Source organism: Pelmatolapia mariae, linkage group LG9 (genome assembly GCF_036321145.2).
Source record: "Pelmatolapia mariae isolate MD_Pm_ZW linkage group LG9, Pm_UMD_F_2, whole genome shotgun sequence".
NCBI classification, from domain to species: domain Eukaryota; kingdom Metazoa; phylum Chordata; class Actinopteri; order Cichliformes; family Cichlidae; genus Pelmatolapia; species Pelmatolapia mariae.
In genome coordinates, this window is record NC_086235.1 from 14,985,292 (window position 1) to 15,104,097 (window position 118,806).

A 118,806-nucleotide genomic window follows, 5' to 3' on the forward strand; every position below is an offset into this window, starting at 1 on the left:
TTATTGGTGACCCTGCATGTGAGGCCGCTGCTGTGTATTTCCATAAAAATCAGCACTCCTAATCTTGAAATGAGATGTTTGGAATGAACCACAGGGAGAAAAATGCCCAGAAAGGAGTCCAAAAACAACTTTTGAATGGACTAAAGGTCCTAGTTCTTGGCAGTGAGAAACTTTTTGTGTGTTTTCTTGCAGTTGTTTGTGTGTCTTTGTGGTCTTTGCATCTCCATGGGGTCCTGTTGTGGCTTTGGGGAACTGGTTTGTATTTCTGTGGTCATTTTGCATCTGTCTGCAAAAAGTTTGTGTCTCTTTTGATTTTACGCTCCTCTCTGCAGTCATTTGATTACATTACATGGAGAACAAGCCCTTACTGTCTGAATCTAGTGAAGCAGGCAGAAACACAGGAGGCCAATGAAATTGTGCTTCTCCAAGATTCTTCATTTCAAACTATTTTATAACTCCCGTCTTCACAAAGTACTGGTATTTTTTGCCAATATGTAGCCACAGCAAAATGATGCGCTGCTCCATGATGCTGATCTTGGGAGAGAATAACCTAAAGAGAGACGATTTTCTCTGCATTGCCCACTGATGTTTAGCTGAGTGGCGAGACTGGTTAAAGAGGCTTTGCAGGAAGTCAAAAAGTGGCGAATCAGCTATACTAAAAGACAGTGGGGGAAAGGACTGTCTGCAAACACTTCTGGTAAGCAATTCATAAAAATTCCACGCAGGAAATAGCATGTTAATTGCTGGTGAAAGCAAGCTGTAAAACACCCCTTACAGTACAGGAACACAATTGCACCTGCACACGTAACAGGAATCGTTACAGAAAAACGAGAATTGTTCTGTTGAGATTGGTGAAAGAAATTCTGAGACGCGTAATGTGCACACTACGTTTTATGAGACTGAGCAGATGGTTGGTGCAGAGTCTGCCTTTGTGCCCCGTTTGTTGCTCACAATTGTACCTTTGTGAGTGACTTAGGATCATAATGGCAAACACGAGCACTCCCAACAAGGAAATCGAGCCAGTCGTGAAAGTATAAAGTTTCAATTTGTCACATTGAAGCTGTCCAAAGAGGATCCCTTCATATTTAACAGTTTAATATCAAGCTGTTTCATAGTTCCTCGCTGCCAGTGAGCACTCTTCATTATCATACTGTCTGCACAGAAAGGCTGCTATGGAAAAAGACTCGAGGGATTCCCACTTCACTGGAGGTCCAACATTGTCAACCACAGATAGAATTTCATTTTGCACTTCCCATGAAACGTTTTTCCCTCTAATTTACAGTTTTATTATCTTGAAGCCTACTTACTGAAAGTGATTTCCACAAATACGAATAGCCGTCTCTTTGAAAGTAAGTAGCAGAGTTACAGTCCCTGGTCATAAAGACGCTGTAATCTCCTTGTAATGTATAATACTGGGTAGCCAACAAGTGTCCTATGGAAGTGGCCAATTATTGATTTGTAAGAATATTGTTTAAAACAATGTAAAGACTGAAACTAACCTGGTTTAAACCTTATTTCAGTTTTCCACTCTATGATTCAGATGCTTTTTGGGGTACTTGGATCCTCATTGTACTTTGTTTTGTTTGTACAACTGCACATCCCTCCATACATCTGGTATGGAAAAATGTTACATGTCAAACTAAAAAAAAAGCATTAGAAACGTTACAGAGCATCGCACGAGGCATACAAAATTAGATGATCGCTTGCTTCACTGGTTGTTTACGTCAAGAGCTGGGATAAAACACTGTGTTCTCTCAGATTGCTATTCACACAGTCCCAACCATTAACCTGCATCATAGCAGTAGCCGAAATTACAGAGCGGAAAGAAAATGACTGTCATTTAATATCATAGTCGCTCTGACAAGCACTGGATGTTGAATTGTCACGTGGAGGCGTGCCGTGTTGTTTTATAAGTGTTCACAAAGGCATCCTGAAATGTAACATTCTCTGCCACACTCAGTTAGCCATCTCTTTAGCTTTTTAGAGGCCAGACATTAATATGAAGGTTATGTTGCACACCTTTAATGTCTGATTGTGCTTTAATAACCAGACAGTGGCCAGACGTGTCTAAATTCACGCTCACACACTAAATGAACATGAAACAGAGGGAAGTTAAAAATGTGCCAGGGTAAAACCACTGATACCAGGCTCTCGTGTAAAAAAAAAAAAGAAAAGCTCTTGGCCTCCTTTACTCGGTGCTCATAGGACAGACCCATCAGCAGAACCCAGTCTTTATTATGACCCCAACTGCAGACTTAGGAAGTCTGTGTTTTGCATGGCTACAGCACTATTGTATTGCAGAAGTCTATCCACAGATGGGGTTACCTTGTGTCAGAATGACAAATGCAAAACACACAGGAATCAATAAGAGCCAAGTTGTCATTGCTGATAACCAGTGGACAGCAGAAGCGAAAGGTGAGAGGAACATTTCACCTATTAGCCTGGGTGCTATTTCAAGTAGATACATTCTGTCTCCTTGAATATAAACCCACTTTTTAAATTCTTTTTATTAGTGGGTTTAGTGATATTAACTTTTTTGCCATTTTTAAAAACATTTCATATTTTTGTCCATCATTTTTTGTTTGTTTGCTTTATTGATTACTTATATACAAAACCAAAAGAGTTGCAGTAAAACAAGAGTCTGCAGACAAGCCAGCAGTTCTTTCACATCCAAATGCTACTATAGGCAAAAACACCTATATGCTAAGATGCAAGTTTGAATGCTGATCACAGTTTAGCATTTTAACTTCATTTGGGATGAATGTTGAGCACCTAAACCAGGTTCAACTGGGCTGTTTTGCCTTTTACTATTGCAAATTAGCTAAAAATATATTCTTAGCAAATAGCCCAACCTATTAAGATTGGAAATGACTAAAAACAGAAAATGTTTCAAAGTTAAAAATAAATCAGAGAACATGTCAGACTTTTAATTTGTTAGAAAACAACTCGCTGTGCTGCCATTGTGTCAAGAGATTCCTACTGAAAAATTGTTTGGGGTTTCTTTTCTCAGCTATAAGCCAAGTGTGGAGATGCTACGAGCTACATATTTCATTTTAAGCACGAATGATTATATTACTTGAATAAACCACCTCGGAATAATTAAAAAGCCCCTTCTCCCCTTGTGTAATAATGGGATACGTCTGTTTTGAGCAGGGCTTCAATCTGTGGTTTGGCCACATTTATAGAGTCAGCACATTCTACCCCAATACCTCGCTCCAATACACGTAATTCCTCTGAAAGCATAAACTTTAAATGGAAAAATAGATATTTGCCCACTCACTCTTACAGACCGTTTAAGCCACGTTCTAGCACATTTGTCTCCTATTACAGTCGTGAGAATGCCAAAGCTCTGTGAGGGGAGAAGCAAGAGAGCAGGAGGGATTGATCGGCTTTGGTTTGTCTGATGCACAGAAAGGCTGTGTCCTGCAGTTTTTAGATGTATCCGTGATCCAACACAGCTGATTCAAATGGCTAAATGACCTCCTCAACATGTCTTGCAGTTCTCCAGAGGCCTGGTAATGAACTAATCATTTGATTCAGGTGTGTAGACCCAGGGTGAGATCTAAAACCTGCAGGACACTGGCCCTCGAGGCCTGGAGTTGGGGACCCCTGGTCTGATGCATGAATGACATGTCATCGGTATGTTTGTGTTTCAGGGTCCTCACAGGACAAAAAGGTTTGAACAAAGCTGTTTTTTTTTTTCCTGAAATCATTTTGACAAGAATATTGAGATGAAATCGCTCCATTAAATATAATCACAGTGTAATTATAGCTGGAGCCAGGAAACAGTGATAGGGAATCAACTAGTCTGTCCGCACTATGTTAATTCTGGTTAAAGCCTGGCTTTCTGTTTCTCTTTGCTTCCAGTCTGATCTAGGGAGACAGTAGCAATGATTATACAAGACAAAAAGATAATCTGAGTGTTTTTAACAGTTTAAAACTACACGGTAAAAACAAAGAGCATCATTTGTCAGTTCTAAGATTTTGCAAATGAAGGCATAAAAAACTGTCAAGGCTTTGAAATTAGGTAACTTCAACCTGAGGTGAACAAAGACGTTATTTTTCACGCTCTGCTTCATTTGGCTTGGTTTTTGTTTAATAAATAATGACATGGTGCAATCGATTGATCTGAGGGTGTACTTTCGTTTTACCATGTCTGTGTTGTATCTAATGCTTGTACGCGCCCTTAATGAAAAGGAGCTTGTGATTGAAACCTTTTTAAATGATGATCACGCCCAATAAATACAAGTTTAGGTTCAAAATAATTCACATGAGTTAGGCAGTATTATAAGATACAGTACACTAGTTCCACTTTGTAACCTGGGTGGTTTTACACTGTTTATTTTGTGACGCAGCTGTTGGACCTACAGCACTGCTTAAATATCGCCATTACAGGCTTTGACTGTCACCCATATGCAATTTTACAGCCATGCTTAACTAAGCACTTGAGAGGAGTAAAATTAAGGGTTTCTGCAACTCCTGTTTTCTAATTTGTCGGCCCTTCGCAGACGTTCTCCTTTCTGCCACACCCTGCACCTACACTGATGGTCTTGACACAGACATCCACAATGAACTTCAAGTCACCGCCCAGTCTGGCTGAAGTTACAAGACTTTCTTGATTTTAATTTAAATTAGTATAAACCTAAAATGAAACCAATGACGAATAACACTGTTCCTTCTATTTCAATCCACTAGGCTCCTGGTATTCATGTGGATGTCATTTTGACACATGCCACCCACCTAAACACTGCAAAGCAAGCACCCCACCCCATGGAAATGGCACCCCACCCAAAACAGCACAAAAAACCTGATTCCAAGATTCCCAGATCCCATTACTGATCAGGTAATTGCAGTGCACAGTGGAACACACCCAATGTCCATTGTCCCAACTGGTCTGAGCTGTTTTTGTTTTCAGAAGGGGGTTTTCTGGTTGTTCTCATCCTTTCCTTAAAGCAAACATCAACTGAATCCCCCTGATTCAGGGAGTATGGCCATATGCTTAGCCCATACTCCCAAACCCACTTCTTTACCCTTGTAAATTGTATGCCAGCCCTTATTCTCTCAGAAAAGTAAACAACAGAGGCTCGTAAAGCCAAACTGTTAAGAAGACAAGAGAAAGAAAAAATATGGATACATCTGTCAGGGAACAAATGACATCTGCTTGATAGGAGCAGGCGTTCTTTTTTTATTTAGAAGAGCTGCCTAAGCTTCACATTGAGGAAGTCATTCTGAGCTATAACTCTATCTTTGTCTGCAGCAGCAGACAAAACCCAGTGAAGAGTGCAGAGGCTAGGGTGACAGCGGGTTAGCAAACTGCCTGAGTGTCTTTAACAGGCTCTATAATGGACTGCGGTTGTCTTCAGCGAGCATCTGTTGGACCCCATGTTTTATGGCCCCGTCCTTATTGTGTCTCCAGTAAAGCCCAAAGAGCAGAGGGCTGAAGGGTCAAGGTAGACTTAATGTCTGCTTGGGTTTTTTTCTCAGGGAAATACGAGTTGCAGTCATGAATCAGATCTATCGTGTCAGTGTGCCATTATTTGTGAAATACACAGTAATGTGGCTGCAGATCTTTGAGCACAGTCATTGTATAACTGTGCAAAGTGCAGTTTTTACCCATGTTAACAATTCAATTGAATTCAATTAAATTTTATTTATACAGCTTGAAATCATAACAACAATCACCTCGAGGCGCTTTATATTGTAAGGTAGACACTACAATAATACATACAGAGCAAAACCCAACAATTATATGACCCCCTATGAGCAAGCACTTTGGCAACAGTGGGAAGGAAAAACTCCCTTTTAACAGGAAGAAAGCTCCGGCAGAACCAGGCTCAGGGAGGGGCGGCCATCTGCTGCGACCGGTTGAGGTGAGAGAAGGAAGACAAGATGAAAGACAGGCTGTGGAAGAGAGCCAGAGATTAATACAGGTAACAACATGTCCATGTATCAGCATGTGGTTGGTCAGCCCATTTGTGCATTATGATCTTTTAAACAAGTATTCTCACAAGAAGAAACACATTATTTTTCATCAGCAGCTTATTTTGCATATGTTGTTCTCTGTAATCACAATGATGCTGATCAAATAGCATCAAAATGCTAATCAAAAGCATCCCTAGAAAAATGAAGACTGGAGCTTTAAAAGACATAATCACTAAATATGAGGGAAACAAATTTGTTATAAGTGAGCTGGTTCAAGTTAGGTTCTTAGGATTTTGACATATACTGCAGCTAGCCAATGAGGAACATTCACAATATCTTCGCCTCTGGGTAGCTGGCATGTCACACAGCCCTATCCAATCTGGCTCTAACTCTGTGACAAATGTTCTGATTAAGGGTCTCATCATTTATGGGTATGAATCGAAATATAGCAGCAATTGTCAGGATGCTTCGGACTTTCTCGACTTGAAACAGGATCTTGTGATCAGCACCTTCTCCCAAAGTATGTAATCATTACTTATGCTTCTAGCATTACAGCTTACTGCTGCTATTATACGACACTTGTGCCAAACAGTGAAACAGTACATTATATGTTCTATATGCTCTCATTAAAGTCAGATTTATTCTAGATTTACAGTTGTACAGATGTAAAATTTAAGCAGATTTTTAACCTAAAATAAGGAAATAGGAAATGCTAAAATAAAGTTTCCTGCATCTGAACAAGACCTGACAACATAGTTTTATGGACACACCGGTATCTTAAAACTAAATGTTCTTAAGCTGCTTTGTTCAAAGTCAAATGAATACAGTTAAAAAAGATAAATGATATTGATGAAACGCAGGTATCAGAAATTATTTTAGGCAAGAACTTCAAGCTTTACACAATATAAGTAGTTACACACCTCATAAATCATACAATGTAGGACACAGTGACTGGTTTTTAGATTGCACGGCAGAATGGAGTATACAACATTTGCCTCGTACTGTATACTGCCATGATTTACTGGGCACACTGGGATGGGGCTGTGAACTAATGGAATATCTAATGTCTCTGTGACAGAGACTTTAATCAGTTGTGAGACCTCCAGCTTGCAACTTTACCATATAAATCTGAGATAGGCTGCACGGCAGAAGGCCCAGGCTGCGAGTTACATCCTGAGACTCTCTGTGTTTATACTCTGTACATACAGTGTGGATTTACATGAGAGGGGTTCCAGTAAAACTCAAGTCGCGTTGGATATTTTTTGGTATATACTTGTTGTACTAGTAAACGAAATTTCAGAGTACTCAAGCATACACAAATCAAGATGTCATCAAACACATGATGATAATAGTACCATCTGCAGTATCATCATTTGCCAGAAAATCTCATCCCATCTGCCAGGATGTCAGCATTAACGCCGTTATGTCTTCATGCTTCCATTACTTCGTCACTGTTGTGGAGCAGCCACAGGTGTCTCACAATACCACAATTTACTGCTTGCTATAAAACTGTCACAAGTGGATAATGCCCAGCCCTTGAATGCGCTTGCATCCTTGAAAGTCATGCGGTTTCACAGAGCTGTGCTCAGAAGCTACCACTTACAGCTCGCAACTTTTTGTGTTGCGAACATGATGTCTCAGATCTGTCTGACCATATTTTGCATTTTGTATGAGGCAACACGATAAAGCAGATGTGGTGTTTGGTATTTTTTTAACTCTGTCTTTCAGAGTCAAATGCTGTTTTTCCCCTTTTCAGAAGGATTACCACTTTCTGATACTGGACTTGTTCTTGTTTTTGCAGGTCTGATGACTACCATAAGAAAAAGGCTATTTATAGAACTGTGTAGAAGTGTTGAACCGCTGATCATTTCTGTATTTTTTGCTAGGATGTATGGAAATATCTTTGCTAAATTGTCTGTCATGTGTAGGCACTATACTGGTTCATCCCTTGTGCTATGTGTCTTTTTATGCTTGGATGATTCATAGGTCAGTGTTAAGTGGCTTAACAAGCTCACACAAAAAGCACATTCCTCTAAGGTACAAGAACCTGACCAATGACCTGCCTTTTATTTATAGAGGATACTGTAAATAAAGGGCAATGAAGTTCAGGCACAGAACTCAAGTATCACACAGTGACATGCTTTTACTTGTTCTAATTTTACCACAATAATACTAAGTAACTTCCGCAAAATCATTGCTGTTAAAATGTTGCACTGGAGATAAAACTGTAATCATTCATGTGTCATTTTGTTGACCATTGGCACACACTGAGGTGCGCAATCATGACGCGCACGAGGGGTTTTCAGCAACCACATGAACCACTACAGATGATCCACCTGTAATTAACCTCCTGAGCCATCCTGTGGTAAAAACAGACGGAGCAGGCTCCAACAGCCTGTCCTTTGCACGACTATGTTTTCAGTCTTTCTATAGCCAGTGTGGTCATTTAAAATCCTGTATCCAAGTCTTCAGGTCGCCCATCCATTTATACAGAAAAAATACGAAAATTCAAATAAGATCAAGTACATTGTGGGGTATTTATTATACATTTGTCTTTATTATCCTTTCTTTATCCAGGTGAAAAGTTTCACTGAGATTTAAATCTAATTTCCAAGAAAGACCTGGCCAATAGGGCAGCAAAAGCTACAGCAAATACGACACATAATTGTTGCGTATCTCAGAACACTGACTTACTCTGCAATTTTTCCATTTGTACGTTAGCATTTCGACATTTTGAGATAATAACACGAAATTTCAACAGTTGCAACTTAAAAACTGGTCAATAATTTTACATTTCGAATTGCTTATTACAATTTTTTTTCACTCAGAAATAATTTGAAATTTCAAGATACTTAGTAGGTGAAAATTTTGACATAATTACCAAAAATTTACAAAGATTTTAATTTGGCAGTTGTTCGGGGAGGGGGTGTATGTGTGTAATGTAAGTGGCTAATATGAAAATTTCAAGTTACACAAGCACACACTCTAGTGGACAAAGAACAGACTTCAGTGCACAAATCCTGACTGCGATGCGCCGCCAAAACACCAGAGGAACGTGTCAGTATTTTGATATCATTGTACCCATGTGGAGAAAGTAGCCGAAGAAGAAAAAGCCCCCTCAGCCGAGGAAAATGGCCGACGTTGAGATGGACATCTCGTCCAGGAGAATGAATAATGGCAACGAGCACGTGTAAGTTATTAAATTACAGATACTTAAAGTTTGTGGCAGTAAGTTATAGGCCTCTTTCAGGTCGAATATGAAAGGAAGTGTTAGCATCGCCGGGGCTAACGGAGTAGCAGGTTCACGTTGTTGCCGGGGCATGCTCACGATAGGCTAACGTTCTTGGCTAGCTAGCTAATGTTCTTCAGCGCGGCTAGCACTAAGTTTCGGTGATAGCATGCAGAAGTGTACCTCATCCGCGTTTGTGTGTATTTGCCTCAATAAAGTGTACCTGCTAAGCCACACGCAGTGTAAGGTTTGTACTCCCTCCCAAGCAGCTATCATGTAATGTAAGTTAGCATAGCAAAAATTATTCAGTGGATGTAGCTGCTTAGCATTAACTTTGCTAAAGACGGTTAGCATGTCAGAGCTAATGAGTGAAAATCATCTTGGCGGTCTCGCTCGGATAAAGAGGGAGCAAGTGAAGGTTACGCGGGGATTTACCGAGTGTCACTCTCTCATCAATGAGCGGTTCTGATCAGTGTTTCTACAGCTTCATGCTAAACTGACCACATTATATAATCCCGCTATACCCGATGTTAAACACCTTACGCTTACCTAAAATGGTACACTTCGGGCGATGATGGGTTAAACTCGGAAATGAATGTTGTGTAAGCTATGAACTGATTTTTAGACTAAATGTTCACAATGACTGTACGTTACCTCGAGGAAAGAATAGCTATCTTTATAATCTTTTTTATGTGCATGTATAAAAATTAAAACCACTGATGATGATGCTGTATGATGTTTGTTACTGTGAATCGTGTTCACTTCATTGTGTATTAAAGAAATAATAATTGGACAGTTTCCTATTTTTCCAGATTTAAAGGGGAAAAAAATAATAGTGCCACTAGAAGATTTGATGTGTAACTGAAATTTTTAGTTGATTATCATAGTGTTTTATATCCCAGATACTTAAACTTAAGCACCTGTCAGTATTTTTGGACAGATGGCAGAACTCTGTGTGTCTCATTCTATGGGATGCTATCAGTTGCATTCAGGGTCGGGCATTGCTATGGCCGTGTGTTCCTACTACCAGTCCAAAAACTATATTTGACCCAGTTGTGTCTATTTTTTAGACCTTTGTTTCCTTTTGACTTCAGTCAGCCAAATAATTTAGCACTAAAGCAATTAAATATTCTTTTTTTGAAACAGGAAGCAAGATCTGGAAAGCCACGAACGAAGTGGAAATGAGGACAGCGGCGACATATCTGAAGAGGAGGAGGAGGAGGTAGGGGTTGACAATGTGAGGACCTAAATGCCATCAAGTGGTGTCATCTCTTTTAACACAAAATTCAAACTATAAAACTGTGCTACTATAACTTGCTGTAAGATCAACTTTTACCAAAATTTAGTAACATTTTTTGTCTACATCAGTCATTCTGAATACAGTCTAGGTTGGTTAGGTGGTAAAAACTCAAAGAAAACAAGATTGTATCTATGTTTACACCATAACTAAGAATTATAGAGATCATCTGTCAACTAAATTGATTGTTATCCTGGTATGTTCACATCCTAGGAGGAGGCTGAAACTAATGGCGAGAAGACAGAGGAGGGGTCCAAACATCATAGCAGTAGCGGTAAACACAAGCGGAAAAAACACAAGCATCGCAGTAAGCACAAAAAGCACAAACATGCCTCTGATGAGGACAAGGACCGCAAACGCAAGCATCGTCACAAACATAGGAAACACAAACGCAAAGAGGGCTCCTCTCCCTCCGCCGCTGTCCTCTTTGGCTCCTCTACTCATAGAAAAGTTGAATCTTCTCCTTCTTCTGGAAATCCAAGTCTGGATGACAGGGCCTTGCTGGAGGATTTGGAGAAACAGAGGGCCATGATCAAAGCTGAACTTGACAGCCAGTTGATGGAGGGAAAAGTTCAGTCTGGCATGGGTTTGATCCTTCAGGGGTATAACTCTGGATCTGAAGAGGATGGAGATGCAAGGTTCAGAAATGGAGAACCACGACAAAGGGGCAGCTCAGGTAAACCTATATCACCCAGAGGAGGAAAAAGTGGCAAATCTAGACGGGACTCAACAGAGGGCAGTAAGTCTAGCTCCAAACGCCGTAGTCGGAGTAAGTCTGCAGACAAGCCAGCCAAGGAGTCTAAGCAGGACAAGGTGACCAAATGCACCAAGGACACAGGTGTAAAAGACAGAGGGCGTGGAAGGAGCAGGTCAAAAGACAGGAAGGGTTCACACAGCACTGATAGGTCCAAGGAGAGAAGGAAGTCCAACTCTCCTTCCAGCTTCAGGGGAGAGCAGAAAGTCGGCCGCACTGATAAACGGTCCTCTCCGCAGCGGGATGACAGACCCAACCAGGAAAGAGTGAGCCGACGGTCCAGATCGCCTGGACGAGAACGGCCAAGTCGCTCAGACGCTGACCGGGACAAACGGCCAGCCAAGTCACCATCCAAGGACACTTCTTTAGGAAAGGAAAACCGCTCCCCTCATAGACGAGGGGCTCACAGCCCTGCAAGGAAACGCAGCGCTTCCCCTCGCCATAGAGATGCCCGCTACCCTTCGGCTAGTGCCTCAGAAAGGACATCAAAACAGAGCCACTCTCCATCCAGAACTAGGTTCTCGCCCCAGAGACGCCGTAGCCGCTCACTAGAGGTCAGGAGGCGAGATGCTGAGAGGCAGGAGTCACCACTGAGGTTAGTGCACACCTCTGGCTTTTCCAACGTTTCCCAGAATAAGCTGATTGTGACAGATGACAGAATTGCCTTTCAGTTTCAGATGAATAAAAGTGAGTTTGCAAAAATGTAAAATATTTGAGTGTTCATTTATAAAAGCTAAAGATTTTTAATTTTTTTTAAACTGGAAAATAATGACATATTTAACTTAGTAAAAATGCTGATCCAAAGTTGCGGAGAAAAAAAAGTCATGAAGGCGCAAAAGTAAAGTTATGACAGATTTTGAAATATTATTTTTTATGTTCTTCCAGGAAGCGCTCTCGGGCAGATGTTGGGCCAGGCAGAGACCGATCGCGCGATAACAGTCCGAGATCATCGTCTCGCCGCAGGATGAGTCGCTCGCCTCTAAGACGACGGTCCCCATCGCCACGCCGCCGCTCCCGCTCTTCCCCCCGCAGACGGAGCAGGTCTCCACTGAGACGGAGGTGATGGCCGCTCACTTTTCACTCAACTTGTCTACATGTGACAGAAGACATTATCCCAAGTCACAACAAAGCAGTTCTCAAAAGTCGCTGGAGAACTCTTGTGTTTCTCTAATTAGTTTTTGGTGGTTCAATAGTTGTTTAGATATGAATTCTGTTTATATCCCTGTCTGCTAGTACCTTTTCCCCCTCTTTTCATTTTGAAGTAAAGAATGATCCCTGTCATCACGTCTATGCCTCACAGGTCTGGGGAGAGAGACCGATATGGTCGACTCCGACAGTATCGACGCTCAACGTCCCGCGATCGGGAAAGAAGACGACGCAGCAGAGATGAAGACAAGTTTAAGGGAAGTCTCTCAGAAGGCATGAAAGTCGATCAGGAGTCCTCAGAGGAAGAAGTGTAAGTAAAAGTGATATAAAAACTAAGATCCGATCGGGTTCGCCATACAGAGTTCAAATTTGCTGTGAAACAGTGTGGTACAACTTCTGTGCAGCCATTCATATCAACTGCTTTTGGTGAATTAATACTGGCACTAATGAATCAAAACAAAGTTGAGTCCTTAGCATTTGTAGATATTGATTAGAAATGAGACAAGATTTACCATCTTGTCTTTGAGGACATCCATGATCTGTAGCTGATATGATATCCTGTTTCACATTAATGCATCAGGGCACGATTTGTTGCTTAGTCGTTAACAGGAAAGTGTTTCCTTTGTAATTTTAATTTCTGGCGTGTTTTTGCAGTTTGGAGGATTTTGATGGTGAGGAGATAGATGAAGAAGCTCTCATTGAACAGCGCCGCCAACAGCGTATGGCCATCGTCCAGGTCTGTCTATACCCACGCTAATTCATGTCTGGCATTTTTGTAACTTCTATAAGTGGATTTGACGAGTGACCTTCTTACTAACATCAGCTGTTCTTTCCATCTTACAGAAGTACAAAATCGTGAACGAGGACACCAATCAGACATCGGAGCCCAGCAGCCCCCAGAGCAGCACGCGTAGCCGTTCGCCCTCACCCGATGACATCTTGGAGCGAGTAGCCGCAGACGTGAAGGAGTACGAGCGCGAGAACGTGAACACCTTCGAGGCCAACATCAAAGCCAAGCACAACCTCATCGCCCAGGAGAAAGACGGTAATGTTCCAGCCAGAATGATGACTGTTAGCATACAAGGCCAACTGAATGAACCACGCTGTCAGCTGTGAGCATCCTGGTTGGCTGCAAATTCAGGGGATCCTTTATAAAATACTCCAGGATTCTAATGGATTATAGTGCGAGGATGCAAATATGTTCTTTTCCTTCTCCTTGTTAGCACGGAGAAGGACTTTTTGAATCTCTTAAAGACTCTTGTATGTTACCTTATTACCCGCTTGTCACAATAAGAGCAAGCAAAAGCATTTGAGAGTTGTTTTTTTTTTTAAATTTTATTATTATTTTATTAATGTTTTTTAGCTGAAATGTTATTTATCTTTGGCTGATCTGATCACAAGTGGACAGCTTAAGCACAGGAGTGAATGCATTCAGGACACAGTAATGTCTGATTGCTTGAACTGCAGGAGGTCTGGGTGTGTTAGAGCCACTTGTTTTTAGCGGCGTGTTTTTTGATGTGTCCTTGGCCATACTACAGGAGTGCATACTCACCTGACGTGCTACAAAGTATACTCTCCTCCTTTATGCGCTACTGAATTTTATTATAAGGTTAAGAGGCAGAATGAATGAATTTAAAGTGTGAGACCCTGTATGTATTGTTTTAATTCTGCCATAGCTAACATATGAAATGCATTGCATTTCCCACCAGTTTAAATCAACACAATGTGTCTTTGCGAAATCGCAACGCTTTTTGTTGTTTGTCTTTTGTTTTGCATATGAAGGGGAAGAATCTAATTTAAGTACTAGTGACCGCTGAAAACACATGACAAACACGGAGCTCGAAAGAGCTGTGTTTAAAAAGGTCAGTTTTAGGCCAAATACAAACGTGCCTTCATGTGTTATCTTTAGCAAAAAGGAGACAGCTTGACCCAGGTAACGACAGACTGTTCTGCGCTGTCCTTCCTTTACTTTCACCCTTCACTTAAGCCCTTGAAATATTTCTGAAAAGAGATTTGAGTCGCTGCCTGTGCTCACTTGATCACTGAAGAGCACAGTCTTCTATGAGCATGGCGGAGAGATGAAACCTAACAGTTAAAAGCTCCTTCTGTCAGAGATGGCAATCTTTTGGACAGTCTGTTCCCAGTTTTCTGGCTATGATTTTTGTTGAAAGCAAAATGGCACTTTTCAGTGTTTTTTTTTTTTTTTTCTTTCTTTTGGTTTTGTCACGGTCCCTTCAGCAGAAATGAATCAAATCAAGTTTATAAACGTGAAATGTGATAAAAAGCGTTTTTACATTACTTGAAATTGGAGCTAGGACGCTGCATTAATATTGCTGCCCTGCAGTTTGGAACAATTTGGTATTTTCATTTTAACACAGGGGCATGTTAAACAAGCGTCCAGTACAGGAAGTACACGTCTAAAAGGGTATTTAGTGGCTCGTTTGTGTGAGAAATGCAGCGTTTTGTGATGCAGGGATTTTAATTTTGTTTCTTTCTGTCATGTGTTCATTCAGTTGCTGGCTTGTAATCCAAAGCCTGGTGTCTCTGCCACCTGCAGCATGTTTTGATCTCTGCAGAGTATGTGAATCAAACACAAGTTCCAGATATACTGTTTTACAACATGCTGAATGAGCAGAAACTCATCTTTTGCTGGTATAATTTGTTGCTGTTGTTGTGTGTCTCAGGATCTAACCCGAAGAAGCCTTCAGCTCCAGACATGTTTACCGAGTCAGATGACATGTTTGCTGCAGACTTTGACGTAAGTATTTAAATACTGAGCTCAGAGTAGGGCATCTTAAAATCTTCACTTATTTTTAATTTGTGTCTTTGTGTCGTTCTTCAGAAGAGTGTAAATTATTGAGGCACACCAGTGAATTACTGACCTCTGTTTTTTCATGCTGTTTTTGCAGAGTGCCAGGATGAGAGCAGCAGGTGTAGGAAAGGACTTCAAGGAGAACCCCAACCTCAGGGACAACTGGACTGATGCTGAGGGTTACTACCGTAAGTGTTTCCTTTCTGTTAACTGTAGGTTAAGGTGACATTTTATGCTTGTTTAATGTCACCAGGAATGAAGGTTGTAGCCTGTTTGCGTTCGTCACACATCAAAGTTTGTTTTTAAGTGGAACGAGAGACTTCATCTCAGTCATTTTACACATTTGTAAATTGTGTTGTTGTTTAGGAGTGAACATCGGGGAGACGCTGGACAAACGTTACGACGTGTATGGCTACACTGGACAAGGTGTGTTCAGCAATGTGATCAGAGCCAGAGACACTGCCAGAGCCGGCCAGGAGGTGGCAATCAAGATCATCCGAAACAACGAGCTCATGTGAGTCTTCCCATGAATGTCAGCATTTCATATGTGAAAGTTATTGATCTGTTTAAATACCGTAATGGCTTCACTCCTGACAACATGTATGTTTGAACAGGCACAAGACCGGTTTAAAAGAGTTGGAATTCCTCAAGAAGCTGAATGACGCTGATCCCGATGACAAGTTCCACTGCCTGCGCCTTTTCAGGCACTTTTACCACAAGCAGCATCTTTGTTTGGTGTTTGAGCCTCTAAGGTACTCAGAGAGAGGACATCACATTCATTTTCATCATATTTTGAGAGGTGTGCTTTTCATTAATTACCTCAGCATAATTCATGAGTTTGTAAATTTTTCATTTGTAGCATGAATTTGCGAGAGGTGCTGAAGAAGTACGGTAAAGATGTTGGGCTTCACATCAAAGCTGTGCGTTCCTACAGCCAGCAGCTCTTCTTGGCTCTCAAGCTGCTCAAACGATGCAACATCCTCCACGCCGACATCAAGCCAGATAATATCCTGGTATGACTCAAATGCTCAGTCATCTTAAATCGGCTCAGAGAATGACCAAAGTAGTTGTGCCACATGTGACTTCTATTCATGTCTTTAAAAGGTGAACGAGTCAAAGACCATCCTGAAGCTGTGTGACTTTGGTTCGGCGTCACATGTTGCTGACAATGACATCACACCATATCTGGTCAGCAGATTTTACAGGGCTCCAGAAATTAGTAAGTACCACTATTTATTTTTGTCTTTAAATGTTCACCATTAATCAGCTCTTTTTAAATTTGAAGTTTGCTCATAATTTCTTCCTCAGTCATAGGAAAGCCGTACGACTATGGCATCGACATGTGGTCCGTCGGCTGCACTCTGTACGAGCTTTACACGGGCAAAATCCTGCTTCCCGGATCTTCCAACAATCACATGCTCAAGCTGGCTATGGACCTCAAGGGCAAGATGCCCAACAAGGTGAAATTGCATCATATAATTTCAGTTCCTTTAGTGATTGTTTCCCCTTTTCTAGATGAAGGGAGATGTGTTGCTCTACCGTGCACTGTTCAAGAAGACTGATGCAATGTTTTGGATTCTTGCCACAGATGATCCGTAAAGGATTGTTCAAAGACCAGCACTTCGATCAGAATTTGAACTTCTTGTACATTGAAGTAGACAAAGTGACTGAAAGGGTAAGGTGTTCTTTCTTGCCTCTAAACCATTTTTTTTTTTTTTTTTTTTTTTTTTTTTTACATGTCCCGCTATTTTAATAGCAGTTTTAAAAGTTTTATATTTTTGTTGCTCAATGCCTTTAGGAGAAGGTGACAGTGATGAGCACCATCAACCCCACCAAAGACCTGCTAGCAGACATGATAGGAGGCCAGCGGCTGCCTGAGGACCAGAGGAAGAAAGTAATGCAGCTGAAGGACCTGCTGGATGGAACGCTGATGCTGGACCCAGCCAAGCGCATCAGTATCAACCAGGCCCTGCAGCACCCCTTTATCCAGGAGAAGATCTGAAACGCTGAGCGCCACACACTCCCAGAGCAACACAGACAGAGCCAACCACTAAACCTGCTCTGACGGGAACTCTGCAGTGAGGCAGCCAACTCACAGACTTCTGTTCAGAATGTCATGGATTTTTTTTTTTTTTCGTCCTCAGCATCATTTTGTTTATGGATGCATAATTGTGTTTTATTGTAAATAGATCATTGAAATGGTAGCCATTCTTGAAAACATAGGGGTTTTTGTTTTGTTTTTTTCAATTGTCACTGTAAACTTTTCCCTGATATCCAATGAGTTACAGTTTCTTTTTTAATTTAACTGGCATCAGAGAAACAGATGTTTAAAAGAAAAATATGATTCCTGTAAATACTGTGTATGTCTATTGCATTAACAATCTCGAGCAGCAGACAGTTGAATTTTGTCGTAGTTGCAGACGTCTAAACATAAACACACCTTTCCTCTTTTATAACCACATTGCTCATTGTGGGGCGATGCATGCTTTTGAATGTGCACCCTTTGTGCTATAGATTTGCGTGGTGCAGGCCTGTACAAATGCTCTGTATGTGCATCAGTGTCCCACATGTGACGACGACAACCTCCCCGCTCCACCACTAACCAGGCCTCGAGGTCTGAGCTGAAGGAATAGATGCATATTATGAACTCCTTACAAAAAGTTTTTTTGTTTTGTTTTTTCTTAATTTTTAAAGCAGGTAGTCATTGTTTTCTGTTGCCGGTCGATTCCATTTTTAACCTTCCTCTCCCTCCAGCACTCTGGCTAGGTCGTGGCTCTTAAGGCTCTCACATTCAAGTGCCTCCTGTACGAGCCTAGTGTGTTAAAACACCAAACAATGCTGGCCGATTGAAGCCAACCCCACCTCTCTCCCACTGTTGTATATAGTCCATAGTTACTGTCATTTCATGTATGATTTGTTTTGTTTCAAGTAAGTGGTTAAAAAAAAAAATCTTGTGATTTCAATAAAGAATAGTTGTGGAAACGCTGCTGAAAGAGCACCTTCAGTATAAGAAGTTTTTAGTAATAAAATGTTTCCTATTGTATACCAAACACCCTTTCTTCATTTGAATGTGATGTAGCACTGTTTAGCTTGTTTATCCATAATGTTAATGGCTTTTCTGATGTAGAGATGCATGAACAGATTTGATAATGGAGAGGGGTGGGGGTTTCTTACTTCACAGGATCCTCCGTCTCCGCTAAGTGAACTCTTAAGGATGCAAAGGGGGTGTTGGGAAAGGTGACAAGCTTCCTTTTTTTTTTTTTCTTTTTTTGAGAGGGAGGGAAAAATTGTTGAGACAGCCGCAGCCTCAGAGCATCAAAAGTAAAAGCGCTCCATCTTGTATCCCACTGGAACAATTTAAAGGTCTCTTGCTCTCCCTCTCCACGGTGCAAAGTCTAACCGTAGCCTTCGTTCTCGTTGCATGATTGCACTTGTGTCGAGCTCCTTAAAAGCATAATGGGAGTCTCGCTTAGAAAAGACTCCCATTTTTTTTTTCTCGCTCTGGAAAGTCAGGCGGGGAGAGGTGGGGGGGGTGTGGAAGTGATGCAAGATCTCACTGTGCTCACACTAAAAGGACTTCTGATTGGAGCTGATGGGCTGTCAGCTTTAAGGGGCCTGTAAATAGACGTGGGCTATAGACCTGCTGGCTTTAATCTCAACATAGATGAGGACGTGACTGCTTCTAATGTGAATATGTAACCAAACATGTAATTTATATCCATCAACTTCATGAGCTCCAACCTTACAGTGTAGTCTCTGTTGATGATCAAAAGAGGGCATCAGGAACACTCGCGCCTCTCTGAATGAATTTACTCATGTTGGAACATTGTGTTTACTTTTAATGGCAGAATATTTCCACACAGTAGTCTGAAGTAGCATCAGACTATTTTATTTTGTATCTTGCAGTCCTTTTCTTTTTTTTAAATAAACTTGCATAATATTGTTCTTTTTAGTGACTTTGATTTATAGTAAATTGAGGTGGATGTGTCCAGAGTTGCTGAAGTAGCTCGGTTTCTTATCTTGGGTTTGTGCCTTTATGAAAACAGGCACAGAGTTCAAAGCAGTATGTTTCATATAATATCAAAACCGCAGTATAAAGAAGGGAAGACACTTAAAATATAATTTCCATTTTTATTAAAACCATACAAACATTTGTAGTCAGTTATAAAAGAGCAAAGTGGCTCTTCTGGCAGAGGGGCAGCGCTGGGCACTTGAAGCTCTACTCTGAGCCAGATCTGCCTGGTCTCTGCCCAGGGCCTGGGAATCCCTGCTATCAAAGTCAGTTCTGTATTGGCCCAGGATATCCCCCGCCCTAGTTCCTCTGCTAAAACTACAGCATGAGTAATGTATTTACATAATATATATATATATATAAAAGCACAATAAATGTGAAAACAACAACGAAAAAAAAAAGAAAAGTAGAATGCATTTCGCAAATCTCAACTTTTCTGATATTCAGACTTTTCTTATATAAATGTTCTGTGATTTTTCTCTTTTTTTCAGACCCCACAAGACACTTTACATGTTTACTTTTTATTCTTTTCATAATTCACAATGGAAGATTGGCAGTGATCTCTTTCTTTTCTGACAGGCAGATACATATAAGGCACATACCTCTGAAATTTCCTTCTTTCAAAGGGAAATGATTTCTACTTCTTTGAAAAAATGAAAAAAAAAAAAAAAACCACACAACAAAACCAAAGAAAGTAAACACCATCAATGCACAGCTACAAAAATGACCAAAAAAGTACCAAAAAACAATAAAACAGTTTGTACCTCACTGCTTTGATGCAGAGTAAAAGGTAAACTACTCGATATTCTGTGCAGTCACACAAGACTGCAAGGCAATACTAACACTGTTGACAAAGTCACTGCAATACTTAATGGCAGTACACATTCTGAATTTAAGAGCTTTGGAGAGAATGATACGCATGATTTCCTATAAAACAAAACACGTCACTGTACAGCACTTTTCATTGGGAGCGGAAAACTCTGTGTGCTGTGGACCGCCATCAGTTATTAAGACAATTTAAAACCATAGAAAGTACTCAAATCAATCCATGTAAGCATCTTTAGTTTTTTGTTATTTCTTTTTTTTTTTCTTAAAAAAAGCACCAAATCAAGGAGAGAAAGTCCATTTACACATCAGCTTCGAACAACCGTGCAATCCAACGTCAACAAAACAAACAGAATATAAAAACAGTTATATACACTTGTGAGTACCTTACCAGACTAACAAAATCAAGCCATTTAGATATTAAGTAGACAACAATCTACGGCGCCTTGAAGACTCGGATGTGTGGTCCACGTTTTGGACTCGATACCGTGTCGAGGAAAAACACCACTTGGCAAAACTTGGTAGAAGCACTGAAACATTTACAGCTTCACAAAAGGAACGTACAAACAAAAATGTAACAACAAATGTAAATATACCACTTGTTAAAACCTATGATATATAAAGTTGCTTTCGGGGCCTGTTGAATTCATGACCCGTGTCTCACTTCCTATGATGACAATGGATTCATCTGCTTTGTACCAGTGGAAGCAGTGCACAACTGATACGTGGGCACGTAGTCTATGCACTCGTATAGACAGTGTTGAATGTTTCACTTGAGTACATGCATTTATTTTATTTTATTTTTTACCAACAGGGCGTACAGCAAAAACAGTAACAATACACAGAATACTGATTCAAGGGCGTGAGCTTTTGCACACCATCACGTAGTTTTACAAAGAGAAGGGCTTCCAAAAATAGCCTTCATTCCAGAAAAGGAATATAACTATTTATTTATACACAATTTTTGACACATCCCATTTCTGCGCAGGATGACATTTTTACAAAATAAAAAAGCAAGGGCTTGGCAACTGCCTGTTTCAGAACACTTCTAAGTACATAAAGTTCTCATAATTACCGCTTTTAACTTTGTCTTCACATACACCAGAGTTTTTCCTCTTCCTTTTCCTTTATTTTTCTACGGGAGGAGAAAGCAGAGAGAAAGAGAGCAGCTACTGTATTATAGCCAAGAACTTGCTCTCCTCAGCAAGGGTGGTGAGGAGAGAGCTCATATCTCCGATGGCCATGTTGTTTAGGCCAGGGACCACACTGTGGAAGGCAGCGGATGCCCGAGGGGTGGTGAGGCGTGAGGAGGTCCTGGACAGACCCTGGAAGACGGAGGGACTCAACGCTCCTGAGACCAAGCTGCCCTGGTCATAGCCATCCTCCAGCATGGCACCGAAGTCCAGATTTACCCCTTCATCTAATACACCGGGAACACTACCGTCCACTGTGCTGGTCACCTGATCTGCACCAGGGGAGAGAAGAGCAACCGAATCCCCGTTGCCGCTTCCACCACCTTGTCCCTCAGATGCAGCTATGGAGTCCAACAAGCACTGATCTTCCAGAACATGGAACGTGGAGGCCTTATGATCTGCTGGTTCGTAAGAGGGGCAGTCAACAAAGCCCTGCTCTAAGTATCCATGATCCTGGGACTCCAGCTTCAGCCCAGAAACTTGATTCGCAAGGGAGCAGCTCTCGCCGCTCCTCTGCAGTTGTGCTTGTTGAGTGACGCAAGATTCATTGGTGCTCCCGGGACTGAGGTATTGCTGGGTTCTGCCCAAGTTCCTGTTGATCGGTGGATGAGGAACATGTACCGGGCGATTGTGATGAAGAGCAGACCCCTGGGAGAGGCTGGGGAGGTAATCCATGGAGGCTCTGCTAAGGATTAGGTTGTTTCCTACCTGGCAAGAGCTGCTGTTGTGATTCTGATGGAAGTGGCTCTGTTTTTGAAATCCGTTGGAGGCCTGCTCTCTGAAGCCCTGGGGAAAAAGTCCATTGCTGATCTGTGTAAAATTAGGCCTATTAAAGTTGTTTGTAGAGTTTTGACCAGTACCTCTCATTTCCAAGCAGGAGTTAGGTGATGTCTCTTGCTTCACTCCAGGGTTTACGCAGCAAGCACTTTGAGACTGATTAGCTTGGGCGCAACTGTTCTGGAAATCAACGGGTACTTGCTGCTGAATAACCATGTTTCCAAACCTGCCAAAAGGTGCAGACACAGGCCCGTGTTCTGTGCTAGGCCACCTTCTACACTGCGAATGGTGGTTTTGATCCCTTGGAGGAGACCTGTCAGCACTCCCAGAGCTCACTTCATTCCATTGGATGGGAAGTTTACTGGGGCTCTTCCTCTCTCGTAACTGTTGCTGCTGCTGAAGACTATGGGACCCAGGGAAGGCCATATTTGACCCTGGAGTTTGGATCTGGTCTATCTCCTCCATAGATAAGTGGGAGGTGTCCCTTTGGCTAGAAGCTATTTGGTCCTCATTGTGCATGTGGGAGCCATTGTCCAACTGAACTTGGGAGTGGAGATACTGCACCAGATCATCTGGTAATATATCCTCATCCCCAAGCAAGAGCTCAGCCTCCCCATCGTCCTCCATTGCCAGAGCTTCTAAGGCCGCTTGTTCCGCAATGCTAGGGGTGTATGGCGAGTGCTGCAGGCCTCTGTGCAGGTTGCCTTCTGAGCGCGTGTAGTTCTGTAGGTTCAAATTTCGAGACTCAGGCGTACAGTGCTGAGCAAGAGGCGGAAGAGGGTGGAGGTTATTAAGGCTGCTGAAGCGCTGCACCGGAGGGAAACTACAAGTTTCAGGAGCCTGCGTCCGCACTGGGTCGCTAGCCCTCCGGTTTCCACTCAGTGGTCCCTCACCAGGGTAGAAGACCCTCCTCCTGTTACCTGCATGTCCCATGTAGCCATTGCTGTACCCACTGGTGCCGTCACTGCAGCGAGGTGGCCTGACTAGAGGTGGCAAACAGTGGTTGCTACCACCCTCATCCATCATGGCCATGCGGGTCTTCAAGCTCATGCGCTCCATGTTGGGTAGAGGCGTAGGAGGCGGGCCACCTGTTGCTGCTGCATACTTGGCTTTAAGGTGATAGTGCTGGGCTGGGGTTAAATTGAGCATCCCTCGTGATCCCCCTCCTCCTCCCCCAATGCCTACTACTCCCACACCTCCACAGCCCCCAACTGAGAACACCCCTCCACCCCCTCCTCCCACCCCACCTCCATACTGGCTAGCTTCACTGGACCGACGGGAGGCATCGGTGGAGATGGGGTCGTAAGAGTCGGTGGAACTGAGGTTGTGGTGGCGGCGGTGGTGGGCGGCTGCTGCCGTACCCTCGCTCTGGGAAGCCTGGCTAGAGCGACGGCTGGAGAAGCAGGGGGAGATGCCGGAGGAGCGCCGGCTGCTGCTCAGGTAGGCTGAACTGGTGGCACTGCCACTGCTGTCACGCCGGTCTCTGAGCAAGTTGAGCACTGTTAGCTCTGTGCTGCCCAGCTCAGCATGAGCAGGTGGCTGAGGGGCAGACACCTCCCACTGCCTGCCCAGACAGGTTCCTGGGGAGACACACAGGCAAAGAGATGGGAATGAGAAAAGTTTGGACACGATAAAGAGAAACAAGGGGAGGGGGGGAAAAGTGTGGTGAAAATGGGATATTAGTCAAAGATGATGAGGAGAAGCCAAATAAGTTAAGTAAGTAAGTGTGGAGAGATCTTTCAAACAGATGTTACCACAGACAACTGGCAGCAGTTGGGCCATGAAACATCACATTACATGCTATTCTCTCTGATATGATATACAGCTTGATATGGTCTTGATACCATTTTCCAGCAGAACAGTAAATTTTAAGCATTTGTTTTGCCTGAATCCTTCAGCCAGAAGATGAAATTCAGGATAATTTATCTCTGTGATTTGTGTGCACGGTCATGGTGAAGTGTGAATTCTGTTTACAGGTGCTTTTTAACTACCATGTGTGTAAACCATTCCATTATAAGAGGGTTTTTTTTAATCCTTCACAATCCCATTTGAGCTTCAAATAAAATGGACAAAATGACATTTAAAACTGTAAAAGTTAACCTTACCCTTCCCCAACATGTTGGGTACTGCAGAAGCTTTGGGGGGCGGTGTAGGGGACAGGGGCCCCAGCCTGGGCAGCGCTCCATTCACCTGCTTCAGCCTCTCCATCTTGATGTGCTCCATCCATCGCAGAGGGCGGCCGATACTTCGCCTCGCCTGGAGGGTCAGCATGGCCGCGGTAGCTGTGGAGACAGTGGAGTCCATGATGGGGGCTGGCTCACCCTCACACTCCTCCTCTACTTCCTCTTCGTTTTCCTCTTTCTCTTCGTCCTCCTCCAGCCCCTCCCCTGGCGAGCGTCCGGCGCTCACAGCAAGCTGGACTCCACTGCTGGGATAGGTGCTGATGGGGGACTGGTCACTGCTGCATGTAGACTGACCGCCAGGGCTTGGCTGAGACGTCTGATGCACGCCAGGAAAGAAAGAGAAGAATAAGAATAGGAGAAGAGAGGTGAGAAAAAAAAATCTATATATTAGTTAAATAGTTAGAAACAATGACTCCAGGTTACACAAGTGAAGATATAAAGTGTTACAAATGATGACAAATGAGGATGCACTCTCTAAAATGTTGGACAATGATCATTATTCATGAAAACAAACCATTATGAAACACAACTGTAGCCGTGTGTGTGTGTGTGTAATGATTGTGTGAAAGTTACTTTTAATCTTTTGGGGGAAAAAAACCTTCAGTTTATTTAAGTCTATAGAAAGTTGGACCTTAAGTCATACAACCTAAAAACTTTCAGTGTATAAAATCTCCACTGTGTATAGTACTGTGCAAAAGTCTTGAGACATCCCTTATATTTGTATATTTGTATAAAAAAGCATTTTTGCCCCAACAAGTTGATTCCTAAAGAGCTATTAGGCAAAAACTTGGCATATCTCAGCATGGTGTGCAGGATAAAAGAAAATGTGCCAGTTCTAAAAAACAGTACACCAAAGTATACAGAAAAGTACCATCAGATTTTGTTTGACCATGCAATAACATCTGGAAAGCATCTGCTTGGTAACTGTTTAATTTTTCCGCATGCCAGTGACTGAAAAACACACTGCCAGTGCAGCATGTTGTAAGTGAATGGGATAAAAGGAAACCAACATTCAAAGACGAGCCTTGAATGCTCTTCAAGAAGTCTGGAAAATTACCCGAGAGAGTTCAGGCTGTGTTGAAGAATATCTGTGGTCTGTTTTTGCCCTATATACTGTATTTCCATGTATGTTTACATGCACCTATTTTCACTTTCATAGCAAAATATAAAAAAAATTGGGGGTAACTTAAGACTTTTGTATATATTAGCCGATAGTTGTACAGATGCAAAATGTTAGACGTATATTGAAAACAGAACATCACTGAGTCATTGTTTGTTTTCTGTTCAGAAATCTATTAGAATACTTGTGACCACATCTACTGGACCCTAACACGGTCTGCTCAGCTGTGGTGCTACATGAGAAGCAGATGAGTATTGTACATATGGAACAGAAATTACCGCCATCACATAGTCTGTGGATCACCAAGCATCTTTTTTGTAACAGAGGTCTAATCAATAACTCCTCCTCTCATGTGACCACATCTGGATAAAAACAAGGCAAATAGAGCATAGTCAAATATCTTTTTGAGCTACTGTTTTTTGATTTTACTTAATGGAATGTTGCAAATTACGTTGCAGATGGGAATAATGAGATCCTTTTTTTTGGCATCAAGTTAAAATAGTATTTAGTGCTTTTGATCCGGTTTACTAGTGATTAAGTTTGGCTGCACAGTGCAGCCCTGAGCAGTATCAAGCTTACTTTCAGTGCCCTTGCAGTTCTCCCCAAAGGCATGCTCTCAGCTTATAGTAACACACTGCCTTTGGTCAATATCAAAGTGTCGTACAATGCAATGAGAAGAACGGTATTTTTTATGAATTTAAGGGATGAGAGAAACCAGGAATGGGAACCCATCTGGCATGTTTTAAAGTCAACATGTGGAGCAGTTGTGACAGGATGTTAAACGTTTGATGGGAAATAGGATGATGAGCAAAGAACATGAGAATATTTTGCAAATAAAATATAAAGTGATACCTATCTCACCTGATTACCCACTGTCCTTAGAAAGGCAAGGAGAGAAATGCCGAAGCATTGGATAGAGGGAAACATGTACTCATTAGAAGATTATGGTGTTAAACGTGCATGGCCCCTATTAAATGCTATATCAACCCTAAATACTAGGCATTCATTCACTAAGTTCAAGTAAATAGGAGTCAGAATGTTAGAAAGTTAAAGTGCAGGAATCAAAATGAAGTTAAACACATGCGAGTCGGCAAGAAGGATACAAAAGCTGAAGTTAAGTCTTACCATGGGCTTCTCTGTCTTGACAGACTTGACCTGCAGACAATCATCCTGTTTTGAGGTAGAGTGGTTGTACTCCCTTTGGTCCGTATACCCGCCCAGGGGAAGTTGCCCTGGCGAGCGACCCTGGCCGTTCCCCCCAGGCTCCCGGGGCTGGGGCTGGGGCGGGCGCGGGTAATCGCCACGCTGTTTCTTGGTGACGTGCGCCTCCGGCCCGTGTACCGTCTTAACATGCTTTCGTAAGGAGCTTGGATCTGTGTAGCGTTTTGTGCATCCCGGGATTTTACACACATACGGTTTCTAAGAGAGAGACGAGAGACGAACATTGAGTTTCTTTGTTTTTCTTTGTTTTTTTGGCATGTTCAATGTGTGAAAGAACCTGTTGGCACCTCATTTGAGTGTGTTCGATTCTGATGTTTCGCCCGGTCTGATGCATTGGAGAAAGCCTTGTTGCAGCCTTCGTGTTCACACACGTACGGTTTCTCTCCGGTGTGGGAGCGTAAGTGAGTCTTCAGGTTTTCCAGACGAGAGTAGGCCTTGGTGCAGCCTTCAAACTGAGGAGACGAAGACACATCACATTCTTTTACCACAAATGTCGTGCCCCTCAAAATCAGCTTTAATCTGCAATAATGTGACATCAGCTGAGTCTATCTGAGCGTCCCTTACCGTGCACTTGTGCGGTTTTTCCCCAGTATGCCTGCGCATGTGAACCACCAGCATGTACTGTGCCTTAAAGGGCTTCTGCTCTCGAGAGCATTCCTCCCACCGGCACACAAACTCCTTCTTCTCTCCGTGGATGTGGTCATTGTTGATGTGCTGCAAAAGAAGATGAGAGAATTTAAAACGGGACCGCTCTCGTGAGAAGTGGAACGTCACTTTGCGTCGAGCGTATTTGTTTTTCAGCTTAAGCAATTTTTTTTCCTCTGCACCACATAGGGGGAAATATAATATTTCCTTTGGCAAATCTCCATTTAATTTCTTCAGTCTCATTCCTCTACAGTCTTTCTCCTTTTTACAGTCTATTGAAATCTGCATAAAAGCAGGCAAAGAAAAGGCAGACATGTGAGTCTCGGTGTCCGATCTGAACGGGATTTTCAAATAAAACCCTGTCACTTCGCATCACACTGGGCTCGCGCCCCTCCATGACAAGTGCTGACAGTTGTGCTGCCGTGGCAACTTCCAATCTGAGGCTTAGGAAGACGGGGGAGGTGGGAGCGAGGTGAGGGGATAGGGAAAGAAATCAAAAGTTCAGTCGAGGCGTCTGAAATGCGAGGGCTTTACAACTCCAGCCAAGCATTATATCTGCAAGTACCACCTTTCCCTTGCTCCATCCCCTTCTCTCTTCCCTTTTACTCCATTTTTTTTTTCTTTTTCCTCACAAACTGTCTTCTAAAATGGGATAAGTGGCCTAAGTTACAGAGGAATGAAAGAGGAAAGGGGAGGAGGGGGGATGTGAAGATGTAGACGCTCTGGGGAAGAAGTCAACATCTGGCTCTCTTTCAGAGACAACAGTGTGTGGTGGCCTCTGAAGTGTCTATCCGAGAGCAATTTAAACCCACAGAGACAGACAATATCCTGACTGAAAGAAACCAGCATTATTACATTCCTGAGCAGCAGAGAGGACTCTTTATACCTTTAGGGTGAACGAGGAGGGACAGAGGAAGGGAGATGAATACATACTTGACTTTGAACGCTCTTAAATGTCTGGGGAATCCAAGATTGTCGAGCTATAAAACATGCAGGACCAAAGCAGATAAAGTACCCAGGGTCATTTACCCTCTAGGCATGAAGCTGCCCTGACAATGTCAACTTTGTACCTTCTCAGTTCCTCGCTCACTGGCTAGATCATGACCCCAAGCACAAGCATGACCATGACATCAAAGAGACACCGCGCTTCTTATAATCATTCTTTTATTCTGACCCCAAGCCTTTCCCTTCCCAGCAATACTAAAGGATGAGTACCAACAAATGAGTGAAAACAGTAACAGCAGAGCACAAAAGCAAAGAGTAAAATTGACACTAATATATCGGCAAGGAACCTCCATTATTCTCACTTGACAGTTTTTAATTTTAAAGTGACAAAACAAGACTAATTCCAGGGGAAATGATTGGAGCCTGATTGACCATGGACGTTAGCGAAGTTTCCCCAAGATTGATCTTCTCCCCCACCTTGGTCCGAGCTTCGGAAAAACCTGACTCGTCTTCTCTTTTTCTTCCTCTCCGTGAGGGAACCCCGGTGGCAAGCGATCGGTCTGTTGTGACCAGTGTTCAATATCAGCCGGCTGAGAGCGATGAGGAGAAGGGCCGCGGCGCTGGATCATGCCGGTGGCTGGCACGGCGCAGTGCGCGCTCGCACACACGGATGGATACACAGTCACACTCTGTTTGTACAAAACGAAGGAGGTCGTTGACGGGCGTGATGCATGAGCCTCCGGGCTGACAAAAAGGGGGACAGGCAGCACGGGGGAGAAGGGCCGCCGAGAAACCTAATGGCAAGATCTAATGGCAATTCTTATTGAATCAATAATCTCCATGCTGAGCAGACAGGTCCCGTTGGCTGGCTAAATCGACAAACAGGTGCTGATAGCGCCGGCGCGGCAGGTTATTCATCTTCCCCCTGCCAGCTTATCGGCCAACAACTGTAAAAACGCCACCAAGATGGATTTAGGAGGGAGTCGCACAACAGGGAACGCAAGGGACACGGACACAGGGGACAGTGAAGCCGTCTGTGACGCATGAGGTGCACGCACACACACACAGAGGTGCAGGCACTGTTTTCTTGGTCCATATCCTTGTTTGGTCCAAACAACTATTAAAAATAAACATAAATAGCCTTAAAAGACACAATTACTTTACACTCCAATTCATGTAAACAAAATATGTAAAATAACTAATATATATATAAAATAAAATAAATTAAAAAAGCATGATTTTTTTCCATAAAATACTCAAATGCTCACATCTTATATGCATTACTAAAACACAGGATCAAGCCTCTCTCTCTTTTTCTTTCTTTTTTTGCCGTTCCCCACTTCAGTATCCATCTCCATGTCTCCTTATCAAACCCTCTCTGGGACATAGCCTCCACGCATTAGAATGCAAGCGTGCATGAAAAGAGGGCCTGTTTACAAGGCAATTTCACTAAGCTGTGGGACCCGCAACACCGTTTAGCTTTATCAAGCGCCGCCTAATAAATCATATGTTCCTTTGTGATGTCAGTTGGTGAAGTGCATTGTGTAAAGAGAGGGGGGGGGGGGGGGGGGGGGGGGGCGAGAACGAAAAAGGCAAAGAAGGGAGGGAAGGAGGGAGGAAGTAAATGGGAAGTGAGGGGGGTGGGAATGAGTGAGTGAAGGAAGCGAAGAGAGTAAGTGAGGGAGCCAGAATTGGCATGTGTAATTCAGCACACTCTTTTCATCTTAGAGTATGATACTCTAGACAGATAAGGGGGCCTAATCCTTCTCCTGATCAAAAAAAAATCTGCATTTTACCAATTAAAGGCCTGCGCCAGCAGGCGGGAGAGGGTGAGTGGGGGGCTGCCTTCAGACTGCGCCTGCGTTTATCTCCCTTTAACACTGGGGAGGCGCGCAGCAGTCACCTCAGCGAGGGTGCACACCGGCTGAGCAAAGGCAGCTCCCCATCTAAGAACAAGGACATCACAGCGCCACCTATGAAGCTGACCTGGAACATAACAGTAGTCTCTGGAGGATCCAAAAGGCTTTATTAGCTCAAAAAAAAAAATCGCACACATGCAGACCACCAACTTCTTCAGACACCCCAGTTTAAAGTCTGTCAAATCTTCCAAAACAAACCTGCTATTTGTGCATGCCTGCAATACTGGGAGAGAAATAATTCAGAAGCCACAATTGGTTTAAGTACTGATATCCAGCATCACCTATTTTTTTCACGTAATTCTAAAATAAACAGGCTTTGAATAGGGAAAAAAGCTGAAGGGTAAAAAAACAATTAATCTGGAAATTCATCGAGTAAAACTGCATTATATGCAATTACCTTAAAGCCACTTTTTTCAAAATCTTTTCAGTGTTAAATAGCGGCAACAACGTAGAGTTTGATTTTAGACTTCTCATTGGTGAAGTATCGGTAATAGATCAATGAAAAAATAAAAGATTGTTCGGCAAGGCCATATTAGGGAATTTTGGGAGTGTGGGGTTCACATCTCCGGCGACAAACCCCAGCGAAAAAAGCCTACTTCAAGAGAGACATTAAAGAAGCCACCATGCCTTATCTTTAAAAGTACTCCCTCTGAGGGAGAAAGAGGGGAGGCAGAGAAAATGAGAGAGGGAGAGGTTTGTGTCACCCCCACCCTCAAAAAAAAAAAAAAAAATGGGGAAGCAAAAGAATGTGTAGCTGAGGGGAGAGTGAGATGGGAGCGGTACAAAAGAGTTGAAATGTAATAAATGAAATAAATACAGCAAACGAAAATTGACGCCCGCCTCGCTTTTGCTGACTGGGTAGGCCAGATAAGTGAGCCAAATTGCACAGATCTGATGTTTATCTTATCGGCGGCACCGAGAGCGCTTAAACGCAGATGATAAAGGAACGCCGTGGCGTGTCATGGTGAAAGCACGTTTGAGAGTGTAAAAATATGCATCAAGAGCACGGCAGGAGTGCTTTTGAACAAGGTGGAGAGCAATGAGGGTGGTGCAAAGGCTTAATTCTAAAATTAGGCCAACCACAAAGAAAAAGGAGGAGGGGGGGATTGGAATCAGTGAAGCCGCCAGTTTTAAAACTTAAAAGGCGTTTACGGTATGACGGCGACTCTTAACACAGCGGCCGGATGTCTTAATGAATGCCGCTGTAGAAAGTTTGTGTTGGTTGAAAGAGTTACAACCAAGGAGAAAAAGGCTTTTTCCCCCCTCATCATGTTTTTTTTCCCCAAAGCCATTTCAGAAGACAAGTACAGGGGGAAGGGACGCTCCATTGTTTAGTTATATGGAAATCCCCCCCCCTCTCCACCCCCAGCCCCCAAACCCCTCCCCAATGTGTGAGAAGAGCCACTGTGGTCCAAATACTGTACTTATCCTATTACTGAGGGGGGTGGGGGTGCGGAGAGATAAGAGCATTTTCCCGTCCGCTCTGCTGAATTAGAGGGCAGGGATTCTGTAGGCGAAGACTTTTATTGGCATCTCTCAGCATATCTGCATGTGCATAGAAAATGAGAAATAAAACGTAATATCAAAAAGTCAAACGCTGGGAGACGGATGGAAAAATGGAAAACTAATAAGGATTTTGTTAGCGTGTGTCTACACGGCGATCTGATAATAAGAGCGGTTTGGCAGGGTTAGGCGGGATAGTATATGTGGAGGAACGAGAGGACACGGCTTTGTTCGAGTGGCCACCTGGTGTGACTAAAGAAGGTGGGTGGATGTGGGCAAGGTTTTCTAATAATAGGCCATTCTCACCTCCTCTCCCACCACCTCCGCTCGCCCCCCGCCCCCTGAAACACGGGGCAAGAAGTTGTCAAGATCCTCAACCTTTGAGCTGAGCCCTTCAAACACGGGAGGCAGCCCATTCCGTGCTGAGGATATCAATTATAGATAGGGGTTACCACCGCGGCTGAGGATTGCAATGTCAAGACGGCAAGTAGACAGCTGTGGAGAGCTGAGGATCTTTCTATCAGATGTGTGCTGATGTGTGCGCACACGTGTGAGCTTATGTGCGTGCTTCACCGTCCCCTTCTATTGTTGTAATTTCATCGCTCGCTCGGAACTTCTGCTTCCTCGAGTTAGCTGTTCACAGGCCAAAGCTAATGGTGCCAGTGTGAGCAGCCGTGGCGGGGGTGACACAGCCGTGATGTCATTAATATTTAGCTTTACAGCGAACCCTCGGGCACAAGACGATGAGAGCCATCCATCTCCCGGGCTGTGTGAGGGTTCAGATAACAGACCGGAGGGCTGGGTGGGGGGCTTCGGCCAAGTCAGTGTAATACACAAAGCTCACTCTGGAAGGCTTAACCCCCCAAATCAGTTTGCACCGTTCAGCTGTGAGATGTGCTTTTCAGCTTCTGAGCCCATTACCACCGTCCACGGATCTCCAAAAGCATTATCCAGCGGCAGCAACAGTCGATGCCCACAGCTCCGACCCTGCTGCAGCTGCTGCTGGTGTTCAAACACGCAGGCAGAAGTTGTTGGCTGATAGCAGGCGTTGTCCAAAATAGCACAGCTTCTGTAGATTGTGCTAGGATGTACTGAGCTTGAGAAAAGGGAAAGCAAAAACCTCTCACAGCATAGAAAACAAAAAAAGCAGACTGGTGGTGGTAGCTCTGCTGCATCTTACAGATGCAAACACCCTGTTGTGTCTCGCTGTTTGTTAGCTGCAAGACAAGCTGCTCCTGTCAGAGAAGTGCAGAAACTTCTCTTCCAATAGTAAGCCATGAATGGCACCTGAGTGCAATAGCAGCCATTTGATTAACAGCAGCAAGAAAAAAAAGCGGTTGAAGTCACTGAAAGCAAATATTCTGAGCACAGTTTAGTGACATTATGTGTAATTTATGAAAATGCAAATATTTGCGTATGGATTTCTGTACAGACAGCATACAAAGAGGGATTTTCACCCACTACAAACATACTCCCGTGCAGTCCTCCAAAATCCCAGCTGCATGCTGCTGGAGGAGGATGGCCTACACATTGGTCGAATGCTGATCGGTTAAAATAAAAATCCAAAAATGAAGCATGAAATGTACAGACAGTGGCAGCAATGGTCACTTTTCACAGTTTGTTTGTGTTATAACATCGCTCTTCTCTGCCACTGGCTGACGGACCAACAACAGTCTATGCAAGTCCAAGGCTGCAGGTGGATGGGCAGTTTCAAATGACAATGAAATTTTCTCCAGTGGAGCCACAACATTGACATATGAACACTTTTTTAGTTGATATGACAAAATACTAAACATTTTTGTGACCAAGTTGCTTAGTTGCATGTCCAGGTGTTATGTACAAACCAAGCAGCAATTTCCAGGCCTGCAGTTTCTTGAATGGCCACTGGAGGTGGGCTCCAAATATGACTGAATGCCTATGCAACGCTATCCTGTGTTACCATGAAAAAGACATCACCTCAGCTACTTCAAGTTGTAAGATAATACTTTTGAAGTATTTTTAAGGGAAGTGTCTAACAAAAACTAGGGAATCTGTTAAATAGTCTGCTGGGGACAATTTACGAGTTCTGTTTCCATCTGCTTATCCAATGCATTTTGCACACATGACAGCTCTCATTTATGTTCTCTGTGGACAGAAGCCAGAAAGCTTCCAATAATAAAAATCTTGTCCTTTGTGCACATACTGTACATACTCATACTCATACATCTGCTTACAGGAATTACCTGTCAAATAATATGACAGTCTACAAAAGTCTGTGAGTGAAATTGTAGCATTTATTTCTGTTACTAAATACTAATTATCAGGTATCTTGGTGCGTGTGATGCATCCCAAAAACACAAACAGTTTTCCACGTTTGGTTAAAATGCTAAGCTGATTTTTTTCCTGAACTCATGACCCTGTTGTTGTGACTCAAACTGACAGTATGAGCACAGTGAGACTGCAACGAAAAATTGTTTTCATATTAAGTCATTTATAGTTTTTTTGTTGAACACTTCTTGTGATTTTTAGTGGGTTTTAAAATCTACTCACTTGTACTAGCTGCTCCTGCGTGTCAAACTCACGGCAGCAGTTTTCCCAGTGGCAGTTTGTCTCGTAAACTACCTCTGGCTCCTGTTTGCTCTCATCCTTGTCCCCTTCCTCCTTCACCAAAGTCATACCGTCGGGATTGTCCTGAGGAAAACAAGTTTTAGCACAACAATCAGTATCACCGGCACAACATGCTGAGATAAAAGTTAGAAAGCAAAAGTAACCGTTTCCTCTTCCTGACATCCGTCCATGTAAACCTGTCACAAAAGCCACTTTTCACATGAAAGGCACAGCCTTGAAGGTTATTGGTTAGTGGTGTAGCCGCAGTGCCCCCGTACAGCTGACCTCACCTGGCTGCCTGGGAGAAAAGAGTACAGGGCGGAAATGTAGCGCTGAAAGCCCCTCTCTGTTTTGGTGGTTTTTATACGACAGGACTGGGGTGAGTATTTGAGGAATCTAACCCCCTCTTCCTTCCCTAGGCTGCTCTATTAGCCCACACATATTTCACTGTCACAGCTAGATGCCGGAGTAGAGCAGGGAGTTGGAGAGGGCTTTACAGGAGAGCCCGGGCTTCCACTGCACACCTCAGGCTCTTTCTTCTGCTGCTGCTGCTGCCTGAGAATCGACCCCCGTAAGATTTTTCCTCCAGATGCAGACACTTACTCTTATCACACTTCTCTTTCTTTACCCCAGCCATTTAAATTCTGATTAAACCAAAGCAAAAACAATTTCCTACCAGTGTCCCGAAGATCAATGAATAGTTTTGCCTCGGAAACTGAAACTGATTAGAGGGGGAAAAAAAGGGAAAATCAGCCAGATGCAGGTAAATAAACACTAAACTGTGGCTGGTAGGCTTGCCTATTGTTGTAGCCATGTTGGCAGGTGACCAGCAGCTATATGGGCTTGTTATTCTGGGGGGTGGGTCTAAAAATAAAATCAAGCTGGTGGGATTTAGCAGTAATTTACTTCCTTTTTTCCCCAGAATGTGTGGAGTTCTCATATAAGTGAAAAATACCTATCGAGTCAGTAAATGAAAGCTAATTTTGATGTTTGCAGTTAGTGCGGGTGACTCCCACCTGTATGCTCACCGCGCCCGGGCTCGGCAATTCTTCCTCTGGTTTCATTTTGGAACGTTTGTGGTGCATCGGGTCTCCTGTGCTGCTCACAGCGGATTCACTCGTTGGTTTGGCCTGTGAAGAAATATTTGAATATTTACTTGATTACATTATTAGATTGTATTTCTTTGAGCCTAAAGTGTCACTGTCTCGACTATAAAGACTATACTGTACAAAAATCTTAAGAGGCCGCTCTTTTCTGTGTATTTTGTTTCCAAGCAGGCAGACTTTTTTAAACTGGTCACGAGCAGTAGCTCTCCAGACTTTCTGAAGGTCTCTCAAAGTCTTTCTTTGGACATTAGCTGCTTTTTCACTGATTTTCAGTCCAGTCCTTGTGCCTGACCATTTTCAGTGTTTTTTTTTCTTTGTTTAGCCACTAGGTGCCAAACTAAAAGAATGAGCCAGTGTTGTGTCTACACATTACAGACAGCTTAGCAAAGACACATGAAGCCTCAAGAGAATTGAGGAATCGTGGCTCTCTAGAAGTCAGTCTGGAAGTCTTGAGGAAGTAAAACGGGGGGGGGGGGGGGGGGGAGGCTGAGGTTTGTCATATTACACAACAACTGGACTGAAAATCAGTAGAAACAGGTTTCATGGAGTGATGAATTCAAATGTAATTTTTTTGTTCAAATCATTGTCAGTATGTATGGAAGAGATTTAACAAATGGTTCAGTATCTACAGCCATCTGTAAAACACAGTGGCAGCTCTGTCTGTATTTCAATCAGTGGTGTTGGGGAGCAGGAATTATGCCTGTCAGTATGACAATAATGCTAAACACACTGAGAGTGCAGTAAAGCATACCTGGATAGAAAAACACCTGGCGAAACACTTTCAGTCATGGATTGGCCTCCCCAGAGCCCAAACCTCAACATTACTGTGAAATTATCTCATCAGAGAACAGAACAAGAGGTATCCACCATCCAAAGAAGAGCCTTGAATTACTTTCCAGAAGCCTGAAGAACTACTCCTGAAGACTACTTAAAGAAATCACAATAAAGCTTGCTCAGGCTGTGTTGAAGGATAAAAGCTCATTAGAATTGTATAAATCGTGTTCTTGCCTGAAATACTCTATTTCCATGTGTGTTTGCATATATATTTACTTAAATAATTGCACCTATTTACCATTTTCTTAGCAAAACAAAGAAAATGAGGGGGGGCTGGCTTAAGACTTTTGCACAGTACTGTATATTTTTCTATTTCCTCATATATATTTTTTTGTTTTATTCTTTATGGTATTATTAAAAATGTATGCGATGCTTATAAGTCAATCAGTCATTTACTTAATCAGCCTGAAAAAAAAACAACCGTGGTTGAACCTTAATGATTCCTGCAAGTCCCAGACAAGAGCTTTAACCGAGCTAATGAAAAGCAATGCAATTCAGTGTATCACATTAGCTACCCTAATCATTGCAATTAAAAAAAACACATGAACCAATTCAACCAATGAATGACCTGACTTTGGCCCTGGCTTAAATATGCCCTAGAGGGAATTCTTGTTACATATCAAGCTAGAAGAAATAAAAGAATTAACAAAGAGTTTTTAAACTTCTGGGGGAAAAAACAGGCAAGTTTTTCTTTGACTTTCTATTCCTGAAAATGTTTTTTCCCATAATTTGGAGTGTTTTACAGGACTCTCCGTTCTCTCAGTCTCTTCAGCATTTGTCCAATATTTGATATTCAGCTGTGGCCTCAAAGCAATATTCTGTTGACTCTAGTAAAAGGGAAAAGGCAATTTTGGTGTGCCCGATTTGAATGAGGCCTCATTTGTGATAACATAAAATTCGAGGCATGGGACACAGCAGGGAGGATGGGTAATAAACACTGAATATTCACTTCAAATGCAGGCCCGCACATACAGTAGGAATGAGAGGAAAAAGTCCCTTTGGATCCATCCATCCATGTCAATATTCCCTCTCTATATTCTTGTTCTCTCTCTAGTGATTAATGGAGTCAGCAGTGGGATTCTATGCTAACAAGCCCCTTGTTGTTTGCTGCAGGCGGGTTCTGGGCCACGCTCGGCAGTCTAAAAACAAGAGACAACACAAGTAGGAGGAAACTCCCAGGAGAGGCACACATGGAGGGGGGGATCCTGCCTATACCACCTTAGCTCGCTGCATTTCCCTCAGATGTGGCTGGCATAGACGCTGCTATCTATTACCTGCAATGATGAATCGCAGAGGCACTAGCCATTGCTCTCACCTGCGAGGAGTCGTTGGAGATGACTGAGCGCTCGCTGGCACTGAGTCCAGATGGTGGGATGCCAGGCACGGGTCGCTGGGTGGCAAAGGCTGGTGTTGGGTGGATGAGAGGTGGACTGTGGCCAAAGGCAGAGCCAACAATGCCCGGTTGACGGCCCATCAGCTGCTGGTGCACATGCAAAGCCACCGGGGTTGGAGGGTAGGCGAAACTTAATGCTGGGCTGGAGAGAGTAGGGGGAAAAAAATCCTCACTAAACTACTTCACTAAAAAAATCAGCTGTAAAGGAAATGAGGCACAAAAGGGGGAAAGATAGTGAGTAAATGGATTGTTCTGGATAGCGCCTCAATCCCTGAGGACAATCTGACAGGAGATGGTGCGGTAATGCTGGAACCACAGGACCGTCGACAAATCCCTGCCAATGAATGTTCAGCTTGTTAACACAGTGAATTATCATGTGGTCTGTGTAAGGCAGTATGTCATTCTTCCACCAGGCAAATGATACACACGATAAATAATCTGAGGTGTATCTTATAGCCATGTAAATTATTTTTTATCTACTGCAGCAGAGTTTGTTTTTTTCCCTCTGTAGCTTCTTAACCTGCAACCTGAGCTAACTTTTTGTGGATGATAAAAATCCCAGAAGCGACCCAGAACCTCTCCTGGGGTCTGTATAACCACTGACGGACCTCCAAATAAACACAGATCTGTGTGGCTCCGAGCGCAGGCCTCCATTCATCCTGCGCTCTGACGCTTTGCTCTCGCTGCGACCCATATTTCTGCTGATCTTATTATGAGCCGAGTGGAAATCAATGAGCCGAGACACATTTGGGGGCCCATCCGCTTGTCATATCACTCATCAGTCTGTTGGCTTTGGCTATTTGGGCCCTGTCACTTGGACAGTGGCTGAGAGTGCAGCGTGATTGATCAGGCTCTTCTTACAGATTGCTGATCAATGGCTGTGGGTGGGGCGATGGATCTTTCCTTTTCCCATCTCTACTCTGCTCTTTCGCTTCCCTTTGCTAGTCTCGGTTACAGAGGCGTGATGTATGTGACGTTTCCATGAGGTGCACCGGATGACTGACACGAGCCGCCGGGGAGGCAGGCTGACTGGCTGGCTGGGAGATCGTCACCCACGCGGGGCCTTGACATGGACGATACGTACACACTTATTTCCCCACCACCGCACACTTCTGGTACACTTTTATTGTACACACTGATCCTATTGAACTTTATGGAGAGTTTTACTATAAGCATCGATGGCATCGGAAACACCACGTACAGCATCATTCCCCCCTGGGGAGAGTCAGCTGTTCCATCCATTCATTCATTATTGACACATGTTAGTTCCAGAATGACCACCTTGAAAGAACCATGTGCACAAAGCACTTCTATAAAAGTGACTCACAACTGAGTGATTTACTTTTAAAGTAATGGTCAAAATCTGAGAAGCAGAGGACAGCATATATACGTTTTAGTCCCTATTATGGGTCAATCCCACAATTCCTTTCATGGGAGTCAATCAATGTAGGCCAAGAGTATAGTAGCTCGTCTACCAGTTTGATCCCTCCTAACTGCATGTCGAAGTATCATTGGGTAAGATACTGAACCCTGAGTCAGCCCAATGCATCTATCAGAGTTTGAATGTTGGATTAAAATAGGGGAAAAGCACATGTGAATCAGGCTTGTATGAAAGCACTTTGTGTGTTACAATTGAATAGAAAAGCACTATAACATCCACTTGTCCTTAATTAGACTTCCCTTTCCTCTTCACCATCCACATTTTCCACACTTATACACACAATGCAAAGACCATTCAGGGCAGTTTTTACCTGATGGCCCCAGCCGAGAGGTGACCGTAGGAGCCGCTGGTAGACGAGCTGGAGCGGGAATTGTTGAGCATGGTGACGAGGGAGTTGGGCGAGTTGCGGATCATGGTCTGCAGGTCAAAGCTGTGCTCAGAGAGGGGTGAGATGGGCAGAGGGCGTTTCCTGCTGGGTCGCGACGGAAGCCTCGGGCTCGGGAAACGAGAGCCTGCGGGGGATGAGGAAAGAGGTGGAGATTGAGCGCCAAGTATCTGGGTTTAGAAAGACCAGTACACCTAAAAATAAACCCATATCCGAGCATCAGTTAAACTCTGAAAATGTTTGAAATGAAACGAGCATTTGCTGGTTTTTACACTTTTTTTTGCATCCAAACTCTAACCTAATCTAACCCCAACAGATGACATTTTTGTCAATCATCAGACAAAAGGCTCATCTGAACGAGTATTCGGCTGTCACTTGATGCACTGCTTGCATTTCATCTATGAGAAAACATGCCTTTTATGTTGGAGAAATGCTCTGACTGTGTATGGTAATATTTAATCAAGTCCAATTTGACTCGTTATTCAAATGCAATCAGTGTTGACTGGAAATACGAAAAAGGGGGTTTGAAAAGGTAAAAGGCGGAAACGGCGCAACCATTCTCTGCGCACATACAATGAGCCACGGGTAGAGATTAAAACATGACTTTTGTTGTCTTTTCACATGGAGATGTCACAAACAAGACAGAGAAAAACAGGGGGAGATGGAAGGAGGGGGAGAAAAAAAAGCGCTGAGGGGATGTCGTGCTTTGTGCGTGAACTGACACAATGACTTTGTGACTCAAGATTTGGAAATAAAACATTTTGAGTTATTTTATAAAGGCAAACAAAACCAGCTTAGGCAGCCCCGATAACCCCCCTCCATATTTACGTCCCCCACAATCCATCCATCTCCCAAACGTAAATGCTCCATCTCTCGTTTGACACATCCAGCGATTACAGAGCGCTCCATTCACATGGTAATCACAGTGTGTGTGTGTGGATGCTGCTCCAGTGGCAGCAGTGGTGTTCTGGCAAACACAGGCCACGTAAGGAGAGCAACACTGCCTTAATAATGTCACTGTATGGAAAAGCCATCTTTTTTATGTTTCTGACGGGGGTCCTTCACATTGTTAAACACAGCGAGGAACACCGCATGGCACATCTGATTTTACCCAACTTTGCGCGTCCTAAATTTGACACCAGCTGACACTCCACGCAAGCCGAAGAGCGGCGAGCAAGAGGGAAAGCGTCTACTTGTGGTGAATTAGGTGAGGGGGTGGGTGGTGGTGTTTGGTGGTGGTGGGGGGGAATACAGCTGATGAGATGGGTCTGTGTCCCAACACTGCAAAATCTCATGGGAGTGGTATTTATTAATGCACAGCCCAAATGATAAATCAGCCAACTGGGGAAGACCGAGACAGAAACGTGCTGGCTCGTTGCGGGACTGTCCCTCTAATTTCCTCTTGATTTATGGATGGGATGGCTGGTTAGTTGCCCCGTCATTAATTCTCACAGCCAGAGAGGTTTCAGACGGGCAAGACTGACTGGCGGTGGAAATAAAACGTGGCTCCGAAACTGTGCTTGAACCGTCTCGAACACACCTGAGGGCCACATGAGAGGGATTTTATGAATATAGACTTTTTAGTGTGATATAAACTTGATTTTAGAGATCCAAGGACGCTGATATAAATGAGTAATCTGGTCAAAATCTCTTTGTTTCTGAACAGCTATTTGCGAAAACTAAATTTTTACTTTATATTTTCTCCATCATTTCTCATAAATAAGCGGTATATTAATATTTAATACACAGTTTACAGTAAACAGTAATGTAGCTTTAGGCAGCTAGAGTGTAAAGGACATTAAAAGGTTTATTAATTTTCAACGTGTCAGACATCATAACTTTTTCTAAGATGTATTTTATATTTAAAAAGCTGTTTTCATTGTTATTCATCTGTTTACACACAAGTTTCCACTTAAAGGTGCCTATTGGAGAGTTATAGCAGTAATATAACAGTAAATATGTTTGTATACTTACAGCTACCTTTTAATGTATTATTAATATTTATGAAATGTTTATACTGCTTACGAATTCCAAACAGGAAGTCTTAACGTGCTACCATATAATTAATAGCTACAATTAATCAGGTTACATAAAACAGCTCTGGTGTTAAAAATGCTAAAACGCTGCTAAAAGCAAGCCTGTTTATAAGAAAAACAGCCAGCTGTTAGTGGAGAATAGCAAGGAGATTAAAGTCAGCTAATAAAGACCACAAATAAAGACTTTATGGCAGTGTAGACTTTAGTTTTAGTAATCTATGAGAGCTATGGTGCTAATTAGGCAGTATGAGCATAGACAATAGCCCATTAGAGCACAAACAGGCAGGACAGGCCCATTGTTTCATTAGCAGAGCGCTCTCTGAAGGTAATTAAACTGATTTGAAATTGACTAAAATAGCTGCAGTGTCGTACTAGCCCAGATTATCAGCGAAAGCCTCTTGACAGACGCCGCTCTTTGTATGTGTTTTTTTTTTCTCTGAAATCCAACCAAAGCTTTAAAGTGTTAATATTTCAGGCGCAGGAACACACATTGTTGAAACATGATGAGTTATTACCAGCAATGATCACAGGCGATTTTTTTTAAAAGTGAGGAGCGCCGCATCTCTACTTAAATTTGGCCCTAATTGTTTTGTTTCAGTCTATTAATCTTAAAAAGTGACACAGAAGAAAGGATTTCTGCAGTGATGAATGGTGGGACATTCCAATTCCCACTTAATAGCAATTAATTTTCTGATACCCGCACAAGTTTGGCTAGTTTTAATTAGTTTGTTCTGAGGAATCGGGGGGAACTTCACCCCGGATTTCCATGAAAGCGGCGTCTGACTGACTAAATACATTCTCATCAAAGGGAGCGGGGTGAAGCTGTCCGACCTTTCTAAGATTCAGTGTGCATTTAATTTCCTATTTACACTTTAAAATAACTCATTAGCATAAGTCCTCTGCACACAGACCTGAGTCGAACACATTAAGACAATAGCTCATTTAAATCATGTCAGAGGAAAAAGTTGCAGATACCTCCTCGCCGTGGTTGATCTATATATAGTACAAGATAGGTGAGTTATGAAAGTGCAGTTTTAAGGGTTGAATTCCCACTGGGGCCACTCATGCTTAAATGTGCAGGTATGCACTCACTTTAAGGTGCAAGTGCAGTAGGGATGAATGTGGTAGGCGTCTATTCACTTACGTTTAAATGTCCAGTTTTGGCGCCTAGTACAGTTGACATATAATTCCCAATAAACTCAGAGCCACTGTAAATCACGGAGGTTAAACTCTTAATGTCAATAAGAAGTCTTTGAACTTTTACTTTTATCTGCTGGTTTAGTGTTTTAATTGCTAAGAATGGAAACCGCCTCAGCACCATTGGTAACACCTGCTTTAAAATCCTGGTGGTCAGGCAGAGAGATTTAGATAAAGAACAATTATTAAAAACATTATTAACCACCCTGATTATGTTCTGTCATCTGAGTTCAGTAAGCTGCTCCCACCAGTACCCCAGTGCAGAACAAATAGACACTTAAAATCCTTCATTTCCTCCGCTTTTAGATCACTTACCTCTAGATTAACCTTTAGATTAACTTTTTTTTTTTTATAATTTTTAATTTCTTTGTCAATTTGTCTGTTTATTTTATGTATTTTTTCATGTATTTTACTGTTTATTGCTATTTATCGCTTGACTTCATTCTTTGTTGATCTGTGCCTTCAAGTGCAACACTGCAGGTGACTAGAGTTTGGTGTGATTGTGTGAGTAGGTTGTGTGGATGAGGTACAAAGCTGCCCTTTTTGGGGGGAGTCTGAATAATATGCAGTGGTGTAAAACCTTTCACTTTTTAACTATATTTAATCAGGGTTTTAACCTTATGAACTGCAAACCAGATAAAATGTGCTTAATTGGATGAATAAAAGCCATAAAAGAAAAAGCTGTCTATTATGTTTATATTATTAAATCAAGACTATTTTTTTAATAATGAAAGTTCATGAAATCCAGTACTTCTTATGGACGCAAAACAACAAAAAAAAGAGATCAAACAAGTTTTGGACGTATGTAATGGGGAATGCACAAAGGAAACCTACTAATGTGGTCTTGAGGCAGTGTTTTAGTGTAATCCTAAAATTATTAGGTATTTATTTGTTGTTTTATATATGAGACACCTCTGAGATGAGTGCACGCTTACTGTCAATCGCCTGCAGATACTCCATGTGCAGGGCGCTGGCACTGCTGGCCCCAGCGGCGGATGCCACTGACGGTAGGAGGTCAGACGTGTAAGGGCTGCGGTGGCCCGCCAGCAGAGCCATCTGGTGGTAGTACTCAGCTGTGGTCAGACCTGTGTGAGGGGCTGGAGGAGAAGAAAACAAAGTAACCAAAACATAAACTGATCTGCACCCACGGAAGAAACACTTAAAAGAAAAAAAAAGGCTGGGTAGAGGCGGAAGAGGAAAAGAGAGAGATGCAAAAGGAAGGGGAAAAATTATTAGCGAGTTAGAAAAACATGACAGGCTGAGCACCTGCGCTGCGTTATAAAGTCTGCATTCATTTACATTAGATGATAATCAGCTCAGCAGAACAGTAATGAGCACATTAGCAACACCATCAAGTTTAGCAAAACAGCTGCACAGGGAGCATCACCTGAAGTGGGGAGCCTCACTGGGGATTACCGGATGCTTGCTCAGAGATTACAGTGAGTGTGCATTAGTGTTTGATTGATGCATTCGTGTTGTGAACACCAGAACCGATCGCCTTACAATACAATGCAGTTTTTAAACAGCCTTCGCTCTTCGTGCCGATCACTCGGAGAAAGGGCATGAGCGTGTACATGAATATATATATTTACTGTATGTGTGTGTGGTAAGAGTATGTGGGCTGGTGCATCCTTTGCCAAACACGGCGCTTGTGTGCTGTGCGCATGGGGGCTGCAGATGCAGATATGCAACCTGCTCCTCGACTCTGCACATTTAAACTCTGCAGGAAACAAAAGGCCTAAATCTGTCCAGATAGATCTGCGTGCATGTGGATACAGCCTCCACTTCACTTTCTCTCTCTTTCTCTACAATGTCTCTCTTTTTCAAGTCATTCCCTTAGTTATAGAGTACTGTAAGTCCTTGAACCATAGCCTAAAAATAAACATCTGGCGGTGGGCTTCCGTATGCAAATATTCTAAGAAAGAGAGAGGAAAAGACTAACACTGTGGTTTTGGATGCAAATATGGAATCGGTTCAGACCACTGAGTGCTGCAGATCTTTTTTTTCTCCCCCAATTGAAGAAATAAAGAGAAAATAAATAAAGAAACAGTGTATGAGGAGATTTCCTCTTAAGGCTGGCCTGTATGCCTGCAGAACGCATCCATGATTGGTTAAATGAATGGCAGAAAAAAATTCTAAATTAATTCGATCTGGCTTTTATGTCTTCAGTGGAAGGGGGGAGTTTCTTAATTGTCTCCAGTGTTCCGCCTTAGCTTTGCTTTTGCATTCAACCATAATGTGTCCCATTCAGGAGCCGTGCGCAGAAAAGAGCTTTGCAGAATTTCTAAATCAGAAACGCTGGCATCCGAGTGCGATCCTCGGGGCAAAATGGGGGAGTGGGGGAAGGCTGTCAGTGTGGCACTCAATGTAGGGAAGGCAGAGACATGCCTCAGGACTCCGTGAGCCACCGGGTGCTCCTTCAGCACAACAATAGGAACAGGGGCGAGCCTAACTCTGAACTCGGTCTCATATAGAAAAGAGAGAAATATTGAAGGCGGGAGGGGGGCACAAAAAAAGAGATGTGAAAGCAAATGTGTGGCAGCAAGAGGGTGGCACTAAATCCCACCCACTTTAAATCTCCATTAGATTCTGTTAATTAATTCATCATTATTCAAATGTACTTTTTGCTGGGAAAAAAAAATCTTTGCATATTGAAGGAGGCTCCCTGTAAGCGCGGTGATATACTAACAACACAAAAGCTGATGGGTTAATTAATCACCGGATTGATTAAAGGAGTAATTAGGTGCCTCATTCACAATTCACAGCATTATGGAGTGAAAAGGGGATCATGTGGTAGGTTGGAGAAACTATTTTGATTTAAAGCAATCCGAGACCGGCGCACATTATTTTGCGGTAATGGAAAATTGGAGGGTAGAGAGTCGGAGCTTCGGTATATCACTCTAGTGCACGAAAAGGAGCAGGGGGGGGGGGGGGGGGGGGGACTCTTGGTCGTTACTTAGTCACAGCTTTCAACAGACCTGGATGAGAAGAGGTCGAATGCACGGGTGCAGAGGAAATGTCCCAGCTATTTGCCATTTCAGAAATACACTTCAGTTCAAGGTTGGGGGCTAAAGTGGGTCTCTGCTGCTGCTGAAGTACCAAAAGGCTGATGGCTGAGAAGGTGAGGGCCATAAATGATTATTGGGACATTTGGAGATCTATGAGGTGAATGTAGATGTTTGGCAAATAAGATCTTACATAAAAATAAAAGATATCGGTTTTTTTACTTATAATATGACCAAAATCATGATGAAAATAACTCAATATGTTTATTATTAATTTAAAGTTTTTTCTTCTTTCTCTAAGTTGCTAAGACTTATTTTATATATCTATAAAATAAGGTATAAAATAAATGAACTGCTACATATCAGATCAATTGATTTCCCAATTAAAATCCATATTAAGATATAAGATTGCTCTCAGGAGGATGCGATACGAATCACCCCGCTTAACACCACCAAACCGTGAACTTGAGCCCGACCCTCCCTCCGTGTGCGCGGTGTAACTGTACGTGACCCTGCCGCTCACTGATGCATCCTCCAGAGGTCTCCGACATGACTCACAGATCAAAAGGATTAGCCTCCCTCCAATCTGAGCCCCCACCCACACGGATGGCGCTACACTCATAATACTCCCATCCACCCGCTCCCCTCACTCAGATAGCATCTCGCCAACCCATGGGTCTTAATAGAGATGGATCTGGTTGCCTCTCACCTGACCTCTTTTGATCTCGAACAGGAATTAAACGGATACACACAACCGAGATTCCCCCTAATAGCAATCGAACCTCCGTAATTAATTCCAGCCGTTATTTTTAAGGGTCTTCTGAGGCCTTATCACCCTCTGCTGGGGCTGTGTGCAGCTGAGTGTGTGAGTGTGCATGCGTCATGTGTTGTGTGTGCGTGTATCAGTTTATGTTTCATTTTACTCACCATCTGCAGGGCTGAGGCCCCGGGTGGCTGACAGAACGGAGATGGAGGGGCTGCTGTGGAGAGAGCGGATGTAGTCCATGTATGGGTTGATGTACGGGTGTGGAGGGTGGAAGGGCGACTCAGCCCCCACAGACGGGTTCCGCTGGGGCGAGATTCGGATGAGGGAGATGTCGGAGAAAGCTGGACTGCCCGCCAGAGCAGGAGGCCTGCAGAGAAGAAAATATTAAGATAAGATGACACATATGATACAAACTCAATCACAGGTTTTCACTAAAGGCGTCACATAAAGGGGGGTGGTATCGTGCTTTTCTTTATTTTCTGGCATTTGAATGCTGTTAGAGGGGTTCCAGTGATACAATGAGGGATGAAGTAGTCGCTTAGTATGATGTAATAATGAGGAAATATCATTAAACTGTTGATCTTAGCCACAAATCTCTGGCCATCTGCACAGAAACCTGCACCCACCAACCTGCTTTAAAAAACATCTGTTTATGAGGGGCAGCCAATCAGATTAAAAGTTGACTTAAATTAGAAGAACAAGGTTGAGATGAATACGGATTATTTGAAACTGTGACTCATGCAAAGCTACTCAAGAACAAAAGTATGGAGCTAGAAATTTGAACTTTTTTTTTTTTTTTTTAACAGGAAACATTTTTGAATAATAAAAAAATATATGTGTAGAAAGGAACATTAAAAACACACTGTGGAACAAATGTTTATCATTTTTTAAATATATATTTATATATATTTGAAAAGTCACAAATAAACTTGATATTACAAGATCAAAACTGAATGAAAAAATAAACTAAAGGAGGCTTTCTGTTGAGAATTGAATTGAATTTATTTATTTTTAAAAATTACCTGTTTATTTTTATTATTTCTTATATTTTGGGGGGCTATCCTGGTACTTATTATTTATTTTACTCTTTTTGTGCACAACGCTTTGTGACCGTTTGTCTGTAAAAAGCATTTAATAAGTAAACTTACTTATTTTGGTATTTTTAACCTAATCTGAAATTAGTCAGCTGTTAATCTGATGGATATATGGAGCTGATATTAACAGCATCTAGACTTTACAGTCAAAATGGGGAAAAAAAGTAAAAAGCCTTCTTTTTATGTATCTATAAATAAAAGTAATATTTAAAAAAAATACATTTATTTAAAAATTAAATTTAAACATTTATTTAAACATTAAAAACATTTTTTTAAATGATGATTTCTTTAAAGTGGCCCTAATATCTCTTCATTCTTTGACTTTAAATGAACTTACTTCAATATTGCTGTCACAGACTCCCTCTATCTGACACCATTTAGAGACCAGTTAGACCATTTAAATCAACATGTGTACAAGAACAAGATCTTTTGATTCCACTATGTTGTCATTTTTAAGTAAATTAAACATAAATAAGTCAGTTTCTCCACAGTTGAACCAGGGACATCAGGCTTGTTTCAGCCTGAACATCCAGATGTTAATTCGATTGGCAGACTGGCAGTGGCGAGACCAAACAAATAGACTGTGACACTATCTCTCTCCCTCCATCTGCAAAGCAGAGAGGAGAGTGCTGCATTCCAACTGCTCCCTACGCAGACATTTCCTCAGATCAAAGGCAGCTTTCACCACTGCGTCTTAATCAGAGGGAAACGTTAGACCGAGCTCACCGCTGGCCAGGGCCAGACAAGCAACGCTGCGCCGCAACGCTACATTGCTCAGATGGCTTCGAACTTGGCTTGGAGATGAAACCGTGTACAGAATTGCACATGACGGATACAATTTTGTACAAAATCCACTGGCAAGTCTCATACAAAATCTCATTCTTTAAATAGAAAATGTGAGCGCTATCGGGCTTCACTTTATCAGAAACCTTTACTATCAACTTTCTCTTTTCTGTGAGATGTGAAATAAAGTTGAGAACAATCAGGAAAACTTCTTAGCAGCCGAGTTTGAGATGAACTAATTTGTGCCCACTTCTTATAATTGGTTAGGAGCGCCTGGAAACTTCATAATGATGGCCTACACCACAAAGGCCTTCCCCTGAGGATGTGGAGAAAGCCCCATATCAGGCAGACATTAACGGGCTAAAAGATTAGACTGAATTAGCCCCTCTGCTTCTCTGGGGCTCCCCGATGGACTGGTCTACTGTGACAAAAGACCCCAGGAGAAGGAAAGGATGAGCGAAAAGAGGGAGAGGAAAAAGCCTGGCCCAACGTTTGTTTCGCAGTGACCTTGAGCAAGGCCAGAGGGAGTGGAACAGCCCAATTACGACCTCTGCCCCATCCCCTGTTCCCCTCCTGGCCCCTTCGTCCCTCCACTTCACAGCCCCCCTAATGAAAGAGCTCAGGCCAGGGTCAATAATGAGCACTGAGGAGTGGAAACGACACACACACCCACTGAGGAGCAGACCAAGAAACACACAGACACACGTGAACTGCTTCATCTTCAGAAGCCTTTCTGTAATTAGACCAAAAAGGGGCTATGGGGCAATTTTAAAGGCTTGCGCTGCGGTCGACAGTGTGACAACATGTCTCGCGACGCTGAAGCAGGTGGACGGGAAAAAGACGCCGGCGCTCTCCGGAGGAAGAAGAGAAATCCTGAGCAAAACCTTTTCTGTTTGAAGTGCACAAAGGTGGCGACTTTCAGGCTCATACCTGACATTGCAACACAAACGGTCGTGGAATTTTTCTCCACCTCCATATGATTGGTGTCTTTTTGCACGTCAGCTGTCAGAAATCTCCCGATAAATTATTCATTTCCTCCTCGCCGAGAAGGCCATCGTGAGAGCAAACGGGCACTTCAAAACAGGTGTGTGAACGAAAGAGCGTGCTCACGATAAGCAAGTCATGTGCCCCCACGCCACCATTATATGCCTCATTTGCAGAGATCACAACATAGCTGCAAGGTGATGTTCGCTTTCTTGTCACACGGCAGACCTTGAAGCTCGTACACGTACGCACTCGGGGGAAATATGTAGCACGGGGGAAACCGAAAAAACCTGCTCTGTCAGTCATTAAAGAAGAGAAACGGACATGCAAACACACATTTTTAACCATTACCTGCAAAAAAGGCATTTGGTTAGCAGCAAAGTAAGCACAACTAACATCTCTGGAAGCATTTTTCACATTTTCTGTGTTGAAATAAAAACCCAGGAGGAAGAGCAGAGGAATTTCATGGCCTGTTTGAGGGAAGCCAGACATCCACTCTGGCTGCCATGACACTGATTAAACCTGTCATGTGTTGGCTGCGTCCCCGTACACCAGCCCAAGCTAAATGCCTCTACCTTTACTTAGTTTTTTCCAATTAATTAAAAATAAGATCAGAGCAATTGCCTGCATGGCCGGAATACTGGTGGGAAAATCGTGACAAATGGAAGAGGGAGACTTCAGGGAAGGATGAGGTAGAGATGACTGTGAACAGTAGTCTCAGGGAGGAGAAGGAGGGAGTATGTGAACATATGACCTATGAATTTGGGAGGGAAGGGTGGACAGGGAAGAGTTAGGGCAGAGGGGGAGTTGGACAAGGAGGGAAGGGGGAAAAAAAGACGTCTCAAGGGGTCCGCGGCCAGGTGTGAGGGGATTTAAGGAGGACAGCGGAGAGATTGATATTTCGGAGGAGGTTCGGCGCGTCTTTAAAAGAAAATGCAAGCGAGTGGCCGATCCTCCGTGCTCAGCTGCTCTCTGTAGGGCCGTGATCATCTCAGCATCTGCCAGCATGCATTAATCAACATGACAAAAGGAAGCAGTCTGACAATGTGCAGCGTGTGTTTGCAGGAATGTTCGCCCTGTGTGTGCGCTGATGTGAGAGTAGGTGTGTGGGTGCGGAGAAGTAGCGTCTCAGATACACCTGATTTGAGATTTACATCAAAGTTGTCCTGCAGGGTTTTACATACTTCTTCTTAGAAGAGAAAAACTTCACTCTTCTGCGTCCTTCACAGGTTTATAAATTCCATTTAACCCTTAAAGAAGACGTCCTGCAAAACGGGCAAAGGGAAAGCCTGAGCTCCTGACATATGGAAGCTATTTCCTTTCACGTGGCCTTTCTTAAACCAGCCAGCTCCTCTTTAAGGCATCGCATGTTTACACGGAGCGGTCTGTGGATTTTAAACTGTCGTCTTATTTCACCCAATGAATATACACTTGCCAAGTGTAAATATGCCCCCAAAAGATTTTGAGTTTTTGTAGAGTGGGAGTGTAGAGACCTTGAATCTTTGTTTGGAACAAGATTATATCAACACTAATATTTTTTTTTTTTTTGGAGTGGGGAGAAAGCTACAAACATGCATTTGCGGTGAAGGCTGATGACTTCACTTAGGCACACAAGGTATCATTGTGGTGCAGCAGCCTGACCTGGTGGTATTGACATAGCGGTGTGCTAAAATAGGAACCGGGCTCTGCAAAATACTTTTAGCTCAAGCATGAAATCGTTGCGCATGAAAGAAAAAAAGATGAACATTTCTTCATGTGTTCTTTGGTGACCAGCACAGGAAATTGGCGAGTCCAAATCCAATAACCCAACAACTGTATTCATGGACCTTCAAATTTTCATCTGTGAGCTGCCAGTCTACTCCCACAGAGAGTCGCGAAAGAAAAAAAAAGGCACTGAAGCCAGCAGTCATGACCCTGCCGAATTGAGAGGAAGTCTTACTAAAACCAGTCTGTACACTGCAACGGTTCATGAGTGCTGGAAAATGTAGCTTTTCCATGACACAGGCCAACAATTACATTGATTCGATGTCACATTTACAGAGGAACTAATGAATATGAAATAGCATAGATGCATCTCATGTTCACACTTAACTACTGCCTGTAGCTGCAGCTATGAATAATAGTATACTGTAGCTAGCTGTAGCTCAGGAGGTAGTGCAGGTCACCCACTAATTGGTAGGTTTGTGGTGCTGATCCAATCTGCATGCCAAAGTGTCCTTGGGCACGATACTGAATCCCAAGTTGCTTCGAAGTGTGAATGTGTATAGATAGAAAGCACTTAACCATAGAAAAAGTGCTTGTATGTATGTGGGCAAAGTATCAAAGTGCTACATAAGAACCAGTCCATTTAGCATTTAGCTATTATTACAAATACATTACATATTATTACATATTATTACATAATCAGGTGTCATTAACTTGATAACAAGGTTTTTTTCTTCTCTCTTTACACTCGTAAATGGAAATTATAAGCAGTCAAGTGCGTGGAAGAAGCTCAAGCTAAAGCTAGTGATGGCTAATGCTCTAGACTTGCAGACAATCAGTATTAGGGGCAACAAAGAACTGCAGTTCCCTATAAGACCACTTGGTGGGCTGGCTCCGAAAGTCAGTACATTCCCACACACTCACCTGCTAAAATGTCCACTTCTAGACATCTTCTAAACATTTGAGCTGTAGCTAACTCTAGCCTTTTTAATGAGTATGCTAACTTTCATGGGGATGCTATGGTTAGCAGCTTTGCCTCACACAATTAGAAGGTTACTGGTTCAAATCCCAGCTGACGCCATTCTGTGAGGATGTGAGGTATATAAAGTGCTATATGAATATGAGTATAATACATTTCTTTTTTTAAAGATAGGTGCTTTGTTTAATTATGTTAACAGTATCTGTAGCAGTTTAGTATGTAGTATGTAGTATGCTAATAGATAGCAGCTACCTTGGTCTGTGCTATTGCTAGATAATAGCTTAGCACTACACTGGCTCCAAAAACCCATGACTGTGATTACTTTAAGCACCTGATTGATGGTAAGATGGGAAAATATTGCTTTAATATGTTATAAGGATGGAACGTTATTCACCATATATCAAAACCTGAGCATGTTTCCTATCCGTATGCACCCCTACTGTCAAGGAGTGCTGCTGCAGTCAGTCTGAACAAGGCCTAACCCATCACAAAGGTCTCTGTGATTCTATTATTTTCTCTGTTTGACACAAAAACATTGCAGTACTGTGAACTGACAGTTTTTTGTTCTCTCTTTTTTTTTTTTTTTGGCTAACAATATTTAGTAGCAGATGGATGATTTAGTAACAGAATACTGCACAGGACTTCATATTAGTGAAAAATAAAGAAGCAGTTTACACACACGTGGCCACAAGGGGCTGAGTGAGGTGGGAACTGAGAGTTTTAGAGGGAATTGGGATCTGTCAGGTGTCAGTACCTCTCCTGACCGAGGCTGACAGCATCACATGCCCACCTCCCCCCCTCAAACCTCACCTCAATCTCACCACCTCATAGAAGCCGGCACTCCCACCCCCACCCCCTCACCCCACCCACTCTCAACCCTCTAACCCACCCAGCCACGGCACAGCACTGCCACCGCTCTGAAAGCCTAAACCAGAGAGGAGGAAGAGAGAGGCTCCTGACAGCGGAAACACAAGCACTTTAAAGCTCCAAACCCTTTCACTGAGATCAAAGGGCCATAGGAACTGAGCCAGCTGAGACCCAAGGAGAGAGGAGAGGGAGCTGAGACAAGGGGAGAGAGAGGGAAGACAGAAAGAGACTGAGAGACACAAACAGAGGAAAGAGAATTCAGGGGTTCCTTCATTAAGACTTCATTAAGACCTGCAGCTAACACACATTCCAGCGCAAACTGGACTCCCTCTTCCACTGCAATCCTTCATGGCCTTTGTGACAAACCATTTTTCTTGGGATGACGAACAGAATAATAAAAAGAATTTTCTCCACACTGCGCCAGTAAGAGTCGTGCAGTGTCTTTGTCTTGACTTTATTCTATTGGTGCCTTTTAGGCAAATATCTGAGAAAAAACTGACTTTTTATGCAGTAAGTTTTACTAACACGCCTTCAAAGAAATGTGTTCTCCACTTTTTTTGCTTTTGAAATGCTCATTATTATCTTAATTGCCCCATATTAAAGAGAAGGACCTGTACAGGTTGTATCCCACCTTTTGCTCTATGGTTGCAGTGACAGACTCCTTTAACCCCAATGACCATGAACAGGATAAGCAGTCAAGAAGATTGATTGCTGGAAATAACAGTCGTATGCAGTGTATGGATGCACCTTTTTAACTGAGCTCCAGACTGGTCACCTAGTCAAATGTTGAAGTTTAGAAACTTCAAAAATCAAATGAGTGATTCATCAAATAAGGCTGAAAAACTCATTCTTTGGCCTTTACTGTCAGCACCAACAGTTATGCCGTGCATCTAATCTGAATTTCCTCGTTGCAGTCGAGCAGCAGTGTCTGCTTTAAGCTTTTCTTCTGGGCAGTGCAGGCGGCAGAGCTGGCAGGGTATGGCGAGGTTGCCAGGCATTCGGGGTAAATATGTTCCCCGAACGCTGCGAGGGCTCTGCGTGACCCTCTGACATCAAAGGCCTGGGTGGGTCCGAGGGGTGGGAAGGATTTCTATTCATGGTCACATCAAGCAGGATTCCCTCTCTGCGGGATACCTCTGGGGGCGTGCCAGACATTCCCATACACTGCGTCGTCAGTTCACACATACTCAGTCGCTGTGCAGTTCAATTCCCAGCAGTCTCCTTCAATCCCCCCCCCAACTCCTACAAGTGTGCGTTACAGTCACATTCACACGCAAGCAGAAGATACACACTCGTTCTGCCAGAACGGCATATAGCTCATCTCTGTGGGCACGTATCACTCCACGCCGCTGGAGCGGTAAGACATGTTTATTAGCAGGAGTCAGAGAGTGTGACAGGGTTGAGTCATAACACACGGGTCCAGGTGTCAGTAGCTCCTGTTGAATCTGCCACCTCTGTGAACTCCAGAGGAGTCATGAACCTTAAAAGTTGAGTCACACGTGAAAAATGTTTCTTGTTCGAGATCAAGGCGAAACGCTAAGAAAGAAAGGGATTGGGCTTTATCGAGAAAAAACAAAAATACAAGACAGATTCAAATCTTCTCACCACTCGTGCTGGTTTCAAAATGTGACTGAAAACAGTCGTCGTTTTTGAAAAGTTTATATTTGGCTTTGCCACGCAGCAGGGTTGGTTTTTTGTGTTTGCTTTGTGTTTTTTTATTTTGTTCGCAGGCAGTTTTAAAGTCTTTTTTTTTTTCAACGAACTGCAATTAAACGTAATTTCAGCCATCGCGATAAGAACGTCTACCAAAACGAATCAACTAAGTATACAGCGAGAAAATGAAAACATGAAAGTGAAATTGCACAAAATGAGCCAGGCCTTTTTTCCTGTAATTTCAAGGGGGCTGGAATCAGGGAACAAACATGAGCTCAGGGGAAAAAAACAAGAAAAAAAAAGAGGATTTTCTTGTTTCTTTTTGGTCGTCTCCCATGCTTGATTTTGCTCTTTTACAAGTAGAACACCTTCATCTCTGTGCGCAACCAATTACGTACTTGATTGCTGTTTTTTTTCCCCTGCTTTTCTCTTTTTTTTCAAAGCGAGAGAGTGAGTACAGGTGGAATTAGCTCTCAGTCAGTGTTTTGAGTTCCTCTGGCATGCCTCGGGCAAGAGAGAAGACAGGAGGGGGACTCCTGGGTGTTAAAGTGTTAAACTTCTGAAAACATGGAGGAAACACATCTACCTTTCTTTTTCCTCTCAAGCCGTGTCTCGATGGCCCCGATGCCTTTACACAGAAACTCAGCTGACGCCTGCAGCTAAACAGGGTTCAGGGTTCCACACCCCATCGCCCTAGCTACCCGATGAGTCAGGTAATGAGCATGCGTGCCTGCATGTACGGCCCACAGGTGAGGGGCGGTGTTGGAGAATGAGTGTGGCCCAGGGGCTGCGAGGAGCCTCGTGGATCCGTGAGACAGCTCCGCATGATCCCCTCGCAATTCGACACGTCACACTGGGCTGCCGAAATGAGCAGCCGCACGGATGGGCCTGAGCAAATCACAAACAATACACAGCGCTACAAGACAGCAGAGACACACTGCTGGAGATGGTTAATCCTTCAGACAGAGATCTGAGGTAGAACAACAGAAAAAAAAAGGTGGGGGTCAGGAGGATGAGGAAGGGAGGGAAAGCCGAGACACAGAGGAAGAAGAGGAAGAAGCAGAGCGGGAGCATCAGGTAAGAGACAGAAATATGTGTTTCCTCCTTGGCACTAAAAATCTCCTTTTCAGAGCGAAATCCATCACGTTTTCCTAATACATACTTCATGCAGAGGAAGGGAGAGAAAAGAAAAGCCGGACAGAAGAAAGGCAAGCGCTGGTGGGAAAGTGAACAGACACAGCCTACTTTATTCTGCCCATTTCATCCATCTTGTTGGGCTAATAAAATGTCAAGTGGAGTTCCTTGATATTTAATCATGAAGGGGCCGAATGCATGGCGGTGCCAAGCGCAGGCTTGATGAAGCTTTGGGAAGCTTAAACACAGACCTGAGGAAATTTTGGATAAACCCAAAGAGAGGGAGGACGTTTCACAAACCTCGCTACCCAAATGAAGCAAAACTGTTAAGAAATAGGAGATCCTAATAAGGGAAACACTTTTTTTTACTTCCTTTGGCTCCAGGAACAAGTTTCCCAGCTTTACTCGATCCCCTTAAATAAAAGTTAATTCCTAATTTAGTCAAATCGGTCAGAGAAATGATGAAAATGTGCCAAAAAAGAAGAAAAAAAACCTTGCTCTATCTTATAAGCACCCTGCAGCTGTGTGCATGACTCTGCATATTTGCGAGCAGCTCCCGCCGGACACTCGCCATGAAAATATAAATAAATAAATGAAAGAACTTCACAAGCTGACGCCCTCTCAAAGAAAAGAGAGGCACCATGGGAGACAGAAATAGCAACGGGCTTCTCTTCTGACCCGCGTTGCAAACTGCATTATTAGAGGAAACCATCCTATCGGGCTATCAGATGTAATGGACGCCACATCTGATAAGGGAGATAAGAAAGGGCTGAGAGAAAAGAAATCGCTTTATGTGATATGAATTAATTTTCACTGGTGAGGAAAGTGTAAAAGAAGCGATTTAAGAAGAAAAAAATGCGATTCAGAAGATAAACAAATAGAGAAAGGGAGGGGAGGAGGTCCAGAAGCTGTAATGAACTCATTTCCTCCCAGCATTAAAACTTTCATTGGTCTTTAGCACAATGACTAAAAGCATTCTTGTAACCGACATGTGGGAACGTTTTGCATTGTTGCGTTCGGGTTCCCTTCAATCATTTACCCAAGGCTCGACCAGGAGAGTCGGAGGCGAAGGAGAGAGGGAAGAAAGAAGGAAGGGAGGGACTGAGAGAGGATGGAAAATGAGGAGAGTTGGAGAGGATTTATGACCCTGTTCCCTTGGTCTCGTTACTTGCTATAACTGGCCCCCAGAGTGGGATCGCAGGGTCTGGAGCTCAGAGCCCAGAGATCAGAGTAATGGAAATTCCACATTTCTACACTGCTACAGCGTGACGGCTTTAGGGCACAGGTTGATTCGAAAAAAGAAGAAGAAAAAAAGTAAAAAGAAGCTGAAAACTGACTCTCAATTTTTTAAAATCTGGAAGCAGAATTGATTTTTCTGCATTAGGTAAGAAGCAGCCTTTCTGAAGCTCGGTGATTCCTCAAACGCAGCAAAGGTGCGCTTAAGTGATGGCTTCTTCTGCCGGGAGGCTCTTTTAAACGCGACTTATATGTGCGGAGCAGACACCAGCCTGAGGTCAGGGAGGCGATGTGAGGCGGCACGCCATCTGTGCTGGGGTTGTATCTCGGGCCCCGCCAATGAGAGGAAGGTCTCGTAAAAGTGACACTCGGCCACACCCACCAAATAAGCCACTGCGTTTACTTCTCTACTCTGCATGCACCATAGCACATCATGCAAAAAACTGATTTTTTCCAGAGATTACTCGATTAATCAATCAGCTGACTTACACAAAATTAATCAGCATGCATTTTCTTTACGTAATTTATTAATTATGCTTCTTATTTTTCAAGCTAAAATACCATAAAGTGGAATTTTTGTTATAGTTGCGTTGTGAGAATTTGGTGTTTCATCATATTTAATGAATGCATTCCACAATAGTGACAGAGACTACTAAAATACAGTTAGCGCTGTTATTTGTATATAAATGCTTTAATAGACGCCTTTTTTTGCAGACGATAAACTGTCAGACGTCTGAACAATGTAGTGTGGACAATGAAAACGGTGAGCGGCAAACACAACAAAGAGCAGGAGTTTAGTCTCAATATCATATTAAGGAGGACAATAAAAGTTGACGGATGGCGATCAAAATAACAACAAAAATGGCAGCGGAATAAATGCTAAAATTATTTCCAAGCGCGTGTCTATCTGCGTGTGCGAGCACGGCTGCACCAGCGCACACACACACACGCCCAAACACACACACAGCTGTTGGCACCTGCCTGTTATCTCTTCCCCTCAGACCTGGTTTTTCATTGTGCTCCTTGGGAGAGCTACAAATTGAGATCTCAAACATGAAGAGGGGGCAAATGACTTGTGTACGGGAAATCAAATCCACTAATGTGTTACATGTGCAAATTCGCAGGCCCCTCATATTAGAGATTCATGTATTCCTGCTTTATCAGAATGTACCTTTTTCAGAGCTGTTTTCAATGGAGCCGCAAATTAAATTCAACCAAACACAGAAGAGAATATAATTAATAGGAAATATTTGTCGAAAGGATAACCAGACAGGAACTGATTTGCATTAATAAAATGCTCGTGAAAGGGATCAGACTGGAAATGCTGTAAATTCTTTGACAATTCCCGTTTGCCTGAAAGACGTATTAAACCAGTAATGAACTATTTAAAGAGGATTAAAAACATTTAAAAGAAATGCATGTGATATTTAATAACCAGGGAGACATACAAATATACACACAGCAGCAGCAGCAGCTCTGGCAGCACTGGCCCCAGCATAAGTAATCCTAGCCTGGTAAGTAGAGTTTTGGAACATGTCTTAACAGATCTCCACAAGTAATGACTCAACCCTAAAACCTTTACAGGCCTTGTCAAATATCTGCTGTGCCAAACTCGTTTTTTTTTCCCCCCTCTTTTTTTTTCTCTCAACCTGCTGGATCCATCATTCTCACACTACACAGGTGCCTTCAAAATATCACGGTCCTGTGCACAGGGTGAAGAAGGGGATGGGAGAGAGGCTACACTGCCCATTTAGGGTTCTGAAACTAGTGTATTACAAAAAAATAGATATACTGTAACTTCAATCTGCCCACATTTCTGCTTAGGCATTTATCTCCTTTCTCTCTAAATCCTGAAATTGCCTCAGAAAAAAAAGGAAAAAAAAGAGGGGGGTATTTTCCCCCTTTCTCGCACATTTTCACAGAGTGGCGCGCAACTTTCTTTCTTCCCCTGCTCTTTTTTTTCTCCCCCTCCTGTGAAAATTGAAGAGGCTTTATGTCAAATACGGCTAAAGCCAGCCTCTCCATATCAAACAACGCGGCGCGAAAATTACTGTGGCGATGATAAGGCTGCCAGATAGAGTGGGAGAAAGAGAGCAAGGGGTGGAGTGGTGGGGGGGGGGGGACTGAAAGGAAGTGACTCTACTCAATTATACTGCAAAATTGGTATGACTGAATATTTTTCATTCAGGTGACTGATAGTATCAGTGAAACTGCAATGCAGATAAATAAAGGAGCCTTCTGTCAAGAATAAACACCATTAATCATGAAGCCAGCTACTGCGTGACCGCCTGTCCCCCCGACTTACTCCACAGAGAAAGTATTAAAGAAGGGGTGGGGGGGTTGTGTGCATGTGTGGGGGGTGGGGGGGACTAAGGAAGGGGGCGGGGCGGGGGGGGATCGGTGACTCCACCAGAAAGGGGTGACCTATGAAGTCACACAGAATGGGTTTTTTGGACAGTTAAGAGAGGAAGATGAAAAAGCAGCCTTCGTCTTTCAGCAACTGCTTCCTGGTGACAGAAGCACATCTGGATGGAGATTACCAGATGTGATGGTGGAGCTGTCATTTACACCGGATGCAATTTATGGCTACCCTTTCCATTCTATGTTAGTCGAAAACAGATTCAAAAGTGAATAATCATAAAAAAAATCTTTACATATATTATTTTTCTGTAGAAAATCTGGACTATATTTTTAGAAAGTGGCTGAAAATAACATTTTAATGATTAAACGAGGCCTCAAATTGCACTGTAAGTAGCCGCTGAAGAAACGCTGCATTTCCACCAGCTTCTAGAAAAGATACACCAGGTCCTTTTTTGTCTTTTTATTGTTTATTGTGTTATTGTTATGCTGCTTGTGTGCACATCTGTGTGTCTGTGTGTGTGTGTGCAACGTATTGCGATGCTCGCTCTCATCCCGTCTGGAAGGAGGTGTTGAGATAAGGCCGTGGTCTTTATGCAAAGCAACACTCGGCTCCTCCGTGAGCAGATTGGGCGCTCTGACAACAGTTTATGTAAATAACAAAAGGAACTCGGCGCACATCTTAAAGAAAACAACAAAAACCCATGCGGGCACGCTCAGTGAGGACAGCGGGGAGGAAGAAGTGCGTAAGGGGCGATGCGCCCGAACTCTTGCGTTTTACTTCTGAGCTGATTGGATTTAGAGGGTAACAAGGTGACTCAGTCAAGTTGGTGCCATGTTTAAATGAAACAAAGCTTGAGAAGCAACAGCTCACGCAGCCCTGGAGCCAATTAATTCCTCCCTGCTTCATCGTTTCTGAGCTGAGGTTTTGTTGTGATGACAGAGATGTGCCACAACTCTCCCCCCACACCCTCCCCGGTCCTCCAGAATACCTTCTAGTCAGCTCGGCCCTGCAGCTGAACAAACACTGGTCCTGAATGAAATAACCACACAGGCCGGGAGCACGGAAACACACCCGCAAAGCCCCCCACCTGTACCCTAACTCCACATATAGAGAAAAATAAACTGCTTTACCTTATTTATGAGACACATGAGTCCTTAAGGTCTGTTAATATCTTCAGAATAGAGAAAACTGACAGCATCTGAGCTAATTTTGCATTTTTTTGGGGGGGTTGGACGTATACAGTGGGGAATATATATGCATGTTTCACTTTATAGGAAGGGAAAGCAATTTAAAGTAATAGTTACCACAAAGAAAACCTTTCGTGAAAAAAATCTCTTTAGAGTGCTCGTTTACTTTTACAGCTTTATAGACTCTTTAATTGACTCCGCTGGCTTGACTAATTCTTTTTTAAATCCACATACGGTAAATGAGCAAAAGGTTGTGAGTCAATTGCTTATCCCCTAAGAATGTTTTGTCGTTTTAGTGGCCCCCCATTCACAGCACGAGGGCCCGGGACTCCAGAGTAAATTCTGATGCCGATAATTGACTTGTGACGAATACCTCTGTTTGTTCTGCACGGTCTCCGGGTGACCCAGAGCCGGCGTTGAGCTGCATGAGAGGGCTGTTTTGTTTTTCTGTGTACCGGCAGGCAATAAAGCTGGAATGAAAGGAGTGGTCTCTTCTGTTGGAGCTGGCCTCACACACCCCCCACCCCACCACCAAGCTCCCATTAAGCCAAACCAGCACAAAGAGGACCAAAGCTCCCATGGAGAGCCTGCTCTTCACAGATCAATGTGTTTATTTAGGCAGGAAAGACTCTTTCTCTCTTTGCTAAGTCTGGAGTTAAGCTGGTTCCAGACCAGAGACACACACAGACACACAGAAAACTGGCCAAGTTTAAAGAAGGAAAAGACTCCAGCTGATCCCGGATCAGTGCAGGACAGTAAAGTTTAGGTTACTTCAGATGAAAAAGAAAGAAACCTGTTAAACGCTTCTTGTTGGTTGTTGGGATTAGCTTCAACTGAGATTGAGATTGTTGAAACTCTTGTTAAGTGCTGTTCTTGCACGTGAATATAAATTTCTCAGTAAAGACAAATCATCCCCCCCCCCTCCCTCCCTCCCCAGCCTCCTCTCCTGACCCCGAGGCGTTAATATTGAATGGCACATTGGTACCTTCCCCACAAGAATTCATAAACTAAACGATTAGCCTCTGTCTGTAATTGCACTCTCCCTTGCCTAATAGGGGCGGTGAGGTAAAGAGGGGAGAGAAAAAAAAACAAAGGACAGTTAATTTGTGATTTCCTGTGCTCATTTGAAGGCAAATTAAGTGTCAAACAGCTAATACGGAGCATATTTCATTTTATGAGCTTTTAATTTAATTCCACCGCCTCATATCGCTGGAGCCCGTTAGCTGCGCTGCTAACGCCCGCTCCTCGTCTGAAAACGAGGGCCATAAATAAACACGTTTCAATTAGGCCCTTCACAGTAATAGGATATGATTCTGTTCATTTGCCACGTACGGATGGTGTATGTGTCATTGTGGCACAGAGGAAACAAGCTGCCGGGCGCTCGTGGTGTTTTTCTCCGGCCACGGATGCCCGGTGGTGGCTGGCTTGTGTGCGTGGCGGGGGGAAGCCGGCTGGATTGATGGAACTGCCGCAGGGCCAACCCAACTGTAATTACAGGCCCTAATGAGAGGTTGCATGGGGAAGTACTGCAATAATAGTCCCTGTGTACTTAGGCATATCTTTGAGGGGGCTAATAACGATTAATTCTGCTCACCGAGGAGAACTTGTCTTAAAACAATTCAATATTTCTCCATAAGCCGCCTCCTGTCCTCCATTTCCCCGGAGCGACAGCTATACGTTGACTGCCTCTATTTGCGTGGGCTGCCTACAAGCAGCACTACCGAGCAGAACGCATCGCTTAAATCCTGGCAGAGATTTACGCTTTGGCGGTAGTTTCACAGTCGTAAAGTTTAGTTGCTGAAACTCGCTCAAAACCTGAAATCTGGGAGTGTAATTAACTCCAATTTGCCATCAGGTGGTTGGACGCAGCTGTAATACCACAAGTGATGAGCGCATCTTCCCACCAAGGAATTCAGGGCTGCTTTTTTAATCAAGCAGGCAATATTGCTGCTTCCCTGTGCAAAAGAATCCAAAGTAGATGAGAACAATTTCTGCATGAAACCCACGTAGGGCCAGCAGATAATGCGCATGACAGTGAGCTCACAAGACTTTATTTAAATAAGGCTGGCCACTCAACAGCTGTTTTATAATCATGACAAATAGTTTCCCTCAGCGCAGCGTGTCATATTAAACAGCTCCACGCCTAATGGTTTGGATAAACAGGCCCTAAGTAGCGTGGCAGGAGCACGGCCGTGTCTCCAGTGACAGCAAACCAAGCGCGCAGATAACTCCTGTCCGGACAGAGTGACTGAAGACACCGTTGCTGCGTAAGTTCTCCCCCTTAATTCAATTCTCCAGCTCCGTGTTGTCCCTCTAACCCCCCATCCCCATCCCCGCCTGCTTCCTCATTTTTCTCCTCCTCCTCCCTAACCTGCTGCTCCGCGTCGTACCAAAGCGCTCCTGACGGATAACAAGCCCGGCTGTTTGTTTGAGCTTATGTTGCCTGAGCGTGTTCGCCCCATTATCTGCGCATAAGCTAAATGCTAAATTATATTTGCCATTTTGTTTGCAGTGACACGAGGCATCAATCAACTCCCCTTGTTTTTTTTATTTCCTCGCCTCGACCCCCCCCTTCCTCCTCTGAGCAGGAGACGAGGGGTTGAGAGGTGGGGTGGGCCGGAGACGTGGGGGGGGGGGGGGGGGGGGGGGGGGGGTAGGGGGTGGGGTGGACATAAAAAATTCATTACGCTTAGTGGCACATCAGCAAGGGAGAGATATGACTCCTGAGGAGGAGAAAGGGGGGAGTTGATAATGATGAAGAATATCAAACATAATGCGGCCCAAGTAGCTGCCCCATCCAATTTGTCCTCGTCGCACGCTGATCGCTTCCTCCGTGTCGGCGGGTAGGAAACAAGCGCCACAAGGACGACGGAGACTCCTGCACTGTTTGGATGCAAAGAATACAAATGACGGAGAGAGTAGAAGAGAAGTTAGTGACTAATAGTGAGGAGAAAGGAGCAATTTGTGCTTGAGAGCGAGCTCGCTGAGCACTTTGAAGTTCTCTGCTGACCTGGCCGGCACCATCGGACCAACTCCACAGGGGCAGACTAAAGCAATAAGAGTTACCCTGTTTATAATAACTTACCACCGGAGAGCAAAGATGGCCTCGCTTTTACTTCGCTTCAAAATGAATCGAATGCACACAAATGCGATTGGAAGAGGCAGGGAGGTTACTTGTACACAGTTCATGTGTCAGGAGCCCATCTGTGTCTGTCAGAGATGGGTAGATGTCAGCAGAGGCATTGCTTCCTTCTCTTGACAGGGCTTGATCACTGCTCTTATGAGAATTGCGCGCTCCCAGGCTTCCCTCGCCCTGCTCTCATTTCCCTGTCTCTGACACATGTTCATTTGCGTGTCTCTGACATGCGGATCATGTTGCGCACGTACGGGGCCGTGGCCTTTGATCCTGAAAAGGCAAAGAGAGGCGCCCTGGCACCCATGAGGAGGATGCTCCACGCCCACAGGCGGAAGGAAGTTTCGAAGCTCGATTTGTATCGCCGCTAGTAGCGGACCATGTGGCTGAGTCAAATGTGTTCTCCTGTGTTATGATCAGCAAAATTGAAGTCTGTGGTTTTGTGGTTTTGTGCTTGAGTGCGAGACACTTACACGTGAAGAGGGGGCACAGGCGAAGGATCGTAGATGTACCGTCCCTGGGTATGTCTGTCGTCGATTGGCACAGGAGGGTGGAAGGTGGGGAAGAACTGTGGAGCAGCTGTGCGGGACAGAAAAGATAAGAAACATGAGCTGTTTTTCTTTACAGTTTATAAAAGTCCCAGTTCTCCTAAAATACGTCTGCAAGTGGATCCATTCCCTCCTCGGCTAATCTAAATAGCAGCAGTAATGAAAGGCAGTGGTTGATGGCTATCTTTCAGCGGACCCACCCAAATGAGACCTCATTAAACGCGCCGAGCTAAAAGCTGCGCCGCTCGAAAAATGTTAGCCGAGGAAGTCTTTGTACATGTCTCAAGGCTGAGAGAACTCAAAATAAACAGCGATAAATAAGCGTAAGAAAAGCAGCCAAATGGCACATTTCTCACCGTGCCAAGCATAATATGGTTTTGTACAAAGGATAACATTTGAGTACAACCACTGAAACGAACAAAATGGGAAACAAAAACATCCTTTTCCATCTTGGTGTGTTTTATCACAGAGAATCCAGAGGCTTCTTTCACTCTCTCGCCCCCCCACCTCCAGATAAAACATTAAAATATTTGCATTACATGAGTTTTCAAGCCTTTCTCTATTTTTACCCCTGAAATTGAAACTGCTGTGCCGCAACCAGGCTGACTTTGCACACGTACGCACTCATCGTCGAACCCTGACTTGCACTCGTTGTTATATAGTTGTAACTTGAAGCTGAATTTGTGTGTCGCAACCGTGCACCCACTGTTGGACGAGTCGAAACAAGCAACCAAAAGGTGCCTGCTTAAGTTTTGACACTTTAGGTTAAAGTGTGTATATCAAGGCAGAAACAGCAAATGACCATTACGCACGGATTAACTGCATCTCACTGCTAGAACATTAGCCACTTTATTGCCTGTGTTACTGAGACCAGTGCCAAGTTGCGTTATCATCCCCCCGAGGCTAAGCATGTGTCAACATCTGTATAACGTCACGCAGCAAGTCTCTGAGGCTGCTAGCTATATCTTTTTTTTTTTTTGGTTGTAAACATTTGGAAGCGTGAGCCAAAAGGGCAAATTGCCAAACTGTGAGGTGCCCAACAGCTCCGCAAGTGTTGAGCCATGACAGATTCAGCTGCATCGTTGGGCAATACACCAGGTGTTGATCTCGGGTCTCTGCTTACCTCATGGCTCATTTATTTACTGGGTTGATCACTGCCAGCTTGGGGCAACAGCTACAATTGAGAGGTGGTCGCTTTAGTTTTGCTTAGGCTTAGAGCAATGCAATGTATTGAGTCTTAATAAGAGAAATGAAGTAGCAGAAACCGAGCGAGAGAAAAATCTAGATCCTAAACTTTTAATAAAAACTTTTAAGTGTCAAAGATCTTTTTTTTTCTGGGGAGCTCCAGAGTTTCAGTGATGATCAACACAAACAACCCGGAGCTTTAGCCTGCTTTAGCCTGTCTGCAGCAGAAGAGCAAGGTTTTCAGTTCAGTTCCAATCATTTTTCTATATCTGGCTCCAAATCAGAACAACAGTCATCTCAATGTGAGACTCAGGGTGCTCCATATTGTAAGGTAAAAACCCTACAATAACATAGAGAAACCCCAACAATCAGACAACACCCTTTGAGCAAGCACTATTCCCAACAGTGGGAAGGAAGAAAGCTCCACCAGAAGCAGGCTCAGGGAGAGGCCATCTGACGCGAACGTTTAGGAGTGAGGGAAGGGAGACAGGACTAGAGGTGAGTGAAGAAGTGCGTCATGGGATTGCCCAAGCAGTCTAGGGTCACCTGATCCAGCCCATAATGGCATGCTTTAACAAAAAGGAAAGCTTCAAGCCAAACTGGGAGACGGCTCCACAGAAGAGGGGCCTGAAAGCTGATGGCTCTACCTCCCATTCTACTTTTAAATACACTAGAAACCACACGTAAGCCCGCAGTCTGAGAGAGACGTGCTCTAATGGGGTGGTTCATCTGTGGAGACGCACAAGTGTTTTTTAAGAAAAGAAAGTTGCTAAAACTGAGGGCAAAGTTGCAAAGTTTGCACCCCTGCAATGATGAGTGAGAAGGATGCCAGTCAGACTTCAGGATGAAATTGTATATATATTTACCCCTTGTCCAAACAGCTCTTAAATCCAAGTCATAAGTCAACTTCTGCCTCATGCTCTATAATAGTACGCTATAAAGTTCTCCAGTTTCACAGAAAATTTGTTCAACAAGTGAAGAGAAAACTTAGGCAAACTTCTAGAAAGCACTCGTGGGTTTTTATCCTGTTTTTCACAATAGCAGAGATAAGTGGTAAAAGCCTCCTCCATGCAGCTCTGGCAAGTATCTGACCACTCCGTCTCTGTCTGTTTGATAGTTCTCTCCTGATGACTCAGTTTTGGCTTGGCTCACCTCAGCTGATTCCAGAGCTGCTGAGGGCGGGAGGGATGAGGGGATGCTGGGATGAAGGGATGGGCTGCTGGTAGACAAGGGCAGAATCTGCTTTGTTTACTCTCCACAGCTCCACTCCCGGGCTGTCGGCCCTTGGCTGTCAGACTCGGAAATGAAGCATCAGGTTTACCAGCGTCTATGGGAGTAAAAGCTTCATGTTCTCTAATCTTACTCATCCCTGCCCACATAGCAGGAACTTTATTATAGCCTCTGTCATGTTGTGCAATAACAGACAGCTACTGAGGTTAAAAAAATGTGCTATCAATTTAAATACTCCACCCCTTCACTGCTGCAACGTACACCTTCATTCCTACATCCGCCGCTCCTCGTTGAATTACCCAGATCCCCCTTTTGTTTATGTCTCTGGAGCCACTCACTCAGCACAGCCCTGTACTGAAACAAGAGCCTTTTTCTCACTCCTTCCCTCCCTTCCTTCCTACTCTTTCTGCTGCCCACGTCTTTACAGCATGGCAAACCATTCCGCTGAGGTTTATTTAAATCCAAGTCTGAAGTTTACTTTACCACGGCCCTATCTAAATAGAGCCTGCCACCTCTTTTACACCAAGCACAGCTCCCCATTAGCAAGGCAAACCGACCCGTGTCACTACAGGGAATGTATACAGTCATGAAGAACAGAGAGCAGAGAAAAAGAGGGGAGAGCCTCCATCCTGCAATCTATCTCCAGTGTTTCCTGTAGGGACTCCTTACTGTTTACTCCCAAACTAAATTGCCCCTGCTTCTCTGGATATTCCGGGTATTCTCTTTGTCTAATACAGAATACAGCTGGAAGGCACACGGGAAGCCAAAACACATGTCACAGTTTTTACCTTCCCACTGTGGCCACACACACCACGGCCGCTCGAGCATTCCTGAAGAAAGTGTAATCCTAACGGTTTTTCTCCCTGTTACGTATAGTTAAGTTAATTATGTTTTTAAAGTATGTCAGCCAATCAAATACTGAGAATCAGGAACTTTTTGTAGCAGCATCTTTCATAACTTTCAACTAATTCATTAGCTCTTCAGAGCTCCTCTCAAACATTTTAATGACCTCTGTGCAACTTTTCAGAGCAGCAGTGTTCATTTTTGTTTTGCCCCCCTCTTTTTTCAGTCTTTTAGGAGAAAGGATGGAAGGTATTAAGACATGATCACAAATGGGTCTTAATGAAAGGGCAATTAGAAGCAAACTTTGACCAGGCTCATTAATTCTAATTCACACAAACACTCTGTACTCAGGACCAAAAGCCAGCTTCCACCTCATTAAAGAGAGGATGGTAATTGACTTGTCCTTTATTGGACACTTGAATAATTTCAAAAGAATGGGGTGGGGGGTGGGGGTGAGGACGAGGGGAGGATAAAGCCTAAAGCACATCATTTGCAATATCCTTATTGGTTAATCTCCTTTCATAGTGGAAGCTTTGGCACAAAGCGTCTTAAACGTGCTCCGGAACGAGTGCGAGCTGATACTTTTGCAGAATTTGAGCTGTCACTCGCAATTCTGATTTGGGTGTTGATAATACAAACAATTTCCCCTTGTTGCTCTTTTGTTGTCAACTCAGCATTGTGAGTTTATTGTCTTGACGGCAAAAACCTGGGCTCCTCCTCTCCCGCGGTGAGGGTTCACTGACTCTGCTCGCACAGAGTGTCACCCGCAGCCAAGGACGAAACACTCCACCATAAACGCTGCACTTCTCATCGACGCTCCACTGCGAGAGCACAAAGAGCCAGTGACAGATTGTCATAAGCGACTAAGGCGGAGTGAGAAAAGGGCTGCTGGGGCCTGCTCCAGAGGTTTGTGAATTGCTAATGTGGAACATATGAAGCCTGTGCCGGGGCCGCGAGTGCCAGATTTCATTATGCCACCTCTTTCCTCGCTCGTGATCTCACTGTTCAGGCATGCTCATCTGCAGCAGGGCCCACAGTTAGAACCCAACTCTGCAACACTTTGCAGCGCGTCAAAGATGCTCAAGACTTTGTGTATTTGCACGTTTAATAGCGCACGTGTGCTGCTTTCTGGAAGTAAGTACAAGTGGAAAAGAAGACAGAGAGTGTTATACTCACTCCTGCTACACTGTGACTTCTAGAAATAGATGATGTGCAACCCAGACAGTGCTTTCTTCAATTTGTCCATTTGAATAACTTTTCAAGCTAAAGAAAATGAATGTGTTTAAAGGAGAGACTACAGTGGTCAGGTCTTTGTACAGCTGTTTTTCCAGCTTTCTTCCATTCCATATTTTTATGGAATAAAGTCACCTATAACTGATTTGTCTAATAGCATAACCCCACAAAAGTCCCCATATTAGGAACTGCTACCCTAGCTTTGGTTAACTCTTAGCTTTTTACTTTTTGAAATAAACTGAGCACAGGAAAGTGCATTTGTGGGTTTGCAGAAATGCATTTCCTTACATCTGTGCTAAGGTTATATGTTTGTTTGCATGTATACGTTTATATGTACAATTAACTTTTTTTTCATTTATTTATTTAAAATAAATGTCTTTAAAAGGAGAGGCTGTGAAGCAAAATTATTCTAATGTATTGGTCAACGGTTAACAAGTTGTGAGTTCAAAATTCAATGGAATTTTACTGCTAATAAATCAGTCGACAAAGTCGAGCTCAGCAACATTCCTGACAGATTGGTTGATCAGATGCTATTTCGATGCTATTTAAGCCTGCTTACAGTTGCTGCATAGCTGCAAGCCACTTTGCAACCCCATCTCTACCCCCAGCTTCTTTCATGGTGTGCTCCTCAAGCTTTGATTATGCTGCACATGGACACATACAGCTGGAGACACCACGTTCCTCTTATACTTTTTCTTAAAAGTCTGCTTGAACTTTTGGGTGGACGAATCTGTGCGGTCACAAAAATTAGGCGTTCATCCGGACGTCCACAGGGGCCCTTGCACTCACTGTTTGATTACAAGCAGACCCCAGAAGAGTCATGGACTTTTTTTTGCACAGACACAGAGTAGGAACAGGGTTTGTTGAATACAGGGCTGAACCTGTAATTGATATCATCACAGAGACTCTTAGTATTGTTTTACCTAAGCTAACCTTACAAGATTTACTTGCGACATTTGGTGCTTGCCGGGTGTTAATTTCGAACCCTGCTTCCAATATATATAAAATTGTAAGAGTATTAGACCATATTTTCCTCTTTATGGCATATCTGCAGACAAGCTTTACCGTGAGTACTCAGAGTCTGCTCGAACTATTACGGGACTCGGTGCATTTAACACTTCTGATCACACTTGCTTCCAGAGATGTGACGCTGAGCCTCTCATCATTATCAGGTCGGCCGGAGATGGAGATTGAAAAAAAAAAAAAGCCTTCAACAGACTATCAGCAGACATAGTTTGGAAGCTGCCTCTAAATTCCCCCTGTGATCAATCCTTTCACACCCCGCCTCTCATCATGTTTGCTTACACTGAGACCTCAAGCTGTTTGGACATGTAAATAACACTTTTGGAGACTGTTTAGCTAAGCTCAATGGGAGTTGCTGTTGACTTTTGGAGCGCTTTGCTTAATTACAGGTCCCAGATTGTTTCAGGTCTAATGGCCTAATTACCGCTGTATAAATTAGCCTAATGTTCGTGCTGTGCAGAGCTTTCTCCGCTGTATGTAATGCTCGGGCACGAGAATAGAGAAAGATAAAAACAAGCCTTTATTCAGCAAAGACCAACAGTGAGAATGAGGCAGAAGAAAGAAAGCAGAGAGGTTAAATAAAAGAAAAATGTTAAGTGTCGGCTTGCCAATCTCTCTGCCATTCATCATATGTACGAGGCTGGCAGATCACACTCTGCCCTTCCTCTGTAAGTCAATAGATTTTTTTTTTATCTTCTCTTCTGTTCGTGCTTTCTCTGTCTCTCTTGCTCAGTTGCTCTCACACCATTAAACACAAGCAGTCTTTCTTTTGGTAAAAAGCAATTAACACAGCGGAAAAGAAAAACAAGGCAGAGAACCGAACGCGAGCGTGAAAGAGAGAAATGTCTGCACGATAACAGGCTTTCTGCTTGAGCATACATTCCATCGCTACTCGCTGTCAGACGTCGACTGAACAAGTCAGTCAGTGCCCGCAAGTCTGTGCATATTTGCTCTGAGACTTAATGTTCAAACAGATTATTTATTTGTTAAGTACTGGATCTTTTTATTTTTTTCCTCCAGGGGTTTACTTTGCTCATACACCACCTGCAGGACATGCAACAATTCCTTGCCAGACTTTATCTCAAATTTCTAGAGGATTTACAGATGACTTTACCCATTAAAATATGTATCCAATTGCAGGACATTTAGACATAAGTTACACAAATAACTCAGCAGAGCTCCACATGTGCAAAACATTTATGAACCAGAGTCAATCTTAACAAATTGCACTCCAATCCAAGGACTTTTTTAATGCTAGAGAGTGGAGCTAAGCACGCACACATCTCTGCCAGGGGGCCCCAGCACTACCCAACCTCAGCAATGCACCCTCTTTTTTTCTCTTCCCCTGTATCCTAGTAAGGTTATTTCACGGGGCCTCTCTGGAGCACCCATCTATCTCTTACATTTCCCGAATTTCTCCAGATTGGGATAAGCCCGGGAGTAGAACAAAGAGCTATGCGTTGGCCCTCTCCCCTCACTCCCGCACCCTCTCTGCCCTACCCCACCCTCCAGCCTCCTCTCCCCGACTCGGCTGAGAAAAGACGCAGCAGTTTACCAGCTAAAACTCCACACTACACCTCTCTCTCCCTCCACCTCCTTCTCTGTATCTCTTGCATCTGTCTATCTCCTTTTCACCAAACAATGACGACTCTCAGATAAAAGGGAGTCGATTTAAACCTCAGGTTAACTCAGCAGGACTTGGCTACATTTATTTTGCTTCATGCTGCATGATTTATTCCACTCAAATACAAGGCCAATACTGGGCTTGGAATTTTTTGAGATCTTTATTTAGAAAAGAGTCCACTGATGCATTTAAATGCCTGTATTAGAGAAAATGCACGATAAACTACTCTGATACAAGCCAAGGTCGTATTAGAGAGTGTGTTCGCGACTGTCCCTGCTGCATCAGGCTACCAGGACAGTCTGACCCTCTATGCAGTTCAGTGTCACATCACATCCTCAGGCCTCTATATGCAGGTGATTCCAAAACTGCATGTTGCTGTGTGACAGTGACTGCGAGGTTAACACACCTGCATTCTAATAACACACAGACTGGACGCCTCCGCCTGGGGAAAATGGACAACTATTCAATTTTGACTCACGCTGAGAGGCCACTGACCACAGCAAGCAATGTTAATGTAGTTTGTTCGCTAAATGCATTTGCTGGTAGCCATTGTTGCCGTGAGTTCACCTCTGGGTCTTGATTAAGAGAATGAATCCCTCACAGTGAGTGAGAAAAGCCCAATAATGTGACTTAAAGTGGGAAATACAATCTGAGAGAGCTTTAAGTATGAGCAGACAAAATGCATCACATTACTTAACCGCAAAACACTCTGCTCCACTTCATTTTTTTCAAAACATGACCTAGAATCTTCTCAATGTTCTTCTTCCTCAATAATCTTCAATTTTCAAATCCATGATATTATATAAATGCTGTTGTCAAAGAAATGCGTAGCAGTCCCGTGGTACCTGTGTCTTGACTTATTGCTGGATGTCAGGAGATAACGCTGCGTGCTTAAACCTGCCTCTTCAAAATACTTTTTCTGCTCATGGAAAAATTATACTTTCACATTACATTTTAATGGAACATTTACGGGTTCTCAAGAAGAACATGCTAAATATAGTGTATGTGATGAGCTGGACATGAGAACTGTCTCACTACTGACATAAACCTGGCACCGAGGCCACGGGCCACCATGCATATTTGTGATATGCCAGCAGCTTTGACTGCAAGGTATTTGACGCCCTGGGAATGAAAACAAGCTGGCAAGTCGAAAGCCAATGTGAGTTAATTTTCATGCATTTTTCATGCTGTGAAACCAGCGGCTAGAACATGTGAATTAAATCTAACTAATCATCCATTTTCATAACCACTTATCCAGTGCAGGCTATCCCTGCTGACACAGGGCGAAAGGCAGCGTATGACCTGAACAGGTCACCTATCGTAGGGCTAACAGAGAGACAGATAACTCACATTCACACCAACAGCCAATTTGGGATCACCCATTAACCTAACATGCACATCTTTGGACTGTGGGAGGAAGACGGGAGTTCCCAGAGAGAACCCATACACTCAAACTCCACACAGAAAGGCTCCAGCTGGCAGGCAGTTTCAGCCCCATGGCCTTCTTTCTGTGAGGCACAAGTGCTAACCAATGCAGCACCACTTGATTGTCCAAATCTTTTATCACCATAAACATTCAAAACAACCAGTGCAGTCCTTTAAATATCTAGCTCAGAAATGGCTTTTTCTCCCTGGGCTGAGTGGCTGTTGCTCTATCTTCCACTGAATCCAGACATTAGACAAAGTCTGCTCAGGTCTCTAGGGGTATGTGGCCATTATTTGAGGCGAGTGGAAGGAAACTACATGTCACAGAGTAAAGACAAAGCCCAGTGTTACAACAATCAGACAAATGGCTCCTGGGCTCTGTAAGACCAAATACAGTTTGATGCCTCTGGACCATTTGGGTCTTATGAGTAAAACACCATCTGTAACTCTGAGTCTCCTTCCTCTTCACTCTTTGTACAGTGTGCTTTGCTGTCACCTTACCCTCTCTTTCACCCTCTCACTCTTGCATTGTATTCCTAATTCCTTCAGTTAATCCCAGTTTCTGTCTATCTCTGTTTCTTTGCCTCTCTCGTTATTCAAAGCACATCCTCCCCGATCTCTCCCTTTTTCCCTCCTCACAGCATCCCTAAACAAGGACAAAGTTGTAATCCATTTACTACACTGCTGTCAACAGATTCCACCCAAATAATCCTAAAAGACTCAGAACCAGGCCTAGGTACTATCAAGGGAATGGCAGGAACAAGGAGGCGGAATGCACAGGGGACGGATGCAGGAAAAGAGGGAGGAGTGAGAAGAACATACAAGGGGTGTGGAGGAGTACAGACGGAGGGAAGTTGTGTCACAGTGATTTGAGTCTTTGTCACGCAGGTGGCGCCCAGGGGTTCCCTCAGTCTGGGCAGAGAGACAAACGGAGGCCCATGTAAACCTTAAAGAGGATTAACCCTGCCGGAGCGCTTTAATGAGACCTGAAAGTGCCGGGCACCGGAGAGCCCTGCTGATTGAGCCGCGCTCCAGTCGGATCCCAACGGTCCGCCGGCCCAGTGGCCCAGCAGCGCTGCTGCAGCCCCGTGGCCTACAGCTGCCCGCTCACACTGAGCCACATCAAAGCGGCCCGTCTGGGAGAACCCCGAGATGGGAGGGAGGGGAGGAGGGGTGGGCATGAGGGAGGTGGGGTGTGTGCGTGTGTGCACGCAGGAGAGGTGGGAGGAGGGCGCCTGGATGGAGGAATCCCTTATCTCGTCCTGAGAGGATGCTGCTCTGTGGTGCGAGATTGTCTGGAGCTGCCACCTGTCCCAGGCATCTTTGAAGGCAACACTAAAGCCTGTGATGGGCCTGACCTCCTTGAGCTCCCATTCTTTTATGTCTCTCTTCATTTTCTGCTTTGTTACACCCCCCACCCCCTCCACTCTCTCTGGCTCTTCTCTCTACTTCTTAGCCCTCTGTCTCACTTACACCCTCATACTCAGCCATGCCTCCCTTTCCGTCTTTCTCCTCTCTCCAGCGATATCTTGCACTTCACCACGCCGTTAGAAACATTTTAATTATACTATGTTCATCAGCCTCTTCTTCATGTAGAACAATATATACTTGTGACCCTCCAGAGACAAGAGCAAGATACGGGTTGTTGGTTGGAGGGATAAGGGTGCTTATCTTTGGCACTATGTGAGAGGAATGCAAATGAAAAAAAAAGTGATGAGATATGGATTCAGAAGAAACATGTCGGACTCTATCATACTGGTGTCTACGGGGTAACTCAAAGTGGAGAGGAAAATCTTGTGATATTGTGGCTTTAACCGGAGAGCTGAGGAGAAGCCCTCATGGGTATTTAGTCTTCTTCTTTTCATAATTTGGTGCTTAATGTAAGCAGGAGGGAGTGTTTATTCTCCTTTTGGATGGACAAGACACAACAAATCTTCATTTTTAAGCTTTCCCGTCGACAAAGCGCCATTGTTTCTATTTGCATCTGCGACTCGATTAACCAATCACATTGGAAAAGAGGGTAAACACACTGGCAGATGATGCTACAACGGCACTGAGAAGCACTGAGAACATCTTCAGTCCTCTAGAAATTCTTCTTAATTCTTCTTAGCTCCTTCACATTTAATCTCGTCATTGTTAATAGGAACTGCTATTATTCAGAGATATGCCGTTTTCACACACACACACATCAGCTTTGTGGTAAAAGCGCCACATGACCTTAAGATGGTATGAAAGTGCATTCTTGAAGCACTTCAAACTCCGCTTAACCCTCTTAAATCATCAAGAACTACAAAGAGGCACATGCATGTGAGAATACTGCCTATCTTACGGTGCGAGATGCCTCTAATAAGCTGTATAAAAGGGGATCATCTGATTATCCCTGGTGTGCTGGACCAAGGGGCCACGGCAGAGCACAGGCCCATGTTGTTCTTTTTTGATGAAAGGAGGTGGATGGAAGGGATCCCTTTCCATCGCCTGCAGTGTGCCCCAGGCTTCTCTGTGCCGGCACACCACTGGGGGACTGCACCATGCCACCACGCTCAAAAAGCCAATATTGAAACAATCACAAAGACAAACACTTACCCTTGAAACAGGCACGTGTCCTCTCACCCCAGGCTCTCCTCAGTTGTTTGAGGGGGGAGGATGTTTGAACCTGCATCCAAGCCGGTTGTCACATTTAAACCAACAAGAGACCAGAAAGTTTGTTCTGTGAGAGCACTCTGCTACTTTTTTCTCCTCGTACACATGCACACACTTTATACTTTACATTATACATAGCGCACAGTCCTTCCTCTCTCTGCCACGTATAGAAAGGCCCTGTGCAGTCCATACGAAGTGAGCGACCAAGGACTGTAATTAACTGTAGCGAGGCCAGGGCCATTGTTGTGTGGATCACGTACAGTTTGATGACAGCTAATTCAGTTCAGTGGTCAGCTGCATTTTGATATAGAGGCAGACAGAATGACGCCGGGGCAGCGGCCGGCGTGCTACGGCCGAGTAGACCTGAGATCAGCTCGGCGCAGCGGTTCAGAGTTTAACCCCTGTGACTGGACACCCACCCCCCTCTCCCTATAACCATAAAAGCGTGGAACAGGTTTTACACCACAGCTCAGCGTTCCCGGTAGCTTTCCCCAAACACAGGGCCAGTATGATCCATGCAGTCACCTTTGACCAGGATCAGAGAGCAGGATTCCTCCGGCCAAAAGATCCATACCTCCACCGCCTGTGCTTAGCTCAATTGGTTTCTGAGATCAGTCAAGGACAGCAAGGCTTTGGTGTGTGGGGATTAAGCCCTTGCAGCCAGATCTAGGCTAGATTTTAAGGAGCTAAACCGAAGACTATTGAACTGATAGTTATCCATCACAGCCTGAAGATACTTGCTGTGCATGCTCTGCCCAGACTAGATATAACACAGCCACAAAACTTCTCACTTCAGGGACGAAATTCTTTAGCATCATCTCTAAAGCTTTGCAAATTTACTGGTCGCATTCATCAACCATTCAGAGCAGTTTCAACATTTGTAAGAAAGCCTTTGAAAAGCACACGATTTAAGTCCCTCCATAGATGTGTTTAGGCTGGCAAAGAAGGGAAAGATGAGAAACTTTAAAAAAGAAAAAAAAGAGGATCCCTTTGGAGGAAGCAGAGATGCGGCGCCAGCAAGTGGGCTCACTGTTGCTGCACGACCACTGACCGGCTAATCAGCACACAATGTAAACAGATGTCAGCGCACAGCGTCGCATTCACACTTCTACACAATTAAAGATCTTTAAAAAAAGACTTCTCCCTCATTAATCCTCATCTCAATCCTTTCTCCTTATCCTGCAGCAAAGCCTCATGTATTAGCGTTGTGGTAAGAAGGATATGGACTCTTATCCAGTGTTTGCCCAAGAAAAGCGGCTAAGACTCAGGCATCACCACGATTAGCTAATGCTAACAATAGGAGCAATGTTTCCTTGGTGCCTCCTCTTTTCTGCGCTGAAGTGGGTGTTAAAACCAGAGTAAACAGAGACTTAGGCCAAGGACATAAGAAGAGTGGGAGATCACAAGTCTGGGTGAATAGCACAGATTTACTCAGAGCGCGAGGCCCTGAAGATAAACCCATCTTTTGGTCTCTCGTGGTTGCTCGACTCCCACACCTCCCAGAGCTTCGCCACCATGTTAACGACCCATCGGCCAGGTGTGGGGAGGCTGCAGGTGCCATCGCATTTAGGCACATTAAGCACTGACACACACTAGCGGTAAGAGTAATCGGATTTACCTGGCTGTCTGCTGCATGGCGTGGAGCGCTGTGCAAGCGCAGCACAACGGCTTAGGGCCCCCTCTCCATCACACACACGCACACACCTGGGATGAATTAAGGAGGTGACAAAGCCCTCGTAGAGAGGGACTGCCACAGGAGAATTAAGTGTGTGTGTGTAAAATATGTGTGCTCAATTGTGTACTGAACCAGAAACCAGAACAGGAGCCCGTAGCTTTTTACACCTTGTGGTGCAGGAGTGGCGACAGATGCTACAGGCTCCTGGTTCAAAGCAGCCGAAGAGCAGGGGTTGGGGAGGGGGTGGCAGAGGTTTAAGGGGGACCCCTTTCGATCTGCTGACCCTCAGATCGTCAGAGCTCATGGGGATTGAGCTCTGGTACTGGGTTCAATCAGACAGAATGGGACCGCTGCCTTTAGGAACTCCCCATGTCCTCAACACCTGGGGCCAGAAGGAGGTGTTTTACACAGCAATGCTCTCATCTCAAATCATAAGTCTTCCTGAGCGCAGGAAAGATCATAGAAACATCAATGAAAAGCACCAGAAGTCACTGACACCGACCTTGTTGGTGTTTTCACTCTTCCCTGAACACCAGGAATCAACTTTTTGTGTAATTCTTAAATATTTGTGTTGTTTTTCTTAGTTTATGTGATAATTTCCCAGATCCCAACATGATATGTAAATTCTTTGTTTTTCCTGGTCGACACCAGAAAAGAGAGAAACATAGCAAATCCTTGTCTTTAAAAACCAAAAACTGCAGGAACCTTGCTGCAGAGGGAGACTAAAATCTCCGTGCATCATGCCTACACGTGCCTACACATCCCAGCATCACTGCTATCACAGTCCTCTACTCTAGTCTGCTCCATACGTCTGCAGTCTTCCACCCTCTCAAGTCCTCGTGCACAAAGAATTCCTCTTGAAGCTCTACAGCCCTTTTGACTTTTCCTGCTGCTTTTGAACTCTCCATTTCAAGACTGTGACTTTTCCACATGACCCCAAGCCTCAGACTTAACCCCCTCCCCCCAACTCCCACCCCTCCAACCTTCCTGACTCCTACCCCAAGGCTTCAGTGGTCTGGAACCACCAGAGTTCCTTCACACATACCCACACATACATAAAATGAGAAGTGGCAGTGTTGCTGAGTTAGGTCAGGATGTAATGGGCAGTAATGTTCTGCCCTCGAGGGTTCTGTCCAGAGAACTGCCTGGTTTTAAGTAACCTTTACCTTAAAGAGGCACCTTGATGACTCTCAGGCACACAACCACGATGGAGAAGCAGTTAATGAAGTGGCTGAATAAATAGAGTTACAGTATAAGGTTGGGGTCCACTGGACTTTCATTACTGCCACTGGATTAAAATCCTTCTGGCGCACTCCTCCTGCTCCCTTTCAGCGCCAGTATAACCAAACTAAACAAGCTATCACATCAAATCCTTGTCTGCAGTTAAAGTCCTGGCCACCAGATTAACTTCCAAATCAGCCCCTTTGCTCTCCAAACACCTTTCTCCAGCGTTTTTTTTACTTAACCGCCGCTATGTGTCTCACCTTTTCTTGGAATTATCTTTGCCAGCTTCCTTCCTTCACCCGATTCTCTCGGGCTTTGTCTCTGTGAGTCTCTCTAGCACTCTCTCCCTCTCTGTGTCTTCCTCTGCCTTTCTCTCATACAGTCTCTGAGTCCCAGAGAGACCGAGAGGCAGAGTAGGGGGTGGTGAGGTTTGACTCTGCGTTGCTTTTGGGCTTTGAAGTGTGTGTTGATGAGAGAAAGCGGAGTACTGTGTTCAGACAGGCCCCTAATGAGGGAATTAAGAAGCTACGCTGGCCGTTCCCCATACTAACTTCCCAAGCGCAACACAAGGCGAGGGTGCGTGCGTGCGTTCACAAGTGTGTGTGCCTGTATCTGTGTGCAGAGGAGAGACGCAGTGTAAGAGAAGGGCTAATCTGTCAGACTTAATCAAGCATCTGGCGGCCCTGCCTCTCACCTACAGTAAAAAAGGGAAACTTGGCCTCAGCATTACGGGTTCTGCAAGAATGTCCTTGAGCTGTGTAGCTTCTCAACTTTACACGATAAAGTTTCAAGTTTACCATTTTAAAATTAAGTGAGCGGCTCTTGTGTTTGTGGCTCGCGGACTTACGATAGTGCGGGTCTAGGTAGCCGTTGCGGGGGTCCATAGCAAACAGCGTGCCCCGGTATGGAAGTGCATGGTCAGCCAGATGGGGCAGGGAACCGTGCTGCTCCTTCTTGAGCAGGGAAGGGCGTTCCTCCGTAGACGTAGAGGGCTCCTCATTTATGCTTCTGTCAGGGGCGCCAGGCGTCGGGACCTGAGAGCTGATGGCGTTGCGCCTCTCACGGTGGTAAGGCGTGCCTGAACTCTCGTCCTCTGCGTGGACACGAAGACAGAAAGACAGGAGAAGAATCCAGTGTCATAAATTTGGAAGGGCAACACATTTTTCTTTTAAACAGATATCAGAATAAAAGCTGTAGCTATGAACGCTGCTCACGTAGTGGCGGAGCTGATAAAAGGAGGAGCCGGAGATCAGCTTTGCACACCTGAAACCTACGGTAAATCTGCCTTCCTTCAGCCCCTGGATATGAGAGTTCAGAAGCAGTCAGTGTATGAGCAAATGGACACCATGGAGGAAAAAATTCCAAACTCATACATCTGAACAAGTGCTTAAATTCACATCTGTCTGCTCTTTTTATATAAAAATAAATTCTCATGAAGAAAACAACTCAGGCGTTCAGTCAGCATTCAAAGATGCCCGTTAACAAGCATCATTGGCTACACCAACCCCACCCTGCTTCAGTCTCCATTCTCCCCTCCAACCCCCACCTTTCACTCTTAAACTAAATCTTTTTCTCTTTTTCTATCTGTGTCTAAGGGGAAAATTAGGAGGCCCTCTGGAGAAACCTGCTTGGCATGCTGTATAAAGCGGATAAATGTGGAGCTGAGTTCAAGGGCTAAGCTCCACCAGAAAGACCTGACCTCTGACCCCTTGGCTTGACCTCTGAGATGACATATATAAGGGTCAGTTATCCTCGTGACCTGGTATTAGCCCTTTCTGTAGTCTGATACCACAGAGACTAACTCAGAAAGAAACATGCCATTAAAAGTATGTCATTTTTTTTCAACTGGGTTGATTTAATCTTTAAAACAGGAGGACATAAATCCTGCCTGATGATTTAGGCCCGAACGTCACGATGCTCAGGGGCAGACTGAACTGGGATATTTTAGTGAACAGCACTTTAATGTGTTTGTGGGAAGTTCTGCAAAATCACTGGTGACATGCTAACTAGATAGGCAGGCCAGACCTTAAAAGAGTGTGATCGTTTGTACGTGGCCTATTTTAAGCATTATTTTTGTTTATATATATTTTGACATTTTGCACTATCAAAAGGGTCCAAACTTTTGTTTCCACTGCATAGCACATGAATTCCAGATGATCTTCAATAACAGTTGATCTTAGGGACTTAGGTACTTTCTTAGGTTTTGCTTTGAACTGAGACATCTGTATGTTATAGATTCAAAAAAATCATCATTTGTCAAGAGCAAGCCCTTGCTTTTTTGCCCTGAGCCAAATCCTTCAGTTCCAGCTTGTGTTGCCTGCAGGTCTCCATGTTCAGCCCGGGTTATATGCAATTATGAGTTCACCACTAAGGCTGCTGGTCATCAGTACACTCCAATGTTCTTTCTTGTATTAACGTTTCTCACCGGGAACCTGGCAAAATACCGTTGTGCTGGCGCCAGAGGTACTGCAGTATTAGCAGCCTAACAGCATGAGCAGCTCCCCCACTATGTGCCGCAACCCAACAGCATCCAACTGCCAATTAAGAAACAGAGGAGAGGGCCAGATTAAAGAGCACACTACCTTAAGCACTGAAGAGTGCTGCTATAGAGCTGTAGCACTTCACAGAAGAAGAGAAGCGATCAGAAAGGAGGAGGTTAAGAGAGAAAAACAGAGAGGGAGAATGAGATTGAGAGGCGAAGAGAGCGAGAGAGCAGGAGGAGCAACCCAAGGGTCCTGCTTTTATTCCCTTCACTCTCCCACATCCATTACCTGCGTTTGGACCAGCGTGCCCTCGTGCAGCACTGGCAGCAGTTTCAAGGATTCTTAACGCGGAACTGACAACCAGAGAAGCAAGGCGCTCTCATCCCCGGGAAATGACAGTGTCAGTTATGATATAAGTATTTAATCCTATACTGCACAGCCAGTGATCTTATTAAGGGAATAATGCAACTTATACGGTTAAAGCTGGATTAATAGGTCTGCGCTTGCAAAGCGCAATATTAACATAAAGGGATTTCAGAATTGGGTTCATCTCCTGACATGAATTGAGGAAGTCGAGACTGTAAACTATGCGGGGAGCAAGCGATGCTAAGGGCAGAGCGTGTGGCTGTGTGCAGCTCCGGCTCCTACTGTGCACTCTCAATTCTTTCACATCCAGAAAAATCTAGCATTACATCTGGGAAAGTAGAAACTTTCTACATATTCATGAGCTCATTTTTGTACTTTCATACATATATTTGATGTTTTATAAATACATTCATCACTGGGGCTTGACGTGGTGTAGCGTGAAGTTATGAAAAACTACAAAGGAGACTCAAGTGTTTACTTTTTTAAAAAAAATCTATACTTTACATTTCTATTTGCCAACTATTTCAGTGAGCACTACTCTTCTTGTCCTCGATCTTTCGTGTGCTGTCTTTTTCTTTCCTTTTACTTTCTCGGTGACCCCCACCGCTATTCAGATGTGTCTTTCTCCCTAAAGGGAGGTCAAGCGACTAATAGTTCAATCACAGCACTGTCACAGTACCACCATCCCCCCTCCAGTCACCCCAGCAAGCCCTGGGTGGGTTTCATCATTCTACCATATACCACCTAGAGGGAGTTCATTACATCAGTTCATAGGACCTTAAAGAGTTAAACAAACACTCTGCAGCACAAGGGTCAATTGACTCCTTGACTCCTCAGTGGAGGAAAGCGAGTCTCTAGTAAGGTTTTTCTTCTATGCTGCTTGTACCTGGCGGGTGGAAACTTTTTACATCCTTCTAACGTGTTGAGCATCTGTCAAAAAATGAGGTAATGAAGACAGAGAAGACACAGGTAAACACATGCAACTTTGAAAAGTTCAACCCTGCAACACTTCTCCAACTCTGACCATCAGCCCAGCAGACCCTTTCCCCTTTTCCCTCCCTCATTTTTCATTCCTCTTTTATTTCCCTCTCTTTTCCCATGGTTGCCGCATCCAGTCCTCTACCAGTTTGCAGGCCTATTCAGCCCAACACAAAAGCAGCAGGCCGGTCCTCTGTGGACCAGAGGAAAAGCATGCCTCTCAAAAAAACAGAAAAAAGAACTATCCCGCTCTCTCTATGGTGATTGAATTTCTTAACATCTTTTCAAAAAGCGCTTAAATGCCTGGAGGCGAGAGGAAGAAACAAGCTAATGGTGGATGGGGAGCACTGAACAAATTTCAGAGCCCTTTCCTGCTCGCGTTTGAGGTTGAAAGCGAGCTCCTGCCTTTCAAGTTTCAAAGTCCTCCTTCCTCCCGCAGTGTCACTGAAGGATTTGAAAAGAAGGTAATTGTGCTCACTGCCGTCCTGATCAGAGCACACGCCCCAGCTCTAGTATTTCAGGAGCTTTCTCTGCCACTATAATGGTACCTGGTGCTCCATTCCTGCATTCTTCCTCCCTTACTACTCTTTCTCCTCCTTCTCTCTCTCTCTCTGACCCTCTACAAATGGACTCTGTATTGCTCTCACTCACTTGGTTTCTATCCTTCTTTCACCCCCAGCAAGCCGCTCATTAAATCCTAAAACCCAGGTTTCTCCCTTTTTTCCTCTTGTCTGGGGTGTCTATTGTAGGATTCTGGTTCAAATACCTTTCAAGAAAACCCTATGCATGGCCTTTAATATGGCAGTATAAAAGACAGCGTGGATGCAATGACAAAATGAAATTTTGAAAGAGATAATGAGATATGGAGTGGGGCCAGTACCTCTGAGAGCTGGGCCCTGGGACAAGAGGGGGGCTAAAGTTAAGGATGCCCAGCCAATTCAAAGAAATAGCAAGTGAAACAAAACGCTCAGCTTGTTGTTTTTGAAGGCATTTTCTAGAGGCGCAGGTTAAGAACGAGGACTGTTGTTCCTCCACATGCCAATCGGTCCCTCACTCCCAACCGTCTGATTCGCCTTCCGGCCTGAACTCAGTCAGGGTCTCCAAAGTTGGGACACGCATGTTGTACAAAGGGCCATTGCGCACTGTAGTTCCCCCCACCCCCAGCTACTGCTTTTTCTAAAAGCCCAAAATATCAGAAGGGGTGTTCTTGTACCTCTGAGCCAAAGCCAGACATGCGCTGTATTCCACCTTCGAACTTCTCAAAGCGCTGTTTGTCAGTGGCACAAACAAGTTTTGGCTGGGGAGCACATGGAGAGCGAACAAGGAGAAGAGGAGTGGAGGATATGCGGTGAAATCACAAAACACTTCTTCAAAGCTCCTCTCCTCCTGTGCAATAATCTCTTGCTCCCTTTTTCTTTCTCTTGCAAATCAACTCCCGGGAAAGACTCAAGACTCCCCAATTAACAATGAGAGGGGGAAGAAAAATTCCAGCAGCTGGCTAGAGTTTAATAAGACTACCTCTCCAAGCAGCTTAGGCTTATGTACCTGATTCACCGGCCCTGGCATTGAAGCTAAAGACAGAGGGAATCATTCACGATTAGTGCAGGCTGAAATACGAGGGAGAGAGCGAGAGACCGTTCAAGCTCTACCAAACCCAACAGCAAGCACGCAGGGGATTACTGCAATTGTGTGAGGTATTTTTCTGATCAACTTCTTGGCTGATAGGCTCAATGCCACAAGGAGCTCGGGGCCTTCCACAGAACAAGGTTCAGTTATGCATTATGTGAAGGTTAGCGAGCCTTGCTTTATCTGCCTAAAAAGGTTGACTTTCGAGCAACTTCCTTAACAAAGACATCTAAATGTCAGAAGGCAGAATGAGGTCATTACTCTGATATCTGTGGGCAGGATAGTTAGCAATCCCCCAGTCTAAACATCTGGGGAACTTCAGCAAATATAAAAGTTAGCTCCCTCTCACTCTGCACTCGTGTTTGATTCTGTCTCTGCAGAGTGAACCCGCTGTGGTACATTATTTAACTATCAGTGCCTGATTGATGTTTGGACGAATTGCAGAGAGAGGTCAGGATGTTCCCTCTCCTGGTTAGCAGTCTATTGTCGGCGGCTGATTTCCCACACAGCGTCCGCAAATGCCCTCTTCAATATTCATCTAGGCAAATTTGACGACTCCCACATCTCAATTTGGCTCTCGGCAGCCTACGCCCCAGCCCCCTGCTCCACCACTCACGGTCCCAGCTTGCTCTCTCTGCCGCCGGGGGTCTTCTGGGACGCACCCAGAGCCTCAGCATCTCGCAGTCCCAGCCTCCAGGCCCCGGGGCTGGGGAGGGGCAAATCAAAGCCTGCTTGGCTCCTTTCTCCTTCCTTGCGCTCACCTCAAATCAGCCTCACAGCAGGGTTGTGTCGTGCCAAGCCTCCGCCTGCCCTAAGCTACCCCTTATTCACCCATTAGGGGCACAGGCCCACCGTAGAGCTGCCCGAAACCCCACTACCATTTCATCAGGGCCACATTGTGAGGGAGCAATGAGCATCGCAGTGAGAGAGCTGAAAGCCCTGACTGTAAAAAGCACACTGATGCCTTTTTGACCACGGATAGTTACAGCTTTTAAGGTTTTTCACTCAAAGGGCACCTTGGCCTGTATTCTTTGAGGAATCAAACACCAAGAGATGCATTTGATCAAGGCTTCAAAGCAAAAAGATGCCATTTAGTGCTCTGATTGGCTCATAGACTGTATTAGCATTGCTTCAGACTGTCACAAGCCAGCTATCATCAGCCATAACCTGTTAGACCTTTATAATGTCCTCCGCAACAATATAAAATGATTATGTGCTAGGGCAGATGAGGGCATAGTCATGTCTGCATGGGATAGTTTGTCTTCGAGGGTGGATCTGGGCACACTGCCCACCAGACCAGAGTGGGCCAGCTTTCCACTGGGCCATAGCACTGGAATCCCGCTTCTGACACCACAGTGATCCGGACCAAGTCTGTGGCACTCAGATTAGGAACGGCTCGCCAAGAGAAATGAATATCCAGCCAAAGCAAAGAAATGCAGAGCCAACAGTTGGGATAAAATTATAAAAAAAATAATACAGTAATTTCAAGCACATCAAACATGATCCAAAATTCCACTGTGGCTATATCTCACCTTTTAGTATAGAATGAGAATTTATAAAGCTCTAAGCATGAATAATCAGCTTTTATTAGTGCAAACCTTGTGCATTTATAATTCAAATCCTCTCATGTAAACAAAATGAGTTTTTGCGTAGAGAAACACATCCACACATTGGGGTAAAGGTTTGTAAGAGCCTTTTAGTGCATTGCATTGAGTCATTGAGAACCCCATTAAGATAGTTTGCCCACACTTACTGGGAGTTGGATAATTAGACACTTCAAAGGCACCTGCCCGCCCTCCCAGGGGAGACAGAAATCGCCGCCCCACGACCCGTTTAAAAGCATGTTAACTCGTATCTGAGGCTAGCAGGCTAATTTAACTTTTGACATTTGATATCTGAGGAATGAGAGAGATCAGCCATTTAGCTGGAACAGGATTACCCCCCCGTACACACCCCTCCTTCTCTCCCACCCGTTCCAACCCAACCCCCCCCCACCCCCACCCCCCCGCTCCACCAGTCAGGCCGGATTCATTAATTTTCTTGCTGCTAAGCACTTTATCAATGACTAGTGAACATCTAAGTCCAGAGTGGACTCTCTCCCTCCCTCACTCACTCCTCCATGGTGATTAAGTCTGTGGATGTTCAGATCTGTCTGTCTAATTCACTGCCTGTGCTGTTGCTGCTGATCTCTTCTCACACCTGCAAAGCACCTAAGTAAACAGAGGTGAAACTTTTTTGAGAGTCAAGCTTGAACATCATTCATACTGCATCCAATTTAAACTGCATCTGATGAGGTCAAAATTCCAGCAACACTTGTACAAATAGTACAGCTCTATTGCTACTCAAACACATGTCAGCTTGTGGCTTTTATCGTGGTTATGACCGTTTCCTCTTTTACTATGCACCTTATAAATAGGTGAAGTCGTTCCAGAAGCCTCTACTTTGGAAACTGTATTTAAAAAGCACTTCCCAAATGATTTAAAAATGCTGTAACAGTAGGAAGAAGGCTGATCGTCTTCATCCTATTTCAGTGACTGAGTAGACCATTTTCCACCGCACAAATTATCGTGCAGTTTTAGGATGGGTCACAGCTTTGTGCACGTTCCCTACTCCAGGATGCACAGTACTTCTTTCAGGGTCATTTTCCGGGTAAAAAAAAGAAAAACCTGCTGGGGCTCTATGGGGATTCATTTAGGTTGAAAGCAACCAGTTTTTTTATTTATAAATTTAAAAAAAAAAGCAGTAGCAAGAAAAAAAGAGATGGCAAAGAAAAGTTTGTTGGCTTCTCATGAAATGAATGCGGGGAGATGTCAAGAGAAATCAAGAAGAATAGGTATACCTTACTTCAAAAAAGGACTATAAACATCCTTAGGATCACAACCTCAAGCTGTCCAGATTAGGAAACTACCACATGTTACAGTTACAGCAATACAGCGACAAATGCTGCGTTACATTTGCCTCAGGAGTCGGATGCTGAAGCTGGGAATGACGTGATTCCGGAATTGAGCTCCTCAGAAAGGTAGAACATTCATCCACCACAAGAAATACAGAACAAAGCTTTTTTTTTCTTACACTTAGCACCCCTGCAGCACACTCATGAATAGACCCTCATTAATGCTCTTCTTTAAAAGTTTAAGGACTAAATATACCAGCGCGTTATGCAAGCACAAAACTGGATTTTAGCATTTTTTGAAAAGTACTGTCAATATTTACGTAGAGAGCACATTGTATTTTGAGAATTTTGTAACTGACCTGTTGCGTATGTATTTTGGGGAGATTTTCTTGTCAGCATGCAAAGAAAATATTTAAATCAATCATTTATTAACATGAGCAACACACAGTTTAGTGCTAAGTTTGTCAATATTTAATGCAAGAAAGAAGCGTGTCTTATTTTTTGCACTTGCTATTTTAATTAACTAATAACCTTGTTTCCAAAACAGCGTAACTTTTGTAAATGACCTGTAAAACTAACCACACCTATAAGCACTATTTGGGGATTGGTTAACCACGCTTAGCCTTGCTTAATAAATCTAACCCTTACAGTTTTACTGTTTACTGTTCTACAGCCGCCATCTTGGCTTACTTAGTCATGTTGGTGGGGCTGTTCCAACTTTCTGTCTTGAAAATTCTGACTTCCGACTTCAACCGGAATGCAGTGAAAGCTGCTAGTGTCAATGCTTAGCATACAGCAGGGGATAGCATCACAGCAAGCAGTCTGGAGTTACACCCTGAAGGGCAAATGACTGACTAAATACTGTTTTATCAAGAGTTTGCTTCTAGCATACAGCACAAGCAAGCTAGTCACCGCATCGGTACATTTCTAAAGGTGGTTTACTGGCCTGTATTTAAACAAACTGCAAACATTCTTTCCTCCAAAGTAAGCTTTGTTGTGTTCAGGCTAAGCTTGTTGAGAAGCATAAGGTTTGGACGTAATTCAAGTTTCTTATCTTAGTTTGTGCAAACTGTTAGCTGACTTTTGTTTAGCTTGCTAATGTTGCATGCTACATAACAAGCAATCAACCATTGCAATGCAATTTAGCAGGCCAGTGGAGTAGATTCAGTTTTGGACTCATGCAGGTTTCTCACGGAGTAGCTCGTGATTTCATTTATCTCACCAAACACCTCATGCGAATACCCTTTTTCTGCCTCCTCCTGCTTTCTGTCATCACTTCTCCCAATCACAATTCAGCTGTCGCAGTTAAATCTTTTTCTGTTTAAGCTGCAAGATGAATGAACTGCTGATTTCAAACTTGTCATACCTGTGAAACTGAACAGTCAACCAGCGTAAGTGAAGCAAACCTACAGGGATACATTTACTTGTGTTTATTTAAAGTACCTCTCCAAATATATTTAAATTTAGCTAGCAATCGTTGACATATCACAGTTTGGGAGTTTTGAGGGGAGTTAATTTGCAACCATAAATCTGCATTAGTCCCAGTCTCATGCTTTCTGCTGAATGTCTACATTACAGGTTGAATCGGGGGCTACACGTGAGTGTGACGGATCTGGGTTAAACGAACAGCATGCCTGGAGCTTTGATGCTGCAGCTGGTAATGCTTACAGTTTCTAACCCATCACATTTAAACGCAAAGGTCTTTTTTTTTCCAGAGACCATGACAATCAGAATTCCAAACTACAAGCCAAATGCCATAAAAATAACACAATTCAACAGACTCACTTCACTGTGCTCCCACAATGAGGGGCTGTTCTTTGGTACGCACGTTAATTCACCCTGGCTTCAAAAAAGTGAATCAACACATTACTTTTACAACTCTAATTATCTAAAATAACATTGGCTCATTTTCCAGTTTAATCATCAAGACTGAGCAGCTAACAGTTCACTTCATAAAGATTTTCCAACATGCTGTCATTGTATGACGCCCAATAGTCAGGCCACAGAAGGCTACAGAAGACCTGACCCTCACCTGCCCCCAATGTGTGATATCAGCGGGGGTGCCGGCTTAATAACAGAGGGTAGTTTAGCCCTCTCCTTCTCAAAATAAAGGTGAGATGTGGACAACTTCATTATAGTGTCTGCTGCAGGCAGGGAAAGCCCTGCAGATTAGAGGATCTGCCATGTTGGCCAAACAGACTTAACCACTGTCTGTTGGGAAGGGGCTGAAGGTTGGAGGTGAGCAAGGAAATGGAAAAGCACAAGATTTCTATGTGATTAGATAAATGCCTCTGTAATGCAAGAGAAAGCACAATACACAGTGAAACTTGCAGGTGTGGACAATTTATGGGACTAGCTGCTGGAGAAATTGTCTCATATGTCACAGGTTAGATCAGACAGGATGCGTAAAGTATGACTGAGGGGCTATATGCTCGTTTAACGTAAAGTGTAGCAAGAAATATAGGGACTATTTATCTGAGAGGATCCCAGAAGTTAAAGATTGTTTGTACATATCACTCTTGAGTGATATGTACAAACACAAAAAACATAATTTTAAAGTCCAAGACTTTAAAATTTAAATCCACTTCAGACGAGTACTGGGGAAAGAAACGTGCAGTCAGTAAAGTCAAAGCAATGTTTTGGGTGAACTGAGACATTGTGGAAAAATTGTATTGTTACTTGTTCTAGAGAAATATGCAATATGAATAAATCTGCTCCAAAGCACCATCTGCCAAGTTTAGCTGCAGTTATATTTAGAGCACCAAAACTGTAATATTTATATGTGAAGGACTCACTTCTCATGGAGCAAGTCAGGTTTGTGTTTTGAGGACGATGAAGGGGATACAAATGCAAATACTTAAAATGTGAAAAGTGGAACAAGCATCTTTGGCCACATTGTTACAAAAATAAACTTTTTAATGGATACTTAGCTTTTTTTAAAAATGAAACTATGATGTCAGAATGATAACTGGCCCAGATTTAGCATCACCTATCAAATGCATATATATTTTTTATAAAAATATCCTAAAATCTATAAATCGAAGCCTTTACCATTCCCTGTACCGTTCCACATTCTTCTATTTGACCAGATGTATTGCAGTCTGCGTCCTCGTGTTTGTTTTCTCGACCTTTTCACTCCTCAGTTTTTTCTCATCAAATCTCCTCCGTCTACACTGCGTCCATTTACCTCACTTCCCATTTCCCCGACTATTCCCCCCTGCATCTCCCCTTCCTGTGGATGTCCCCTCTCAGTAATAAGCTCCTCTCATGTATGACCTCTCCTGTCATTCCCACCACTGGAATCCTCCTTCTCTAATCTCTGCATTACTTTTACATTAATCCCACACTCGGCCGTTGGAGCTCATGTGACACATTGCCATCATAAACCGCTGCTCGAACTGGAATGAATTGGTGTGATGAGGGAAAGCTGACTTAAAATGCTTAAGGCTACCACAGGATTCACCTGTAGCTTGTTGCTTTCCTTTTTCCTCTCCATCCTTAAGTCCCCCAATTTTCCCTCTCAACGCCCCAACTCCTTTAGTGCATTCTCACTCACCCCTGGCCTTCAGTTCACACTCCAAGCCTACTTCCTGTTCCCATGTCTTCCCCAAATCTTCTCAATCTTCCTCCATCTCCTCTCATCCCTTTCCCCTTGCATTTTCTGCCTCTCTTCATCCACTACCTCCCAGCACCTCCATCCTTCTCCCTCCCCCCTTTGGGCCGCAGTGGGACTGTTGGACTCACGCAGCCCCATGCTGAGCTCCTCCAGAGCCAAGCCAGAACAAAGAGCCCATTGAGCCGAGCAGAGACATAATGTGGGCCGCCTCTGACAGCACCGAAGATGAAGTCATGAGGTCGCCAAACAGTTAATAACGATGGCCCATCCTCCAGCTGCACCAAATGTGCGTGTACAGTTTTGGTGCCGCTGAGAAAAGTGAGAGAAAACGAGGGTGTCTGCAAGCACGCATGACTGAGTTTCCACAGTCTGCAACGCGTGTGTACATATCTTAGAGCATGTGGACGGACGAAAAGCTTTTAAGGGCGTAATGAGATACTCCACGACACCCAAAAATGTGCTCAATCACTGCGTAAATACCACAGAGGAGAGACAAAACCATCAGAGAATTGCACTTTTAGTTTTGGCCTCGCTCCAGCTGCGATGCAGAACACCCACCCCACCACCACCACCACAACCACCTCCCCCAGCCTTTCTCATTGGAGTCTGTCTGGCGCAAAGTCTGACATGAGACACATCTCCCCGGGACCGGAGCTGTCGCTGCAAGGCCCACACTCTGAACATCATTAGACTCACAGCTCCAGGTGAGATCATGCAGGGTAGCAAAGACCGAAAGATCCAAGTGTATTTGTGTCTGTGCAAAAGCATGCATGCTGGAGATCTGGTTCAAGCATTCATCTCCATGCCACTGAATGACCGTGGCCTATTAAAATGCCTTTACAGGACCACTTGCTTGTCAAGAGGCCTCCGGGCTGAGTTGTGCGCGGGACAGGGGAGGGAGGCAGAGCGGGCGGGAGGCGGGAATGGTGAAAGACAGCTATGCAATTGATTAACATTAGAAGGACTTGCTCAAGTTCAAATTGCACGGCCTCCTCTGCTGTAAGCTACAGACGTTTGTTTCCCCGCAAGTAGAAAGCTTCTTTCAAACCCTGTCTGTGCTACACATCTGAGTTCAATTCTCCGCATGCCCTCACTCTGAAAATCAATTCCTCCTCCTCTCCTCTGCTCTTTTCCTCCAGGTCTGCGAACAGACCAGGGCGAAGGGATTACACTGTCCCTCCCCAGATCCGAGCAAGACAACAAATGGTTCTTATCAACTGACACCCCCTCTGCCGTCCAGAAAGAAAAGGCAGAAAAACTGGCCAAGCCGCTTCAGCACGGATGTGCTCTCTGGGTTCTGTCTGCCAATCGTGGCAACTCTTTTCACACTTAAAGCCTGAGCTATTTACGAGAGCCCTGGGAGAATACGTGCACAGCACCGGAGGGTGGGAAGAACTGAGGGGAGAGAGTTGCTGCTTCTCAACCTCTGCTTCTAATCAATCACCAGAAATCACTGCCATGGTTTATGGCCTTTGATCCTAGCTCCTCTTTCGCACTGGAAGGGAGAGAGTTGGGCGGCGAAAGGGGAGGGAAAGCACAGGGAAGGGTGAGAGTCAAGGCCCAGAGGGTGTAGAGGTCAGGGGAGAGAGATTAGGGAGTACAGAGCCTTTTGCGCTCTCAAATCTGAAAGCATGTCTTGATTTAATCCAGTGAGTTTAGAGCACAGAGCAGCAAATGCCCTGGAAACATGTTTCATGCAAAAAGCTAATAATAAAGGGCAGCAAGTACCTCATAAAGGTAAAAATCCATAAAAGATATTAAAAAAAAACTGACTCTAGCTTTTTCTGCATTTTCCTTTTACACTTTTTGTCTTGATGTGCACATAACACATGATTCCACAACTTTATAATATATTAATCATTTTATATTTTTTAAGTTATTTATGTATTTATTTTGCAGTAAATAAAGAATCTAAATCCACAAGCTATTCATAAGCTAATCAGCTGGTATTAGTTATGAAAATATTAAAATTTTATATAAATAAAATCAAACTGTACAGACAATATCGACGCCTGTCTTTATTTTATATAAAATACAACCCTGGTGGCAAGGCCACTAGTTGCTCCTTCATCCAAAGAGAAGAGAGCAAACAAACCAAACAGAGAAAAACACGCCACAATAAATCCTCCCGGTCGGGTCGTGACACTCCTGCTTTGTTCCTCCTGGCAGGTGGGAGGCCACTGATGCCTCCCGACAAATGGGCAGAATGGTAGAATAATCAACTACTGTTTCCCCACTTTATTGGTTTATGGGTTTACGGGTTTACGAGGCCGCTGGTTGTCCTTCAGCCTCGCTCTCTGAGGGGAGCACCAGGAGCCAGCAGGACCGTAGATTCAGCAGAGTGAAGCTGGTCAATACGCACCAATCCTCTCTCATGAGACAAGCTGATCTGTCATTAAACGGCTGGTCATTGGTTTAGACTTGCATGACCTTTGACCCCTGGGCCTTTCTGGTAAAAATGACCTCAGGTTTGTTTTTGTCTTTTTAAGGAGCCGCTGTGACACGAACTCTCACAACATATTAAAAATCTAAGACTTGAGATGTATGCATGCCATGAATTCTGACTCATTTAACTACAATTTGTTTTGGTATCTAAAGATACACACACATAAAAAATACCCCACAGAATTCAGCATCATTGCTGAAAGACGACATTAACGCGAAAAACAATACACAGATTTTTAACAAAAGCTGAGATTGCCAAACTTACTCCAAGAAAAGGACAAGGGGTGACCTTAATCTAATACAGTTTGCAGACTTCCTGGTTTAGACTATTGCTGTGCATTCACTCAGTTTCCTTTGCAAATCGGTAAAAAACATGTGGCTTGTTCAGAGATGCTTCTATTGATTATCATTTCCTGTTTTTGTTTTTTGCCCTGTCTCTTGTCTTTGTGGTGGATCTCAGCAGTTGCTATATTAAGTCCAGTGTTGTTGTAACAGCTGGCTAGCACAAAAAGAAGATCTACATTGTAATTAAGTTGATTTTTGTTCTATCTACAACAAGTAGCACTAAGTGAAAAAAAAGATGCAATTCCACTACAGCTAAATTATGGTGGCATCACTGCAGTGTTCAGAAGTCTTGAGGCAGCGGCTTATATGCATCCTCCAGCAGTGAGGGAGCAGCGAAGCCCCAGCAGGCAGATCTGGGCAGGCGGAAGTGTGCCAGACGAGAGAGGCCAGGCAACGCTGGAGTGGGTTGGGCTGCTGAGGTTCCCCTCCGCCCTGACTAGCAGCGAGGCTAAGCTAATCCTGCGCCTCAGGCCCCTGTGAGGTGGCTCTGCCAAAGTCTGTCCTCCTGCTGCTGCAGGAAATTGCCTTCAGTGCAGAAGTCCATGAAATGGCTATGGCTCACCAGTGAAGGCAAAGCACATCCGCCTCGTGTGCACATGGTGATTTTACAATTCTACAGGTAGCTTCAATATTTATCTTTGAAAGCTCATAATGTACTATCATAAAAGAGCATGCTATGGTTACATTTTGTCATCTTCTATGTATACCTTCTAATTCTAACACAATGTGTTTTGTATGCATTTCTATGTATTATGCATTGACACTTAAACCCACTTTTCCTGTGTGGGGCTGCATGTCAGGGTCTATAACGCCTCCTCCATTGTGCTGTTTGACCCACGGTCCAGGCAGAGCTCCCATGAGGTCCCTTATCCCTCCATCAGTTCTTTCTCATTAGCCCCCACAGGCAGAGCCCCCAGCAGGATAACATGAAGAGGCCCCTGCCTCCCTCTTTGGTCCCCATAAAAAAAAACATATAGCACAAATACAGATGACACAGATCACCTTTTAGGAAAAGAAAAAAAAACAACAGTTAAAGAAAACGGCACTTAAAATAATTAAGGAATCAATCCTCCCGTTAGATCTCCTGATTACGCTGAGTCATCTGATAACAGTTATAGTCAGGCTGTGTTTGAGTGTTCCTATTAAATTTATGCATTCATGAATAACTTTCCTTTATGGTAGGTATTGTTCTTTTTGTGTGTGTGTGAGTTTGTGTGTGTATGGGGGGGGGGGGGGGGGGGGGGGGATAAGCAGCAGGGACAAAAAAGTGGAAAGCAGAGGTGACAGCATGAGGAGGGAGGAGGAGGGGGAGGAGATGGGGCAGGACACAGTGGAGAAACAGTTGATTATGAGTCCCATCAAGTGATCAATGATTTCATTAATAAGACGGATCATGCGGCTGTCATAGCTGTGACACGGGCTGAGGGATGATCCGCTCCCAGTGCTCCATTTCAAGCCTCCCTCCCTTCCTCCCTTCCTGTCCTTCCAATATTGCCTCCCTCTGCCAACGACAAGGGAACGCCAAGGAAAGAAAAAAAAGGGGGGGCTGGGTGTTCGTGGGGATGGAAGGAGGAGGGGGTTAGTCATGAGGGAGGGAGCAAATGGAGAGGGGGGAGAAGAGGGAGGAAGAAAAGTGAAAATCCATTTTGAAACCCATTTTCAATTAGGGGTCCACAAGCTGTTATCACAGGTGTCCCAGAATGGGGGCCCGTAAGTGAAAATGTCTCCTATCCGTTTCTGAAATGAAACCTTATCTGGGAGGCACAAAGATGGCGGGGACAGCGTATCTGTAAATTACTTTCCATCCCTGCTGTTAACGGGAACTTTATTTCTGTCAGATGACATTCCCCTCTATTTACTGTTGATCATTTAAATGGCTGCCTAAAAAGAAGGAGGCCCCTCACTCTTCCTCTATCACCCCCCCCCCCCCCCCCACCCATCTCTCTGTATCATTCAACCTTCTCTGCCCATCTGAAGATTTTTTCCTTTTTTTTCAGTGTAGTCAAGTGCTCCTTTTCTTCTTTAAACACTTTAGCCACGCTCTCCATTTGCTTGGGGATTTCTGCAGTAACCTACACGAAAGCCTAACATTTGTTGCCCTTTAAGGCTTAACTTGTTTGCCTTCTGAGACCCTCACTCTCTCACCCTTTTAAGCACACCCATTAAAGCATCCCAACTCGCCCACTTAATAACATGCTTTGCAGAGGCTCTGCAGTCGAAGCGGCGTTCACTGACAATCTTCTAAACTGAGCCCGCTTTTTCAATTCCCATCCTATTATTTACACTCGCTCCCTCTCCTTCCCCGGATCGGCAGCACTCATATCATAAAAGTCCAACCAACCAGAAACTTTTACCATTCTTTTTCTCCTTTGCAAATAACCAGTCCTTTAGCCCCCCCACCCTGTTATTTTATTTTTTTTATTAGCAAATTATCCCATGACGACAGGATTTATCCAACCAAGGAGCATGAACATCTTTTTTTTAATCGTAGAACCTAACAAAAGAATCAAGGGACTTTGTGGTCCACCTGCCTGCTGAATGATGAGGATTGGCGGGGAGAGACACCCCCACCCCCACCCCCCTTTACCCCCACCCCTCATCTCCAAACCCCTCCTAAAGAGCACCAATCACAGCATTGTTGTGGCACAGTCGGCTCTTTTGAGCTGTCACTGCTAAAAAGAGGGGGCACAGAGATGAATGGTACACAGGATGAAGCCACCATTTAGCTAACCATGTGGGAACGCTCTACCAGGACTCAATAATTACTCCAGGGCCTGTTCATCCCGGACAAACCCAACTTAGGGAGAAGAGAGCAAAGGAGCAAGGAATGCTTAAGTTGGGAATTATCGCTGCAGTGCACACGAAGGGAGGATTTTGCAGCTTAAGGTTATCATCACTAATAAGCTCTGATCAGATCAATACCTGTTTCCGAGCTGATTCACAGTCACAGAAGACGGCTGTGCTTCCTGGTAGCAGAGATATCTTTGGAAACATCCGCACTAACCAGTCCACCTGCCCTCTCTAATTGTTTTCCACTTTTCACAACTTATCATAGCACGCTATTGCCAGGCACTCTGTGGGGGTTTCTGCTGTGCTGAGATCAGGGGCCGCTACTCTGCCTGACGGGGGGAAATATTTTGCCGGCCCTTCATAAGATGAACCAGTCACTGGGGTTCCACAGCTGCTCACAATTACCTTTTGTTTGGATGGATGCATTGGGGCAGGGGCTACGAGGGTTAAAGTTGAGGCGAGTGTAGGGTTACACCTGATAAGAGGTTATGAGTTCTGGGGCCGAATGGGGAATGTGCTGTAATTATAACCACACAAAGAATGTGTAAGCTATCTTATGATTCCAAGAGAGAGATTGGGATCTAAAAGGGACCTTTCTCTACAGATAAGTATCATCCCTCCCCTCGTCAAGTGAGTTATGGGACTACTGTATTTTAGGGAGTGCAAAGTCGTAGCACGCCCTCTGACGTGGCAAACGGGAGATTTTTAAGATAAACCTTGTGCCATTTAGAGCTGTAATTATCAGCACATTACTAAGAAAAATCCACAATCACGGTTCCAAATTACAGCCGTGCTTTTTCCGTAACAAACTTTTTCTTACTGTCCCTTTAATGAATGAAACCGAGCCAGCCATCTGGGAATGAGTAAGAGTGAGAGTGTTCCCAAGATGCTTCAGGATGCATTAGCTTACCTACTTCCTGTGATAACTTCCATATGGAGAGCAAATCACAGCGACTTATTTACCCCTTCCTAGACTGTTTGTCTTCCGTTCACACTTGGAATGATCATGTTTGACATCAGCAGAATGAAGAGGAAGTCACAAAACACTCTATCAGGCCACCAGCTCTGCCTCCGAGAGTCAAATCTCCATACCCCCAAAAACCTTCCAAATCCTCTCACTGCTAATGAGCGCAGCTGCAGCTTAGGCCATGGTGATCTCAACTCCGATTTTGTTATGACTTTCATTTGAACAAAAGAAAAAGTCTAATATTTCTACTCCAAGGCTCAGAACTGGGAATGAAAGGCTTAATGAAGCGCAAGCTCTGTGCAGCTTTTAATAGCAAGTGTTGAAGACATTGCTATGTAAACATGTCAAAGTTGCTACCAGTGAGCATTGTATTTGACTCACTGTTAGCCATGAAAATAAAGAGTTATGTGAAAAAAACAGTGGGTGTCTAAATCTTTAGATGGTCGTTTACGTCCTATAACAATCATTGGACCGCCGGTTAGTTCAGTGGCCCTACAGCTCAAACATGTTGAGTGATGGTCGCTGATACATATAGACTGTAGATAGAAGATGGATGTAGACACCATCACGTCACCTTTGTGGACTTTATTGTGACCTTGCAGCAGTCATTGTTGTGGTTTCATGGACCAATATGTGATCGTATGTCTTTGTTAGCTAGTACAAGCTAGCTTGTTAGCAAAGTGCATCCATTGCCTGAAAGGATGCCTCACACAGAAAGAGATACCTGCTAACTAATGCTAAGTTAGATACAAATAAAATACATGCATAAAAACTGGAACACTGACTACTTTGTTGGCCTGTTAGTACAAGTAGCTTCATTTATGACTAGCAGACAGGTAGCGGTCACATAGTGGCCTAGCGGGAAAGTGGTAAAGAAATCAAATATGGGAGTAAAAAAAAAAGTCATCCAAAGGTTTTGCACCGTCAAAGGCAGCTGCGGGTGCCTTTGGTTTCAGACTATAATACTGGACCTTTTTTTCTACGAAGGTTTGAACTTTGAAAGTATTTAAACAAGAGAGAAAAGTATGAAAATGTTCATGCCTGTCTGAGAAAAGTTTATAAAGTGTGTAGTGAGAGGTTTTACAGCCTTAAAACATCTATAATAATTGTAAAAAATAAAGTTGGCTACTTCGCGGATTTCACCTATCGCGGGTTATTTTTGGTACGTAACTCCCGCGATAAACGAGGGACCACTGTATACTCCACTGTAGACTCGGACAGCTGGAGATCTGCATGTGTAGTCATTCCTGTAATACTTTGTTGAACTCTACTTCCTGAGGCGCATGCATTGTAATGTAAATTTTGCTGACATATCCGCATGGTCATAAAAAACGGACATCCTCACAGACCCTCATGCTAACTATCTGATGATGAAATTTACATCACGCAGACCCAAGTGGATCCTATTGGATCCTAGGGAACTTGTGGATGTGGAAAGCATAATCTCGGCCTAAGAATTCAAAATGTTAGGCCATGACACAATTAGAACCAGACCCAACGCTTGCAATACCTTTTGAAACAAACATTCAGAGGTTCTTGTTTCTTTAAGTGTAGTGTATGTAATGAGGCTGCCTGTCAGCAGCAGTCCATTTTAAATATATGCACTGCCACACTATGCCTCTGACTTAAATGACTTCTTAGTAAGGAAGTTTATGTTTAAGTTCATCAATCATTTTGGGTTTTTTGTTTTGTTTTTTTTTTACCTTTACCGGGGCAATTTATTATTGAGAACCAGATAATTCTACTGATATTGGTACCAACTACTAAATTTCTCTTTTCCCAAGTACATATCTATATTTCTGCTGTAAAACCTGGTCTTGTAAGTCTAAGACAACTGTAACCTAGTTCCAGTTTGGAGCTGGTGGCTATTTTTGGAACTGCAGGCTTTGGCACTTACTTTTTCAGCCAGGAAGTGACATATTGTAACCAAACTCACAGAGGTCTGAAATTCATCTGACCAAAAAATGCTGAATAACAAAAGCTTTTGTGACTCTAGTAAAATAAAACATGAAAATGGATAGGAAATTTTCATTCAGTAGTATGTTCATGCACACATTAGGATAACATTTGTTATCTGATCTGGTTAACCTGAATGCACTTTTTATTTTCAGTCGTCCCAGCTGAAAAAACAACACCTTAATATAAGTTGTGTGCATTGCATTCCTTCAATTGTGGACTTTTATTACTCAAAGAGTAATCTGACTAATGGGGTGGCTTGTGGCTATATTACGAAAGATCAAAAGGTTATTGACATGAATTACTGCAGCTCAGTTAGAGGTGACTTGTACCGTTTGAGGTGGTGCTGGAGGCCACTGCTTTCTCACTGATGTCACTTCGTGCTAATGAGCCCTTGGTAGCCACGATGGTCTCCACCCTCTTCTTCTTCTCAGCTGCTGAACTGGCCTGGGACTGGGTTTCCATGACGATTGTTCATTCCTCAAGACCTCATGGAGACGGGATAACTAATGGAGAAAAAACCAGAAGATAAAGCCGGTGAATGCAAAGATTAAGTATATATTTTGAAGATTAATTAGTTAGCAATAAGTTTACTTTTTCTAATGTTATCTGTAGAATGCTTCAGAAATAGACTGTGAACCCTGTGAGGAAAACTTTAGATCCAGTCCTCCCTTTTCATGGTGCCCAGAGCACACTGAGGGTCAATCCAGGAGCTCACACTGATTTATTTTAACTCAAACCTGCTGGGCTCTGATCTGCTTGTCAGGGGCCCGATTTCCTTCCTCGCTAACTGCGGTTAAATATCCAAAACCAAAATTTAGTGTGACTGTTTTCAGCTGTCACGCTAAACTTCTGACTTCTTGTCAAAAACACAACAACTCTATAAACAGAGTGCAGCAGGACATCCCGACTAGGTTTTATATCTCAGAATAGAAGTAAAGGCAGCTTGTGGATATACTGATAATCCTACTCTAGCAGTCTTTCCAAAGAGAAAGGAGAAACCTTAAGGGGATACCACAGAGAGAGAAACATTCACAGTCCTGAAAAAACAAGGGTTGTTTGAAGGCCCTTTTGGGAATATCATGGTGCCGGGCAATTTTTCTTTCAAAGAATAAAGGTGGTTCAAGTTAATACTGTCTGTGGGTTTAGAAGGGGTTCAGCCAACAGTCTAGCAGACATGCTGCTCAGTTCAGCACCTCAGAGGCTGTCTACAAGCTCAACTGTATCTAGGTCATGGAGGTCTCTGATTATGGAGACAACATGGTGATACACCACAACCACTCATTTACACAAAGTATAGGACAGTTTCATTTGGTCCGTTACAAAGCCTTTACTTAGACCCCGTAATTCTTGGATAATTACTGGAAATATTTAGTCTGACTGATTTTCTTTACAATAAAGAGCAGCTAATTACCCAGCTGTACTATTTAATTGTCCTCCTCTCTGTAAACACGCATGGATACAAAGGCAGTAAAGTCAGCTGTGATGCAAAGAGAGTAGTGCTGCTCAAAGAAAGAGGGGGGCGAGCTGATTTTTACCAACTCCCCAAGGAAGGAAGGCAAGGGGGAAGTGGTGAGGGGTAAACTTCAGACAAACACTGTGCGCTTTGTTTGTTTTTTTCCCCACCCCCTGAAAAACCAGAGTCTGTCATCCATTCTGACCCGACAACAACATCTGTAAGCAATTGCTGCCTTACAAAAAAAAGGAGAGGAAAAAAAAAACAATGCAATTACACCACTACCAATCAAAACAGAATTAAACAACAGCTTGTCCTCTAATCACTCCCACATGAATACATGCGTAGCCGTCATCTCCAACCAAAGACATTTTTGTCCTACTTGAACTGATATCATCTCAAATCACTGCTGCATGTGTTTGATAGAGTGAATGCTTTCATTTCTGGGGCGGGGGTTACGCAGCCTGAGCGAGTTATAATCATTAGAGCGTGTGCAATACATGTACAGTGCTATGAAAAGGTATGTTCCTCTTTCCTGATTTCTTAGTTCTTTGCATATTCGTCACACTTATGTGTTTCAGATCGTCAAACAACGTTTTATATTAAGTAAAGATAACTTGGGTAAAAATTAAGGTTTTAGATGATGATTTCATTTATTAAGGGAAAAAGATTATCCAAACCAAACTGGCTCTGTGTGAAAAAGTAATTGCCCCCTAAACCTAATAACTGGTTGTGCCGCCCTTGGCAGCAAGAACTGCAATCAAGAATTACGTTAACTGGCAATGAGTCTTTCACATCACCGTGTTGTAATTTTGGTCCGCTCTTTTTTGTAGAAATGATTTAATTCAGCCACATTAGAGGGTTTTGAGCATGAACAGCTCGTTTTGAGGTTGTGCCAAAGGATCTCAATCTGATTTAACTCAAACTCTCCTGAGGTCACTCCAAAACCTTCACTTTGTTCTGTTTTTTTTTTGTTTGTTTTGTGACATTCAGAGGTGGACTAATCCAAATGCTCTTGAGCTTCCGAGACACAAACTGCTGGCCGGATATTCCCTGGGAGCAGAATCCATGTTTCCATCAATTACAGGAAGTCCTGAAGCAGCAAAGCAGCACCAGGCCATCACACTACCACCACCATGTTTGATTGTTGGTGTGATAATATTTTTATTAAATGCTGTGTTAGTTTGATCCCAAATGGAATGGAATCAAAACTTTCCAACAAGTTCAGCTTTCGTCTTGTCATTCCACAGAACATTTTCCCACATTTTTCTCGGAAATCATCAAGATGTTTTTGGCAGTCTTTGTGTTTGTTTTTGTCAGCAGTGGTTGTTTCTCTGGAATCTCCCATTGATGCCATTTTTCCCAGTTTCTTTCTTATTGAATCATGAACTTTGACCTTAACTGAGAGACATGAGGCCTGCAGTTTGTTAGATGTTGTTCTTGGTTCTTTTGTGACCTCCTGGTTGAGTCATCAATATTCAATTTTGGTAGGTTTCACCATTATTTCAAGTTTTCTTCATTTGTGAAGTATACTTGAGAGCCATGATGTTATGGTTTTTGAGATCTTTTAAACAACTTTACTTTCTCACACAGGTTCTGTTTAAATGAGTTCTTGATCAACAGGTCTGGGGTTAATCAGGCCTGAGACTGGCTAGTGAGTTTGAAGTCTTTCTTTCTAAAAAATGTGGTTAATCTCACTTAATTCATGATTTAACAAAGTGAGATAATTACTTTTTCACATAAGCTCAGGTAGATTTGGACCGAAAAAACAGTATTTTGCATTTACTCAGGTTATCTTTGTCGAATATAAAATTTGTTTGTTGATCTGAAACATTTAAGTGTGAGAACTGTGCAAAAAAAGAAAGAAATCAGGAAGGGGCAAGTACTTTTTCGTGGCACTGTGCATTCATATTAAGTTCATAGGTGCCACTCATTCACTTCATCAGCATAAAGTCAAACAAGAGCACGGTGAGAGAAAACTTCACCATTGCCCCGGTGAAACTGTCATTACATCATCCGTACAGCTGAACTTGGGTAAAATCAGTGAAGGAGAAAAGAACAAGAGGAGACCTGAGCTCCCAACATGCTCGTGTGCCTAGCTCACATAAATATATGTGTATATTCCTATCACACCCCAGGTGAGTCAGACCAAAGCAAATGAGCTGAAAGTGCAGTAAATATGAGGTTCTGGATTGGGGATCATACCAGAAGGGGGGTGGCTGAGGAGAAAGCGGGGCATTCCACTGGTCGGGCAAATATTCACAAGTCCAAGCCACTGAAGCGTGTCTGATGGGCCTTTTGTGCTCCACAAGGCAGGCCACAGTTCCAAAGCAGCAATTAAAAGCAGGACCTTTTCACCCATAATCCCTCTGACCTGGACGCCCACACCCAGTCGTGCAGATGTTGCTGTCTGTGCCCTCGTTTTTCGTGCTTGCTCATTTTTACCCCATCCACAAACACTCAAAATCCTACCCTCATATAGACACATCAGTCTATGTTTAGAGAAAATGTACAACTTTTTTGTCCCTTAACGTAAAATGTCAAAAGAAGTTTTAATTTGCCATTTGGCCCTTTGACCCCCTCGCCAGAAATCGTGTTGCTACATTTACACTGCGCATCACAGAGATAATCACCTGTACGTGGACTTTCTTACAGCCCCACAGTTGTCTTCACAGATCCCTGGCACATAAAGAATGACTCACAAGTAGGCGCTGGATGCCGTTGTTAGTCAGAATAAATCTTAATTTCACATTAATGTTTCTGCCGTTGAAATGTCCTACACCCAATTAGAAAAACGAGGGTGTATCATTATTTGCGTTCAACTGTAATCCCTCCGCAGAGAAAGGGAGGCGATTAAACAGGTTTAAAATACCACAATTCAAAGTGTTCCCTCTGAAAAAAAAGAAAAAAAATCTTATTTTATAAGCACATTAAGCAAATCAATTTAACATAAATTATACGCTTCGGTGAAAAAGGCACTGAGTTGAAAGTCATCTGCAAATTGTACACATCAAAGTGAAACACTAAAATAAACTTTTGCCTTTGATAGAAAAAAAACTGTTTTCTTTCTTTCACGCAGGCTTAAACGAGCACTAATGGTATCAAAAAATCACCGCTGTTTGTTATTTAAAGCCTGCAACTTCACAAGTTTAATTTTATAAAGCTGCTTTAGGTGTACCTGCGTGCTCTCATCAGGAACACATTTGCAATTGCATGGCACACACACTTAGACACGCACGCACACAATCAGAAACTGGAGGACATTTATATATAAACTCTTGAAGTGTCTTCTTAGATTTGGCAAACCCCCCCCTCACAGACAGGGTACTGTATTTGTGTTCATTTCATTAGGGCGACTGTTCAGTGTCGAAGGCCCCCCGAGGGGGAGACTGGCAGCACCGCAGCATTCATCATCATTACATCAGCGACCACCGAGATCTGCTATCTTAGGCTTATCAACACTGCACAAACGCACCGCGGCGCAGCGAGTTAGAGGGGAGGGGAGAGATGGGAGATGGAGACGATTGAGGGAGATTGTGAGCAAAAGTGGGATAAGGGAGAAAATGAATGGAGAAAGGGAGGAGTGTGAGACTGAGACTATACGTGCACGTGTGTACGAGTGTTCACGTATGCATGCATGCGTCCGTGTGCACCTCACTGCGCCCCTGCGTGCCTGCACATGTTTTCCTGTATGCACAATGTGTGTTTTGCACGTCGCGCAGCTATGCCAACAATATTAAAAGCTCCTTCACAGCTGGAACAACTAAAACACTGAGGGGCGAAGAAGAAGAGGGAGGAGGAGGAGAGTGAGCCCTTCGGTGAGATTAGCTGAATCTAGCAATAAAACAAAGTGTGCTTCCTATGGACTGCATGTGTTTGCATTGGGTCAGGTCAGTGTGAGGGGATGAGATGCCTTAAGGAGACTGTAGAGGTTGTTGGTGGTGGTTAGAGGACCTGTAATGGGTTCAAAACCCCTACTGAGGAGGCTCAATAGCTTCACATGCTTAGGCCTCGTGTTCAATACTGCACTTTTACAGCATGCCCTTGGCCCTGAAGGGCAAAGGGGAAGGGGCTGGGGGGGATTTGGGGGCTGTGGCTCTCATTCACCAGCAAAAACTTAACATTGTGCCCAGATGGCACTAAGTCTGGCCTACAGCTGATGGGGACCAGACTCTCAAGTAAGGGCCATTTAGCAAGAATTAGTCACACCCTGACACACACACACATACACACACATATCCAATCCCAGATACACACATGCAAACTGGTTTAGTGCTTGATCTTCTCACCCTTTTTGTGCAGTGTGGCATGTCTGAGTCATTAAGTTTGTTAGTCATTTACACATTACTGTGTCACGTGTGAGTTCAGCTTTTTCTAGTTACAGTGCAAAGCTTTATTGAGACTACTTATAAATGACAATTTGATGCTTTTGTACATTTTAAACATACTGATTGTTCATGATTTATATTTATATTAAAGATACGTGGTCTTAAAAGCATCCCATCAGCAAAAAAACAGGTTTCTACCACAAGTGTATTGCACAAAAATTAGAAAATGGAAAGCCTGTTTCAAATGAAGACTGATTTTATTTGTATTTTATTTCCAAGGACAAACAGTGCAACAACACAGAGCATCAGTAGCTTTCACCACAGTTAATAAGATTATCCTCGCATGCGTCTTGGTCCCTCAGACCTCTCCACTTAAGATGCTTTGGAGGGCTGGTGAGGGACCTTGTGCGTTGCACAGCAGAATGAGCCGAGTGCATCTTACATTCCTGGGTAACAAACCCACACGATGTAATCACAACGCTTACACGACGCCTCTTTTGCGCTCGCTACCCAGTAGATAAGGGGCAAATAAAGCGAGCGCCACAATGGAAGTCTTGCTCCTTTTCCCCACAGCCCCATGCTTATTAGATTGTTTATTTATATATTTTTGACTTTGCATTTGTTCATGAACCACTTGTTTCAGGGCAAGTGGGGCTGTGACAACTGAGACAATGGATAATACGGGCAGCTTTGATGCTGCGGTGGCCCAGTTATGCAGTATCGGTTTCCCTTGTTCCTACTTTATCCATTTTCTTCCCATGCTAAAACACAGAGCCTTTGTTTGATCAGACACTTTTTCTGATTCTTAAGGAGAAGGAAAAGATGCTTGTTCAGCCGATTACTGAAGCCTTTCGCAGACAATGCAAACTAATACTTCAGCAAAATATCCCAAAGGTCCTTGAAAAGAAGAGAAAATGCTAGACTTGGTTTTTTTTTTACTGCACACCTTATTTTGTATCTAAAGAGTTTAGTTTTCAAACTAATTGTTGCCAACTGCAGCAGCCCGCTACACTCTTAGCTAAGTTTTCCATTCAATTAGCCCGTGCACATGGCAGATATTATAAAGCACAGGAGAACGGGATCTGTATCCCGTCAGCGGGCCTCCAAACTGCAGCGAGAACAGCTCTGTGTTTGTGGAGGCATTCTTCATACATGTCATTAAAAGGCACTCTACGCTATGCCACAACCAGAGACGCAAGAACAGCATCCTTCGCCGTGCTTTCACAGCAAAAAAAAGTAAATGTTAAACAGCGGCTGTATGTAACCCATGTGTATGTGAACATGGCACGGGAGGAAAAGAGGAAATGTTTCGAGTAGATTTGACAGTATGCGAGACCGGCTGTCTAACAGTATGTATAGAAGTGGATGCATATGTTTCTCTACATCCCTTTCGATATGCAAGTGCAATCACTGTGTGTAGAACATGAGCAAGAGAAGGTGGGGGTGCCCAAGGGAGGGGATGAGTGGAGGAAGTGAAATTCCTCCTCACACACATCTTTCTCTCTGCCTCTGTGCTCAGAGGAGGATCAAGCAGATGGAGGGTCCTGTGTAAGTGGAGTGGCAGCACGTATGATTTTGACAGTAGATCTTCCACTTAGCCCAGGGGACTGTAGAATACACTCCTCTTATCCTCTGCACCTCAGACAGAAGTCAAACCAGCGCTGTTTGCAGCAGCTGAACTACCGAGTACAATCCGATGGCTGTACAGCTACAGGTTAGAGTGTTATCGTGAAGCTGTCCTGCCCACTCGGACTTGAATTTCCTCCTCTTTTCAGTTCAGTTTTCCTCTTTTCTCATTTTGCGCACACTCCCTTTCTTTCCCTCCCTCCTTGCTTTCCTTCATTCCACTGTGTCATTGGAATAAGTGTTGAAGTGGAATGAGTCAGTGCCGCAATGTGATTAATGACGTGCTCTGGCGTCTCCGGGGCCGAACGCTAAAAACAGCCAGGGGGCAGCGTGATAATGCACAATAATAAAGCCAGCAGACAATCAGCCAGGCAAAGCAAGGCCTATTAGCTAGCCCCATCAGGACGGCTAAGTGAGAAATTAGCCCTTCCCAAGCTCCGCCGCAATTCATCAATTGCCGCGCCTGAATCCCCCCTCAAGAAGTCATAATGTTTACTTAAAGACTGGCCTCGATGCCCCAGCGGCAAGCTTTATTGGCTCTTATTAATTCCCGCCCTGGCCCTCGCGGCCATGCCATTTAAACCGAATTAAAGGGGTGAAAATTGGATGAGATGAAGTTGTCTTGGTGTTGGGCTCTTGTATGATAAAGCCGGACGTTAACGGAGGAAGACTTGAAAAAAAAAAATAAGGAGGGAGGGAGAGAGGGAGGGCAAACAAATCGGCATGTAAAGGAATGCTGAATGAGGCTGTCCAGAAATGTGCCACAGTCAGTCAAAGGAATGCATGGAGAAAAGGAGGAGCACTGCTTTAATGCTAGACTTCCTGTGTAGATGGGAAGTGATCCAAAAGGGTAGCACTGAGTCACATATTCCACAGATGGAGAAAATTATTAGGCTTTTTTTGTTTGTTTGTTTGTTTGTGGCTTTGCATTTATCTTCCATCACAAGTCATTAAAAAATACCTTAAAATAGGGTCAGCACTTCAACCTTAATTCAACATGTCAGTAATAGACAGGAAAAAAGAGGGGAGGGAATGAACTCACATGTGCAGGCTTAAACTAGCAGGACTCTTAATCACGCTACCTTTGTCATTACTGATTACACCATAGTTGAGAATATCTTATTAAAAAAAATACCATGCATGCTAAATCTGTGAGTCTAGATCCTTAAAAGTTTGCATTTTGGACTCCTTATCAGAAAGGATGAGCAATATGAGGAGTCCTCCTGATTTTTAAAAACTTTCCCAAACTTTACACACTACCCCAGTAATTAATACATCCTAAAAAAAAATAAATAACCAGTGTAGTCTCTATTGTCATATATTTTTCTGACAGTTGCTGCTTGCAAAGTTTCCACCTCAGTTTTTTAAGTGCAGTTGCACTGAGCCCTGCGTTGCCGTAAGTGCAAGTATACAAGTTAAGAGTCTCATCTATGCGAGCTGTGAGTCTGTGTTGCTGGATCGGCGGCAGGTGAGGGTGTTCTATAGAGCAGTGTGGAGTATACCGCAGCGGAGGTGTGAGATCAAAGACAGCTGAAGCTCAGAGGGAGTCCCAAAGACTTCTAGCTCCCTGACGGCTCTCCCCACGGCAGCGTCGGGAGACAACTCTCTCCCTTCACTTTCATATCAGCCACAGATTCCCCACCACCACCACCACTACCTCTCCCTGCACGGGCTCATAGGCTCCACACATGCACACACACGCACAAACAAACACACACACACACACACACACACACACACACACACACACACACACAGGCAGTCTCCGAGGATTTGCTAGTGCTGCCAAACCTGTATCCCACCACCTACAGCAACACTCCTACACACGGAAGTGCGCACGCACACTGCTGCGCGTCAGAAACCCGTGGATCAAAAACACACAGGATTTTGAAACACCGAGTTCGGAAGAAACTCTCAGCCCAGTGAGAAAGACTCACGCAACTCAAATACCAAGGCAATATCACACGGCACGACGCCGGGATGAGATGCCATAAACCTAACAGTACTGCCGAGTGTTCGTGGAAATAAAACTTCCCATAAACTCCAAAGAGAGCAGGCACAAAATGGCCCCCTGAAAATCCCCAGCATAGAAACCGAGGAACAAGACTTGTCGTTAGACAGACAGCCCCCCCCCCCCCCCCGGGCCTGCCGACTTGATTGTGAAGAAGCCAAACATCTGGGTGTATTTACTTCTTTCAGCTGTTAGCAACCCCACCTCAAATAAATCTGGGAGCTATAACGCCATTTCTCAGGACAGCTCCTAAACAAACACGCTCGGTTCGCTCACCGCCGCATGTTCGAGCGTCTCTAGCAGCCCGGCAAACGCAGGCAAATACATTTGCGAGGAGGAGGAGGAGGCCTTAATTGGAGCGTTTGACGGGCGCCTGGGGTTAATTGGGAAGCATGGAGAGCAGCTGGCTCCACCGTGGAAGTTGAGACAGGGATAATAAGTTCACCCTTTGCAGGAGAGACAGTTAGTGATGAATCAGATCAGAGGAACAGTGTACTGTAATCATCCTCACATCTCCCCTCCTCCACCTTGCACTCCTGACAAGCAGAGACAACCTGGCTCCCAGCTACGCAATCTGGCACCTATCACACAGGACTGGCAGTCGCAAGGAGGAGATCACCCAGCAATGCTTCACACACACACACACACACCCGCGTGCCCGCACACTCACACCTACTCTAACCCGGCGTTCATTCAGCTAATCACTCACACACACAATAATTCTTACCTCTAGGACACGGAACCTAGTTTATCACTTCACCGGTCGATGTATGTAAATCTCTGCAACAATGTGTGTACTAATGGCTTATTACCCTGCGTTAGCTGGTTTGCATTGATCTCTATGCCAGAGGGAGATGGAGAAACTAGAGCAGTTCGCTGCTCATATGTACCAAGCAGGACTATAATCACATTCCAGCTTGTTTCAATAAATGACAAACATTAACATAAAGCATCTCAAAAAACACGCAAAATAAAAAAAAAACCTTCACCCCCTCGCTCAGTGTGTGCAAGAAAAAAGGGGTGGGGAAAAAACTTTCCTGGATTACAGGGTAATCAGGGCCATATGGGATGGTTCTGGGTAACTTTGTGTGTCTCTCTGAAGTGCACGACTTGTGTTTGTCTTTGCACATTATGACTTTCTGAATAAGAAAACTTTTTTGTTTTTTACAGAGGATGAAAATGCTCAGCGATTGCACATAAAGAAAAAGAAAGTAGCAGCAGCAGATAAAGGGTTTAGCTTTAACACCAAACTCAGTTCCTTCGGCTGGGAGGGTGGCTGAGGGAGCATTTGGAGCTGAAGGAAGCCCAGGTAGAGTCATAGGCAGTAATGGGAGGAGACAGGGACTTAGGGCGCCACACAAAAGCCAGGCTTTATAAATAATTCCAAAAGCTAACAGGATCCCTTGTATGTGTGAATCTATGAAATACATTCACACGTGAATGCACACACACCCACAGACACACACACAAACACTGCCACCAGGGGGAATAGGTTATTCACACCGCTCCACTGGGGCTGTTGAGAGTCTGACCTGTCTGGATTGGTAAATTTGACCAAATCTTTTTTGCATAGATGATGCAAAGAAGAAAATAAGTCAGGGAATAGAAAAACAGAAAGGCCCATTTTTCCAAGTCAAACACACACACACACATTTACACACTCACACTCACTCATAATGCAGGGCAGCAAAGCACACCGGAGACCTGTCTTGTAAATCTCTTTGTGAAAGCAGCTTTGGGGGGTAGACAGGGGCTTACATACTGAGCCCTGAGGTAGAGCTACAGACTCCACTCCCTCTAACCCCCCCACGGTCTTTCTCCCTCTCCCACACACATACTCTGAGCTCCCATGTTCTCTCTTCCTCACTTTCCACCTACCCCACATTTCCTCCACTTTTCTTGCCCTTCTTTCACCTTTTTCACTCGTTCCCTCCCTCCTTCCCTCCTACCATTCTTCCTTCTCCCCTCTCTCCTCCCCTCTGTCCAACTCGGGCTCCAGAGCGCTGGTCCTTAGCCCCCGCAGGCTCCCGTGGCGTTGCAGTGACTAATGTCCTGCCTTTGCTCAGACAATGAGTTTGAGACTGAGCCGGGAAAGTGTTGAGGAGGGGAAAAAGACTCTTGCACCTTTGACAAATGGAACCCTTCGCACTCCCATGCCCACTGAGGGAGCTTTTACAATGTTGCGCTCCACGCTCCACGTCCTCCAAGGGACGGCTGCGACCCGCAAAGCCGCATCTGGGGGAACATAATGAATTCTTTGGGAAGTCTAACCTGGCTTTCTTCATGAATAAGATATATTTCCAAAGCATGTCGACCCCTCTTAATAAAAACACCAGTCTGGCAGGAATAGCCAAAGCCGTTTTAGGGCCCCATGTACACGTTAATATTTCTGTTTCTCGATAAATTTTCTCAGGCCTGCTTCTTTCCAGGCCTGTCACTGCAAGGCCAGCCCAACAAATTCCCTGGAAAGTAGAGAGGCCACGGTGACAAACTGTCATTAAAAACGGCTCGAGTCCATCTCTTTCAAGGAACTCAAACTCTTGGATGCTCCCTCCTCTTCTCCACGCACCCTACCCCCCATGCAAAACTGAAAGGAACCGGGCTTTGTCTGAGGAGCAAAGGAGAGAGGAATCCCCCCCACCCCTCTTCTCTACAACCCTACCTCCCCTCCCCGAACCCTGTTCCTCACTCCCTGCGGAGTATTGTTAAAACACAGCCCCCTCTCTTTCCGTGGCCCGGGCTCTTAAAACAGCGTGCTTTGCATGAGAAAAAACGATTAGTCTTCAAATGCTGCGCTGTCAAAGGAGGGCTCTTTCAGGTTCGGGTAGAAATTTGCTCAGATAGTAGAGTTCCCCTTTTGTTTTTCCAAGATGAGGCATTATTAGAGCCAGAGTCTGTTAGCATTCATTACTGAAAAGAACACACTAAAGGGGTTTATTTGGGATACCCGCCCCCCACGCCCCTCCTTTTCCAACTTGCCCCAAGTCCACGGCAGACGGAAACGAAGGGGGCAGAGCGGGTAAAGAGGTACTCATCTAAAACATGTTTGGAGAGCAAAGAGAATGTCTGGGCCTGCGCTTCTTTCAGGTATTAACCTTGGGATTTATATGTGACATCCAAACAACAGACACCCCCTTGACCTCCACTCGGGGACTCACCAAGGCTCGGCGATAACTCCCACTGAAAGACAACTACAAGCAGCACGGGGCTGCAAACACACAGCGCGAGCATCGTTGCATGACAACACATAACTTAATTACTGCTGTGAGTGCAGGTGTTTTGTGCAACAAAATGCACTATACAGTGCTCAGTTTAAACAGTTATGGCAGAGAAAAAAAAATTAGTGCCCAAACTGATGCCTCGGTGCAGCCTAGCCCCACACATCAAGAAGCAGCGGTACGTGACGGATCATTGTTCACAGCAAGCGGCCAGTTCATCTGTCTCCCAATCGCCACCCTTGACAAGAAAGCACAGACCCCCTCACGGATGCCACAACCGGCTCCCATCAAAGCTGACACAATGCCACATCTGCACTAAGAAAGAGCCCCCACGAAACCCGCCACCACCCCGGAGCCCCAGGAAACTGTCTCTTTAGGCGCACAAACTTTACACACAAACAAATGGGCCCCTGGACTAAAAGCACTTCAACTCTCACTGCTACACTTCACACGGCGGACTTAAGGACATTTTTACAGCAGCTACAGCAAACAGAGGAGGAGATGAGCGGCAGTCACACGCAGGCGTGACCTGTCCCGCTTCTCTTCCAAAGTGTGTGAGAAAAGAAAACACCAGTCACGAGCTGGCACACCACTGGATCCTCGCACACAAGCCTGCGTTTCTGCCGCAATAAAATTTACCGTCTCCTACAGCAGGCCTTATGTTGAGCTGTCAAACACAGCTTCATCTACCGTAAATCTGAACCACTTGATTCAAATTTATGTGAATGTTTCCCCACCCCCACCATTTTTTTTTTATTGCCGTTTTCTTCACCTCATTCTGGGAGGCAAATTATCAGGTCCAAATGGACTTTCCAAAGGACGAAAGCTATAGCAAAAAAAACTTTTCCAACTTTTTTTCTTTTTTAGTTTTCATGCAGTTAAAAGACAAAAAAAAAAAGACAGTAAGAAGGAGAACAGTACACACACAAAAACAAAAAAAACTGTATGAATGAGAGAACGAGAAAGAGAAATAAGAGTGTGAATGAGCACGAGAATGCATGTGCACTCAGAGTATGACTGTTTTTGCTGGCTACCAAACACCCAAGTGAATTACAATCCCTGAATGCGAGTCATATACATATGTGAAATTACATTTTTCCCTTCTCGAGTCTCATATCGCCTTCATCACTATTTTCCCTCCCCGCCATACGCCTTATCCGAAGACATCACCCCTTGGCTTGAAAGGTGCCTTTAGCAGGCTCCTTGAAGCAGCGAGTGAGGGTCCCGCTCTGGGACAATGATGGTTGAGGTGGAGGGGAGCCGGGGGAGCAGGAACACATAGCATATTAAATCTGCTGGCGGAGCTGGGTCGTCCACGCACAGAGCCAGAGAGCCAGATCTGAGGCATGCCCTGAAGGGATGGCTGGGCCTGGGGATTAGGAGGCCAAGGAGAAGCCCTCGCACACCCGAAGACCCCTTCTTGTCTCTGCTCATACGCAAATGCATCCAGACATTTTGACGCTCCTCAGGTTTGCTGTCTCAGCCCAAGTTTTCAGAGCACTCCTCCGTGCCTCACAACTGCACTTACACACACACACACATTTCCACCCGCTCTCATGAACAGCCTTTTTTCCCCTCAATCACTACCTCTGTCTGACTTGTCCTCTTTCTTTCCCCACTGTGTCTGTTTCATTTGATGTCAACATATCAAAGTACCAAATCATCAAAGTAAGAGAGTAAGAGATTTCTTTTGGGGGCCATCTATTCAACTATGCCAGCCGTATGCAAGGAAAGCAACAGCTAATCACAATGTAGGCTGATTTTTATTATTACATAGAATGAAACTTAGAATTGTCAATTTTATCCTCTCAGGAAACAGGAAATTTTAGGAAAAGTACAAAAAAGCGAGGGAAAAAAAATCAACGAACCAACAGCAACCTGCAGGAAAACCCACAAAGCGAGCACGATTACACAAAACCCTCACATCTGTGCTCATTATCTAAAGGATAATCAACTTCCCTCACATTACCCTCGTTTTAACAAAACATTTGCCACCTCTTTGAGTGCTTCAGGTCGTGGCATTAGCACAACAAAACAGCTCATTAGGGCCTCTTGCATACAAACCTGATTGCAGGTATACTTCCAACAGGGTGAAAAAGGCCTGAGGACACAAACTGCCTGTAACTGTGAATGTAAGGCCCTTACAAAGAGGAGCAGGCCATACCTCAAAAGCTAATAGCACGTCATCTCCCTGCATTAACATGACATCCCTATTCTGCCAGGTCACCAGGTCACAGGTGTCCTCGGCCAACGTCCCCATGCATAAAAGAGAAATGCTTAAAGTTGAGATAAAGCAGCACGCTGCTGCTGCCGCCGCTGATATCTGACGGACCGATTCCTGCAGAGGGAAACGTTATCCGCCTTTTCCTCGCGCGTGGAGTTATGAAGCACAGAGCAGCAACGATACATCTTTCCTGGCTACAGTAAGCGAATGGCTCTAAGTTGTGCATCTCATTCCAGAAGATTAGCATCTTAAACAGTGCTGCATTCATCCTTGCTGCTGCATTGTAATGAGACAAAGTCCTTTATTTGGAAAAGGTGCACCACTTTCAGATAGTATCGTGCGAAAGCAGCAACAGCAAAATTAGATATACACACAGACAGTGTGCAGATTTATCTTTTACAATTTTTCACAATGTGGACTCCCATTAGTATGATTTATTATTTATTAGATATTTGGAAAATATATATTGCATACATTAGATTATTGTGTAACTATAGAAATTGAAGCCATTATTTATGAGTTGACCATTTAAAAATGTTACATATTTTGATCTATCAGCACTGAATTGTTTATTAATCGTCAAATTTAAATGTGATGTCTTATACTCTGAAAATAAAATGACAAGGGCCTCCTATAATGATATACAGGCAACTAAATTTTTATCAGTGTAATATTTTTAATTACCGGTATCATCTCAAAATGCTTAATTAAGAAGTCACACGCCATAAAAATGCATTAATACATGCAAACAAAATTTAATTACAAATTGTCCTCAAGTTGTCATTTTAAAAATAAAGCTTAGGCCTAAAATTTTCAGATTTTTAAGGCCTGACTTGTCTGCTTTTATTTTTTTAACTGAGTGCAGTGGTAAATTTTCCAGCTTCAGCCCTGCGAATGTTATTTTGTTATTATTAATAAAATAGAATGGGGGAAGTATTAAATGACAGTTTATGTGACAGTGCCTATTTTATTTTATTGGACAAATGTTACCAAGACCTGCAAAAACCCCGCTCAAAGCCTAATCCTCAGACAAGATGAATGATGAGAGCAACCTCATAAAAAACACCCAAAAGGAGATTTATTTTTTTTATCTGTGTGAACTGTTAAACGTCTTATTTCGCGTGCGTTCGCTCGCTGCTCCATCTCAAGGCGGCCAAACCTCCGTTAATAATTTGCCATGTGCCAAAAAAAAAAAAAAACCCACACACACATACACAACACTCACAAAAAAAGGGAGGATTTGAGCTGCACCGCATGGCTGAGCACCTCGGACCCTCGTCGTCTGTATGAAACCCGAGAGCAGAGGAGCAGATAAAATGTGGAACAGCTGGCGAGGAACAGGAGGGAAAGTTTCAAACAAATATCTGCACATGTGGAGGCTCGAGGGTGGGGGGCTCCCAAACGTTTTCATGTCCCGGACCCCCAAAATGAACACACCAGACTTCGGTTCCCCTGTTCCCACATTTTTTTAAATCTGCACAAGTCCATGTGAGAGCTTTCTATTCTTCTTCCTATAATTATTATTATTGATGTAACTTTTTAAATGACACCTTGCATGTGAAGTATATCCACCAGCTTACTAACAAACTAAATACTAACAAACTCTAATCAACTAAAATACAGAGGATTTATGCTTTATTTAATTTTGCTTGGGTCCCCCATAAAACCTCCCCCATGGACCCCTGCAGGGCCACAGACCTCAGTGTAATGGGCTTAAATTTCTCTGAGCACATGCGCATGCCTTCAAACACACTGTGATGTACGTTTAAATATGTTCTTTCTTGAGGGGGAAGAACATCATTTTAAAAATGTTCCAGCGCAACTCAAATTGTCAGAAGCTCTGGAGAGCCTCTTTAACTACGTCAGGTTAGCAGATGCTGACACGGAAAACAAAGATTTATATGAAATCATCCAAATATTTAAATGTACTCCTTTTTTTATAACTAAAAATAATTTCATGAGGAATTTTTTAATGTTATAATTTACTGTCAATTTTTTTTTAGTTTTTCCAATTTTAAGTTTCGGCTAATTAAATATTAGAAAACTATAAATGACTAGGTGCTCGATAGTGAAGCAAGGGGAGGTCAAAGGTCAAGGGGAGGGTCAGCCACAGGTTTTAGATGGATTGAAATAAAAAGTTGAACATGTATGCCGTCACTAAGTGTTTCCCCGAGTCTCTCACTTGTTAAAGCAAATCAATAACAGATCCTGAAATATGATCACAAATGCACATAAATATGAACCCCCCCCCCCCCCCCCCCCCCATCCCACGCCACTATACACCACACCCCCGCGCGCGCTTATTTGAGGTCCAATAAAGTTTCACTTCCAAACTCTAAGAGTGATTTTTTTTCCCCTCTCTCTGTCTTATTAAACTTTACAAAAACACGTTTTTCATTAATGTGAAAGTTTATGCAACTGGTTTGAAAATGCACATCTGTCTGCCGTGGATACTTGTTAAGTCTGCCATCCGGGGGTTTCTAACAACCGACGCTTCTTTCACAGAGATTAAATCACAGCCGGGCCAAGCGTAAAACAGACAGTGCTGCATTTACGCTGTTTTTTTTTTCTTTCTTCTTTTTTTTTTGGAGGGGGGGAGTCCCTGATCGAGGCTTTCTTCGCTAGTTTCATAAACTGTTCTCGCAGTTGGTGCACTTCACCTCTACATCTGAACTTGTATGAAATTCCATCGTTTTGAAATATGAAACCTCCGCTGCTTCACAAACTCTGAGTGGCTTTCTCAACTTTAAAAGCAGACAAACGAGCGCAACAATATTCAGAAAGAAAAAGAAAGTGTATTTGTGTGCGGTGTGTGCGAGCTTTCAGCAGATTACTTACTTCTCTCTGGGTGAATTCCCCTCTAATTCTCGACTTTAAAAAAAATCTTCTCAGGCAAAAAAATATATATAATATATAGATTTGTCTTCTTTCCTCTTCTCCTCCTCTTCCTAACTTGCAGATGTGCCTCTAGAGTTGCCTGGGAGTTTTTTTTTTCTTTTTTCTTTTTTTACGCTGCAACTCCAACTCCAAAACGGCGCTGCCAGACTTTTTCCTCTTGTCTGTCTTTCTCCTCCTTCTCACAGTTTGCTGTGTTCAACCACCGCCGGACTAACACCATCAGCCTGCCGATAATATCTGCCGATAGCAGACCGCAGATGTGCGTAAAAACAACATAAGCGTCAGAGAAGCGCATGGAGAGTTGTTATTACATTTAGAGCGGTTTTTTTCGGGAAGAGGGAGAGAGAGAGAGAGAGTGAGGGCGAAGTGTGGGACTCCAGCTGCTCCTTCCCTCGCTTGACTCCTCCCTTCGGATTGCTCCCTCCTTTACTCACTGCCTACTCCTTTTTTATTTTGTGCAGGCTACCCCTTTCTTTCTTTCTTTCTTTCTTTCTTTCTTTCTTTCTTTCTTTTTTCTTTTTTTCTTTTTTCTTTCTTTCTTAGTAAGCATTTTAAAGACTTGTTCCTCAGTAGTACTATTTCTGTAGTAGAAATAAACCTGGAGGAGAGAAAGAACAAAATAAAACTGAAGTTTCAGTCCTTACACCACAAAGAAGAGGAAAACAGGTCCAGGTTAAGCATGAATGACTGCATTTTAGGGACCAAGAGTTAATTGGGTCCAAGTTTAAACTAAAATAGCTGAAATAATCTCATAGATCTCAGTTGAAAATACCCACTTTTTTATGTAGAAACTCATACATACATTTAACTGCAGATTTATGAGGGCTAAAACAGCCTCCTGGGCTCAGCCTTCAGAGTCATACCTACTAATGCTTCAGCAGAGGGAAGCCCTCCTGTAGGGTTAGGTGTAATCAATATACATAATCAATATACAGGGAAATTATGTGGTAAGAGAGGTCTTTAGGGTGCAGTTTCAATCAATGAAGAGGTGGGAGTTTGGGAAGGAAAATCAACCGTTTAACCAGCATTTGAATGTGTGTGTGTGGCCGAGAGGTCAGGTCCGTCAAGTCTATTTGTTCCTCATTGTAACACACATCCAATCGGCTGCTGTGACAAATGACTAAACCGTTTGATTTAAAGACAAATATCCGTCTTTTAAGGCTGCCTTATAATCACTTTCCTGACACTTATTATGCTGATAAAGTCAGCAATGACTAATTACCGCCCAATCAATCAGAGCTCAGGATCTTCTGTCACAACTGTCAACGTCTTTGTCATTGTTATAAGTGTCGGGATTCTGACTTTGTCGCGATGTGAAGATGGATTTCGGATGTCAGTTTGGAGCAAGGTGACAAAACTGTAAACTATGATGAGTGTGTGAACGACTATATTGGTATTCATATGGATGGTATTCATCCATAAAAATTTTTTAAAAGATATTTATGTTTAGTTATTATTTTAAAGAGAAACAGACAAAATAAACAAGGTTAAGAGGTCATAAAACTAAATATAGAAGCACAAGCACAAGAACGGAGTGTGAGAATATGAATAGAAAATGCTCACGTCTGTAGCTACAGGAAGTCGGGCCGAGAGAGGAGACAGTCAAAGGTGCTCTGTAAGACAGCCGCTAATTCTCCTGTCAGTTTGTCAGGCGGTGCTCATCTGGCCCGGACTACACAGAGATAAAGTCCTTGTTATGAATCTCTCAAAGAGAATCCAAGGAACGTGGTAGTAGAGGTGGGAGGCTGGGGGAGGTGAAGGGTGGAAAGAGGATCGGGGCGAGGTAGGGGAGAACAAGAGGGTAAAGGAGGAGGGAGGAGGTGCACATGGGCATCAGTGGGGTTAGCGGCTCCCGAAAGTATTTCATCAAAGAGGGCCAGGATCCTGGGGATTGAGATTCTGCCTGGAGGCAAGTAACCAATGGTCTCCCAAGAACATATTCCAAAGTAGGACTCACAGAGCCAAAGCACACATCAAAAGCGCCTCTGTAGCCAAAGCGATTCTGGAGGAGAAAGAAAGGGGTTCAGGTCCCTTCTTGGCCCTCTTTAAGCCCCAGATCTCACCCCAATTAAGAAGGAACTACTGTTTGTTCCAGACCCTGAGATCTACAGACAGGGAGGTGCGCTCACTAAGGTGGACGCTCGGGCCTGCTCACAAACAGGCACACAAACACACACCGACACACACGCGGGATGCAGACATCTTATCCCTGCGCACCCAGTCTTACTTTTCACCAGCTCACAATCGAGCAGAAGCGCCGTGCGTTTAAGATCAGCATCTGGGCTCATTTCTCAAATAATCACCAACCCCGCAGAGCGTGTTCCCAGTTTCAGATGATCTCACTGAAATAAAATGTAGCGCTCGGTTTGTCCGCGTACTGTATGTTACACATGTAACAGTAAATCAATACTTGGCAGAGTGTTGCGTAGGCATTTGGATTTTTTTTTTGCCTTTAATTCTTCTCTGCTGGACAGATGTGACAGTGAAATGGATACAGCAGAATAAGCATATTATATCCACACAGATGTGACCGCTGGAAATGGAGCGGCTGCATGAAACAGA

General features: G+C 43.9%; 2 protein-coding genes across 3 annotated transcripts; one reads left to right on the plus strand and one right to left on the minus strand.

The window, feature by feature from the left end:
- Positions 1-8,997: 8,997 nt before the first annotated feature.
- Positions 8,998-18,155, plus strand: prpf4bb (pre-mRNA processing factor 4Bb). Of its 2 annotated transcripts, none has more exons than XM_063483603.1 (16): positions 8,998-9,112; positions 10,298-10,388; positions 10,662-11,797; positions 12,088-12,261; positions 12,503-12,658; positions 13,003-13,084; positions 13,192-13,393; positions 15,033-15,106; positions 15,258-15,348; positions 15,527-15,674; positions 15,775-15,912; positions 16,020-16,173; positions 16,265-16,379; positions 16,469-16,620; positions 16,749-16,835; positions 16,959-18,155. In XM_063483603.1, exons 1-16 carry the CDS (start codon positions 9,054-9,056, stop codon positions 17,160-17,162), a joined length of 3,063 nt encoding a protein of 1,020 aa, XP_063339673.1. In that variant the 5' UTR covers positions 8,998-9,053; the 3' UTR covers positions 17,163-18,155. The 2 variants fall into 2 exon arrangements, with proteins under 2 accessions (XP_063339673.1, XP_063339674.1); XM_063483604.1 differs by having other exon boundaries at positions 10,298-10,373.
- A 1,134-nt stretch (positions 18,156-19,289) lies between these two features.
- On the minus strand, positions 19,290-116,546 carry gli3 (GLI family zinc finger 3). The gene is made up of 15 exons (XM_063484302.1): positions 116,185-116,546; positions 98,816-98,989; positions 78,866-79,111; positions 63,842-63,947; positions 46,414-46,619; positions 43,417-43,578; positions 39,174-39,375; positions 37,345-37,564; positions 35,106-35,219; positions 34,033-34,173; positions 27,056-27,205; positions 26,779-26,943; positions 26,396-26,689; positions 24,073-24,466; positions 19,290-23,547 (listed from the first exon to the last, which is right to left on the minus strand). The coding sequence occupies exons 2-15, from the start codon at positions 98,946-98,948 to the stop codon at positions 21,167-21,169; spliced, it is 4,914 nt and encodes a 1,637-aa protein (XP_063340372.1). The 5' UTR covers positions 98,949-98,989; positions 116,185-116,546; the 3' UTR covers positions 19,290-21,166.
- Positions 116,547-118,806: the final 2,260 nt, after the last annotated feature.

Excerpts from the sequence above, each read along its gene's own strand:
- prpf4bb (XM_063483603.1), top strand. The coding sequence starts at position 9,054 with ATGGCCGACGTTGAGATGGACATCTCGTCCAGGAGAATGAATAATGGC. Across the intron at positions 12,659-13,002 it reads GAGTCCTCAGAGGAAGAAGT|TTTGGAGGATTTTGATGGTG; the intron begins GTAAGTAAAAGT and ends GTGTTTTTGCAG. Across the intron at positions 13,085-13,191 it reads AGCGTATGGCCATCGTCCAG|AAGTACAAAATCGTGAACGA; the intron begins GTCTGTCTATAC and ends TCCATCTTACAG.
- gli3 (XM_063484302.1), bottom strand. The coding sequence starts at position 98,948 with ATGGAAACCCAGTCCCAGGCCAGTTCAGCAGCTGAGAAGAAGAAGAGG. Across the intron at positions 35,220-37,344 it reads TCTCCAACGACTCCTCGCAG|GCCAAACCAACGAGTGAATC; the intron begins GTGAGAGCAATG and ends ATTTCTTCACAG. Across the intron at positions 23,548-24,072 it reads ACCCAACATGTTGGGGAAGG|GAACCTGTCTGGGCAGGCAG; the intron begins GTAAGGTTAACT and ends GTGTCTCCCCAG.